The sequence below is a fragment of the Athene noctua genome, chromosome 2, assembly GCF_965140245.1.
Source record: "Athene noctua chromosome 2, bAthNoc1.hap1.1, whole genome shotgun sequence".
NCBI lineage: Eukaryota > Metazoa > Chordata > Aves > Strigiformes > Strigidae > Athene > Athene noctua.
This window is the reverse complement of record NC_134038.1, coordinates 164,988,761-165,095,964: the sequence shown is the minus strand read 5'-3', so window position 1 is coordinate 165,095,964 and position 107,204 is coordinate 164,988,761. Positions and strand designations below refer to the sequence as shown.

The 107,204-nt window shown below is 60.8% G+C and overlaps 10 protein-coding genes across 21 annotated transcripts; 3 read left to right on the top strand and 7 right to left on the bottom strand.

The window, feature by feature from the left end:
• Nucleotides 1-4,496: 4,496 nt before the first annotated feature.
• LOC141958227 (uncharacterized) lies at nt 4,497-12,874 on the bottom strand. Its single transcript, XM_074901010.1, has 6 exons — nt 12,829-12,874; nt 11,836-12,053; nt 11,092-11,737; nt 9,819-9,939; nt 8,111-8,197; nt 4,497-7,883 (listed from the first exon to the last, which is right to left on the bottom strand). Exons 3-6 carry the CDS (start codon nt 11,458-11,460, stop codon nt 7,351-7,353), a joined length of 1,110 nt encoding a protein of 369 aa, XP_074757111.1. The 5' UTR covers nt 11,461-11,737; nt 11,836-12,053; nt 12,829-12,874; the 3' UTR covers nt 4,497-7,350.
• A 725-nt stretch (nt 12,875-13,599) lies between these two features.
• Nucleotides 13,600-31,762, bottom strand: LOC141958219 (zinc finger protein 783-like). Of its 3 annotated transcripts, XM_074900997.1 has the most exons (11): nt 31,734-31,762; nt 30,983-31,479; nt 30,346-30,472; nt 29,855-29,935; nt 29,571-29,669; nt 29,251-29,364; nt 19,548-19,661; nt 18,484-18,579; nt 17,436-17,549; nt 17,147-17,260; nt 13,600-15,702 (listed from the first exon to the last, which is right to left on the bottom strand). In XM_074900997.1, exons 2-11 carry the CDS (start codon nt 31,361-31,363, stop codon nt 14,696-14,698), a joined length of 2,247 nt encoding a protein of 748 aa, XP_074757098.1. In that variant the 5' UTR covers nt 31,364-31,479; nt 31,734-31,762; the 3' UTR covers nt 13,600-14,695. The 3 variants fall into 3 exon arrangements, with proteins under 3 accessions (XP_074757098.1, XP_074757099.1, XP_074757100.1); XM_074900998.1 differs by lacking the exons at nt 29,251-29,364; nt 29,571-29,669; nt 29,855-29,935; ... (1 more) ...; nt 30,983-31,479; nt 31,734-31,762 and adding an exon at nt 19,800-20,163 and having other exon boundaries at nt 17,436-17,552; XM_074900999.1 differs by lacking the exons at nt 13,600-15,702; nt 17,147-17,260; nt 17,436-17,549; ... (1 more) ...; nt 19,548-19,661; nt 31,734-31,762 and adding an exon at nt 24,925-26,983 and having other exon boundaries at nt 29,251-29,361; nt 29,571-29,672; nt 29,849-29,935; nt 30,983-31,663.
• Nucleotides 31,763-32,099: 337 nt separating this feature from the next.
• On the top strand, nt 32,100-36,765 carry LOC141958225 (zinc finger protein 777-like). 4 transcript variants are annotated; one of them, XM_074901008.1, is made up of 6 exons: nt 32,100-32,214; nt 33,028-33,154; nt 34,206-34,319; nt 34,626-34,754; nt 34,845-34,982; nt 35,503-36,765. In XM_074901008.1, exons 1-6 carry the CDS (start codon nt 32,113-32,115, stop codon nt 36,423-36,425), a joined length of 1,533 nt encoding a protein of 510 aa, XP_074757109.1. In that variant the 5' UTR covers nt 32,100-32,112; the 3' UTR covers nt 36,426-36,765. The 4 variants fall into 4 exon arrangements, with proteins under 4 accessions (XP_074757109.1, XP_074757110.1, XP_074757108.1 ...); XM_074901009.1 differs by lacking the exon at nt 34,845-34,982 and having other exon boundaries at nt 35,506-36,765; XM_074901007.1 differs by having other exon boundaries at nt 34,626-34,982; nt 35,506-36,765.
• A 261-nt stretch (nt 36,766-37,026) lies between these two features.
• On the top strand, nt 37,027-42,961 carry LOC141958223 (zinc finger protein 212-like). The gene is made up of 5 exons (XM_074901003.1): nt 37,027-37,107; nt 37,376-37,753; nt 39,501-39,633; nt 40,346-40,468; nt 41,263-42,961. Exons 1-5 carry the CDS (start codon nt 37,084-37,086, stop codon nt 42,318-42,320), a joined length of 1,716 nt encoding a protein of 571 aa, XP_074757104.1. The 5' UTR covers nt 37,027-37,083; the 3' UTR covers nt 42,321-42,961.
• A 1,165-nt stretch (nt 42,962-44,126) lies between these two features.
• On the bottom strand, nt 44,127-52,345 carry LOC141958221 (uncharacterized). Its single transcript, XM_074901000.1, has 7 exons — nt 52,275-52,345; nt 51,575-51,871; nt 51,203-51,329; nt 49,541-49,762; nt 48,115-48,435; nt 47,295-47,408; nt 44,127-46,870 (listed from the first exon to the last, which is right to left on the bottom strand). Exons 1-7 carry the CDS (start codon nt 52,296-52,298, stop codon nt 45,810-45,812), a joined length of 2,166 nt encoding a protein of 721 aa, XP_074757101.1. The 5' UTR covers nt 52,299-52,345; the 3' UTR covers nt 44,127-45,809.
• Nucleotides 52,346-68,247: 15,902 nt separating this feature from the next.
• On the bottom strand, nt 68,248-72,371 carry LOC141958224 (uncharacterized). 2 transcript variants are annotated; one of them, XM_074901004.1, is made up of 5 exons: nt 72,206-72,371; nt 71,512-71,638; nt 70,596-70,709; nt 70,086-70,190; nt 68,248-69,793 (listed from the first exon to the last, which is right to left on the bottom strand). In XM_074901004.1, the coding sequence occupies exons 1-5, from the start codon at nt 72,305-72,307 to the stop codon at nt 68,586-68,588; spliced, it is 1,656 nt and encodes a 551-aa protein (XP_074757105.1). In that variant the 5' UTR covers nt 72,308-72,371; the 3' UTR covers nt 68,248-68,585. The 2 variants fall into 2 exon arrangements, with proteins under 2 accessions (XP_074757105.1, XP_074757106.1); XM_074901005.1 differs by having other exon boundaries at nt 68,248-69,790.
• A 9,076-nt stretch (nt 72,372-81,447) lies between these two features.
• LOC141958229 (uncharacterized) lies at nt 81,448-85,055 on the bottom strand. The gene is made up of 3 exons (XM_074901012.1): nt 85,001-85,055; nt 83,340-84,159; nt 81,448-82,562 (listed from the first exon to the last, which is right to left on the bottom strand). The coding sequence occupies exons 2-3, from the start codon at nt 84,122-84,124 to the stop codon at nt 82,556-82,558; spliced, it is 792 nt and encodes a 263-aa protein (XP_074757113.1). The 5' UTR covers nt 84,125-84,159; nt 85,001-85,055; the 3' UTR covers nt 81,448-82,555.
• A 3,248-nt stretch (nt 85,056-88,303) lies between these two features.
• On the bottom strand, nt 88,304-105,703 carry LOC141958218 (uncharacterized). The gene is made up of 6 exons (XM_074900996.1): nt 105,651-105,703; nt 105,066-105,169; nt 104,899-104,970; nt 104,679-104,759; nt 103,125-104,509; nt 88,304-91,545 (listed from the first exon to the last, which is right to left on the bottom strand). Exons 2-6 carry the CDS (start codon nt 105,145-105,147, stop codon nt 89,023-89,025), a joined length of 4,143 nt encoding a protein of 1,380 aa, XP_074757097.1. The 5' UTR covers nt 105,148-105,169; nt 105,651-105,703; the 3' UTR covers nt 88,304-89,022.
• On the top strand, nt 96,843-99,943 carry RARRES2 (retinoic acid receptor responder 2). Of its 6 annotated transcripts, none has more exons than XM_074901018.1 (6): nt 96,843-96,922; nt 98,265-98,501; nt 98,776-98,880; nt 99,143-99,247; nt 99,372-99,496; nt 99,776-99,943. In XM_074901018.1, exons 2-5 carry the CDS (start codon nt 98,322-98,324, stop codon nt 99,483-99,485), a joined length of 504 nt encoding a protein of 167 aa, XP_074757119.1. In that variant the 5' UTR covers nt 96,843-96,922; nt 98,265-98,321; the 3' UTR covers nt 99,486-99,496; nt 99,776-99,943. The 6 variants fall into 6 exon arrangements, with proteins under 6 accessions (XP_074757119.1, XP_074757115.1, XP_074757118.1 ...); XM_074901014.1 differs by having other exon boundaries at nt 96,850-96,955; nt 98,262-98,501; XM_074901017.1 differs by having other exon boundaries at nt 96,869-96,922; nt 98,262-98,501.
• LRRC61 (leucine rich repeat containing 61) lies at nt 100,166-102,149 on the bottom strand. Its single transcript, XM_074901011.1, has 2 exons — nt 102,114-102,149; nt 100,166-101,329 (listed from the first exon to the last, which is right to left on the bottom strand). The coding sequence occupies exon 2, from the start codon at nt 101,296-101,298 to the stop codon at nt 100,492-100,494; it is 807 nt and encodes a 268-aa protein (XP_074757112.1). The 5' UTR covers nt 101,299-101,329; nt 102,114-102,149; the 3' UTR covers nt 100,166-100,491.
• Nucleotides 105,704-107,204: the final 1,501 nt, after the last annotated feature.

Here is a 107,204-nt window from a genome sequence, read left to right as displayed (position 1 = left end):
GGTATCGGCACCGGCACCAGAACCGGCACCGAGCCCCAGCCTCGGGAGCAGCACCAGCAGCAGCAGCAGCACCGGTACCGAGCCCCAGCACCAGTATCGGCACCAGCATCAGCGGCGCACCAGTGTCAGCAACGGTATCATCACCGGCACCAGTACTGGCACCAGACCAGGCACTGAGCCCCAGCACCAGTGTCGGCACTGGTATTGGCACCAGCACCAATACCAAGCCCCAGCACCAGTATTGGCACCAGCATCAGCACTGGCATCGGCACCAGCACTGGCACCAGAACCAGTACCAAGCACCAGCACCAGGATCAGCACCAGTGACGGCACCAGTATGGGCACCAGCACCAGTACCAAGCCCCAGCACCGGTATCGGTGTCAGCACCAGTATGGGCACTGGCACCAGCAACACCAGTATCAGCATCAACACCAGCACTGCCACCAGAACTGGTACCAAGACCCAGCATCGGTATCAGCATCATCACCAGTGTCGGCACTGGTATTGGCACCAGCACCAATACCAAGACCCAGCACCAGTACTGGCACCAGCATCAGCACCAGTATCAGCATCCGCAACCAGTGTCAGCACCAGTGTTGGCACCAGCACCGGTATCAGCATCAGCACCAGTGTCGGCACTGGTATTGGCACTAGCACCAATACCAAGCCCCAGCACCAGTATTGGCACCAGTATCAGCACTGGCATAGGCACCAGCATTGGCACCAGCACCAATACCAAGCCCCAGCACAGGTATCAGTGTCAGCACCAGTATTGGCAGCAGCAACACCAGTGTCAGCACCAGTATCAGCATCAGTGTTGGCACCAGTATTGGCACCAGTACCAAGCCCTAGCACCAGTATTGGCACTGGTGTCAGCACCAGTATCAGTGCTGGCACTGGCAACAGAACCGGTACCAAGCCCCAGCACCGGTATCAGCACCAGTGTCCGCACTAGTGTCTCCACCAGCACCAGCGCCGGCACCGGGATTGGCACTGGCACCAAGCTCCGGCGCTGCCATCAGCACCAGCGTTGGCGCTGACACCGGCATCGACACTGGCACCAGCATCACCACCAGCACCCAGCCCCAGCGCCAGCACTGGCACCAGTATCAGCCCCAGCACGGCCCCAGTGGGTGCATCCAGAGGGCCCCGGGCTCAGGGCTGGGGCAGGGGGTGTCTCCTCACCCCCCCCCCTTCTCCCACCCGGTGACACCGGAGGGCCGCGAGCACCGGGACCCCCATCCCGGCCCGAGACCGACGGGACGCTCCCGCGTGGGATGTGCTGGGGTCGGGGAGCCCCCGAACGTTCCCCCAACCCTGGGACCCTTCGGTCGAACAGCACCAGGGGCTGGTGCCGGTGTCTGAGCAGGGAAAACCATCGCGGTCCTGCCCTCACCGACCCCTCCTGGGAAAGGAGCCCCAGGGTCCCTGGGCCATGGCGGGGGGGGTCCCCTCTGCCCGACGGGCACCCGGACGGCCGCAGCCTCCGGGCAGAGGGCAGCGGGACGAGAAGGGTTAACGGGCTGAGCAGGCGTCACGGGAGCCTGAGCAGCCATTTCGTTTGCGATCGCTCCCGCGTCCCCTCCAGCCTTGCATCCCCCCCAGCTGGGACCCCCCCCCCCCCAAGACCCCTGCACCCCTCTGCCCCATGGCGCAGCACCCTGGGGGCTCCCATAGCCGCTGGCACCCACCACCCCGGGCTGGGCGTGGTGGGGGTGTGTGTGGGGACGGGGGCGTCCCCAGGGTATGAGGGTCACCCCAAGGCGTGAGCTGTGATGCCCCACGGGGTCTGGGAGCTCCCCCAAATCGGGGGGGGTGGGGATGGGGGGGCAGGGGAGAGATCCCACAGCGATGCGCTGGAAGCAGCTTTTAGAGGAGCTCGTTCTCTCTCTGCAATTAAAGGGAGGGGGTGGGAAACGATAATCTTTGGAAAAATAATAATAATAAAAAAACCAACCCAGTCTGGGCAGGCAGAGCTGCTGCCTCCACCCCGGTCCCAAACACACCCCCGCCTGGAGCTGGGCCCCTCTGGCAAAGCACCAGGCCCCGGGGAGGGCTCCAGGGGATGCTTTTTGACTATGGGAACAGGTTTTTTTTTAGAAAACCACGTTTAGTGTTTTTTTTTTCTCCCAGCCACCCCCTAGCACCCAGCAGCTCTGGGTGGGGAGACAGCTCCTGCCAAAGGGCACGGCTGTCCCTGGCAGGGGGGACACACGGGGACCCTCTCTCCTCTCACAAGCCCTCTCGCTGGCACACGGCTTTGGTGAGATTTGAGGTGACAGCTGGGGTAAAACCGCAGGTTTGATCCGAAGGCAGGAGCAGCCGGCAGCGCTGCCCACGGGGCTCACCCAGGGTCTGAGACTCCCGGAGCTGGTGCCTCCACTGCCGGAGCAGACCAGGAGTTGGGGACCCTGGGAGGAAATATGAAATATCTGCTAGGACCTGGGGGATTTTACTTCTCAGCTGGGGTCAGCTCAGGCAGGGTTTGCTTGTTGGATCCCTGAGATTTTTCAAATGTCCCTAACCACGCAGGTAATATTTCCTCGGGAATGCCAACCCCCTCCAAGGGAAGTTTGGATCCACCCAGGACAGCATTTGCTAAAGACCCAGCTCTTTGTGCCTGTGGGGAATGGAAAGTGTGGTCTAAGCAGTGGCTTTGGCCCTCGGGAAGAGCTAGAGGTGCAGGGGCCGAGAGCATCCCGCAGGATCCAGGGGATGGAGGAGCTGCAGCCCAGCCAGGGAGGGGGCTGTGACACCTTGTCCCATGCTGGAGCATCCTGAGCAACTCCTGGATCACTGAATCACAGAATCATCTGGGTTGGAAGAGCCCTTGAAGCTCCTCCAGCCCAACCATGAACCTCACCCTGACCGTTCCCAACTCCACCAGATCCCTCAGCGCTGGCTCAGCCCGACTCTTCAACCCCTCCAGGGATGGGGACTCCCCCCCTGCCCTGGGCAGCCCATTCCAACGCCCAACAGCCCCTTCTGCACAGAAATCCTTCCTCAGAGCCAGCCTGACCCTGCCCTGGGCAGCTTGAGGCCATTCCCTCGGGGCCTGGCGCTGGCTCCTTGGCTCCAGAGACTCATCCCCCCTCACTGCACCCTCCTGGCAGGGGGTTGCAGAGGGCCAGGAGGTCTCCCCTCAGCCCCCTCTTCTCCAGACTGAACCCCCCCAGTTCCCCCAGCCGCTCCCCATCAGACCTGTGCTCCAGACCCTGCCCCAGCTCCGTTGCCCTTCTCTGGACACGCTCGAGTCATTCAATGGCCTTTTTGGGGTGAGGGGCCCAAAACTGAACCCACTCATCGAGGGGCGGCCTCACCAGTGCCGAGCCCAGGGCTCAGATCCCTTCCCTGTCCCTGCTGGCCACGCTGGTGCTGACACAAGCCAGGATGCCATTGGCCTCCTTGGCCCCCTGGGCACACTGCTGGCTCATTATCAATCCCCCCCAGGTCCCTCTCTGACTGGCAGCTCTCCAGCCACTCCTCCCCAGGCCTGTAGCCCTGCTGGGGGTTGTTGTGGCCCAAGGGCAGCCCCCGGCATTTGCCCTTAGTGAAACTCCCCCAGTTGGCCTCAGCCCATCGCTCCAGGATGGGGTGAATTTGGCCTGTTTTGGGGTTGAGAGCTTAAGAGCTGCCCGCTGCCACCACAGACCACCAGGCTGCACCCACAAAGCGTCTATGCCGCCACGCACTCCCCACAACGTCCCAACCCCGGGATGATCCCACAAGAACCAGACTCCGCCAGACCCACGGCACCAGGTCAGATCCAAGATCCAGGGCGGGGGGGCTCAGACCTGCCCAGGAGCAGCTCAGACATCACCTTGGGAGGGCGTAAGATCACACCGAGGGTGTGGACACCCTGAGCCAGAAGCATTTAAGTTCCTTTTTTTTTTTTTTTTCCTTCTGGGAATTTATTGAGCCGATTCTGAACCAGCATCGAGTCCCTGTATCTGCAGCATCTTGCTGCACAGACGCCACCAGCATAACCAACCCCTGCATCAAGAACCACCCTTGGCTTTGAACCCGCCGTTTACCCATTTCACTCCATGTCTCCCAGGCACCCTCTGCAAAAACATTTCCAGTTCTGCCTCCAAACTGGGGCAACTGGAAGTGCCTGGGCTACACAACATGTGGGCACAGCCTAGATCCACTTGGGCCAGGATAGGATAGACTAGAAATTACACACAATAAAAAAGATCCACCCCCCCCAAAAGCTGGCGGAACATGCTGGGAAATGGGTTCTTTTTTCCATTGCTTTCACTAAAAATGCCACGTGAAGGGAAGACAGTATTTTCCCTGAAAGCACTTGTACAAAACCTCAGTGTCTGTAGTTCTGGGTTTGTCTGCATCACGGCAGCACCCGCAGCCCACGAGGCACCCATCGATGGCACGGGATGAGAGCCTTCATCTGAAAGGGGCGAGTGGAAAGAGAGACAATGCAGAGAAATTTAACAAGAAATAATCTTTTTATCAACGTTAATCATGAAATGCCAGACCTCTCAAGTTGCAAACAGAATGGGAGAGGACACTTCAGACAGCAACTCATAAAATATAATTAAAAGGGAAAGGGCAGTAAAGCCTCACATGCTGCATCCCAGCCTTGTTTTTTAGCATTTTGAGAACATAGGGGCTCTCAAAACGAAACATTTTTTATTCTCAGATGTGTTTGTCACCGCTACTCCTGACAAGGTGATACACAGCAGGGCCAGCTTTACATTTGCAGATTAAACGTGACCTAAAGCTTTTAAAAAATAAACAAACGTGTTGGAAATTCTCTCAAAAGAAAACCTATCTTGCCAGAGATCTGGCTTTTCTCCCTCTGCCCGCACAAACCCGAGAGTTTATGCAGTTGCTTGTACTTCCCAATGTATGAAAATTATTTCTCAAGGCAAGTGCAGGGATTCTCAGCCCAGACTTCTTATTAAATAACATTCTCTACAAAAAAAACCTCTTAACTCTCCCTTGCTACATGAGAATGGAGACAGTTTCCCAGGGGAACTGAGAGAATCTCACGATTCCTGTGCATCTTCCTGAGCAAAGACTTGGGCAAGGAATGATGAGTTTCTACAACCCTTCTGCCTGTTTCTCACCTCGACTTGCCAAGAACCCCAGCAGACACTAAAGATTTTTTACCCCATTGCTGTCAGGTTTGCTCTGTTCTCCCTTAGCCTAAACTTTGGGCTGGAATAACCGTTTCTCTCGCTGTGCTGACACTGTACCTGCTGCTGCTCTTTTCATTTTTCCTTCCTTTTTAAATTTAAGCAGCACATTCCTCATGTGGGTTATTTAGGTGCGGTGACAAGGGGGACAAGGCTGCATCCTAACAAAAGACGACCCAAAACCCACCCAAAATAAAATGCACTGTCCCCTAAAAGTGGGCCCACGGGAGGGACATCGTACAAGTCTTCTTGAAAACGGGGTGCTTTGCTCCTTGGATAGAGAAGGAACAGCAACGCCCCGAGTCACCTCTGTGCATTAATGTTTTACATCCCGTAGCACTGGGCATAAATCTTTAATTAGTTTTTTTACCTTTTAGTGTTATTTTTCCACGGAGACTGGAAACACACTGTTTCAAAACAGCTTCAGAAATAACTATTTTTTGAAGTTTCCAACAGCGCCACGTGGAGGGAACGATTACTCCCGCACATAAATTATTTGTTTAATCATTCTGGGCTAAACTCAGTGAAGGCAAAATTCCTACTGGCATCAGTGGCAGGGGATGGAGGATTTGTATTAGAAACAAAACCAACAAAACTTGTTTGTTTTTTTTTTTTAAGATGGAACTCTGCATTAACACCTCTGTGCTTTTTAATACCCGAAGCAGAGAACACCTCACTGAGCTGGCGGGGTGAGACACTGTAAGATGTTACCTTTCTCTCCACGTGTGCACCGAGTTTTGGGATGTTGGGAGAAATCCACCTGCTTGGTGGCCAGAGAAAAACAGACACAAAACTTCCCACCAAATCACAGGTAAAGTGTCACCTCCCGGTTCTGCCGCTCATTTCTTGGGACCTGAGTGGTTTCAGTGGGGTCAGACTTTGGCTTTTCCCTGCACATCTGAACTTTTGCTGTAAAAACAGGAGCAGGGACTGCGCCTGGCAGCTGTTGGCTCTCACCGTGGAGCTGACCTGATGCTTCTCACGTGGGAGGCACCTTGTTTTATCACTGACCCTCTCCAACTTTTTTGCTTAATTTTGTTGTTTTAAGATTCACTTGGCATTTTCAGGACAGCGCCATCACTTTGGACAGCCACGCTGCCTGTGAGGCTTTCTGCCTTGTAACTGTCTCTGCTGACCACGCCACACAGCCTGGCAAACTTGATGAGGGTGCACTCAGTTGCCCTGTCATTCTGAGAAGGAGATAATGATAAAAAGAGTTTTCTCCTGTATTTGGGATGGGCAGGGATCCCTGGGGCCAAGCGTATTCCCCCAGGGCCCTTCAGAAGCCACCCAACTCCATGGCAGCACCAGCTGGTTCTTGCTCTGCTGCTGCTCCTCCTGGAAGGCTGAGGACAACGACCTCACCCTCAAAGCAGGTAACACGACTTTGAAAATCTTTGCATTCAACTGGAATAAGCAAAAAAAGACTGAATATCACCAAACTGTGGAGAGGAGGGGTCTACAAACGCTGTTCCTGCAGGAGTCCCCTCCTGGCTGCTCATCTTGTCCCTGCAGCTGAAGCCACCTCTTCACCTTGTCACATTACCTGTACTTTGCACATCCACTAATAACAGATCCACGCTCTTTCCCAGAATCTTAACAAATTAAACAGATATTTGAAGCAACTGGTGCTGGTCGTTATTTCGATATGACAGGGCTTTCACTGCCACCACTGCTGTCCTATGTCTGTAACTAACTGCTAAACTTTTTTTTTTTTTTTTTTACATCAAACCCAGCCATTCACCTTAACCTACAGTCTCAGAAGCTGCATTTTGTGCTTCCAGCTCTGCGGGCAATCCTGTTCCCATCATGACATTTTCCCAGTTTTCTCACACCTGAAAAAACTTCCAGCACTTTTCTGTGTTGATACAGATAGTCCCTAGCACGTGCCGTTCAGTGCGCCAGAAGGTTTTTTTAATAAGGTTTATGGTACCGTCAGTGCTGCTCTATACAACTCCTTCTCTTAGATACACATCATCTAGCTGCTAATTAAAATCAGGCCCTAATCAATGACTATGAAGCTGGCACCAACCAGACTGCCTTCCAGTTTGAACTCAATTCAGTTTACTAATGGCTATCAGCCACCACCTCTGGATGGAGAAGGGGTTTGGTTTTTTGGGTTGGTTTTTTTTTTTTTTTTCTGATAACCAAATGGAAAAATCTATCCCGGGAAACCTTCTGGCAGAGCGACTACAGGTATATGTTATGAGTTTGCAGGTGATTAGCGAGTCTCGTTATTTCCAGGAAGCTTTTTACACACAGCATACACTTGTAGCGCTTGTTCCCCGTGTGAGACTTCTGGTGGCGAATCACATCTGTGTAGCGACCAAAGTTTTTGCCGCATTCCGTGCAGATGTATGATGTTACGTGACTCTTTACGCCGTGATTTTGCTGATGTTTCCAAAATCTATTTTTCAGCTTAAAAGTCTTCTGACATTCCGTGCACAGATAGAGTCTTTCTCCTGCGTGGCTTTGCTGATACAAAAGGATCTCTTTGAATTCATCAGGTTCTCCTTCCTCATGAGAGCTGTTACCTTTTCTGTTTCCCATGGGATTTGCCTGACTTGTTGCTGAATTCAGGTGACTCTTAGATGTCACCCCCTTGTCCAAAATTTGCCCGTTCAGGTCTCGGGATCCTCCTGAGAAAGATCCCCATGGTTCTGTATTTTCTGCACTCCATGTGTGAGTCTGCAGCTCAGATCCGATGACAGCACCACCACAGCCTGGAACAGAAAGATTCCAAACGTTCCTTTTATCTGATGCGATATAACACAGATCTCCTAAGAACAACAATTCCCCATTCACCGTGGCTACATCCGTACAAGGGAAACGAGTTTGGGGTAAAAAAGAAGGGATGCACTAAAACCCCCCTCCCTGCAATCCCACAAAGCCCGTGCAGTTTCAACGTGTTGCCAGCTGAATTTCTGACAAGTTTTGGGCCACCACACACCTGTGTTAAGACTTGCAGGAATCTCCCTTTCCTCCTTGACATGCAGGGCTCCTGGATACCGGATACTGCTCTTGGGAACAGGACAGTCTGCACAAGGAACAGAACGTGGAAATAAGGGGTTATCATTTTCCTCCGATTTTTTCCCCATTATCACAAAGATATTTCCTAACCTACTTTAATCTTGTTGATGCAGACAAAGGATACGTTGCACAAAGACAGCTTGGTGTCAGCCTGTCCACTGCACCTCTCCAAGCCCTGTAGTTCATATTTATGCCCTTGCTTTGTAACACAGCTCATTTTTGTTAATTTACACGAAAAACACTGCCTTTTGCTTTCTCAAAGAACAACATTTTTCTAGCTGTTCCTATTAGAAAAGACTCTGTGATGCTCTTTTCTAACAAATACCTGCATAACCCACTGTCTCTTTTACTCCAGGGAAAGGTCCAGCAAAGTGGTAACAGCACATGCAGCTGCTCTGGCATCTAGGAAGGATGGCTGGGAAGCAGGCGAGAAATGTTTGTTTTCCGATTTTTAAAATATTCCAGTAATTACATCCAAAAGCTTGAAAATGCTCAGAGGTGGAAGGTCTCGAACTGATTATAGCCATAAAAGCCTAACTCAGCTGCCTGGTGCTGCGTGTTCTGATTCAGCCCTAACTGCCTTTCTGATACACAAACTTATTTTCCCCCAGCTAATCCCTCCTCATGCAACGCACAGCACAAACTTTTTTAACAGATCAGAGCTGTACAAAAAATAGAGGCAGCTGTCTGCAGACTCTAGCTTTTCTACTGTGAAAAACAGAAGGTAAGTATTTTTTTAAAAAAGTGGAATTAGATTGTCTCATTGTCTCATTATTTCATGCAATTTCAAACTGGAGGGTGCAGAAGTAGCAACAGAATGAGGTTAGGCTACATCAGCGTTTCTTAAACAGAACTGAAGAGCGTCACAAAGCACAAACTGGAGTAGGTGACAACCGAGGCTCCTGGAATTTGCAGCATTTCTGCTCCTCCAGTCCAGATCACAAGCAAAAGTCCTTTTAGCCCCTGTTAATCCAAGGAATCACCTGAAAGCCGAGAAGCCAGTGAGGGCTCACAGCTGCAAACCTGAAAAAAACCTGACTTCAAACAAAGGTACAGTTGGGCACTTAAAACTAAGCAATAAGACTTCTTCATTTTCTAGGGTATCATTCGTGTTATTTAACTACTTTTGCACCAGAAAAGTTCAGTACTCTTGAGCGAATCACAAAACCCAACCTACACCAGGATCTGGGGATGATGAAAAAACTCACAACAACTATAATTAACAAGTCCACGGGATGCACGACACCGTATGTCGCTGCAGCTCCTCAGCTCGTGTCTCTAAACCTTTTCCCGACTTGTTTTAGCTGCACGTGTGTTACCAGGGACACCCTCCGAGATCCTAAAGCCCTCTGCCAGGGGAGAGACCCTTTCCCACTCCATTCTTCTTGCAGACGAGGGATCACCCACAGGCACAGACCGAGCACCTGACACCGGGGAGGCAGCAGCTCTGACTGTCCTTCAGTCTTTAAAGAAAATCTTGTGGAGCTCACCTCCTCTCACAGAGATTCACACGTGTCTAAAGATTAAATCACTACAAACAAAGGGATTTGAGGAGTGACTGTTAAGACAAGAGCCTGGCCAGAAACAGCACAGATCCATTAGCCTTCAGACAGAAAAGGAAAACTAACCTTTACTCAACGTGGTTAAAGATTCATAATTCTCCTTTATCAGTTTCTTGTAAAATTCTTCCTGCCAATCTTCCACGTCCTTCCCCGCACGTGCTGCAGCGTTATCAAACGTCCCAGGGACCTAAAACAAAATGTTCAGTAGTCAGTGCTGTTGGCGAGTTGTACACCCCCGAAAAGCCTCTTTTTCAAACTGTACTAAACAAGCAGCCAACTGTTTATAGCAACGCCCACTGTGTGAGAATCTTCCACTATTATTTCTGCAGAAATAACAGTAGCTCAGAATGGGTAAAATTACTTGAAAATAACGTGACTCGAGTGAAACAATGACTTCCTATAAGGACTGGGTGAAAAAGTAATCTTAAAAAAAAATAATAAAATCTGTATTGATAGGCAGCCCCATCAGGGAATTTGGCTCTTCCTCTCACCGAAAACCAGAAAATACTCCAGAATGTATTTTAAACAAGCCCCGAGGCAGTGCCACAGCCTGCCAGATCTGGCTGTGAGAATTCTTCCCTAATAAAAGTTAACACAAACGAATAATTAAGCCCTGGGAATACCAAGAGATGAGGACTGCATTATTTTGCAATGTAGACGTAGGTACTGTGTACATACTCTGTACTTTGTATCTACAGAGTAACGTGTTTATACGTGCTTGCCTTTGAGTATGTTCTAATTTTCCCTTTCAATCTAACGCACAGCTCACTGGTTTAGACGCTTTGCAGCTTGCCTCATGTACAAACTCAATTGTACAAATCCGCTGCCAAGAGAAATAATTAGGTTTTGTGAATTTGTCACTCGACGGGAGAGCGATCCAAATTACACAGGGGAGAAGGCTGAGCAGAAGTTAAGCCTTTGTCTCACCAAACACCCACACCGTGGGCACTCCGCCACTGACAAATCATCTCAGTGACTCCAAAGGAAAATTTTTCCAAGCATGAGAACTGTCATGTACAAATAGAGGTCTGCAGGGAGCAAATCCACTTCGCAGCGCAAAGTGGGGCTACATTTCTAACAAATGGCAGATTTTTTTTCTCCCTAACGTTTAGGGAGAAAATTGGAATTTGGGCACGAATTACATACACAATGCCTTTGATTTCCCCAGTCACCGCCCTCCCAGTGCCACCTCCACACTCTGCAATATCAGGGAGAAAAATGAAAGCCGCTGCTTTCGATGGCAACATTTTACTGCTGCACAGCATGTGTAAGGGATTGCAGCTTCCTTGAACTGCAAATCTTCCTTTAAGGGAAATACAAGGGCAAACATCTTAATTACCCTTAAGTGCTCAGGATTCCGGAGTCGTTTTCGCATTTTATTACTCATCCTACCACAGAAACTTTGAGGTGTGCCAACGAGCCAGTTTCCATCTTCGCCCAAAATGAATTTTTTGGGAACAGCTTCTTTCAGCAGGCGTCTGTTTTTATAAATTTTGAAGGGGTCAATTACAAAAGAACTGTCCTCAAAATGATTCGAACACAGTCGCTGATACTTGGAGGGTGTCCCGATGTCCCGGCCCATGTTGTGAATCCACTGCTTTAGGAGAGGTTTATTTCGTAAAGGAAAGCCATAGAAAGAAACGGTACTGTTCTTGTACACCCCGCTGGTGGCATTCTGACAGTTCAACGCCGAGCAGTAAACCATCATAAAACCAGAAACAGGGACAAATCCAAAAAAAATAACGTGCCAGGAGGAAGGTTGAAAGAGTTTCTAATCAACTTCAGTAGTAAATAGGCCAAAACTTCTCAAGGAAATCCCATGGTTTTGAAAGACAGAAAAAGCTGAGGTCACGGAGCAACACGGCCCTGAACTTCACTGCCAGAGACATGGAGCTCACCGCAGGCGAGTCTTCGGCACACGTGGAGGAGAAGCCGGGTCCCCTTTCACAGAAAAACAGCTTCACTGTGTCACAGCACCAGCCAGCCTGCCATCAGGAAGACAAAAACCTTTAAGCTCAGTTTAATGGACCATTAACGGACAGATTTACATTTAAAGTAACTTGTGGTAGGTGCACAGACATACCCGCTTCAAAAATTTGCGTATCCATGAGGAATCCTCCCAGGCTCCACAGCAAAGCTTATCACGGAGTCATTCAGAAGGCAGCAACTAAAGCACTATAACCAAACAGCTTCTAAAAAACTGAAGATTTGGGTTTGTACGCGGGGTCTGAACGAGGATTTCCCCACTGTATTGGCTGCGTGCTGGAGGAGGCCGGTCTCAAGGATGCCAGTTGGAGAGATCTTTGGACAGGCGTGTTGGGAAGAGGAGAAAAAAACCACAAAGAGGCACCGTTAGGAAAGGATGATGATAGAAATTATCGGGGCGCGCACCCACAAAAAGAACCCCGAAGGGCTCTGCAGAGCACCCCGGGGAACGCTGCTCCAAACCAACCCACCCTCACCCCCACCCTGCGCTTCTAGGCACACGCGTGGTGCCCAACACCCACCCCGGTATGGGACGAAGGGAGAAATGGGGCAGCTCTGCCCCAGGGACCCACTCCCCACCCGCTGCCCTGCACCGGCGGGGCTGGCCGAGGGTGGTTGTTTCCCTCCGGGCCCACACCCGAGCTCTGTGAAGCTGACACCGGAGGCAAACAGGGCACCTCTCGCTTCTTCCCGAGGCACCGAGAGCCCCGCGCATCCCGGGAGCGGCCGCGCCGCGGGGCAAGGGGAGAAGCGCCGGTACGCGCTCCCCTCCCCGTGTGCGGGCTCGGCCCGGCCCGTGGCCGCGAAGAAACGCACCGGGGGCAGCGTGTGGGTAGCAGGGGGAGGCGGGACACGGCCCAGGGCCCCGGTGGTCTGCAAAGCCCGTTCCGGGGCCGGGGACACCGTGTGGGGACAGGACACGCCCCCCCCCCCGCCCTGACCCCGCGGCAGGCGCAGCCCCCCGAGACGGCCGTTCCTCCCCTCCCCGCCTCACTCCACCGGGCTCCCCTCAGCGGCCCCGCGGGGGGAACGCTCCGGCCCCCCCCGGTCAGTGCTCGCCCCCCCCCAGCCCGGAGCTCACGCCGCTCACCACGCGCGCCGCGCCGCCATCTTCCCCTGCACCGCCCCGCTCCGCCCCTCGCTGGGGAAGCAGCCAATCGGATGGCGTGCCGGCCATCACGCGCCGCGAGCCCGGGCCGGTTCCCTTCGCTATTGGCCGGCCGCAGTTTAGCCCCCGCCTCCCCCCCCGGCGCGCGCGCTGCCCCACCACGGCCAATCGCCACGCGGCGCGGCCTCCGGGGGGAGGGTTGGGCAGAAGCGTTCATTCCCATTGGCCAGCGTAGGTAGAAACAAGGCGCTGATTGGGCGAGACAGACGTGACCTCACCAGGAAGAGCGAGAGAGGAGTGGTTGCCATAGCAACGGCGGCGCGGCGCCGGCCGGAGCAGGACCGGGCCCGGGCCGGGGAAGCGCCGGTGAAGGCCCGGGGCGACTCCCGGGGAGCGGCGACACCCCGCGTCCTGCCGCCCGCAGGGGGAGGAGGGGCCGCCGGCCCGGGCACGGGGGCGCGTTTGGGGATCCCCCGGGGGGCCCGGAGCGCAGGCGGAGCCCGGGAACGCGCCCCGTTCCCGGCACGGAGGCCTCGCTCAGCCCGGGAGGAACCCGCTGCTCCCCTTCTCCGCTGCCGGTTATTTCCGCACCTTCTAAAGCACAGATTTGCTTTGAAAATGGGGGGTTTGGGGGACGGCAGGCCCAGAGTTTCTCCCTTTGGCTTCAACCTCACTCATCCCCTCTGCTCCCGGCAGAACAATCCGTGGCATTTTTCTAACAATTTTAATTTAAATAAAAATTTCCATCCGAGAAAGCAACCGAACAAAACCTAAGCAGAAACATGCACGTAAAAAAGACCGTTTAACGGAATTCGTCACAACTGCCTGACAGTGAGGGAGCCCTGAACCAAAACGGGCTCTCACCTGACCCAGCCAGTGCTGCTGCTTCGGGATTTTTTTCCCACTCAGTGCCAACAAGGTGACATATCCGGGCTCTGTCATTACTAAAAGGAATGAATCGCGTCCTTGCAGCGTCACAACCCGTCAGTCTCCCCTTGAAGAGACACTGAATACGAGCTGAAATACAATTTTGGAAATGTTTAACGAACATCTAAAATGTTCCGTTTTCATAGGAGTCACAAAGCTGAACGAACAGAAGAACTGCGACAACGTGGTTAAGTGCAACACCACTTTAAGGCTGTGAAAAATTAAAACCGTATTCCAGGCCCCCTGGGTTGTTTGACAGCTCCAGGTGAGGACCCTCAGGAACCCTCTCTCAGGGTTCAGCAGCACACAGAGCCCCGTGGTTTGACTGCGGGAACGAGCTGCCGCTCAGGCTCTGCTCCCCTCTGTCTCCCCACCACTTCCTGAACAGGCTTTCGAACAGCCACAGCCACGGGGCCAACGCTTCCTTTCCCAAAGCATTTCACACAAGTGGGTGTTAGAAAACCGTTTCACTTCTTGAGTGGGCAATTAGTAACTTTTAAATCAGGCTCTGGACTCCGGAACTCCCAACACCAAGGTAACATTTCATATTCTCCAGCCTGAAGCGTTACAAATTGTTCCATATGTCGATGTGAATTCTCTCCCGTGTGGATTCACAGCCGGGAGTAACTGAGCACCACAGACTTTCTACCCGGCTCCAACACGTCCCCAACAGCTACAGGCACCGGTGAAAGCTGTGAAACATCTCCACAGACCATTTCAAGGCGATCTGTGGAAAATACCCCCCCACACACCCCCGATCTTCTCCCTTTGCCTGGGAGAGGGCTCAGGACGGCCCTTTGACAGCCTCCTCCTCCTGCCATGGTCCAGCACAGAGCTGGGGGATCCCGCCACGGCCCTGCCTCCTGCCCAGCAACGGTGACAGCCCAGGAGGCTGCGAAGCCCGCAGCGGGACAGAATGTTTTTATATGGAATGCATTACAGACCCCCTGATCTCTGTGCAGGGCCAACCGGCCAACGTCAGGTGCGTTTCTTGCATGTGACTTTCCTGATGCTTCACGAAACTCCTCCTGAGCACGAATCTCTTCCTGCAGAGGGGACACTGGAAGAGCCCCTCTCCCGAGTGCCGGCGCTGGTGGTTTAGAAGATAATCCTTTCTCCTGTAGCTTTTGTCACACTCGGAGCACTTGTAGGGCCGCTCTCCCGTGTGAGTCATCTGGTGTCTAACGAGCCAGGAATGGCAAACGAAGCTTTTCCCACAGTCGCTGCAAATGTAGGACTTGCCCCTGCCCTGGCTCTGGTGCTGGCTGGCCGGGCTGCCGCGGGGTGCGAAGTGCTGCCTGCACCTGGTGCACCCCTCCGCCTTGTCCTGCGGGTGGTCCCAGCAGGGGCTGGCTAAGGGGTTTTCTGCCAGGAAGCTCTCCTCGCTTTCCACACCCAGCTGCTCCTCTCCGCCGAGGCCGTCGTGGTCACCAAGGCCGGTCCCCCCTGCAGGGTTCTGTCCGCGCTCGGCGCAGGCCATCGCCTCGCAGGAGTGGGGAGCAGCCCCCCGCCCCGTGTCCTTCACGCACGGCTGCGAGGGCAGCAGGTGGAACACCCTTTCATGGAGACTCTTCTCACACGCGGGGCCTGGAAACACCTCCCCTTCTCGGGCACCCTGGGGAGTCTGGTCCTGCTGGCTGGAGTTTCTCTCACATTTGTTGTACGTGCACGGTCTCTTCCCGACACTGTTTTCCTGAGGGCTGAAGAAATCCAAGTGCTCGCCAAACCCTCGGTCGTACTGAGCATCACCCTCCAGGCCATTCCCAGTCGTGGTTGTTTCCATCATTTCTGAATTCCACTGGCTGTCCCACGGCACTCTGGGGCTAGGATCCTTGGAAAACTTCTCTCCAGGTCTTGCTGGTACCTCCGAGTCACACACAGTGCTTTCAAAGCAATCTGGAGGGTCCCTCTTTGTGTTTTCATCGTGCGCTGAAACAGAGAGATGGCAGAGTCTTTCAATTAAGAGCACCCCTCCAAGCCTACAGCCAGGTCACGCTAACGGACAGACCAAGTAAGATGGGAGGTTTTAATACTGAGGGGGAGAGCAAGTACCAGTGTTTCACTGAAACAAAACCTCCGTGAAAATACAGGAACTTTTTGCAATTTTTTTTTTTTTTTTTTTAAATCTACGCAAAAATCACTAACGCTCCCTGATTTTTCTGTCCCCTGAGACCTGTGACCTTTTCAACAGCTACAGGAAAGACTCCGCTGAGCACCGTGAAGGACCATGGGTCTCTCAGCAGCGTCAGCCAGCTGAGTCCAGCTGAGTCTGTACTGCATAAACATCCTCAGCTCTCATTTCTCTGCCTCGACCGGGACATCAGCGCTCAGACATGTTACCACAGGCCAAGCTAAAGTCTGAACGTAAAAGGCACCGGCTGCTCTACAGTAACTGTCTAAGCACGTCCTCTCACCCCAGTAACTCCAGCTCATGTGTACGCACAGACTGAGTTGGCTGGGAAGCCCACACCGAGAGCCCTCTCAGAGCCATTGGAACAGGTCTCCCTCGGGAAGGAGTTAGGTGGAGCCCACCCAGCCTTGCACCAGGGCAATATTCTGGATGACTTTCTCCAGTGGGGCAAAACCACTCACATTGGCTGTTCCCACGTGGTTCCCGGCATACTGAGAGTTTATCCCTTGATTTAATTGATATTAACTTCATAATGTGCCATGAATGTTTAAATAACTTACATGAAGCAAAGGAATTCCAGGCTACCAACTGATTTCTACACAAAATATTCCTCCACACTCCCTCCTCAGTTACCACTTTGAAAGCGATACCGAGCGGTCTCCAGTCCCAGGAGATTGTGTTTAATTATTATCCCCATCCAAATTTGCACACCCATTCCCTGAGGTTAAGCCTTGATCCAAAGAAATCTCCCTCTGTTAACTGCACCTCAAGCACGATCTACACCCCAAGTGTGCTCTGCACAAAAACTCCTCCAAATGAATGTTAGCCTGTATGTCTCCAAACAGCACGTCCTCAAATTGTTTTGCATCAAAGCTGCCTTCTCCTTTGCTGCAGGATGGCTCTGCTGCTTGGGAACGCAAAGGCAGGGTTCCACATTCATTGGTACCAGGTTTAGAGACCATGAAGCCAGCTGGAAGCACAAACCTGATCCGTAAAGCCTGAGCACATCACTGTGTTTTCCTAAACAGAAACCCAAGACAGTGCTTAAGGCAGCTTTAGGCCGGCTGAAGGAGGAAGGAGCCTCTTCAGCTGACAGCACCTGAAATTTTCACGAACAAATATTAACTGAGGTTTGTTCCAGTTCTGTCATGGCTTACGTTCTAAGGTCGTGATGTTTAATAGAGTATTAAAAACCCCTCTAGATTTACCGCCTAGAAATCTCAACTGAAATCCATCACTGACCTGCACTTGGATCTGTAGAGATTTCTCCTTTCTCCAAGTCTTGTCGTTGAGGGCAGCGTGGCTCCTCCTCCTGCTTAATCCACGATAAAACATCAGTTGCATAAGTCTGAAGCCCTGTTGGGAAAAATTTACACAATTGAGAAACACCGGGAGAAAGATGCAAAGCAGGGAAGACTTGTGAACTCACAAAGATAAGAAAAGTGCTGACAAAGCCTCAGGGAAGAGATCACAGGGAGAACCACCCAAGGGGTAATCCCTGCAGTGGGAGGTTTTGCCGGGGAATCCTCACCTGTGTCAGGGTCTCTGGGGAGGTCCTCACCCTCTGTGCCTGGCAGCTCCCTGGCACACGCCTCTTTGCCTTGCTTGGTCCGATTTGAAGCCTCAGGCTCATAAAACACTTCTTCTGCTAAAGGAGAAAATTTAAGACAAGCGTATTGTGACCGTGTAAGCTCAGGATTTCACATGGCTGAAACCCACTCTGGTTTTGGTTTTTTGTTTTTTCCCAAGCCAAGCTCCCATCAACTCACTTTCTTAACGAAACCTGATGGAAAAATCGAAAAAAAAATCCCACTTCGCTACACTGGAAGCCACTAAAATGACAGTGGAGCCAACAGGTAGAGCTGTAAAGAGTGGGAACTGCCAAGCTCCAAAGCAGAATAGTTTATTTGTAACGCAAAGAGGTGCCACCAAGTGAGCAGGCAGGAAACAGGTCCCTGGGCTGCGCAGCTTCCCCACACAGCAGGAGCACTATGGAGGGGTCGGCGTGCTCGCCTGCGTACACAGAAACCACAGAAAACACAGAAGAGGAGGGAAAAGGCAACCTGAAGCCTCTGGAGATGCAGGAGGAGGGACACTGCAGCCCTGCAAGCGAAGGCTGCAGGGGACGTGGAGCTGGGGAGCTGCTGCAGCGCAGTCGCAGCCCTGACGGCACCAAGCACACACCTCATTCTGGCGCTGTTTTTTACCTCCTCCAAGTTAACCCATCAGCCCCAAAAAGTGACTAGTGGCCCGTTTTGCACTGGGTATTTAACCAGATTAGAGCTATCAACCTGAGGGAAGCAGAGCAAGGAAATTAAGGGAGAGCAAAACGTTTCCTATTCCGCACTGCGCTGCTTGGATGAAAACCAGCCATGTACTCTGCAAACTCCAAAATGGCCGTGAGGAGGGAAAGATGAAATTCCAGCCCTCACCTGTCAGGACTGGAGGCAAGTCTGTTCAAAACTTGTGAGTTTTTTTATAAAAGAGTTGGAATACATGAGAAGAGGTGGGAAAAAAAGAAAATCCTTGGAAATTAGTCCCTCTGTTTCATTTTCCCTCCAAGGTATGCAGTTACTCACCTGGGCAGGGCTCTTCAGGAGCTTCTCCAGCCTCCTCCTCCTGCTGATCTGCAGCACACGACTCCTCCTCTTGCTTAATATGGATTATGCTGTCTTCTGTTAACAGGAACCAATGTTATTTTAATTCCGTACACAAAATTATATTCCAATTCTCATCCCATCCCAGGCGCAGCAGCTATGTTCTAGCTCACATTCTAGAGAAAACCTCACTTCAGTTCTAGTTCTTGCTGATCAAGGCCTCTCAAAAAGACCTAAAATACTTGTCACAAAACCCTCAGCAAACGTTTAAGCCTCAGAAACACACAAAAGTTTCATGCCAGAGTAATGTCCGTCTTGTTGCGGCACCCATTAGCAAATGAAAACACATTCTCTGTGGCCCCGGGAGAGGAAAGCGCCACTTGAATTCTCATTTTCGAGGTTTGTTTCTCTTTGGGCTCTGCCAGAGTTATGCCATTCCCTTTTCAGTCACTTGTGGTAAAACGCACATCACATCTAACCCATCAGAAAACCCCCAGCGGGAGTTGTGAACGAAACTGATTGAAAAAAGGAAAAAAAAAGTCTGTGAAGTACATCAGGAAAAACTGATGGGCTAATGCTGTACGCGTTACCTTTATACCTCTGTGACACAACCGGTGAATTGGAGGGACACTTCACACGTGTAAAACCGACTACACGGTGCACGTTTGTGCACATGGAATAGGAAGTCGTCCCAACGACCAGCCTTCAGACTGGAAAACTGAACGTCTGGCTCTGAGAGGATTCCTGATCCCTTTTGGCTCTGAGAGGATCCCGGATCCCTCTGGCAATGCAGACACGGCCTCACCCCATGGGGCTGCGGGCCTGACCCGTGCCGCCACGGGCAGCGCGGCAACCGGGAGACCCAAAATAAGTGGTTTGATGCCACGTTCCCGTGAGAGCAGCAGGGACGAGGTGCCCGATGGCCACGTTCGGGAGAACACACTCAATGCAGGGCCTTGGCGAGAGGCCGATGTCCGAAACGAGCCCGGCTGGTGCGTATTTGGTGCCCCACGACCCGACGGCCTGCTCGTCCTGGAGCCACTCACCGGTGCCGGTGTCTGCGGGGTCACCTCTGCCGTCCTCATCCTCGCAGCTCGGAGCGCACGGCTGGTTCCCACCTTCCGACCGGGCCTGGGCGTCGCGTCCGGGCGCGTCGGGCTCTGCGGGAGGCGTGAGATGAGGCGCGGGCACGGGTCCCGCCGTCGGGGGGGCGGCGGGGACCCGCCGCCTGCCCGCCCGCCGCTCGGGGCCCTCGGCACGTGTCCCGGTCGAGGCGGCGGGCGGCGGCGGGCCCTTACCGAGGGCCAGCAGCGTGTGGTAGTTGCTCCTCGTGACGGCGCGGTGCAGGGCCCGCTGCCAGCCGCGCAGCGCCCGCCACTCCCGCTCGCTGAACTGCACCCACACGTCCTCCAGCCTCACCGGCACCCGCGGTGCCCGAGGACGCGTCGCTTCCCGCTGGCCGCCGCCGGCCGCCCCGCGCCTCGCCGGTACCCGAAGGGCCCCGCCGCCGCCGCCGTTCTCCAAGCGCCGCTCCAGCGCCTGGAGGCGGCCGCGCAGAGCCAGCGCGGCCCGTAGCTGCCGCTCCGCCCGCGCCAGGCGGGCCTCCAGGCGGAGCAACCGCGCCGCCACCGCCTCCGCTCGCCCGACCCGGGGACCGGCCATGGCCGCTGCCGCCGCCGTTACCGGCCCCGCCGATACCGGCCCCTCCGCCGCCGCCGCCGCCGCCGCGCGCCGCCGCCGGGCCCGCAGCGCCCCCTGCCGCCGGCCAGACACCCGCACTGCGGCGCCCCCCGGCGGGAGCCACCGGGGCGACTCGGGGCCGGGAGGGACCGGGGGGACTCGGGGCCGGGAGGGACCGGGGGGACTCGGGGTCGGGAGGGACCGGGGGGACTCGGGGCCGGGAGGGACCGGGGGAATTCGGGGCCGGGAGGGACCGGGGGGACTCGGGGCCGGGAGGGACCGGGGGAATTCGGGGCCGGGAGGGACCGGGGGGACTCGGGGTCGGGAGGGACCGGGGGGACTCGGGGCCGGGAGGGACCGGGGGGACTCGGGGTCGGGAGGGACCGGCGGGACTCGGGGCGGGAGCGACCGGCGGGACTTGGGGGCGGGAAGAGATCGAGGGTCCCCTCAGAGATAGGAGGGACCGGACATCCCCTCAGAGCTGTGAGGGACCGGGGTCTCTGCAGAGCCAGAAGGGATCAGGGATCCTCTCAGAGCCGTGAGGACCAGGGATCCTTTCAGAGCCGCACGGGTCCAGCACCTCCTCAGAGCTGTGGGGGCTCAGGCCCTCTCTGAGCCACAAGAGATTGGTTTCTCACAGAGCTTGTGACCGCACAGGATCCTCCGAGCAATGAGGGATCAAGGTCTCCACAGAGCCGGGAGTCATGAGGGACAGCCGCTGCGTGACCCACAGTCTGCTTGGAGTTGCCACCTTACCTCATCCTCCTCGTCCGGCGAACCTGCTGAACTGTATGGCCATCAGCTACAAGATCCCCTGAGAGCTGTGGGGGCTCAGGATCCCCTCAGACCCCCGAGGATTTCGTGTCCTCTCAGAGCCAGGAAGGTGCAGGGTTGCCTCAAGCCATGAGGACGCAGGGTCCTCTCACAGCCGCGAGGAATCAGGACCCCCTCAGAGCCACGAGGGTGCAGGATCCCCTCCGAGCCCAAGACCCATCATGGCCCCACCGTGTCGGGGTGCAGCCCAGGGTCTCTGTGGTTCCTCTTGGCATGGCTCCAGGTGCCACCATGGCCCTGGGACTGGCTGGGGACAGGATGGTGCCTGCAGAATCCCTGCTTTGCTCCTGGGGCTGAGGAGGAGTTGCCTGGGGAGGTGCCCCCACCTTAGTGGCCCCGTCTGCAGCGGCAGCAGCCCCCCAGCTCCCCTGGTCTGCACAAAGAGCTCCTGTCTCAGGCAGGTTGCTCGAGTGAACACAAAGCTGAAGGGGTCGGAATCTTTTATTTGCCCTCGTGCACAGGTGGGGTGGTTTGAGCTCAGAGGGGACTGAGCGCCACGCAGCGCTTGCTCCCCACTTCCCCCCCCAGTGCTGAGAGAGAGGGAAGTGAAGATCCAGCAACTTGCGGGCAGGACAGAGGGGGATGATCTCATCCTTTAAGGCACAGGCAAAAGACAGACTCAGTGGGGGAAGTAAAAAAAAGAAAATAAAATTTAATACAGACACAACAACATCACAGAACAGAGGAGGGCCGTGAGAATCATTACCACAGCCTGAAAACACCTTCCCCCACCCCTCTCTTTTTCCTGAGCTCATCTTTGCTCCCCATTTCTCTACCTCCTCCGTCCAGCAGTTGCGGGAACAGGGAATGGGGGGTGCAGTCAGTCCCGTCACTTCTTCCACCTCGGGGAGATGGGAACTTCTGGCATTCCTCCCCTTCTCCAGCACAGGAGACAGAGCTCCACAAACCAACTCCGACATGAGTCACTCCCATGGGTGTGTGGATCACCCCTGTGTGTTGCGGCCCTCCCAGCGCCAAACTGTGGTGATGGCATCCTGGCTTGTCAGCACCAGCGTGGCCAGCAGGGACAGGGAAGGGATCTGAGCCCTGTGCTCGGCACTGGGGAGGCCGCCCCTCGATGAGTGGGTTCAGTTTTGGGCCCCCCACTACAAAAGGGACATTGAATGACTCGAGCGTGTCCAGAGAAGGGCAACGGAGCTGGGGCAGGGTCTGGAGCACAGGTCTGCTGGGGAGCGGCTGGGGGAACTGGGGGGGTTCAGTCTGGAGAAGAGGAGGCTGAGGGGAGACCTCCTGGCCCTCTGCAACTCCCTGCCAGGAGGGGGCAGAGAGGGGGGATGAGTCTCTGGAGCCAAGGAGCCAGCGCCAGGCCCCGAGGGAATGGCCTCAAGCTGCCCAGGGCAGGGTCAGGCTGGCTCTGAGGAAGGATTTCTGTGCAGAAGGGGCTGTTGGGCGTTGGAATGGGCTGCCCAGGGCAGGGGGGGAGTCCCCATCCCTTGGGGGGTTGAAGAGTCGGGCTGACCCAGCGCTGAGGGATCTGGGGGAGTTGGGAACGGTCAGGGTGAGGTTCATGGTTGGGCTGGAGGAGCTTCAAGGGCTTTTCCAACCCAGATGATTCTGTGAAACTACAACTGTGGGGGCTTCTTCCTGTGGGGTCCAAGCCTTCTTTGGGCACAGTCACCTGGCACAGCATGGGGTCCCCCACAGATCACAAATCACCATCTGCACTTCCACGGGTGGCAGGGGAGTGGCCCTGTCCTCTCACCATGGATACAGGGGAGTCTCTGCTCCAGCGCACTTTCCCCGCTTCTACTTTCTTCTATGTTCACACAGATGTTCTCATCGCAACTTCTCACCACTCCCCCAACTCCTCCCTTCTTAAATACCTCATCGAAGAGGTGCCTGGCCTTGGGGCAAAGGTGGGCCGGACATGGAGCTGGGGGAGCTTCCAGAAGCTTCTCACAGGGGTCACTGCTGTAGCTCCCTGCCCTGCGACCAAAAAACTCCACCACTGACTCAAACCAGGACAGCAGGGTACACCCTCCACAGAGGAGTTAACTCCCAGGCCTTCCCTCTAGGACTGATGGCTGCTGTGTGACCCAGAGTCTACTTGGTAACTCCAGCTGTGCCTTATCCTCCTCATCTGGTGAATCTGCTGAACTCTCTGGCCACCAGCTACACAAAACGGGACCTCCCTTACCATCAGAGGTGACCGAAATGGTGGGACACAAAGAATTCCCACCTCTGCATGGTAAGAGAAAGAGATCTTCTGTGGTAAGGCACAAAAACCTGAAGTCATAAAGCAGCAATAAACCCAAGAGTTGCTCTGACAGTGCCGAGTACTTGCAAAATGAACAAACAAAAGCTCAAGCTGCTTTTAAGCAAAGTAGTTTGCATTTGCCAGAACTTGAGAATCCAGTAAGATGTTGCTGTCCTGAACCTTGGTCAGGATTTTTTTTCCCCCTGTTTTTTTGTGCATGATTTTGCCTCCTTTTGTGAAGAATATCTTGGCCTATGTAACTGGCTTTGCAGGGGAGGCTGCTGTCCTGTTCCAGCCTAAGCTACAGCAGCCCAGATAACGGAAGGTCAGGAAAACGTTGCACGCTGAGAAACGCTTGATGGAAGCTCAGCGCTTGTTCATGGAAGACGCGGAGACTCCACGACACATCCCAGGGTGGGCGTGGGAGAACTTGCTTCTTCCCCATCACATCTACACTCGCCTTCCCCTGCAGCTGCTGTGCTCTCCTCTGAGCATCACTCTGCACGGGGAGGATTTCTCTTCTTGCTCTTGAAAAAGCTGCGCGTTTCTGTGTCGCTTGACTTTTCTTCTTGGATTCAGGGTTGAATTTTTTCAGTTTAAGCAGCCTGAATCTCAAAATAGTTCTGAGATTTGTTATTATAAATACACACATTTGTCTATGAAACACAGGGAAACTGGGCTAGGATAGGGAAACTATGACTCACTGTGCAAAACACTGCTTCATCTGGGTTATCAAAGGCAGCATCAAGAAGTGATGAAATATGGAGCACATCAAACGCTTCTGGTGCTCGGACAGCGGTTAACGAATGAAATCTCCCAGTGAAAAAGAGGAGAGTGCTGCTGGGACAGCATAACCCTCCCCAGCTCACCCATATCCCCTCGTTTCGGATATTCTTGTACAGTTGCAGCTACAGAGACATCTCAGCTGTGAACGCTTCAGACATCAGGCAGCTGCTTCATTTTCTTCCACATTTAAAACTAAAGTGTCTAATAAAAAAGTGGCAGGAGGTCAGCACTAGAACATACACGGCAACAGTTCAACAGGGAGGAGAGATGGCAACATGGCAGGAGTTTTGACGTTTGTTATCATCCTTTTTTAAAACATAGGAACAGCCCAGAAAAGGCACTCATAGTCGTAGAATAATCTAGGAGTGCTGCTGAAAGGACCCTAAGATTCAGGATGCTCTGGTCACTGGGGAAACAGTGAGCAGTGCCCCTCTGCTGCTTGATGCAGCAACTTCTTTCCATCTTTATCCCAGAACACATCCTGCTCTTCCTGGACTTGGCTGGGCTAAACTGAGAACGACTGCAATGCTGAGAACTTTTTGCTGGCAGCAGGATCGATGTGATCTGCCTGCAGGATGAGAATTGTACAGGGAATTTATTTACAGCCTACTTTTAGATACTCTTACCAAGCAGGCCCTGCTTGGATATCAGATACACGCAGGGAAAACAATTATCCTGCTCAGGTTGCACCACAATATCGAAAAAAGAAAAAAAAAACAAAACAAAAAAAGAAAAAGAAAACCCACCCCATTCTTTTTTCTAATTCAGGGTAGACTTTTGTGTCTCCATCAGTAAGGTACGATACTGCAAACTGACAGTTATCAGCAGGTAAAATGATTTTTAAAAAAAGACAAAAAAAAGCATTTAGAACTTCACAGCTGTTTAATGTTATTAAAAATCAAGTATCTGCTGCTGCAAATTCAATGTATTTTACAGATAGAAACAAGTTCCCTGCCTTGAAGACTCACAGTCTAAGTAACAAAAGTGTAAAACATAGGCAGTTTAATTGGAGTCGGTAGGAAACCACTGAACTGATTAGTTTATCTCCTTGCTGGAGAAGACCCAAACTGCTTGTCTGGGTATCAAACGCTCCGTATTTCCAACTGCCAGAAGACTCCTTCAGCACGTCAAACAGTGGAGAAAACCCGGTCCGTGTGCACTGCTTTACGGTCACTGAACTCTGAGAAGTGACAAAACACCAAACCCTCTGTCCTCATTCTTATTTGGGGGAAAAAAAAAAGGATTATGTGCACAGAGGGGGGCTCACTGCACACAGACCTACTCAGGCACGTCAGGAGCCGTGAAATCAAGGACCTCGGCAGCACTAGGATGAGGAAAGGTGGCAGACAGCTGCTCACCAGGCAAACATTTGCAGTGAAGGTGCTTCCTGCTGTGCAATCCCAGTCGCTAGTGAAGCCTGTCCCAGTGCACATCAGAACTCCAAGCAGATCATGGCCCTATCGTTATCATTTACAGCAAACTAAATCCGTTTTCAAGCTCTAGAAAAGGGACTGAGCCTTTCTTTTCCAGGCAGCTTCCTGAGCAGAAGCAATTGTGAAAACATCATTTGGCCTGTGCTGAGGCACGGAGGGAGCTGGCTTGCCTGCCTGCCCCTCCTGGGCAAAGGGGGCAGCTGTGCAAGCCACCAGCGAGGCCTCGCTCCGTGCACATGTTTAGTTGTCAGGAGTTTTTTGCGAACTCAAACTCTCTCACAGAACTGAAGAACGGCAGAACGTTGTCAAGAGGAGCAGCCAGCGAAAAGCCCAAGTGAAGAGCAGCTTCCAAAACTCAACCTTGCTTGAACCAGTTCAGACAACTGACTCAAACTCAGAGAAGCCCAAAACACCTTTATTCTGGAGAGATTTTGGGGCAGGCTATGAGGTACCATGGCACACCACCACCACCACAAGGAAAAGGGCAGTGGTACTAAGGTGAATCCTAAATTCTGCTTGACTTGGATCTTTGGGATAAATTCTCAGGGAACCTTTAGCACCGAGCAGCGGGGACTCTCTCCCCTCCTCACTCCTCCACGAGCCTGCACAGCCTACAAGCTGTGTGGCGGGGCCTTCCTCACACTCTGCGTGACCACCCAATTCCTCTCGCGCAGGTGGATCTTCCCGTGCTGGAGGAGGTGCTGCTTCTGGGTGAAACGCTTTGGGCACTCATTGCACTGGTACGGCCTCTCCCCCGTGTGGATCCTCTGGTGCCGGAGCAGTGTGGAGGGGTGGCTGAAGGTCTTCCCACAGTACGGGCACCACAGGACCCCCGCGCTCCGGCCCGTGTGCAGACGCTGGTGGATGATGAGGGTTTTCTTTTGGGAGAACCACTCCTGGCACTTGTTGCACTTGTAAGCCCTCTCCCGCGGGCGGCCCCTCTGACCTGGCTGGCAGCTGCCGCTGGCGTCGACGCTTTTCTCACACCCGGGGCTGTCATACACCCTGTCTGTGGCTGCCACGCTGGCGTGGGCTTTTGTGTTCTGGTTCTGCTTGAACCGCTTCGTGGCCACATGGATCCTGTTTTCCACGTGGGTCCCGTTGTCCTCCACGTGGCTCTGCTGGTGCTGCTGACGGAGGAAGCCTTCCTTGTCTCCAGCGTGCCCAGCGCCGTGCTGTGTGCTGTGGCTCTCCCGGAGAGTCGTCGGCATCTTCTTCGGACAGAAACCCCTCCCAGACATAACACACGAGTGAGGACTCTTGCTGGGACAGCTCTGCCCGCAGACGGTGCCAGCGTTGCTGTCGCTCAGCCCCTCTTCTCGTGGAGTGGATGGCACCAGCCTGCCCACGCTCCGGTGTCCTGGCTGCACAGGAGGGCTGTACTGCCTATCAAAGGGCAGCGCCTCACTGGGACCCTGGAAAAGCAGCTCCTCCGACTCCCTGCATAAAGTTGCAGGGGGCTCTGAGCTTTGGGTGAGTTCCTCTGAATCCATCTGCTCCAGTTTGAACGTTATCACCTCATCTGCTGGAACTGAGGGGAACAACAAACGGGACACTCACTGGGGTGAGACACAAGAGGCTTCTGAAATCCCCCTGGCTCCTTCCCCTGCCACTGGTGAATCAAACAGTCTCACACAGGGAGTGTGAAGGGCAGCTGTGCTCCCAGAGCAACAGCCAGCTGAAGGACTGAAAGACAGAACACGAATGAAAAGCACAGGAAGGCTTCCCCCTCAGCTTGGCTGAGCAGCCAGGAGGGGGCAGAGGGAAGCGCTGCCTTCCAAGACAGCAGAGTTCAGCAGTTTCCAGAATCATCTCCAGCTGAGCAGCACAGACTCTCTCCTCTCCTCCCTCCTCCACGAGCCTGCACAGCCTACAGGCTGCATAGCAGGGCCTGTCTCACACTCTTCTTCTAAGCACTAAGATCTCACAGACCTGGGGCAGCCCTTGGCTTCCCTCCCCAGCACGTCTGCCTCCCTCTCCCCACACCAAGGACTCGGTACTTCCCGATCTTCAGCGAGCACCAGCTCCTTCCCAGAGATCCACCCCCACCCTGCTCCCAGGACGTGGTGTCCCACCGGTGTAGCCCCCTTCCTGAAAGGGGACACACGAACACAGGCAGGTTTTGACTCGAGACATACCTGCTGCTGCCCAGGATATGTATGTAACAAGGAAGCCTCCTCACTGAGGCAGCACAAGTACATTTTCTACGAGGGTTCGTTGCTTTTCATCTCTGAGCTAGGTGCCTGGGGTTTTCTATTCACGCTACACCTGTCTCAGACTTTCTCTCGATGCTCATTCCTACCTGAACGTTTAATTTTAGTCGACCTGGGTATGAATATGACCCATTGGTGGAAACCCAACCAAAGCTCAAGGATGGAAACTGCCGACACACAACCGTTTTTAAAGTTGTCGACAGTGTGAGAGCAAAACCCAAGCAGGGAGCAGCCTCCTGTCTGGAGAGTGTCACTCCCCAGTTCACCCGTGCTGTGCAGCGACTGACAGTGGAGAGGTGACAACATGACACAAGGGGCATGAGAAAGAGCATCTAAGATTCAGTCACAGCAGGGCAAATCCCAACAAAAACTGAGCAAACCCCACTGACGCCTCTGATGTGGCACAAGGAGAATAAACAGAGATCAGGACTGAGGGTGAGGACGTGATTGGTGAGCTGGGGCAGTCTAATAATCATGTAAATATTGCATTATTATTGGGAATACAGAGACATCACTTCCCTAGCCACTAGGTAGCCACTGAGGCACTGCTCTGGAACACAGCTCCATCTTCTCCACTTTCCAGAAGCTGGAATGGGCTGCCCAGGGCAGGGGGGAGTCCCCATCCCTGGAGGGGTTGAAGAGTCGGGCTGACCCAGTGCTGAGGGATCTGGGGGAGTTGGGAACGGTCAGGGGGAGGTTCATGGTTGGGCTGGAGGAGCTTCAAGGGCTTTTCCAACCCAGATGGTGCTGGGATTCTGAGGATGCAGCCACCAAGCAGAAGAAATTCCAGAAAGGCAGCAGATGTGCTCTGGAGGACACAAGACCCACAAGAGGGAGCAGAATGTTCTGGGCCGGGTGCCAAGAAGCCCAGGGGCTGCCGGGAAGAGCCAAGCTCTGGGGACGGCCCCCCTGCAGCAGGATCGGAGCTGGAGGTGCTATTCCATCTGGGAATTTGCCCAAAGCCGGCTTTGCTTTCAGCCATTGCCGTGCCCTGTGGCAGGAGGATCTACAGCCTGCACACGCACCATAACAGAGTTTGCTCTGCTCAGTCCAAAGCAAATGTCTGCTCGTTTCACCAAGAGCTGCCTGGATCTCGGGCAGCCAGAGGGGGCGAAGGTTCATTCCTTTGGCTCACCCAGGCACAGAGCCGTGGGGTATCCCCCGCTCTGCCGCCCCTTCCGCAGCCTGAGGGGTTCAATCTCTCCTGATACAGAAGCCCCCCACCTCGCTGCTCTGCTCTGGGCCGTGTCCCTGGCTGCTGCAGTGAGCAGAACTACACTCAGTCCAACACTTTGGTGTAACGCCATCTCTGGAGAAGAATTGTTCTTGACATCATTCCGTTTGATTTATTCCAGGGATGCCTATCTCTTCACATGCTGTGCCTCGTCTACCCGGCGCTTTAATCCTCCTACTAGTAACGCTGCCCATACGCTTTCCGCCCCCTTTCCCAACCTCAGCGTAGCCCTTGCTCTCCCACCCCCAACCTCTTTCTCCTCTCCTCAGTCCCCACGTCTTGGCATCTGCCGTCCCGCTGCGGGAACGTTGGGGACTCCCCGTGCCTCCGGTGGGAGGGCTGGGAACTCACCCACACTGAGCTCAGTAAACTCTGCGTCCTCCGCAGCTCCCCGCTCCTCCGCGCATGGCCCTTCCTCTTGCTTCACGGTGCCCGCGAAGCTCAGCTCTGGAATGCCACTGTCTGCTCAGGAAAAGAGGAAATTTCTTCACTGGTTCGCACAGTGCCACTTGGCTCTCCCCTCGCTGCGCCCAGCTTTGCTCCCAGCCACTCTGCGACCTCTGGGAGCTTTTACTCTGCCCTGCAGGGAAGGGGTTCCCCCCTTTGCCCCCCGTTTCAGGAGTGTCCTCCCTGCCCTTGTGCCCAACACGCCCCGTCAGGACAGTGCTCACCAGCTCCAGGTTCAGCCAGCACGGTGCTTCCCTCCCGGCTTTCCCGCACTCCTTCTCCACTATCCTGGCTGCAGACATTGAGTCTAAAGAGCAGAGCCTCTGCTAACGAGAAAGATCGAATCCGTTAAGGTTTTTTTTTCTAACGCCCTGTTGATCTACCTGAACCCACTCCTCTTGAGATCTAAGGAGTTTCCCCCGCAGCTTTGGGACATCCTCTGTTTGGTGACAACCAGGTGCAAGTACGACGCCCGAGAATAAAGCTGTAACTCATCTCTTGCCTCCACTTGGTTCTGCTGGAATCTCCCTCGAAACCACTTCTCCTTTCTGGAGCTGAGACAGGAGGTCAGGTTTGGAGATGGCGTAATCTGTCGAGGAACAGAGATATGAACGTTTCCTTGCTGTATCCAGGGGGAGGAACATGCTCAGCTGCGCTCCCAAAACCTGCTCCATAGGCCACAAGCATGGAGAGCCCTCGGCACAGCCCACTGGGACACGGCGGCTTCCACTTCGGGCAGCCAACCCCACCCCAGCGGAGAAAATCCCCACGGGCCTGTGGGCTGTGGTGGCCACGGGCCGTGACGCGGAGGGGACTGCAGCCAGCGCTCGCACCCAGTGAGCGCTGGGACGGTGGGACTGGATGTGACACGTGCTCCCCGCAGCAACGGGCATCGACTTCTCCACGTTCCTACAGACCTGCTTCCCAGGTGTGGGAAAAAGTCCCCAAAACGGAGCTAGTCGGGAAGCGCCGATAACTGCCTGAAGCAGCGATACCTACCCAGAGAGATCAGAGACTCGTTCTTCCCTCTCAGCACGGTTTTGTGCAGCTCCTTCTGCCATTCCTCCAGACAATTCTTCTCTTGAGCAGAGAAGTAGGCAGCGTTGCTTCCCAACACCCCCGGGGCCTGCAATAGCAAAAGCCACTCACTCAGCACCGGCTCTGGAACCGCTGAACCATCCTCAGGAAACATCTTCCTTCTATTTATTGCGGCTGCTGCATGTCAAGTACCGGACGGCCAAAAAAAAAAAAAAAATCCTGCCTTGGCGCATCCTCACGACACAAAGTAATTTAAAGCTCAGTTTAAGGAATGTTGGTAATTCTTGGAGAACTGCGAATCCTACGATATTCTCATGATGCAGGCTGGTGGACCTCAGCGTGGGGAAGAATCTACTGCTTTATCGTGAAAAATGCAACAACCTTTTGCAGCGGGATGGGGCTCAATTTAAGCACACCCACTGAGCCATCGCTCCCTGCCTGACCGCAGGCAGAGCTGCTCCCGCCTAAACCTCCGCTTAAACCCAACGTTTTAGGCCTCACGGGAGATGGCTGCGGGGTGAAGGAGGGCAGTGTTGGAGCTGCATGCGTCGTCCTGTCCCCAACCCTCCCTCCGAGCCCCTAAGGAGCCGTTTATTACCTTGGGGGCCTCCTCCCCGGGGGGCAGGCGCAGCACCCAGAAATTCCTGTTCTCCAGGAGGTTCTCCACATTCTCCAGGCGCCGCTGGAGCTGCCCGTACTCTCGGATGAGGGTGCCCAGCGCCGCCAGCTTGCTCTCCAGCTGGTTCCCGAACTCCACCACCGTTTTCTCGCAGTCGAAGTACTTCTTCTCGGTGGTCACCGTCCGGTGCTCCAGGTTGAGCAGCCGCTCGGCGTGGACATCCACGCTCCGTTCCACCGCCTGCACGGCCGCCACCACGGTCCACAGCGAGATGTTGGCATCGCTGGGCCGCGGGGCTTTGACCGGTGGTGGCGGGGAACCCGCGGGGAAGTAGGAGCACGTGGGGTGCGGGGTCTCCATTCCCGTTCCTCTGCCCGGTCGCACCGCTGGGGAGAGACAGAACCCAGGGACGGGCTCACCGCCGGGCCTCCTCCCGGGGCTGTGGCACCGGGTGTTGCCGCTGCCTGGGCTGCTCGCTGCTGGGGGACGGGAGGGTGGCTGGGTCAGGCTGCTGCACACCGGGGCCGGTTTCCCGTCCCGCGCGGGGCCACCACACAGCGGGTCTGGTCCTTCCCCACCCGCATACGAAGTCCCGTTGCAGCCCCGCTCGGCCCTTCCCTCCCGTGTGCTCCCACGCACCGGCCCCTCCGGTGCCTCCGGTGCCTCCGGTGCCTCCGAGCCCCGCCCCGCGCCCGGCCTCCCGGCTCCTCCGCGAGTCCCGCGGCCTCACCTTGCCGCCAGGGGGCGCCGCTCACGCCGTAGGGCTCCCCCTGCCGGCCGGAGGTCCGCCCCGGAGGGCGTTCGCCGCGGGAGTGATTGACAGCTGTCAATCACCGGGAAGCGGCCGGTCTGAAGGGGCAGCCGGCTGCGAGGAAAGATGCCGCACAACTTTCCCCCCCCCCGCCCCCGCCGCGGCGGCGCTTCCCCGCCGGCGACTCCGGAGGCGCCGCTGGTTACCGGGGGGCGGCCGGTCCCGGCAGCCGCCACTCGGGGCGCCGCCCGCCGGCCGGCAGGGGGCGCTGTGCCCCGGTAGGGGGCGGCGCTCGCCCCGGCGCGGGAGGTCGGCGTGTGCCCTGGCCCCTCCCGTCCCCGCGGAGGAGGTGGGGACCATGGCGGAGCCGCACGCCCGCCTCGAGGCGCTGGAGCGGCGGCTGAAGAGGGCGGAGGCGGCGCTGCGGGAGGGGCCGCTCTGGGCGCTGCGGTTCACCGAGGTGCGGAGCGGGCCGAGCCCCGGGCATCGCTCGTGGGGCGGGGGGATCCTGCGGGGGGGAGGGGGCGGGATGTTTGTGGAGCCATTGTGGGGCTGAGGGGGGTGTGGGGGCTGAGAGCGAGCCGTGGGGCTCTGAGGGGGCGGGGGGGCTGGGGGCGGCTTGTGCGGTTGGGGGGAGGCTGGTGGAGCTGGGAGGCGGCTTGTGGGGCTGGCTTGTGGGGCTGGGGGCTGGCTTGTGGGGCTGGGGGGTGGCTTGTGGGGCTGGGGGGTGGCTTGCGGGGCTGGCTTGTGGGACTAGAAGGTGGCTTGGGGGATTGGGGGGTGGCTTGTGGGGCTGGGGGGTGGCTTGTGCAGTTGGGGGTTGGCTTGTGGAGCTGGGAGGTGGCTTTTGGGGTTGGGGGTGGCTTGTGGGGCTGGGGGGTGGTTTGTGGAGCTGGCAGTGGGGCTGGGGGTGGCATGTGGGTCTGGGGGCTGGCTTGTGGGGCTCGAAGGTGGCTTGGGGGGTGGCTTGTGGGGCCACTTAGGAGGTTGCTGAGTGGTCGGGGCTGAGACGGAGCCTGGGGGTCGTTGAGCGGCTGGGGGGGTGGCCGAGGTGGCTTTTAGGAGCCTGTGGGTGGAGCCGGGGAGCTGCTGTGGGGCTGCGTCGGGGTGGGGGGGGCTTCGTGAAGGGGCTGGGAGCGAGCCTGTGGGACTCCTTATGGAGGAGGGGGGGGCTTTCAGGGAGCTGCTCCTGGGGGCTGTTGAAGAGCTGGGGGGGTGATGACCGAGGGGCTGGGAGCTGCCCCCTCCCACAGCCCAGCCTCTGTGCTCCCAGGCGCCGGTGACTTTCGAGGACGTGGCGATTCACTTCAGCAGGGAGGAGTGGGCCAGCCTGGATGATGGGCAGAAGGAGCTCTACAGGACCGTGATGGAGGGCAACTACGAGATGCTGGTGTCCCTGTGTAGGCTCTGGTTTGCGCTGGTTTGGCAGCTGCCGTTGCTGTCTAGGGAGCTCTCTTGGGGTTACTTTTCCACCTCTCGGTGTTTCACTGGGAGCTCTGGCTCCCAAATGATCCGCTCGATTCCCCGTCCCCTCTGGCAGTGGCTGGAGGTTGGCAGGTACATGCTTAGTGTCTTCTCCTCATGGGAGTGCAGGTACACCGAGCTCCCTGGGTTGTCACCACGGAAATTCCCACATCCACGTCTGTCTAGGGCCTCACATGGTTTCTCACCAGCTGGGCTGGTGTTTGTCCTGGCGTGGGGAGTGGGGTGAGAGCTGGGCAGGGGAGAAAATCTCATGGGGGTTGCTTCTGCCTGGGTGTTCCAAAGCATGGCCCTCGCGCCTGGAAATGACCTTTCCTAAAAGGCTGGTTGGATTTTCCTAAAGGCCCTGTACCATCTTAAATGATTCTCTGACATCTTGCTTAGCCCAGCCTCATGCTCATAATTAATTCTTTCCAGCACTCAGGCGATGGACATCCCAGCTGGGGCTGCCCCCTCTTGCCCGAGGAGCCAGAGCAAAAGCGCTGGGGCGCAGGGTGAGCTTAGTCCCAGAGCAGGGCAGCGAAATCCTGGCCAAGCTCCTGCCTGGTGAGGAGCAGTGGGACTGAGACATGGTGGTTTGGAGCAGATACAGGCAGCGAGGCAGGCCAGAGGTTCCAATGAGAGCCCTACAATTCTCTTCCTGTGCTTCAGGGTTTTGTTCCATCTGCAAGTTGAATTTCTGGCAGAATGGGGGCATTTCTGTAGCAGGGGTTTCCCCCCCTGCCATAGAGTAGGGATGGATTTTCTTGTGGTTGTTGCTTTTTGTCAGACATGCCAGAAGGTGCTTTTCAGATTCCCCCCGGCATGTGCTGTCTGCTGGTCCCTGCCTGTGTCCATAACTCCCGGTGTGCCAGTGCTGACGCTGCCCTGGTCGAAGTTCTCCGGGTTGGGACTGGCTCTGGTTGGACAGTCTGTGGGTGCACCCACAAAGACGCTGCTGCATCTTGCTTCTGTCTTGCTCTGGAACAGATTGTGCGCTCTCCACACCTGAACTTTTATCCCGGATGGAAAGAGGAGAAGAGCTGGACATGCAGGACGAGTCAGACCTGGAGGAAGCAGACATGTCCCCGGCACCAGCCGTAGGTGTGTGACACTGGGTTTCTTCCCTGCCAGGATCTTGGCTCCCGGCTGCTTCCCGGGATGATTTGTGGTCCCTGCTCTCAGCCCTGGGGACTGAGGTGTCACCTGTGATGGCTGGGGGGACAGTTTGTGCTGGGAGAGGACACGGGGAGCGTGGTGGGACACAGCGGTAGCCTGGAAACCCTCCCCTGACCCAGCAGCTGCTGCGGAGACCTGATGCCCTGTGGTGTTGAGAGAGGGGGGACCCCTAGCCCTGCAGTCGCTGCCCTGAGTTCCCAGCTCAGCCAGTAAAGCCTATCTCCTCCTCAGAACCAGACCTCCTGAGCTGCACGAGCGACAATGCCACGCTGGACATGAAGAGAAAGGACTCGTGCGAGGGGAGCTGTGGGGAGCCGGAGGACAGCAGGAGCCTGGCAGCGGCAGTGGCCTGCGGTGCACGTGAGTGGCCGGCAAAGCCAGCTGATGCGCGGGATCCCGGGCCTGGCTGCATCTCAGGCTGCCTCACCGTCACCCCTCTGGCCTCCGCAGCCGCACACGTCCCTCTGGAAGCCACCGCTGTGCCAGCGGATCTCAGCCAGGCGACCCCGTCCCCTTCTTGCCCTCTCTCCGCCTGCTCTCGGGAAACGGTGAATCTGGACCGGTCTCCGCTGCCTCCCGCTGCAGCAGGTACTGGGACAGAGCCCTTAGCCCCTCCGTGGCGGGGCCAGCGGCCTCGAGGAGCCGCTGGCCCGCTCGGAGAGCAGCAGGGGGGTTGTAGAGGGCTCTCTCGGGGCTTGGGGCTTTTCAGACAGGATTTTACACGAATCAGGCCAAGAAAGGATTCTGGCAGTAAATCCCGTTGCCGGCCTTGAAACCGTAAAGGACGAGGCCCAGCGTGGTGCGAACCAGCCCGCCCAGGCGATTTACTTCAAAGGACAGGCCCCAGTGTTTCTGTTAGACTCCCCCCATCCTACCTAGGTGACGTTGGTCATCTCTAAACCTCCCGTGGGGTGTCTGCAGGGAGGAGGTGGAGCTGTGCCCGCCGTTTATGCGGTCTGGGGGTGAAGACTTTGAGCTGGGAGACGAGAGCGGGGCTGAGATTTGTGCTGCCTGCTGGCTGGGGAGGGTGTGGGGAGGGGAGGCGGGGGTGGCAGTGTCCTCGAAATCACCTGGGAAGAGTCATGTTTGGGTTGTGAAAACTTTTCAGCAGATGCCGAGGTGGGGATCCCAACGGAGATGCCACAGGAGGAGGTCATTGCGGAGGAGCGGGCCGTGCCTGAAATGCCCTTGAAGGCCCTGGAAGAGGAGGACATGAAGGATTCGGGGGATGATGGCCAAGGCCTGGCCGCGGATGTTCCCGAAGAACCGGCGAAGGAGCCGGTCCCCGAGGCCTGCAGAGCGGCGGCGCAGGCAGGTGATCCCGGCTGCCCGGTGGCCACCCCGGCAGAGCTGGTGGAAGGCTCCTGCATGGGCCGGACTGCGGCCTGCCAGCGCAACTCCACCCGGGAGAAATTCTACTCCTGCCCCGTGTGCAGGAAAAACTTTCTGCTGAAGATCAACCTCGTCATTCACCAGCGCAGCCACAGCAACTGGGAGCCCTACGTCTGCCCGCACTGCGACCGGAGCTTCATGTCCAAGAAGAAGATCCGATGTCACCTCCGGGCCTGGGCAGCCAAGGGGTTTTGCCAGCCCCTGGGGGCAGAGGAATGCTCCAGCCAGGACCCCCCCTGCGACGCCCCCCAGCCCCAGTCGCCGCACACGGCCTGCAGCATGGTGTGGGGGAAGCCCAGCCCCAGCAGATGCCCCTTATCTCCTGGGAAAGTGACATACACGTGCAACGAGTGCATGGAGAACTTCTCCAGCCAGAGCTTTCTGATCGTGCACCAGCGGCAACACACTAACCACGACCTCATCCTCTGCCCCTGCTGCAACAGGAGCTTCGCCTGGTCCTCTGACTTTGTCCGGCACCACCGGACCCATGCGGGCGAGCGGCCCTACCAGTGCGGCGTGTGCCAGAAGACGTTCAAGCGGCACTACCACCTGGTCGTCCACCAGAAGATCCACATGCGGCGGGAAGAGCCGTACCCCTGCCCTGGCAACCAGCTGCCCGTGCCGGCAGCGCCTGTTTAAGCCGCGGCGGCGGGAAGCCGGGAGGTGTCAGAGGCTGCTGTTGAATGTTTTAATTTTTTAATTATTTTTTTTTGTGCCCCCCTCTCTTCCCTCATTGACCGCGGGATGTGAGCGGGTTGGGTGGAGGCTGGAGAGCGGGCAGCATCACCCCGATCCTCCTGCCTGGATGTGGGGTGCCCAGCCCTGGCCCTGCAGACCCTGGGGGGGGGGGTGTGTATGTGTGTGTGTACGTTTCTCCGTGTTCCTCAGCCCCGGGGGGGTGTGTGGGACCCCGTGAGCTGGACCAGGGCGGTGGTGACTGTGATGGTGGGCTCGTCCCTGTTGTGGAGGCGCCAATAGATGCTGTGAAAATGAGAGTGGTGAATGCAGCTTCCTTCGGGAGGGGGACCGGGGGGGCGGGGGGTTCTGCCTGGCCCCGCGGGGGGGCTGGGGTCGGGTTGAGGGGTACCGGTGGGTTCCTCCCAAGTTGGGGGAGAAGTGGGGGAAGGCCGTGGGCTGGAAATACCGATCAGGAGGCGTGTGGAGGGGGATTGGGATGGGGATGATGGGGGGGGGGGGGGGGGGCGGGGGCTGAGGCGGGGGGGGCGGCGGCGGGGCGGTGCTGCGGGCGGGCCGGCAGGGGGCGCTGTGGCGCGGCGGAGCGGCAGCGCGGGCGGCCATGGCCCGCTGGGGCCCCGCTCAGGTACGGGAGGGGCGGGGGGGGGGAGCGGGAGGCGGCGGCGGCGACGGCTCCCCTCGAACCACCCCCCCCCCACACCCCTCCGGCACTGCGGGCACCGCGCGGGGGAACCGGCGAGTCGCGGCGTCAGCCCGCGGCGCCGCGCCGGGGAGCGGCCGGGCGGGAGGGGACGGGCCGCGCCGGTACCGCGGCCTCGGACAACACCCCCCGGCCCCCATCCACCACGGCCCCCCCGGGCGGCCCCTCATCGCCTCCCTCCTCCCCGCAACAGGAGCCCGAGTGGGGGCCCGAGGCCTGGCAGCCGCTGCCGCCGCAGCCCCACGGCCCCGAGGGGGAGAAGCCGCCGGCGGTGCCCGAGATCTCGCTGTGGACGGTGGTGGCGGCGGTGCAGGCGGTGGAGAGGAAGGTGGAGTCGCAGGCCCTGAGGCTGCTGAGCCTGGAGGGGAGAGCCGAGACGGCCGAGAAGAAGGTGACGGGGCTGGAGAAGGCCGTGCTGGATTTCGGCAGCCGGCTGGAGCGCAAGTGGGCCGCCCTGGCCGCCCTGGTGCAGGAGAACACGCGGCGGCTGGAGCACGTCGAGCGCCAGCTCCAGCACCGCAGCTGCTGGGCCCCCAGGCCCGGGCCGGGCCCCGGCGGGGACGAGCCCAAGGTAACAGGGACCAGCCCCAGGGAACGGGGACGTGCCTGAGGTGACAGGGACGAGCCCCAGCTAATGGGGACATGCCCCAGGTGACAGGGAGGTGCCTGAGGTGACAGGGACAAGGTTCACCTAACATGGAACGTGCCCAAGGTAGCAGGGACAAACCCCAGCTAATGGGGACATGCCCAAGGTAAGAGGTGCAAAGCCTCACATAATGGGGATGTGCCTGAGGTGACAGGGACGAGCCCCAGCTAATGGGGACATGCCCAAGGTAAGAGGTGCAAAGCCTCACATAATGGGGATGTGCCCGAGGTGACAGGGATGAGCCCCAGCTAATGGGGACATGCCCAAGGTAAGAGGTACAAAGGCTCACATAATGGGGATGTGCCCGAGGTGACAGGGATGAGCCCTGGGTAATGGGGACATGCTTGAGGCAACAGGGACGAGCCCCAGCTAACAGGGACATGCCCCAGCAATGCAGATATGCCCAGGGTAACAGGGACAAGCCCCTGGTAACAGGGACAAGCCCCAGCTGACAAGGATGTGGCCAAGATGACAGGAATAAGCCCCAACTAATGGGGATGTGACAAATAGGGACAATCCCCAGCTAACAGGGACAGGCCCAAGGTGACAGGGATGAGCCCTGGGTAATGGGGACAAGCCCCAGCTAACGAGGACATGCCCATGGTGACAAACAGATACAAGTCTCAGCTAACAGGGAGGTGCTTCAGGTGACAGGGACAAGCCCCAGCTAATGGGGACATGTCCAAGGTAGCAGGGACAAACCCTAGCTAATGGAGACATGCCCTAGGTAAGAGGGCAAGCCTCAGATAATGAGGATGTGCCTGAGATGCAGGGACGAGCCCCAGGTAACAGGGATGTGCCTGAGGCAACAGGGATGAGTCCCAGACAACAGGGACGTGCCCATGGTGCCAAACAGGGACAAACCCCAGCTAATGGGGACATGCCCGAGGTAAGAGTTACAAGCCTCAGATAATGGAGACATGCCCCAGGTGACAGGGATGAGACTTGGGTAACGGGAATGTGCTTGAGGTGACAGGGATGTGCCCCAGGTGACAGGGACGAGCCCCAGCTAACGGGGACGTGCCCACGGTGATGAACAGGGACAAGCCTCAGCTAATGGGGATGTCCCCAAGGTAACAGGGATAAGCCCCAGATGATAGGGATGTGCCCAAGGTGACAAACAGGGACAAGCCCCAGCTAATGGGGATATGCCCCAGGTAACAGGGACATGCCCAAGGTAACAGGGTGTGACCGTGCGGCCAGTAGGATGTGGCCCTGGCTCGTGGGGAGCTGCGCAGAGAAGCAGGGACACGGCTTCTACCTGGAGAGCCTGCATGCCAGGGAAGCAGTCGGGGATTTCCCACACTTCCCTGTCCCTGGTGAAAAGGGGGAGCAGAACACAACTCCCCCAAGCATTTTCAGCCTTGTTGGGTCCTCCTGGTGGACCATCCTACTCATCCTGCTCCCCCTTTGAGGGGGTTCCTGCTCACCTGGCTGCTGCTGGGTGCTGCTGTGGGTCAGGGGAAGGAGAGGTGCTTGTGAACCTGGTTGGGGGAAAGGGAGGAACGAGTGAGCCTCGCTGGGCCGGCTTGAAATTGTTCCCTGGGTTCAGGCCGTGGCACGGCTCCTTTCCCTGGGGGCTCTGGGCCCACATGTGTCTTGCTTTCCCTGGGGCAGCGGAGTGGGCACTGGGGCTGGGGCAGCACCAAGGCAGTGGCTCCTCTGGTTTCAGGTGCCGGCGGCGGCGTGCGAGGAGGACGCAGCCACTTTGCCAGAGCAGGAGTGGGGGAGCTCGGAGAGCCGGCAGAAGGAGCTCTGCAGGATCGCCATGAAGGGCAGTTACGAGGCCGTGGTGGTTTCTCTCGGTGAGGCTCCGTCTCTACTTGCGTGTCAGACACACGATGATCCCCTGGGCCAGACCCAGCGCTGGGCTGCTCGCATGCTGCTGCATTGGCTGGGGGTTTGGAGGAGAATGAGTAGCGAGAAGTGACGCCTTGACACATTTAAGTTGCGGGTGACAACTGTGCTTCTCTCACACCCTGTGGGCCCCAAGAGCACCTCATCTCACCATCACAGCACCCGGGCCCTCTGTCAGCCCTGACTGGCCCTGTGAGGCTTTGCCCCCGGGAGCAGGAGCGCTGCAGGAGGGGCGAGTGTCCGCTGGAGTCCCTCCTCACGTGGCCAGGCCAGGACTTGGTGGAGATTTCAGCTGACATGCTCATGCTGTGTCCTGTGACCTGCGCTCCCGCACCATTTATTTGCCAGGACGTGGGGCCTGCGTGTATCCCCCCGTAGGGATTTGCTGCAGACAGTCGTAATTTTTAGTGCTGACTATTTTGGGTTGAAATTTTAAAGGCTGAGTGCCTAGCAGTTGCTTCATCTCGGGGTAACAAATAATTTGGGTGACACCAGCCTGCTTGCTGGGACAGTCCTGGGAAACCTGAGCTGCTGCTGTGGGAGCCCAGGACACCTCTGGATGCCCCACAGCTCCTGCTGTGACAGAGCAGCCTTTTATTGAGGGGATACATGCTGGTCCCCAGACGTCAGCAGTTCGTACCACTGCTTCCTGCTTCCCAGGGCCCGGGGACGCCAGCTCCAAACCCCCTCTGCTGCTGCCGCCGCCTGAGGATGAGGAGGATTCGGGTGCGAGGAGCCACGGGCTGGCGGAGAAGGGAGCGGTGTTGGGACACCTCGGTGACAGTGAGTCAGAGCGGCCGCTTGGCACTGAGGGCTGAGTGTGTGGAGCAGGACCTGCCCGGAGGGGGACTGGGGCATCCATCCGCACTCTCCCACAAGAGCAGCAGGAACTGGGGGGGTTCAGTCTGGAGAAGAGGAGGCTGAGGGGAGACCTCCTAGCCCTCTGCAACTCCCTGACAGGAGGGTGCAGAGAGGGGGGATGAGTCTCTGGAGCCAAGGAGCCAGCGCCAGGCCCAGAGGGAATGGCCTCAAGCTGCCCAGGGCAGGGTCAGGCTGGCTCTGAGGAAGGATTTCTGTGCAGAAGGGGTTGTTGGGCGTTGGAATGGGCTGCCCAGGGCAGGGGGGGAGTCCCCGGGATCCCTGGAGGGGTTGAAGAGTCGGGCTGACCCAGTGCTGAGGGATCTGGTGGAGTTGGGAATGGTCAGGGTGAGGTTCATGGTTGGGTTGGAGGAGATTCAAGGGCTTTTCAAACCCAGACGATTCTGTGATCCTTTTCCCCAGATTCACCCACCTAAACTCAGCCATTCCTGACAAAGTTCCTTCTAGGACAGAGGACTCTGCGTCCTCACCTTTAACTTCACCTTTCCCCTGTTTTGGTTGCTTTATGAGTACTGTCAGTCCATCAGATGTGTCCTCCACCTCACGTGTCCTTCTCCCACACTGTTCTCTGTAAAAACCTTCCTGCTCCCTTTCCATCTCCCCAACGTGCCGCGGGGGAAGCTCAGCTCCCGCTCCTGCGCTGGGGCTGCAGGTGTGGGAGAGTCCCTTGCCGGGAGTGAATCCCTGTCTCTCTGCAGGTGAGAAGATCGTGATCAAGACGGAAGAGCAGCAGCCCCCGGAGGAAGGATCTGAAATCCTGGCTCTGCCGCAGGCACCTGCAGCAAGACTGGAAGAGGAGGTTCCCCTGAGCCAGGAGCAGCAGGTGCCCTGGGAGACCCACGTTGGCTTGGGCGAGCAGAAGGCAGTGGGAGAGACCTTGGGGGACTTCTGCAAACACGGGACCGCCCAGCCCGAGTTTAAGCCTGTGGTGGTGCCGGTGGAAGCTCACCCTGCCCCGGGCTTGCCTTTCCCAACGGAGCATGTGCTGGGCGTGGGGACTGACCAGCCCTTCGCCCTGCCCCAGGGAATGCCGCTGGGAGAAGACCCCGCCGCTGAGGCAGCCTCGTCGCAGCCCGGTGAGGAGGAGCATGGTCCCTGCGCCATGGGGGAAGAGCCCCGCGCCCTCCCCCTGGCCTGGAAGAGCGTCCGGCTGAAGCGCAACCTCCTGGCGCGGCAGCAGAGCCAGGCAAGGAAGAGCAACGGCTCCTTCATCTGCACGGCCTGCGGGAAGAGCCTGGCCCACCACGCCGCGCTGCTGCGGCACCAGCGCCTGCACACGGGCGAGCGGCCCTTCCAGTGCCCCGCCTGCGGCAAGAGCTTCAACGAGAAGTCCAACCTCAACAAACACTACCGCATCCACACCGGGGAGCGCCCCTACCGCTGCCCAGCCTGCGGCAAGGGCTTCATCCAGAAGCACCACCTCCAGAAACACCAGCGCATCCACGGCGTGCAGCTGCGGGGTGGATGGACGGGCCGGCCCGCCCGGGCCAGCGCCGCCGGCGAGCGGCTCTACCGCTGCATCGAGTGCGCCGAGAGCTTCCCCCAGAAAACCTCGCTGGAGGAGCACCAGCGCCGGCACACCCAGCAGCGGCCCTTCCAGTGCAATGGCTGCAGCAAGAGTTTCCGGCACCGGCAATCTCTGAACCACCACCAGAAGGTCCACAGCGTGGCCAGCTCTCCTGCTGTCGGCTTGCCGAACCGTGACGGGGAGCTGGAGACCAGCTCCTGCAAGGCTTTGACCCAGGATAATCGGTAGCGTGAGGGCTGGAGGAGGGGAGGGGCAGCGTTTCTCCGGGCAGAGGTGCGGTGGCCTGCGAGGATGGCACAGGCCGTGCTGCTGTGAGGCTCATGGCACCGCCACCGGGCTCGTGGCACCACCCAGGGCTCGTGGTACTGCTGCCGGCCTCATGGCACCACCACCGGGCTTGTGGAACCGCAGGGGCTCGTGGCACCGCCGCTGGGCTCTCTGCACTGCTGCCGGGCTCGTGGCACCACCGCCGGGCTCGTGGCACCACCACTGGGCTCATGGCACCCCCGCGGGGTTCGTGGCACCACCGCCGGGCTCGTGGCATCGCTGCCGGGCTCTCTGCGCTGCTGTGGGGCTCTGCACCGCTGGGCTCTCCAGGAGGAGGAGGAAGGAGGGAGGATGGAGACAGGCTGATGCTCTGCGTGGGCTGGGGAGGACACTGGCAGGCAGCGAATGTGTGGTGGCCACAGCCAGGCCGGGTTGTGCCACTGCCCCGAGGAAGGAGGACTGGGCTGAGGCGGAGAGCGGTCGAACTCAGGGTTATTTAAACACAGCCAGCGTGGAGGTGGCGGGCGGTCGGTGGCCCGGGGAGGGTCTGCTGTGGACGGGCAGCAGCCGGGGTTATCGGACGAGCCGGGAAGAGACTTGGATACAACACCGGGCTGATGTGGTCTCTTATTGCGCTCTGGGGTGTTGGTGAGGGGCAGGGTGGGGGGTGCCTGGGCTCTGCGCCACCTCTGCCCAGCGAAGGGAGCTTGGGTGTGCGGGCCCAAACATTACAATTGAGGCCTCTCCCGCAGGTGCAGTCCGAGGGGCAGCTCCCGCTCAGCTGCCCCACGTCCCCACCGTCACCTGCTGGGGTCACCTGCTGCTTCCCCTTCCCCGGTGCCCTTCCCAGCCCCGCCCAGCCAGACCTGGGCCCCACGGGATGCCCCGGCAGCGCTGAGGGCGCATTGGCAGGACAGCGATACCTCCCGCCTGCCTGCGGCACTGCCTGGGGTGGTCAGGGCCACTCCCTCGCTTGCCCATCCCTGGCACCTTGGCCACTCACCCCTCGCTTTTGGCAACCATGATGTCCCTGGGGTGGGTGGGTGACAGTCCCAGGGGGTGCCCTGGGGATACCCAGGGTGACAGGAGGTGGGTGACAACACCTCAGGGACGCCCCCACCTCCAGCTCCACCCTCACAGGGGCGAGGGCGTGGTGGCCATATCCACTGAGGGCACCCCTGCAGCTTCAGCAGCCATGTCAGGTGCTGGCAGGGCAGTCTCAGGGGTGGTGGGAGTTGGCGGGGGGGGGGCCCTGGGCTGCTGGGGAGGGGAACGGGACAATCCTGCCCCTCTGCCCAGCCCTGGGACGCACACCAGGGTGCTGAGACCAGTGCAAGGGACTGGGATGTACTGGGGATGGGGGTGTCCAGCAAGGCCCCAGATGGTGGCAAAGGGCCAGAGCGTCTCACCACATGGTCCTGTGTGGCCACAGAGGCATCTCGAGGGCTCCTCAGAGGGGCAGGAAGAACACAGAGGCTGGGCCCAGGCTCTCCTGGGGGCTACAAAGCCTCGTGGTCTAGTTGCCCCACACACAGCTCTGCTCTGGGGGAGCCCCGCTGCCCTCCCAGCCCAGCCACAACGGCAGGTGACAGCCCCGTGTTCACCCTTGGGACACTCCTTGGGGTTTCGGCCGGCCACTGCACACGGGGGGATGGCGCTGCGGCAGTGACCCCCACGGCCCCCCCCCGCCCCGGGCTGATAGAAGTTATCCCTTCACTGACGGCACACGAGGGTCCCAGCTCAGCCCCGCCCCAAGCAAGCGGATGTACAAATACTTTATTGATTCCACAGCCTGAGAAAGGGATCTGGGATCTCACAGGAAACACTGGTCCCAGTCACAAGAGCCTTAGAAGAAATGCCCCAGTTGGGGCAGTCACCCCAAGGGAGAGGCCGGCCCCTCCGCGCCACCATCACACCAGCCACCTCCCATCACTGGGATCAACTGGGGGGCACTGGGATCACTACACAGGCTGGGATAACCAGCAGGGTCACTACAGCCTGTGCCAGAAGACAGCTCGTTGCTGGACCCACCATAAGGCATCAGCCGTGCCCGTATCCTTGGCAGCAGGCAGCACTGTCCTGTCGGGGACACGGGGCCGTGAGGGGGTGACGGTGGCAGCCCAGAGGAGCAGCGGAATGTCGTGCCCTGGGAGCCGCTCAGACGCTCACTGCCCCATGGGCCGGGCCCCGCGCAGCGCCAGGGCTGACGGCAGGACGTGGCCATCTCCTTGGTGCCCGAAGAATGGGGCCCACAGCAGCACCCCCCACCACCAGCCAGAGCGGCCAGGAATGAAAAGTGGGATAAGCAAACCGGTTCCGCACGCTCCCTGCCCAGAAAGGGACTTAACGATGTCAGATGGTTACATCAAACAACGAAAAAAAGAAACACGTGGAAAACCAAACTTGGTGTGTCCCGACAGCTGCTGTTTGCTTTGCATAGTGACGCTGCCAGGACCGATTTCCTCTCCCTGTACACGATTCCTGGGGATGCCAGAGCCGCCCCTGGGCTGGTTTTCATTGTATCCCTCCGGGCAGGTCCCGCTCCCCAGGACATTTGAGGTAGCTGGCAGAACTAGTCTTCCACAGTTACGGTGGGATTTCATACGTGACTAAACGGAGACCTGCAGGTCCGAGAACAGGGGCTTCCTGCCGCAGCAGGGCCGCTCCCGCGCACGAGCGGATGGCAGCCAACACCCCTGGGCCCCGAGCAGGGTTCTGGCAGGGGCTGCTGCTGCAGTGCAGGGTTCCTCTTACCCGTGAAGAATTCCTAAAGTGACTCTCAATCTGTGCAGGCTGGTCCTGAGGGAATGAACTCTCGTGGGTGTTTCTGGCTCTGGCAAGCTGGAGGAAGGGGTGCTGCAGGGACACCTGCAGCATCCTCCCAAGCAGAAAAAAAAATTGTGGTTTGATTGGTTCTGTGGATCTTCTAACGTGACGCTTGGGTGTTCTCAACCTGATCGAGGGGTTAGTGGGTTTCCTCACCAGGGTGGGTTATTAAACAAGCATGGCCAGGACGCGAGGGGGTTCTCGGAGATGCCACGCTCTCTTCATCCAGCGTCTTGGTCAAGAAACTGTCAGTGAAGCAAAGAGCTCCTTGGGAATCCTGCCTGCCTCACCAGCTTGGTTCCCTTCTCTCTTGTCTTCTTCACTGTGTAATTGTGGTTCTGAACGGGAGGGGTTGGCTCCAGCATCAAGTAATGGGTGAGCTCAGCTTGGGAAAGGTTTGTGCCTCAGCCAGCAGACACGAGAGTCTGAGGAATGGTAAAGCATTTTGGATCACTGGAAGCTTCTCTGTGGTGCTATCCAAGCTTGTGATTCCTTCTATCGTTCAGGAAAGCTGCTAAATTCCAGTGGCCGGATGGTTCCCAACCCCAGCACTCCACCACGTGCGAAGCCAACACTCATGCCGTTTCTCTCCAGGGACATGAGCAGGTCCGATCTCTCCCGCTGTCACTTCTCCACCGCCTCCAAATCCGCTGCCCCGTTTCCTGGCCCAGCCGAGCCGGGGGCCTGGCAGCTCTTGCCCGCCGGTCCCAATCCCGCCGGCCCCATCGGGGCTGCGTTTGCAAGAACTGCTGTGGTAGCCGCAGGGCTAACGCTTCTCTCGGATGCCTGGGCTGGCGAGCGAGGAAGGGTCCCGCCCGCTGTTGCCTCCGGGGCTCCATGGGGTGTTGGTGAGACGGCGGCGGGCTGGGCCGAGGCCGTCGGGGGCTGCTGGAGCGCAGCCAGGGCTTTCTGGCGGTCGTGTATTTTCTCGTGGCGCGAGAGGTGAGTTCTGCGGGTGAAGCATTTCTTGCAGGCGGCGCAGCAGTAGGGTCTGGCCTGCAAGTGGGTCCGCAGGTGCCGCTGAAGGGAAGAGGAGCAAGAGAGACTCTTCTGGCACTGACTGCATTTCAGCACAGACTTCCGACGAGCCTTCGGGCTCTGCTGTCGGGGAAGACATGCGCTGGACAGGCTCCCTCTGTCCAGCTCCTCGGTGGCCCGGCCCAGCCAGGACCCCCCCGCGTACGTCCCATTGCCCAGGCCGTGGGCACCTCCGCACAAAGTCCCGCAGAACTTCCTCCTCGGCCGGATCCTCAGCTCTGGGTGGACGTTCCCCCAGACCTTGGCCCCGAAGGCCCTGTCTTTTATGTGGATGCTCTGGTGAAGGTCCAGGTGGCGTTTGTCCGCGAAGCTGATTTCGCACATGGCGCACTCATAGGGCCCCTCTTTGGCGTGGCTCCGCTGGTGGATGATGAGGTTGATTTTCAGACGGAAACGCTTCCCACATTCGGTGCAGGGGTGCGCCCACTCGCGCACGTAGCCGCGCCGACAGTTGCCCATCAGCAGGCTGCTGCTGGCACACCTGCTCGGCTTCTTCTTGCTCTTGGCCTTGGCCTGCTCGCTTTTGGGGCACTTCTGGATTTCTGGGATAGGAGAGGGTGCGGAAGCCTCTTGCAGCACTGCAGGCTCCTCTTCCTTCACTTTGGCATTTTCAGGAGAAGCCCCCTCACACGCCATTTTGTCTTCCCCTGAAATGGAACAACACAGGCACCAGTCATTTGTGCTCCCAGGACAAACCCAGGTTGTGGTTAAGCCCCAAAGCCCTGAGCAGGCTTTTAGCAACAACAGAGCTACCAACAAACCTGACAACATGGCTTGGTGTCCCCACTGTCCTGCCCCAAGCAACCCAACGCAGTCTCAGGGGGCAATCTTGCTCCCAGGAAGAACCAGGCTGTGGGTTGGTGGCACAGAGGGATCCACCTCTAAAACCACGACACCGCTGACAGCCACAAGATGTAGCAGGAAAAAAGGTTGTTGTGGTACTTCAGGCTCTTCATTTCCATCAGCCTTGGGCCTGAAAGAGGCCTGGAACTTTTTTATCCCTCCCCACATCAAGCATGTCGGTGAGCTGGGAGCTGCTTCCCCGTGTCCGCCCTGCACAGGGTTACTCACCGGTGTGGGACTCAGCTGGCTTCTCTTCCATCTCCATCTCAGGCCGGTCTTTCCTGCGCAGCTTCTGTTTTTGTGCGCTCAGGGACATGACGTTCATCACCAGGATGGGGAGTTCTGTTTGCAGAGAAGAGCAATTTTAAAGCCCTGGGGAGAGCTCACATATTCCTGCTTTGGTGTGACATTAACCGGGGAGGTGTTGGGAGCATCCTGAAGAGCCAGAGAAAAGCTGCGGCTCAAGAAGCTATGGCATGTTGTGCCAGGGGAGGTTTAGATTGGATATTAGGAAAAATATCTTCACTGAAAGGGTTGTCAGACACTGGACCAGGCTGCCCAGGGCAGGGGTTGAGTCACCAACCCTGGAGGTATTTAACAGATGTAGCTGTGGTGCTGAGGGACATGGTTTAGTGGTGGACCTGGCAGTGCTGGGTTAACGGTTGGTCTCGATGATCCTAAAGGTCTTTTCCAACAAAAATGATTCTGTGGAGAGCACGTGAGGTGCTAGAAGGAACTGGAGCGAAGCCACACACAAGGGCCAAGAGCAGAGGGAGGGCTGGGAGGAAAGACACCAAGGCGCCGTGTGCTGTCACCTCTGCAGAGCAACCTCATCCCTCCCAAATCCTCCCCACCCACTCTACAGGTAGTGTCCCTTTATTTCCTTCTGTTGGAGCCCTCAAACCCTGTAACACCACACCCCAGGACTTCTGTCTTTCCCTGGTGACCCTCCTCTAAGCACGGTGACTTGCTGTGCCCTGTCCCACGGATGCTGCTGGGACAGGAACAGCCCGGGGAAGCAAGTCCTCCTGGCACCCACCCAACCTACCTGTGCCAGCTTCCGTTGGGACTTTATCATCTCCCAGAGCCTCTTCCTTCTGCTCCTTCTTTTCTGGTGCCTGTGGGGGCTTCTGACTGTCTGGGACATGGGTCTGTGGGGGGTTCTGAGCATCTGGGATGTCTGTCTGCAGGGGCTTCTCATCACCTCCGATGTGTATCTGTGGGGGCTTCTGAGCACCGGGGCTGTCTGTCTGGGGGGGCTTCTGAGCATCTCCTGGGTGTATCTGTGGGGGCTCCTGCCCGTCCTGGACATGGAGCTCTTCGTCCCTCTTGATGCGGGAGAGGATATCAGGCTTGGATGCAGCATATTCTGCACATGGGGCAGAGGACAGCAAGTTTTATTAGGAACTGGCTACACCTTCATGCTGTTAAAGTCTGTGTAATCCTTCTGTCCCTAAGCCCAGAGCCAGCAGCAGGACAGACACACACAAATACATTTTCCACACTCTAACAAGAAGGTGGTGCTGCTTGCTTGGCCTGTGACAGAATCCGCCCTGAGCACAGCTGTGGCTCAAGGACAGGGAGAATCTAAAGAGCAGAACATGAACAATAATCTCAAAGGAGAGGGAGAGCCTCTATGTAACATCTTTTTCCTCCCTTCCTGGGAGCACTTGACGAGATAATCCTTGAGGTCCCTTCCAACCTGGTATTCTACAATTGTATGAAGCCAACCCCCAAACACACACTCGGGGGCTGCTGTCACTTGTGTGTAACACTCCCCCAAGGACAGAGCCTGCTGTGTCCTCTGCCCCTGCCAGTGCTCGCCCAGCCTCTCCTGGGGTTTCTCGACCCCCACAGTCCTGCAGGGAAGAGCTCTCCATCCCAGCTCTACCCACACATTCCTTCTTCTCCTGGCTCTGTCAGGGCCTGCCTCTCCCTTTCCAGTGTCTCCTACCTTCTTGCCCAACCTTTGCACTCTTAACAACTGATTTTTCCAACTCTCCCATGCCATGGCCCAAGGCTCTCCTGCCTGCTTCTGTTCTCCCCAGCACCAGCAGAGCTGCTCCAGCCTCCTCCTCCTTGTGCTGCACGTTCCCAGGTTCCTCACTTCCCACCCCGCCTCCTCCCTCACCCAGGCAAGCAGGGCAGTCTCTGGAAGCCAGAGGGCTCACACACGCACGCAGGTGACAAAAGATTGCGAAACTGCTCAGAAACAGGGCTGAAAGGGATGGCAAGAGGTCTGCCCCACCCCTTCAGACTCCACCCCAGCCCCTCCCGACAGGCCTTGTCTGTTTTTCTCCAAGGGATTCATGTGACTAAGCACAAACATTGGAAGAAAGATCCAAGCTACTCTCTGGAGGCTTAGTCAATAGTCGGCAGCCCCTCGGCACCATTCATTTCTAACAGAGACACTGCTGGGCCATGTCCTCACAGAGCTGGGACAGGAACTGCCTCCTCCTCCTCCTGGCACCCACCTGTGTCAGCTTCCATGGGGACTTCATCTTCTCCCAAAGCCTCTTCATCCTGGTCCATCTCTTCTGGTGACTGTGGGGGCTCCTGACCTTCGCTGGTACACGCTCGGGAGGGCTCCTGACTGTCTCGGATGTGTGTCTGTGGGGGCTCCTGCCCGTCCTGGACATGGAGCTCTTCATCCCTCTCGATGCGGGAGAGGATGTCAGGCTTGGACACAGCGTAGTCTGTGCAAAGGGCAGAGGACAGCGGGTTTTATTAGGAACTGGCTACACCCTGATGCTGTCAAACTCTGTGTGACCCTTCTGTCCCTAAGCCCAGAGCCAGCAGCAGGACAGACACACACAGATACATTATCCATGCTCTAACGAGGTGGTGGTGCTGCTTGCCTGGCCCGCAGCAGGATCCGCCCTGAGCACAGCTGTGGCTCAAGGACAGGGAGAATCTAAAGAGCAGAACATAAACCAAAATCTCAAAGGAGAGGGAAAGGCTTTGTCTTTAACATTTTCCTTCCATTTCAAACTTTAGTAGTCACTTCTTCTGAGCTATCGTTCTGGTACAGGGACAGAAAACTTCCTGCTTTGTAGAGATGTCTGTGTCAGATGGATGAAAGGAACAAGTTTGTTCTGTTTCTTACAGAATATTATTGAGAAAAGCAAAGCCTCAACTTCAGTAGCTGCACAGAGCTGCGTGTTACTAGCCAAGCCCAAGAAGCAGCTTTTGGTGGGGAATTATCTTACAGGCCAAATCATCCAAGAACATGCTGGGTGTCCTTAGAAAGGCCGAGCATGGTTAGCTTAGTTCTTTACCAAGGCAGATGGAAACGTCCCTGTCACTTTACATAGGGGGTAAACAGAAAGCAAGAACTGGGTTAAGGTGCAGTTATCAAACTTCACCCAGATTAATCCCTAAACTGTGCTGGAAGATCACGATGGTTCCCTGGAATCCACTTACATGGTCATTAGGAGCAGCACGTCACGTGGATATTTTTTATAATTGGTACTGCTTGTATTATTATCTCTACTATTATTTACTACAGCTCTCTTGCAGACATTGTTCACTGCTTACAAGCAGGAAGGAGGGAAGAAGTGTGGGTCTAACTGCCCAGGAGAGGCTCTGTTAGCTGCAGGCATCCAGCACCCTCCCCAGCCAGACCCAACTCATGTTGGGCTGCACAGAATCACGGGATGGTTTGAGCTGGAAGAGACCTTTAAAGATCATCCAGTCCCACCCCCCTGCCCCGGGCAGGGACACCTTCCACTAGCCCAGGTTGCCCAAAGCCCCGTCCAACCTGGCCTTGAACCCTTCCAGGGAGGGGGCAGCCACAGCTGCTCGGGGCAACCTGTGCCAGGGCCTCACCACCTTCACAGGGAAGAATTTCTTCCTTACATCTAATCTAAATCTCCCCTCTGCAGTTTTAAACCATTACCCCTCATCCCATCCCTACACCCTCCGATCAAGAGTCCCTCCCCCCTTTCCTGCAGCCCCTTTCAGCCCTGGGAGGCCGCTCTAAGGTCTCCCCGGAGCCTTCTCTTCTCCAGCTGAACCCCCCAACTCTCGCAGCCTCACAGAGGGGTGCTCCAGCCCCTCAGTTTTAGCAGCGGGAAGCAGTCCATCCAGCCCACCCACAAGAAAAGCTCACCCGGAGGTGAAACCCTGCACCTTACCCAGGGAGATGAGCATCTCATAGTTCCCCCTCATCACAGCCCTGTACAGATCCTTTTGCCACCGGTCCAGCCTCTCCCACTCCTGCTCGTTGAAGTACACCGAGACATCATCGAACGTGACCGGTACCTGGAATCACAAATATTAAGTGCTTCGGTGACTTCTGATGCGATTTGGTACCTGGAGATCACACACGTGCGAGGCAGCACTCGGCTTTGGCTGGTGGAGCTCGGGGCAGGCACAGATCGGGGCTTGTGAGTGGCCAAGTCCGGGACTCACAGGTGCTCAGCCACCTGAGCCCACTGCTGAGAGCGCTCCAGCATTTCCTAAACCCCCTCCGCCAGTGCCTCCAGGGGCCAAGCAGGACCCGTTACCTTGGGGACCTCGCCCTGCGAGCTGGGGGGCAGCCGCAGGATCCAGAAATTTCTGTTCTTCAGGAGATTCTCCACGTTGTCCAACCGCTGCTGGAGGTGCCCGTAGTCCTGGAGGAGGCTGCCCAGGGCCGCCAGGTTGCTGCCCAGCTCCCCGACCAGGTTTTCACAGGCCAGCAGCCTCCGTTCCGCCCTCTCCGTCCGGCTCCACAGCTCCTGCAGCTGCTGGGCCCTCGCCTGCCCCGCCGCGGCCCGCGGCCCCATGGCCGGGCCCGCCTTGCGCCTGGGGGTGCCCGAGTCCTGGGTAGGAAGGGGAGGGGGATAGGTGAGAGGCAGCAGAGACCCCAGCCCTGGGGACCCCCTCGTGTGTGTCCCCCAGCACCCACATCCCCCCGCCAGACCCTGCCCACCCCAACTCCTCCATCCCCAAGGGGCGACCCCAGCGCCACCACCGCGGCGACCAGCACCCCCGGGGCCCGTTCCCGTGAACCGGTCCCGGGGGACGGTGACTGATACCCCGGAGGACCCCCCCCGCCCCGTCCTCGGGCTCGCCCCGGGCTGCGGGGCCGCGGCCGGCGGGGGTCGCGGTGGCGCTGGGCCCGGGCGGCTCCGACCGGCGGGATCTTGCGCTTCCCAGGCGCTGGCCCGGCCCTGGGCCCGGTCGGCGGGACGCTGCGGTTCCCGGGCCCGGCGCGGCCCTCACCTGAGCGGGACCCCGGCGGGACATGGCCGCCACCGCCGCCGCCGGTCCCGCGCGCCCTGCGGCCGCGGCGCCCGCCGGCCCAGCAGGGGGCGCTGCCTGCAGGGGCGGGGCCTGGCGGGGGTGGCGCGGCGGCGGCGGGGCTGGGCCGGGGTCCCGGGGCGGGCCGGGACACCCCGGTGCGCCCCCCCCCCCCCCCTTGACTGTCCCCGTGCCTCCGGTGCCACCCCGCTCACTCTCCCGGTGCAAACTCCTCCGCACCCCGCCGCCCGCCCTGGGCCCCCCGGTGTCACCGCGCCCGCACCCCGTTGACTGCCCCGGACCCCCCCGGTGTCCCGGGACCTGCCCGGGGGCCTCGGGTGTTGCTTCGCGGGGTCGGGATGAGTCCCGGTACCGGCACCGGCACGGCGGCGGGGTGGAGCGGGGTCACCGGGCCGGGAGATGCTTGGGGCGGGCACCGGACCTGCGGCACCGAGCCGTGGCCGTGCCTCGGAGAGTAGACCGGGAGAGCACCGGGATAGGGGGAGCACCGGGATAGGGGGAGAAACGGGATGGGGGGAGAAACGGGACGGGGGAGAATCGGGATGCGGGGAAAACCGGGATGCGGCGGGAACAGGGATGGGGCAGTGCCGGGATAGGGGCAGCACCGGGATGAGGGAGCACCGGGATGGGGGGAGAAACGGGATGGGGGGAGTAACGGGATGGGGGAGAACCGGGATGGGGGAGCGCTGGGATGAGGGGAAACCGGGATGGGGCGGGAACATGGATGGGGCAGCAACGGGATGAGGGAGCACCGGGATGGGGCGAGAACGGGGATGGGGGGGAGAAACGGGATGGGGGAGAACCGGGATGGGGGGAGAACCGGGAGAGGGGAGCACCGGGATGGGGGGAGCACCGGGATGAGGGAGCACCGGCATGGGGCGAGAACGGGCATGGGGGGACAAACGGGATGGGGGAGCACCGGGATGGAGGGAGCACCGGGATGGGGAAGCAGCGGGATGGGAGGAGCACCGGGATGGGGAGCACCGGGATGGGTGGCAGAGGGGAGCGGAGCCCCGCGGGATCCGGTTTGGGAGCGGGTTCGGCAGGCGGCGTGGGGCCGGGGCGCTGCCAGCCCTGCCGGTCGTGGGGGGGCACCGACCCACCAGGGCGGCCCTGGGAAGGCGGGAGCGGGGACCCCCGGGAGCCGGGACCAAACGCTCCCAGGGGACACGGCACAGACAGGCTGGGCGTGACCGGGCCAGCAAAGCCGGGGAGGGACCCCCAGACTGGGGGGGTGCTGGGATTTAGGGGCTGGCCCTCACCACCCAGGTCTCGGTTGGGTCTGTGTCCCCCCCCCAGGAGCTCTTGGGGAGCCCCACACCCCCGGGGGGGGTCCCCTCCCAAGGCTGGGGGGCACTGAGCCCCCCAACGTGAATAGTCTGTGCGTGTGCTGAGCCCGGTTTTGCTGAGCTGACGGGGGCACTGGGGGCAAAGCCCGGCTTTCCCGCGGCCGCTTATACCTCCTGCTTGGAGGATACGGGGAGGGGGTGCCCCCATCCCTGGGAGAGGAGCTGGGGGCGAACACGGAAGGGGGTCTGTGAAATCGGGAGCCGCTGTCACCAGCTGCCCCAGGCAGGACCCTACTGCCCGGCTGGTGCAGCCCAGTACAGACCAGTAGCTCCCAGTTTGGTCTGTAAGGGAGGTGGGGAGCCGCTGTCACCAGCTGCCCCAGGCAGGACCCTCCTGCCCGGCTGGTGCAGCCCAGTACAGACCAGTAGCTCCCAGTTTGGTCTGTAAGGGAAGGGGGAGCCGCTCTCACCAGCTGCCCCAGGCAGGACCCTCCTGCCCGGCTGGTGCAGCCCAGTACAGACCAGTAGCTCCCAGTTTGGTCTGTAAGGGAAGGGGGAGCCGCTGTCACCAGCTGCCACAGGCAGGACCCTACTGCCCGGCTGCTGCTGCCCAGTACAGACCAGTAGCTTCCAGTTTGGTCATTACGGGAAGTGGGGAGTCGCTGTCACCAGCTGCCCCAGCCACGTCACTCCTGGCCGGCTGGTGCAGCCCAGTACAGACCAGTAGCTCCCAGTTTGGTCCGTAAGGGAAGGGGGAGACGCTGTCACCAGCTGCACCAGGAAGGACACTCCTGCCCGGCTGGTGCAGCCCAGTACAGACCAGTAGCTCCCAGTTTGGTCAGAAGGGAATTGGGGAGCCGCTGTCACCAGCTGCCCCAGGCAGGACCCTCCTGCCCGGCTGGTGCAGCCCAGTACAGACCAGTAGCTCCCAATTTGATCTCTAAGGGAAATGGGGAGCCGCTGTCACCAGCTGCCACAGCCACGTCCTTCCTTCCCCCCTTCTGCAGCCCAGTACAGACCAGTAGCTCCCAGTTTGGTCTGTAAGGGAAGGGGGAGCCGCTGTCACCAACTGCCCCAGCCATGTCCCTCCTGCCGCGCTGCTGCAGCCCAGTACAGACCAGTAGCTCCCAGTTTGGTCTGTAAGGGAAGTGGGGAGCCGCTGTCACCAGCTGCCCAAGCCACGTCCCTCCTGCCGCGCTTCTGCTGCCCAGTACAGACCATTAGCTCCCAGTTTGGTCTGTAAGGGAAGGGGGAGCCGCTGTCACCAGCTGCCACAGGCAGAATCCTCCAGCCCGGCTGGTGCAGCCCAGTACAGACCAGTAGCTCCCAGTTTGGTCTGTAAGGGAAGGGGGAGCCGCTGTCACCAGCTGCCCCAGGCAGGACCCTCTTGCCCGGCTGGTGCAGCCCAGTACAGACCAGTAGCTCCCAGTTTGGTCTGTAAGGGAAGTGGGAGCCGCTGTCACCAGCTGCCCAAGCCACGTCCCTCCTGCCGCGTTTCTGCTGCCCAGTACAGACCATTAGTTCCCAGTTTGGTCTGTAAGGGAAGGGGGAGCCGCTGTCACCAGCTGCCACAGGCAGAATCCTCCTGCCCGTCTGGTGCAGCCCAGTACAGACCAGTAGCTCCCAGTTTGGTCTGTAAGGGAAGTGAGGAGCCGCTGTCACCAGCTGCCCCAGGCACAACCCTCTTGCACGGCTGGTGCAGCCCAGTACAGACCAGTAGCTTCCAGTTTGGTCATTACGGGAAGTGGGGAGTTGCTGTCACCAGCTGCCCCAGCCACGTCACTCCTGGCCGTCTGGTGCAGCCCAGTACAGACCAGTAGCTCCCAGTTTGGTCAGAAGGGAATTGGGGAGCCCCTGTCACCAGCTGCCCCAGGCAGGACCCTCCTGGCCGGCTGGTGCAGCCCAGTACAGACCAGTAGCTCCCAGTTTGGTCTGTAAGGGAAGTGGGGAGCCACTGTGACCAGCTGCCCCAGCCACGTCCCTCCTGCCCGGCTGGTGCAGCCCAGTACAGACCAGTAGCTCCCAGTTTGGTCTGTAAGGGAAGGGGGAGCCGCTGTCACCAACTGCCCCAGGCAGGACCCTCGTGTCCGGCTGATTCAGCCCAGTACAGACCAGTAGCTTCCAGTTTGGTCATTACGGGAAGTGGGGAGCCGCTGTCATCAGCTGCCCCAGCCACGTCCCTCCTGCCGCGCTGCTGCTGCCCAGTACAGACCAGTAGCTCCCAGTTTGGTCTGTAAGGGAAGTGGGGAGCCGCTGTCACCAGCTGCCCCAGGCAGAACCCTCCTGCCCGGCTGGTGCAGCCCAATACAGACCAGTAGCTCCCAGTTTGGTCTGTAAGGGAAGTGGGGAGCCGCTGTCACCAGCTGCCCAAGCCACGTCCCTCCTGCCGCGCTGCTGCAGCCCAGTACAGACCAGTAGCTCCCAGTTTGGTCAGTTAGGGAAGTGGGAGCCGCTGTCACCAGCTGCCCAAGGCACGTCCCTCCTGCCACGCTGCTGCTGCCCAGTACAGACCAGTAGCTCCCAGTTTGGTCTCTAAGGGAAATGGGGAGCCGCTGTCACCAGCTGCCACAGCCACGTCCTTCCTTCCCCCCTTCTGCAGCCCAGTACAGACCAGTAGCTCCCAGTTTGGTCTGTAAGGGAAGTGGGGAGCCGCTGTCACCAGCTGCCCCAGGCAGAACCCTCCTGCCCGGCTGGTGCAGCCCAATACAGACCAGTAGCTCCCAGTTTGGTCTGTAAGGGAAGTGGGGAGCCGCTGTCACCAGCTGCCCAAGCCACGTCCCTCCTGCCGCGCTGCTGCAGCCCAGTACAGACCAGTAGCTCCCAGTTTGGTCAGTTAGGGAAGTGGGAGCCGCTGTCACCAGCTGCCCAAGGCACGTCCCTCCTGCCACGCTGCTGCTGCCCAGTACAGACCAGTAGCTCCCAGTTTGGTCTGTAAGGGAAGTGGGGAGCCACTGTCACAAGCTGCCCCAGGCAGAACCCTCCTGCCCGGCTGGTGCAGCCCAGTACAGACCAGTAGCTCCCAGTTTGGTCAGTAAGGGAAGTGAGGAGCCGCTGTCACAAGCTGCCCCAGGCAGAACCCTCCTGCCCGGTTGGTGCAGCCCAGTACAGACCAGTAGCTCCCAGTTTGATCTCTAAGGGAAGTGGGGAGCCGCTGTCACCAGCTGCCACAGCCACGTCCTTCCTTCCCCCCTTCTGCAGCCCAGTACAGACCAGTAGCTCCCAGTTTGGTCAGAAGGGAATTGGGGAGCCGCTGTCACCAGCTGCCCCAGGCAGGACCCTCGTGTCCGGCTGGTTCAGCCCAGTACAGACCAGTAGCTCCCAGTTTGGTCATTACAGGAAGTGGGGAGCCGCTGTCATCAGCTGCCCCAGCCACGTCCCTCCTGCCGCGCTGCTGCTGCCCAGTAGAGACCAGTAGCTCCCAGTTTGGTCTGTAAGGGAAGTCGGAGCTGCTGTCACCAGCTGCCCCAGGCAGAACCCTCCTGCCTGTCTGGTGCAGCCCAGTACAGACCAGTAGCTCCCAGTTTGGTCAGAAGGGAATTGGGGAGCCGCTGTGACCAGCTGCCCCAGGCAGGACCCTCCTGGCCGGCTGGTGCAGCCCAGTACAGACCAGTAGCTCCCAGTTTGGTCTGTAAGGGAGGTGGGGAGCCGCTGTCACCAGCTGCCCCAGGCAGGACCCTCTTGCCCGGCTGGTGTAGCCCAGTACAGACCAGTAGCTCCCAGTTTGGTCTGTAAGGGAAGTGGGGAGCCGCTCTCACCAGCTGCCCCAGCAACGTTCTCGTGGCCGGCTGGTGCAGCCCAGTACAGACCAGTAGCTCCCAGTTTGGTCTGTAAGGGAAGTGGGGAGCCGCTGTCACCAGCTGCCCCAGCCACGTCCCTCCTGCCCGGCTGGTGCAGCCCAGTACAGACCAGTAGCTCCCAGTTTGATCTCTAAGGGAAATGGGGAGCCGCTGTCACCAGCTGCCACAGCCACGTCCTTCCTTCCCCCCTTCTGCAGCCCAGTACAGACCAGTAGCTCCCAGTTTGGTCTGTAAGGGAAGGGGGAGCCGCTGTCACCAACTGCCCCAGCCACGTCCCTCCTGCCGCGCTGCTGCAGCCCAGTACAGACCAGTAGCTCCCAGTTTGGTCTGTAAGGGAAGTGGGGAGCCGCTGTCACCAGCTGCCCAAGCCACGTCCCTCCTGCCGCGCTTCTGCTGCCCAGTACAGACCATTAGCTCCCAGTTTGGTCTGTAAGGGAAGGGGGAGCCGCTGTCACCAGCTGCCACAGGCAGAATCCTCCTTCCCGTCTGGTGCAGCCCAGTACAGACCAGTAGCTCCCAGTTTGGTCTGTAAGGGAAGTGAGGAGCCGCTGTCACCAGCTGCCCCAGGCACAACCCTCTTGCCCGTCTGGTGCAGCCCAGTACAGACCAGTAGCTCTCAGTTTGGTCAGAAGGGAATTGGGGAGCCCCTGTCACCAGCTGCCCCAGGCAGGACCCTCCTGGCCGGCTGGTGCAGCCCAGTACAGACCAGTAGCTCCCAGTTTGGTCTGTAAGGGAAGGGGGAGCCGCTGTCACCAACTGCCCCAGGCAGGACCCTCGTGTCCGGCTGATTCAGCCCAGTACAGACCAGTAGCTTCCAGTTTGGTCATTACGGGAAGTGGGGAGCCGCTGTCATCAGCTGCCCCAGCCACGTCCCTCCTGCCGCGCTGCTGCTGCCCAGTAGAGACCAGTAGCTCCCAGTTTGGTCTGTAAGGGAGGTGGGGAGCCGCTGTCACCAGCTGCCCCAGGCAGGACCCTCTTGCCCGGCTGGTGTAGCCCAGTACAGACCAGTAGCTCCCAGTTTGGTCTGTAAGGGAAGTGGGGAGCCGCTGTCACAAGCTGCCCCAGACAGGACCGGCCTGCCCGGCTGGTGCAGCCCAGTACAGACCAGTAGCTCCCAGTTTGGTCTGTAAGGGAAGTGGGGAGCCGCTGTCACAAGCTGCCCCAGACAGGACCGGCCTGCCCGGCTGGTGCAGCCCAGTACAGACCAGTAGCTCCCAGTTTGGTCTGTAAGGGAAGTGGGGAGCTGCTGTCACCAGCTGCTCCAAACAGGACCGTTCTGCCCGGCTGGTGCAGCCCAGTACAGACCAGTAGCTTCCAGTTTGGTCTGTAAGGGAATTGAGGAGCCGCTGTCACCAGCTGCCCCAGCCACGTCCCTCCTGCCGCGCTGCTGCTGCCCAGTAGAGACCATTAGCTCCCAGTTTGGTCTGTAAGGGAAGTCGGAGCTGCTGTCACCAGCTGCCCCAGGCAGAACCCTCCTGCCTGTCTGGTGCAGCCCAGTACAGACCAGTAGCTCCCAGTTTGGTCAGAAGGGAATTGGGGAGCCGCTGTGACCAGCTGCCCCAGGCAGGACCCTCCTGGCTGGCTGGCGCAGCCCAGTACAGACCAGTAGCTCCCAGTTTGGTCTGTAAGGGAGGTGGGGAGCCGCTGTCACCAGCTGCCCCAGGCAGGACCCTCTTGCCCGGCTGGTGCAGCCCAGTACAGACCAGTAGCTCCCAGTTTGGTCTGTAAGGGAATTGAGGAGCCGCTGTCACCACCTGCCCCAGCCACATCCATCCTGCCCAGCTGGTGCAGCCCAGTACAGACCAGTAGCTCCCAGTTTGGTCTGTAAGGGAAGTCGGAGCTGCTGTCACCAGCTGCCCCAGGCAGAACCCTCCTGCCTGTCTGGTGCAGCCCAGTACAGACCAGTAGCTCCCAGTTTGGTCAGAAGGGAATTGGGGAGCCGCTGTGACCAGCTGCCCCAGGCAGGACCCTCCTGGCTGGCTGGCGCAGCCCAGTACAGACCAGTAGCTCCCAGTTTGGTCTGTAAGGGAGGTGGGGAGCCGCTGTCACCAGCTGCCCCAGGCAGGACCCTCTTGCCCGGCTGGTGCAGCCCAGTACAGACCAGTAGCTCCCAGTTTGGTCTGTAAGGGAATTGAGGAGCCGCTGTCACCACCTGCCCCAGCCACATCCATCCTGCCCAGCTGGTGCAGCCCAGTACAGACCAGTAGCTCCCAGTTTGGTCTGTAAGGGAGGTGGGGAGCCGCTGTCACCAGCTGCCCCAGACATGTCCCTCCTGCCCCGCTTCTGCAGCCCAGTACAGACCAGTAGCTCCCAGTTCGGTCTGTAAGGGATTTTGGCAGCGCTCCCTGGGGACACAGGGCTGGCTGTGGCGTGGCGGAGGCCAGCAGCTCTGCCCGCGGGGGTAGGGGGGATGTGAGCAGGCATCAATCATCCCTGTGTCACCCTGTGCCACCCTGTCCCGGTGCCACGGTGTCCCGCGCGGGTGTGACTGCAGCCGTGTGTGCTGGTGCTGGCTCCCAGCCACACTGACCAGGGGATCCTCTGGGAGGAGCGTGGTGTATGGTGGGCTGTGCTGGCGGCGGAGCAGCATCCCCAGCACCACGGTGGCCCCATCAGGGGGTCAACTGCTGTGTCCCCCCCCCTCCCCCCAAACGCACCCACATCCTCTGCCTCGATGGCTTTATTCAGTGGCTTGGCGAAGTAGTGGGGCGGGGGCAGCTGCCCTGAGAAGCAGTTTGGGGGTGCGTGGAGGGGGGCAGCGTGGCTGAGCTTCCCTGGGCTCATTTGTGCCCTGGGGCGGTGTGGTGGTGTGCAGCCCCCCCCTCGGCTGCCTCGGGGCTGGGAGGGGCAGCTGGGCCCCAGGGCACATCTTGAGGGTGACCAGGCCTGGGGGTTTCTCCTGGCCGGGGGCTGCGCCCCGCTGCTGGCACCGCTCCTCGCCGCGCCGTCGAGGCGCTCAGCACCTCCTGCAAGACACAGCGGGGTCCGCCGGGGGGTCCCCGTGACCGTCAGGGTCCCCGTCCCTGTCGGGATCCCCGTCCCTGGGTGTCGTCGCTGCCAACAGGCAGGGCTGGGGATCCTGCCGGGGCTCCGCCATTACCTCTTGCGGCCGCGGGACGCTGCCGGGGCGTCTCCTGGGCTCTGACGCTTCCTTGGGCTCCCTCCTGGCTCTCTCCTGCGGGAGCGAGTGCAGCGTCACACTGAGCCCTGGGCGAAGGGGCGGCCTGGGGTCATGGCGAGTGGGGGGGACATGGCCAGGGGCTGCCTGCGGGCAGCGCTGGGTGGGATGACACACCCCCCACACCCCCGCCAGGCACTGCCTGGTGTGTTCTGGCACCTCCAGCCCTTTCACCCTTGGTCGCTGGCTCCGTACGCACCCGCCTGCCCGGCTGAACCTCGTCATCCTCACCGCCACGCCAGGGCATCGACTGCGACTCCTGCGGGGGGACACGTGGGGGTAGGAGCCGCCAGTGTCACAGCGGGGCCCTCAGACCCCATCGGGGTGACACCGAGGTGTCAGCGGCACCAAGTTTTCTCTGTTCGCCACATGCCACAGCCCCATGGCAGCGGCTCCCACGGCCGGCTCTCACCTCGCTCAGCACAGAGAAACAGCCCGAGCAGGGTCTGTGGGGCCGGCGCCGGCCCCCGCCGTTCGTCCCCTGGGGGAGGGAAGGGTCGTTACTGGTTCTGCCACAGCCCGCTGCTGCCCAGGGTCACTTTGACGCCTGCATAGTCTAGGCAGGGAGGTGCAGGCAGGAAGGTGAGGGCAGGGAGCTCCCTGAGGAGCAGGAGCTGAGGGGGACAGGGCCAGCAACCTCCTTTTGCTGCCAGCCCGGGATGGGGACAGACCCCCGGCGGTGCCCAGGCCTTCCCCAGCTCCTCCAGGTCCATCCCTGCTCAGGCACCCCGGCCCTGGCCATGTTTGGGGCTAAACAATGTGTTCCCACACTCCTTTCCCTGCTTTCTGTTGGCGCAGTCCAGCCACCATCCCCCCCGCAAGCCCCCATCCCCCTGGGCAGTGCCCAGACCACCCGCCGCCTCCCTCCTCCCCCCGCTCAGCCCCTCGCCGCCCCCCTGATTAAATATTTCACTGGTTGTGCAAGAGCTGTCCTCAGCCCGACCGGCAGCTGGAGCGGCACAGGGAATGGGGAGGGTGGGAAACCTGCTCTCCCGGGGTTTGGCCCACAGCCATGCCGGGGTCTTGGTGCCCTGGTGTCCCCTGGGTTTGCTCCCCACGTTGCCAGAGCCGTGCCGTGCGTTTCCCCCTCCCCACGGTGCTCTCCCCGCTCCTGGCCCCGTTATTCCCCACTTTAACCCCTCTCCACACACGACCAACCTCTCTCCCCCGCGCGACCTTCTTCGAGTCGCTGTGGTCGGCCATGGCCGCAGCCATGAGGGCCATGGCAGCAGCCAGGCTGCAGAGCAGCCACAGCCTCATGGTGCTGTGTTGTGGGGGGCCACAGCCACCCGGCACAGGCTGTCTCGGTGCTGCTGCACGCTCCTGCCTGGACCTTGGCCCCTGATGTCAGCAGCAGAGGCTGCTCCAGGGCGTCCAGCCCGGTGTCCCGGTGCCCACCGCGGTCGATCAGTGCGAGCTGTTGCTGCAAGACACCTGGGAGAGCAAGGGACCTCGGTGGGGACGAGCAGCACCGTCCCTTCTGGACAGGGGATGTGGTAGATCCCCCTCTGCTACCCCAAAGGTTGGGTTGGGGGAAACACCCCCAAAACTGGCGTCTTGGGGCACCCTCCTCTTCCTCTATCCACCTCTTCATCCGACTTGAAATTCATCCATCAACCCAGGTCTTGGTGCAGCTCTGGTTCCCAGGAGAGCCCCGAGCTCTCCAAAAAACTGCTCTGCGCTTGCTGGGGATGGGATAGGAATGCTACAGGCAGAACAAAAAATACCGCCAGCCACGGGGATTAAAGAGAGGATAAACCGAGAGAACAACTCACACACCATCGCGGAAAAGAGAATTGAATTAAGGAGGAACCACACATGGGAGACATGAGACCTTTAGTAAAGAAAACAAAGAAATCCAGGGAAGAGAAGCCAGCATAGAGGGCTGCTGAGAGACCAGCTGGAAAACAGGAGCACGGCCTCAGTGTGTGACACTGCAGAACAAGGGAAATAAGTTAGAAAGCCTGCCCTAAGCCTGGAGGTCTTGCTGCATTAAACCTAAGATTATTTGTAGTGAGAAACCACAGATGTCGTGACTATCAGAAGCATCAACTACCTTTTAGATAAAAAGGAGGCTGCAGCGTGTTTGGCTGCCTCAGGAAAGGAGATTTTATTGCTTACGTACCATTTTAATCAAAAACTAGGAGATGTTAAAGCATTTACTCAGGCAAAGGAAGTTATTTCCAGACTTATTCTTGGTTCTTTGTAGTCAATGTCTTCTGTTGTTTATTCAGATAAATACACAGAGTGCCGACACCTGTGATCATCTCCCTGCTTCCCGAACTCTAGGAGAGCATCGCTTGATATGGGACACCGTCCCACGTCGCTTGTGCCTACCCCCAGAGGGCTAGGACCCTGGATACGCCTCTCCTGACCTCATTCGAATTGGTTACGTTGAGGTTTGGGTCTCACAGTGGTTTAGAGCTGTGGCTGGGGGATTGTAGGCCAGGCTTTCTTGGCCTGGTACTCCTTATCACCTACATTTCCCCATTCCTAGAAATATTTACTGGGAGGTTGTGTGATTAAAGGCTGACCTCCACAAACACAAAGGGGCAGGTGGAGGTGACCCCGTCACCTCAGCAGTGCCAAGGGAGGACCCCAACTCAGAGATTCCCTGGGCCACCAAAGGAGGAACCCCACCGAGGTGGCACCGACAGGGGTTACTGGCCACAAGACCATTTTGGGGTGGTGGGAGATTTATTGTGGGATGTTTAGGGGAAAGCCCAGAGGCAGGGAGCGGTAGAACGACAGCGTACCTCGAGTTGGGAGGGACCCAGGAGGATCATGGAGTCCCAACTCCCTGCTCTACTGTTGTGGTTTAAAACCCAGCTGGTGGCCAAACACCAACGCAGCCGCTCGCTCAGCCTCCCCCTGCCCCGGAGAACTGGGGTGTAAAGGTGAGGAGACTCACAGGCTGAGATCAAAACTATTTAATGATTGAAACGAAACAAAAATCGAAATAATAATGATAACAGCAATAGACAAGGTGACTGCTCACCACCCACTGACTCATGCCCAGCCTGTTCCCGGCCAGTGATCCCAAACCCACAATCCCAGAGTGAGCTTCCTGGCCAACGCTCCTCTATATACCGAGCACGACGCTGCATGACCTGGAATGTTCCAGCGGCCGGTTTGGGTTGGGTGTTCTGTCTCTGCTCCCTCCCAGCTCCCTGTGCACCTGCACACAGGCAGAGCACGGGGAGTGGGAGAGTCCTTGATTTCTCAGCAACAGCCAAAACCACCAGTGCATTATCAACATTCTTCTCATACCAAATCCCTCACTGAATCCCAAACACAGCATGGTTCGAGCTACTGTGAGGAAAAGTAGCTCTATCCCAGCTGAAACCAGGACATTTACTAAAAAAATTAGTCTTTATAATCATGGTGAAAAGTCTAAAAACATGAGTGAAATGTACCACAAAGGTTCAAAACCGAACAGCACACAAAAGAAACAAAGAACACTTTCCATTTTCAAACGAGTATCTTTGCAGTCGACCTTGTACCTGTGGGAGCGCGACGTGATTTGAGATTTAAGTTCGGCAACACCAGGAGGAGTCAAGATGCCAAGACGCAGGCAGTGCGTCCCGAAGGAACAAGGGGAAGAAGGGCGGGAAAATGGAGGGAAGAGTGAAGAAAGACGGTAAAACGGGTTGGTGAGGTGTGAGCAGGTCGGGTTGACACCTTTGCCTATCTCTGCCTGCGCCCACCTGTACATTATGTGCACAGAGAACAGCAGGTTTGAGCTAGTGCTTCTGCTTGTTTCTTCCCGGTTCAGTATTAGCAGCTTTCCCTGCACCATTAAACGTTCAACTTCTTCTGTTTCTAGTTAAAGTGGAGCTAAAAAACCCCAAACGCCAGGACACAACCACCTCTTGCACAGCAGATCAAAGTCACTGCCTGAGTGCCCCGGAGGGCCAGGCCAGGTCTCCCTGCCAGGTCCCTGCCTGACCTCAGTCACATTTTCAGAGGGCTTGGAGAGACCCAAATCTTGTGTTTTCCCAGCACTAAACTCCCCCAGAGGTGCTGGGCGCAGTTATCCCCACCCCGAAGCCATTTGTCACACACCAGTCACCCCATACGAACTGGAGGTCCCACAACCACCAAGGGACCCCCCGCCATGGCTGTCCCACACCTGGGACTTGAATCTGCCCATTACCCAGCGGTGTCAGGAGCTCGTCGTTGTCCCCCATCATCTTCCAGGACACTCTGGTACAGCTCCCTCTGCCACGGCGTCCTCTTTGGCGTGGCTCAGAGAGACCTTGGGGGACAGCGGCTCCCACCAGAAGCACCGGTGGAGTCCCAGAGCTGCGGGGGAGCTGAGGTTGGCAGGACCTGCTGCTCCGAGCAGCACAGGTAGGGGACAGGCAGCCAATAGGCCAGGGACAGCCTGGGTTGGGCTCACACCTAAGAGGGCTCCAGCAGAGACTCCCGGGGTGCTGGCTGTGGCACCAGCCTCACACCCCAGCTGGGCACTGCCTGCCGCAGTCCCGCTCTGCTGCTGATCCCCCCTGGCCCTGGTGCTGCCTGGGGGAGGCCTGGGGCTGGCACCACCCTGCGGGGTCTGCAGGGCAGCCCGGGCTGTGCATGGCTGGGGAGGAGTGAGATGGGAGCAGCCGGGGGGCCGGGAGAGCCCCGCGGGTGTTACCCGAGAGGCGGATCCAATCCCAGCGTGCACTAAACAACCTTAACATGCTCAGGGGAGATACTGTGTTTATCCAGGCCTGGGTACTGGGTGGACTTTTCCACAAATCCAGCACCACGACAGCAGGTTTTCTTGTTCCTTTTATACACAAAAATCAGAGGTTAGTATTTTTCCCCGACACACCTATACGATACTGATTGGTTAGTGATTAACATACAGTTATAACACAGCTTACAGAATAATTACTACACATGCTCAGGGGAAGGGTCTTCACCTGGGCAGGGGTCTGTAGGTTTTAATATTACAATAAACATACCTGTGTTAGTATTATAACAAAGGCAGTTCACTTTCAGCACGCTCAAAAGTTTGTTTCATTGCCCAGTAAGCAAACAGTCCCTTTGCCAGGCTGTCAAATAACTCACCCTCAGAACAATCCCAGACATTGTCATTATGGCCCTGGATGTTCTACCTCTTTTCTAGGGTTTGGAGATCAGAATTTGTTCTTGCTTGACCTCACAGTTGTTCCCAGATGGTGACTGTGGCTCCTAGCATAATCCTTGCCCACGGCTACAAGTGCACTATGTCAAAATAACTCATCCTCGACACAACCCAGACCTTCTCTTTACGGTCCAGGATGTTCTGCGTGTTTTCCAGGGTTTGGAGAGCAAATCCTGTTTGAAACAGAATGGTTAACTAGACTGAATCCAATATAACCATTCAGCAGGGGGTCTTTGTTGCAGCACTGGGGATCGTGCCACCATGAGTGCGCCAACCACTAACAAAACGCTCTACGGTACACAAAAGAACGAACATATTCAGCAGATTTACTGGAAAAAGTTGTCTTATGCTAATGGCTTCTTAGAATTCATTTACACAGTCCAAGCACACATAGTAAAAATAGTGAGGGTCCTCCCCATCTCCTGGAGGTCCCCATCATCTTCCTCACGCTGTCTGCTGGCTAAGCTTTGGGCTTCCCGTGTCCGCACGTGGTGACAGAGCAAACTCGTCCCTCCTTCGCCTCCTCTTTGTTCCAGGGGATTCGTTTAAACCGGCTCCCAGCCGCTTATCTCGACTCCGGCGTCTTCTCAGGCATTTTTAGGTCCCTGTTATCAGGGGACGCACTCAGGGAGTTCACCAGACTGCCCAAGGCCGGTTTTATCTCTGCTGGGTGAGGAGTTACAGGTTTCCAGATATTTTACAGATGGGTAGGACTGCCCGGGCGTAGGTGTGGGAAAGAATATAAACGAAGTTACATACGGAATCATCCAGGTTGGAAAAGCCCTTGAAGCTCCTCCAGCCTGACAGTGACCCTCACTCCAAGTGTTCCCAACCCCACCAGGCCCCTCAGCGAGTGTGAAGCACAGGCGGAGGAAGGCTGCGGGAGGAGCAGCAGGCCGTGTCCCGCGTTACCATGGCAACTGCAGTGTCCCTGCGGTACAAACGTCCCCTGATGGACTTCTGGCGAGACAGCGCCCCCCCCACCCGGAAGTGGTGGTGCCCTTGCCCCACGTGACACCGACCGGCCCTGCGATTGGCTGCTCTCAGCTGAGCGGTGCCATTTTGTGGCGGCTGCCTGAGGCCCGCGCAGCCCGAGGCCTTGCCCGCAGGGGCCCAGCGTGATTGGTGCAGCGCTGCACGTGACCTCAGGGGCGCTCTGCCATTGGGCAGTGATGGGGCCGCCACAGGGTCGTCAGGATGCTCTGCACCCAGAACAGTTGCATTTAATATTTTTATTTGATTGAGGTGGGCAAAGGCCATTAAGGTCATCAAGCCCAAACGTTAACCCAACACTAAAGCGCGTCCCTCAGCGCCACGCGTATTTTAAACACCTCCCAGGATGGGGACTCAACCCCCTCCCGGGCAGCCTCTTCCAGTGCTGGACAACCCTTTGGTGAAGGAATATTCCCCAGTATTTAATCTAAAGTTCCAATTTGAGGCCATTCCCTCTGGGCCTGGCGCTGGGTCCTTGGCTCAAGAGGCTCATCCCCCCTCTCTGCACCCTCCCGTCAGGGAGTTGCAGAGGGCCAGGAGGTCTCCCCTCAGCCTCCTCTTCTCCAGACTGAACCCCCCCAGTTCCCTCAGCCGCTCCCCAGCAGACCTGTGCTCCAGACCCTGCCCCAGCTCCGTTGCCCTTCTCTGGACACGCTCGAGTCATTCAATGGCCTTTTTGGGGTGAGGGGCCCAAAACTGAACCCACTCATCGAGGGGCGGCCTCACCAGTGCCGAGCACAGAAGGACCATCCCTTCCCTAGCCCTGCTGCCCACACAGTTTATGATATAAAATATTACAAATTCATCCCAGTTTTGCTACACTTACACCCAGATTTGGCTTTTCTGTTACTACCAGAATCACCTCAGCCTCATCTGCAATGAGTGTTGTGGTTCCCTGGGCACTGTTGGTCCTGCAAGACTCTTCTCTCCAGAAGGTCCCAGTCCCTGCTTTCCTCATCAGGGGATTCAGCTCCCCTCTGAACACCAGCCAAGCCCAGGCTCCCTCACTGCGCTTCCTGCTGCTGCTTCCCTCGCTGGCATCCTGCACACCACCAATTCCTCCTGGCACCTCCCATGGTTGAATTCAGGGAGCTTCACCTCTAGCCACGGACCCGTCTCCTGTTGACAGCTGTTACAACGTCCCCGTTACAGGGATCTGCTGAACGGGTGATTTTTTTTTTCCAGTTTTTTTAGAAAGTGAATGCTGCAGGGTTCTGCATGGTACGTCCCCATCTGCTTTTATAAGTAATAGCTGCAAGGCCTCATCACAAAAACAAAGTCCCCCTGTCATATTGTACCCTAAAAATTTCTCTCCATTCACTCTGCTCAAAATAATAGTGGGAAACACCAGAAATCAGGGCATGCTGCCTGCATCAAGCAAAGCAAAGCACTAATGGCAGCCGAGTCCGGTGCCTTGAAGACCTTGGGGGATTCCTCCCTGCCTGGGCCCAGTGGGCGGCTGCGAGCACAGCCCACACACAGCTGACCAGAGGATGTGAAAACATAGACAATAATTTAAAACAGTTTAATGAGAAGACAGGAAAGACCACAGCGATCGATTACAGCCCTGCTAGAAAACATACCGACCAGCTGCCTGCTCACATGCGGCTGCCTGCCAGTCCCCTTTCACTGTTTTCCTGTGCTTCCCCCTTTTACCCACACTGATCCTTCCCTTTCCCTTGGCCTTTTCCCTGAAGCCTCCCAGACAATCCCAGTTTTCCCAGGAGGCACCACATGCCGAGTTTTATATGCACTAATCCACTTCTGTGCACCTTTCACAGCGTTTCTTCTCTCTTCAGTGGGTTTTGCTGCAGGGAAGAAGGCCCCGACTGTTCCCCTCGACAGAGAGAAGAGTCACGGCCGACCTGCTGACAATCAGCTGTCTGTCTGAATGACGACGGGCCAAGTAGCATCCTTACACCATGAGTAGCCACCATGCTCCAGGTTCTGGCATATGGAGTCCAACATGTGGTCGACAGCCCACATCACCATTTTATATGCATCATGCAGTGAAACATTGTTAGATTTAAGAAGTTCAACGTTTTGCTCAGGGTGAGGGCTCCCGGTCAGCTGTGCCCACTGCACCTTGTGGCATAAGGACACCTCAGGGTGCGTCGCTTCCATCTTCACCTCTGTGGCTGCACTGGAGGGTGGGTGTGCAGCTGTGGGTTCAAAACACACCACAGGGGTGCGAAGTGCTGCTGATGTCACTCCTTGGGACACAGCCCTGCTCTGAGGCTGGGGGGGCACAGCCTCCTGCTTTGCAGGAGGACAAAACACCCCACGCGTTCCTTCTGTGGGGCCATCTTCTGCCTCAGCAGGAGGAATGGCAGGTTCCGGAAGACATCTGGTGCTAGAGGAACCCTGAGGAAACTCCAACACCTTGCTGACCCAAGACTTGCAACGCCACATAATTCGCTTGGCTTTCCTGATGATTTTCCCTATTAGGAATTTTCGCTTTGCCAGCCTGCGAAACGTGGCCTGCTGCTTACCAGCAAGATGAAGGATTTTACCAACTCTGCCCTGATAACGAAACCATGGCACCTGACAGTATTCGTGGTCCTTAAGTGCCAAGACACCCACGTCGGGGTTCTTGTGGTAGTTGTGTTCTGTCAGAGCACACAGATGTTGGGTGTAATGCAAGAGCCGTGTCTCACCCATCATGCAGTAACAATGCTCTTCCAAAATAATCTCATTCAGATCCTTGACAAACACTTCCCCATTTCCCTGGAGAAATGTCACTTCTCCCAAAGTGTGTTGACTTTTTTGGGCAGTCCTTTGAAGCTTCTCCCTCGGGTCACCACACAGATGCTCCTGAGGATCTGTCTCTTTGTTCTGCTGTCCCATCACTGGGCAAAGTGGGAATCTTTTGCTTTGGGTTACGTTTGCCATGACCCCTTGTTTATTCTCTGCTTCTCCTCCCTTCCAAGGCTTGAAGACCGCTTGTGCCCGCTCTCGGCTTTCCAGTGGCCTCATTCCTCTGCCGGCCGCCTCTGACAGCAACTCGCTCCTACCCTTGAGACACTTGAACTTGTTCAGCAGCCTTCTAGACCGGAGACGCCAGTGCACACACCGCCCTCCTGCTGAGAGAGGGTTGGAAAGAGTTTGTCTTCTTCCTAACTGGGGCACTGTGATGGGACAGGGAGAGAGGGACTACGCTGAAGGAACGGGGGAGATGCTGACAGTAAGGAAAATCCATTCTCCCCTGTTCAGGGGGACCCTGACCTCTGCCTGCGGATGCTGCCTTACACAGGGGTGGGAGAAGCCCTGGCAGCGATGACAGCGCAGTGCTGGGGACAGGGATGGGGCTGGAGCCCACCATGGGCTCTTTGCTGCAGAGTCTGGTGGTGAGGAAGGGTGGGGAGCAGGACTCACCTTGGCGGGGGGTCTGTGTCCTCTCCTCCAGCACACAGGACCCACTGTGACCAGGCCACCAGCCTGAGGGAGGCTGCTTCTGCCAGCTCATGTCGCCCTCATGTCCTGCAGGGAAACCAGATGGATGTCACCCTCCTGGCAGGGGAAGCCGTGGGGCTGGAGGAGGAAGCCCTGTCTGCTGCCAGCAGCCACCAGAAAGTCACAACCCTGCTCGCAGGTGACTGAACGGGGGGAGGATTATGTGTGGCTCGAGGGAGAGGAGCAGCAGTCTCCAGATTTCCTTTGACGTTGCTGCTGCTCTGTGCAGGGAGGGCTGCAGGGCCAGAGGGAAAAGTGGGAGAAGCCCCAAAACAGGCAGTGAGTGGGGGAGGGATTTGAACAGGAGGGCAAGAGGGAACCCCAGACACACGCGGTCACAGCTACAGAGAAGGAGCTTGGGGTGGATTTCGGAACATGCCACCACCCTGTCGAGGTAACTGGTCCTATGGGGGTTGGATTGTTCCTGCTCACCTGGATAAGGGCTGACAGATCCATCCCACCTCACTGGGCTCTGTGGTGTGCAGACCCATGGCTCTTCCCCACGCTCCAGCCGGAATAAAATGTCAGGTTTGGGGCCTGGATAACCTGGGGGGTGGAACAGAGTGTGTTACTCTGATACAAACTCTAGGAATAAATTGTTAACATGAGAAAATAAAGGTCTTCTCTGTGACACCCCAAGCTGCACTTCTCCGTGACCAGAAAAGCCCAAGCAGAAATGACACCAAAACATCGAAAAAAGCAAATGAGACATTAGAACTGCAGCCAGAGATTTATTCACAAAGACACGGGCAGAACCAAGTCCCAACTCTGCTGGCAGGCTTTCCCAGCGAGGGATTATCTGCTGCTCATCCTAGGAGCAGCTCCTGGGCGTGGTATTTCCTCCCAGGTGCCTGGCTCAGACCCTTCACGCAGGTAATCAGAGATCTCCATCCTGTCTTGGTGGCAGTGGGCAAGTCCTCTGAGGGGACCTTGGTGGTTCAGGGAACGCTGCTGACGCCTGACAGGTCTGCTCCCCTGCACCCGGGCAGGTATGGGCTGCAAGTCCTGCCCCACTGCAGCCACAGCACCCAGGGGACGGGACACTGGCCCACGGCCAGGCCCCCGCCTCACCTCAGGGCAGGCCGTTCACCTGCGGTTACGCACTCAGAGGCGGCCATCAGCTCAAAGAGTCCCAATCCTGCGTTTTCTCAGCACTAAACCCCCCAGGACTGCAGGTGCTTGGAGCAGTTACCCCAGCCCTGTAGCCAGAGTTCAAAATAAGCTGATCAGCCCCGCTAAGCCCCAGAAGCATGAAAGTTCTGACGGAGTCAAATGCGACAGAAGCTCCCCTGCCCCAGCTGTGCCCCTCCCTCGAGCCAAAATCCAGGAGTTAAAACTGCAGATTTACCGAGGGATGTCAAGAGCTCGTAGTTGTCCAGCATGACGCTGCAGTACAGGTCCTTCTGCTCCACCGCGATGGCGTCCCACTCCGCGCGGCTCAGATAGACAGCAACGTCCTCGAAGATCACCGGCTCCTGCCACACAAGGGTTGCACCCTCCGTCACACATGAAGGCCCACGGGGGGAGAAAGGTTTCATAGACTTTTTTTTTTGTTTGTTTTTCCCAGGTGCTATTTTCACCCCTGGGAATTTAGAGCTCCAGTGGGCAATTCCTCCCCAGGAGGCTGCACACCCTGGCGGGGTGGAATTACGGCCCTTCAGGGAATGACACCTTGGTGAGCTGTCGCCTGGAGCTCGGGGCTATTTTCTGGGCCCTACACTCCACAGGGCCCTGTCCCGCCAACGCCTCGAGGGCGCCACGTGGCTGTCAAAGAGACAGCGATGGCTGAAAGGAGGCAACATCACGGGGGGGGGGGGGGGGGGGGGGGGGGGGGAGGAGGTGGCAGCGCAGAGGGCTGGAGGGGGACATCGCCGTGGAGGGGCTGGGAGGGTGGGGGGGAGGGAAATGGGGGCAGGAGAAGGAGCCAGAGACGGCCATGATGGTGACTGCTGAGGGGGAGCAGCAGCGCCTCTGCCCCAGAGAGGCAGGAGGGGGGCGGGCGGCCGGGCCAGGCCGGCCTCTGAAGCAGGGAGGGCTCCTACCTGCGTCTGCCCTGCCATGGCACCGGGGGGAGGCGCCACAGCAGGGCCCTGCTCCCCACCGGGCCCTCGGGGCGGTACTTCCGGGCCGCGCGCTGGCCCCATGCCGGAAGTAGGCCGCGTGACGTCACGCGCAAGAAGCCACCGCGCGCGGCCATTCTCTCCCCGTCCTCACGCGCTTCCGGTAGAAGCCCCGCCTCTCCCGGAGGTGACGTCGACTGACCGGAAATACGACATGGTCCCACGTGACCGGAAGCACCTTACCCCGAAGGGGCGGGGCCCGGCCGCGCTCCTCAGGACGAGGCGCGGGGACGTCGACGCCGCCATTTTCTGCACCAGACACGCCCCCCCCGGCCTCACGTGATCGGCAACGGCGCCGCCATTGGTCCGTCGGGGCGGGGTTGGTGTGAGGCGGCGCCCGGAGGCCGTCGCGCCGTTACCTCAGGGCGAAGGGTCAGTCACGGCCGCTGATTGTTCCGACGACACCCAGTGGGGTGGGAGTGTTGGTTTGTCCGAGGGCGGGGGGGCTCCACACAGAGACCTGGGGGAGCTATGGGCTGAGCCCAGCTGGGGGAGGTTCACTAAGGCCGAATGGTGGGTGCTGCACTTGACAGAATCACAGAATCATCTGGGTTAAAAAAGCCCTTGAAGCTCCTCCAGCCCAACCACGACCCTCCCCCTGACCGTTCCCAACTCCCCCAGATCCCTCAGCGCTGGGTCAGCCCGACTCTTCAACCCCCCAAGGGATGGGGACTCCCCCCCTGCCCTGGGCAGCCCATTCCAACGCCCAACAGCCCCTTCTGCACAGAAATCCTTCCTCAGAGCCAGCCTGACCCTGCCCTGGGCAGCTTGAGGCCATTCCCTCGGGGCCTGGCGCTGGCTCCTTGGCTCCAGAGACTCATCCCCCCTCTCTGCACCCTCCTGGCAGGGAATTGCAGAGGGCGATGAGGTCTCCCCTCAGCCTCCTCTTCTCCAGACTGAACCCCCCCAGTTCCCTCAGCCGCTCCCCAGCAGACCTGTGCTCCAGACCCTGCCCCAGCTCCGTTGCCCTTCTCTGGACACAACACTTGGGTCACAACATCCCCACGCAACACCACAGACCTTAGGGCAGAGTGTCTGGAAAGCTGCTCTGGAAAAGGACCTGGAGAGATTGCTCTGCAGCCGCCTATATATGAGCTGGCAGCGTGCCCATGTGGCCAAGGCGGCAAACAGCATCCTGGCTTGTGTCAGCACCAGCGTGGCCAGCAGGGACAGGGAAGGGATCTGAGCCCTGTACTCGGCACTGGTGAGGCCGCCCCTCGATGAGTGGGTTCAGTGTTGGGCCCCTCACCCCAAAAAGGCCATTGAATGACTCGAGCGTGTCCAGAGAAGGGCAACGGAGCTGGGGCAGGGTCTGGAGCACAGGTCTGCTGGGGAGCGGCTGAGGGAACTGGGGGGGTTCAGCCTGGAGGTTAAACACCCAGTGCTCAGGAAGGCGGGCACGGCTCCTGGGCACAACCCCTGCGTGTGGTGGCACCCCAGCAAGGCCAGGGAGGTGTGGGGGCTCACCCTGCCCCACCACCACTGCCACAGTGACACTTGCACCTTAAAAATCCCTGTTGATGGGGGCCCTGCACCTGGATTTGTAGAACCACAAAATCATTTAGGTTAGAAAAGACCCTTAAGATGATTGAGTCCAAGTCTTATCTGCCACTACCAAGGCCACTGCTAAACCATGTCCCTGTGTGTCATGTCCACATGTCTTTTAAACACCTCCCGGGATGGTGACCCCACTGCTTCCCTGGGTGGCCTGTTCCAGTCATTGATCACCTTTTGGTGAAGAAATTTTTCCCAATATCCAATCTAAACTGCCCCTGGTGCTACTTGGGGCCATTTTCCTCTTGCCTTATCCCTTGTTACTCAGGAGAAGAGACTGACACCCCCCCACCCTCCTCCCCCGCACCCTCCTTTCGGGGAGTTGCAGAGGGCCAGGAGGTCTCCCCTCAGCCTCTTCTTCTCCAGACTAAACCCCCCCAGTTCCCTCAGTCACTCTCTACATGAACACAGAACTCTTTGCCTCCTCTGCCTCCTCCTCCTCCTTTATCAGGTTTCCCAGTTATTTTTCAGGTAGAGTTTATGTGGGTTGCAGAGCTCTCTCAGCGTGGGGATGGTTTTGCAGCATCCACTGATTACACAGAGGAAGTGGAAAGGATACAGTCAACCTTCCATTTTCCCCGTTTTGGGAAATGGGCCCGTGCTCTCTGCTTACGCTTTATCACCAGCTCTGTCTGCACTGCAGCCCCCGCTGCACGGCTGCTCTTTATCCCTGTCACAGCAGGGCCGTGGCTGGGTGCTGGTGGCAGGAGATTTGAGCATCCCCGCAATGCCGAGCTCCGTTCCTGGTTTCATGGGGGATGACGTTTAATGGCTGCACCCTCTTCTTCCTGCACCCCACCCAACCCCTTCCTTGGGTCCCCTGATAACACAAGTGCCACCAGCTCTGCCTTCAGGGAGCAGTCACTAGATGGACCTCAGGGTTCAGTGTTTTCACACGGGAGAGTGGGTTTGAGTGCCCAGCCTTACTGGAGGTGCAGCTGCTTTGGATACTAAGAATAACCTTTATATTTTGGTGTGTGGACACCCAACCTGGCAACTCTGAGGCCAAAACTTGTTCTAGTAAAAGCCTCTTCAGTCTAGTGAGCCGGGAAAATTGGCAGCCCTGCTCTTGTGGTGGGGGGAGGAAGACAGAGATGATGTGTTGGCTGTGGGCACAGAGCAGTGGGGAGAAGAAAGTACCCAACTAAAATGCACCCCATGGGGAGGAGGTGGTATTTTTCCACCCTTGCCCATTTCTGTGATTATTGTGCAGTTTCAGCTGTTAGAGAGCAGAACTGGCTCCGTGGTGGCAGCTGATAGAAGGCTGTTTGTTCAGCGGAGCTGATTTGCAATTCAGAGAAATCTCTTCCCACACAGGTTCTCTCTGACGTGCCCTGCCGCACTCACAGGCAGCGCTGAAACTCCAGCCTTTGTATCTGGAGGTGAAAACCTGAAACCTGAATTCAGAAGCTGCAAAATTCAAACTTCGGGACAATGTGCACAGGTGCCTTTGGTAAAGTGTTTTAAATTCTGCTACTGTTATTCCAGGGGGGGGAAAAAAACAAACAAACAAAATGGTTGTAATACCTGCTTTTAGGGTGTTGGTTATGACTTCCAGGAATAATAAGGCTTGGCCAATATTTCTTTCCAAATGAGAACTGGAAGTTGACAGAAATGGAAATTTTGGTTGTGTTTCCATAGTGGTGGTTTAACAAACTGGTAGTACCCAGCAGGTTGTTACAGGAACTTCTCATGGTTATCTGCACCTTACGAATACCCAGGTCAAGAGAATGAAAAAGCAGTTCTCTACCCTGCCTGAATGTTTTTAGAAGGAAGTTCCTTTTATTTTAACTCCAGTGGAGTTTTTATCGCTGTTTTCCTCTAAACTTGTCACCATGAGTCTTTCGCGTACTTTCTGGTTATTTAAGCTCTTTTTAATTCTGTGCTTATTTTGCAGAGAGGGAATTAGAATCGAAATCAAAATTAGAATGGAATGGAATGGAATAGAATAGAACAGTTCCATTGGGAAGAACCTAAAACAATCATGCAGTCCGACTGCCTGACCATATCGTGCAGGATTTAGAAATGCAATACTTGTCCCAGTTTTTTGTTTCAACTATGGTTTGTCTGTTAGTTTACGACGGAATTCCCCAGTTGTGACAAGAGCTGTAGCTGGTTCCTCATACGACTGTTTTTCACCCAGATGCTGAAGGATTTTCAGCCCTGAGAACTCAGTGGGGGCTGCCCTGCGGGAGGGTGGGGTGGTGTCCTGCTGGGCCACAGGCAGGGGAAGGGCATCCTCCCTCTCCAAGGGCCTGGGCGTGAGGGCTGTTGAGGGAGGATGGGTGGGAGGTGAGGAAGGGGAGCTGCCCTTTCTGCGAAAGCTGAGGTTATCTGCGCTTCCTTTCGCCTGCTCCGAGCTTTGTTATCCACAATGCCTGGAGCTCACCATGTCCATGGAAAAACCCTGTTCACAGGACCTTTGGTAGAGGGCTCACACGCTGGGTTAGTTTCCTGCTGAGCCACAGGGCTGGACTTCCCCTGGCTCAGGAGGCACCTCCAGTGTGGGCATCGGGCACCCCCAGTGCTGCTCCTGGAGCCGCTGTGGGTGCTGGCCCCAGCCATGACCCTTGGTGCTTTGGGGTCCTGGCTCTGCAGAGCCTTTTAGTGACCCTCAGGGCACCTGTGGCTCTGGTGAGGTTGCTGTAATGCACCTGCTGCATTGCACAGGAAACCCAGATGAGCTGGCCTGGAGCTGGGCAGAGTTTGCTGTCATCTCCCATGCCCGTACCCCAGGGACCAGCACTGCAGGGCAGAGCTGAAAGCCCCGAGACAGCAAGGAGAGACCCCAGTGCCACAGGCGTTGATGGAAAGGCCCTGGCAGAGTGCCCAGGCTGCCTGCATGGGTTTTCCCTCATCTCACTGCCATGGGAAGGAAAACAAATTATCCCCTGCCTGGCTGACCCCAGCTGCACCTCCCTGATGGGCACCGGTGGCAGCAGAGGCGTGACAGGTCCCCACACCCTGGGGCAGGCACCACTTTGGCTCAAGGAACAGTGCAGGTCCCCCAGCTGCCCGCGCATGCCTGGCCTGGCAGCGAAGGGCTTTCCCCCACCATCTCTCCTTTTCCTTCCCAACACGCCCTCCTGTCCCCATCACACATGACAAGTAAGCGTTTGGTGGCTTCGTGTGGCACCGCCATGGGATGGTGCCAGGCCAGGCGTGGCGAGTTTGAAGTATTTTAGTTTATAATCTCCCTCAGAAATACGTGCCAATTACATGAGGACTCCCTGGGCTGGAGAGTGGCACGTGTCTGTGGAGCAGAATGCTCCGTGGGCCAGAGGGACGTGGATGTGCTGGGGTGGGTCCTGCAAAGACAACTGGAACATCAAAGCATCTGACAGATGGGGAGAGGCTGGGAGAGCTGAGCCTGGAGAGGAGGAGGCTGAGGGGGATCCTCTTCTCACCTGATGGAGACCGAGTGGTGCCCGCTGCCAGGATGAGAGGGGATGGGCGTGAATGAAATTCCATTTAAAACGTCAGGCAACTGTTTTGCTGTGAAGTGCTGGCACAGGCTGCCCAGAGTGGTGGGGGAGTCTCCGTCCCTGGAGGTGTCCAGAAGCCAACTGCACGTGGCCCTGGGCAACCAGCTCTGGGGGACCCTGCTTGAGCAGGGCTTGGACTTGAGAATCTTCAGAGATCCCTTCCAGCCTCGATGTTCCTGTGAATGTGATTCATCACTACCACAAAATACGGAAATCAGGAAAAATAAGGAAAATCAGGAAAAACAGAGCAAGAACAAAGAGAATTATCCCACAGCCCACCATGATCCTGCATGGTGTAGCTCTGGACCGCTCCCTCATTTTCCTCTCTGCTTTGTACCTCCCCACGTGATATTCCACTTTCTTTTCTGTTAATCTGGGCTCCAGGTCCACATCGTGGCTCAAGCGCTTGCCCCCGTCCTCCCACACCACGCCGTGGACCATCCCCATCAGCTTGGCCACCTGCCAGTCCCATTCAGCACCGACTGCTCCATTGGGGAAGCCTCAGCACCTGCTCCTACGCTGCAGGATCAGGCCCTGGAGCACCCCATTGCTGCAACACCACAGGAAATTCCACAGCGGCCTCCTCGCCAGGTCTTCTGCATGGATGAGGTGATCGTGTGCCTCAAAATCAGCTTAAAAAATGTCCTGTGGTTTCTGCGTGGCCTCCTCGATGAATTAGCCCGGCGTGGTTACCAGCAGCAGGACGTGGGGGCCCGGGGGGGACAGCCTGACCCAGTGAGTGATTTCTTTGTCCATCCCTCTTGGATCAGAACACCGGCCAGTTCAGTGTCAGTGACCATGATGTCCTCGCCATCGCAGCGCCCTTGCGCACAGTTCACGCTCACCGCCTTGGTGGAAAACTTGGACTTGAACTTGTGTACTCCAAGGAGGGTGTTGCTGGTGGTGATTTGCCCTGCCCTGACCAGGAGGAGCCCCATCCCTGAGCCCTTGCTGTCCCCGGGTGGCATCAGACTGGGGACACGCTGGACAGCCATGGCCACGCTGCGCAGACACGACTCCCATCGGCGCCACGGTGCTGCCTGTGCCAGGCCCCTGGGGCATCCACGTGGGCTGTCCCCCCAGGAGACCCTCCCCGAGGCTGCCTGGGGGTCTGGGGATGCTGGTAATGTGCTCTCGTGCACAGCCTGCTCTCCCCACCGGGTCTTTCTGCCTGCAGAACACCACACCAGCTTTGTGCAGGAAGAAACCAGCTCCCTGCCTGCACAACTCTTTTGGCTGCTTGGGCACGCCTGAACTCCCTTCCTCCCCCAAAAAATCCTTCCAGCCAGCATAAAGCCTCACACATCTCCCTCCCCTGCCCCTCCAGCCTGGTACCTTTGTGCTGGAGCCAACGCCAAGGCTGGAGTCCTCCCCGCAGCAGCTCCTGGGCACAGGCTCCCTCCCGCTGCCCTCTGAGCTGTACCCCAAGGGATGGGCTGCTCCAGGATGGTGCCCCAAGGGAGTGATGCTTGGTGCCCGCAGAGCTGGGAGGGGATGGGGGACACACTGCTCCCGGGTGCTTGGGTCAGTAGAAAGCGGGACGGGTGGAAACAGCGACCCGTGACAGTGCTCCCACAGGGGCTGCCCCCCCCGAAAGCGGCTCTGGCTGAGTTCTCCACGGAAATGGGGGGTCCTGCATGCCCCCGGCCTGAATTCCCCAGGGGAAGGGGGATGCTGGGGGTGAGCGGTGGTGCTGTGGGGCCGGGGTGGCTCTGTAGGTGTCTGTGGCAGACAGCTCACGGGCTGACCCCTCCCCAAAGAACCCGTTTCCCACTGCCGAGAAGATGTCCTCAGCCTCAGGCACCACTGGGGGCCCTGGATGCCACACTCTGTTCATGGGGTCCCACATGTCCTGGGCCACCCCCACGCTCCCAGGGGCTTCCAGCAGCCTGGCAGGATGTGGGTGCCCCGGTCAGGTGCAGCAAAAGCAAAACTGAAATGGGGAAGAAGCCGAGTTTCAGCTCGTTACTGGAAACGGAGGGGATGGGAAGGAGAAAGCGAGGCCCTGCCCATGTGTGGGATGCCGGTGCGGCTGTCCCGCCGGTGGGGCAGGTGTCCTGTCCTGTGACCACGGGGTTTTCCCCTGAAACCTCCTTGGGGACTCAGATGTTTGTGACTTGTGCTGCCAGGGGAGGTTTCCTGCTTCCCATCCATGCAGGTGTGACCCACGTTTCTGCAGCCTCCCCCCCACCTACGTGTCTTGCTGGGACCTCGAAGGTGCCAGGACATGCTGGTGCCCTCCCCGGCCCTCAGCTCTTCCCCACTGCCAGCTTGGTTCTGGTACCCAGAAAGTTCGGTACCTGACAGCTGGGCCTGGTGGGGCAGCACTGGCCATGGAACTCCCAGAGCAGAGCAGCAAAACTCGGTGTTGTCATGGGGAACAGCAGGGCCAGGGCACGGGGACATCAGGACGTGGGAACGCTGGGACTGAGGACACAGGGACCCGAGGACACTGGGACCCAGGACACATGGGTGTCAGGGACATTGGGACCCGGGATGTGGGGACTCTGGGACATGGGGTGTCAGGGACATTGGGACTGAGGACATGGGGACAAGGGGACCCGGGGACCTCAGAGCCTAAGGGATCCAGGGACTAAGGGATCCCAAGGATCCAGCAACTCCAGAGGTTGAGGGCCAAGGGCCACATGGTCCCAGAGATCCCAGGGGCTTGAGGGACCCCAGGACGCGGGGCTGCCCCCGACATGTGTTGTCCTGGTTTCAGCTGGGATAGAGCTACTTTTCCTCATAGTAGCTTGAATGGTGCTGGATTCAGTGAGGGATTTGGTATGAGAAGAATGTTGATAATGCACTGGTGGTTTTGGCTGTTGCTGAGAAATCAAGGACTCTCCCACTCCCCGTGCTCTGCCTGTGTGCAGGTGCACAGGGAGCTGGGAGGGAGCAGAGCCAGAGCTCCTGACCCAAACCGGCCGCTGGAACATTCCAGGTTGTGCAGCGTCGTGCTTAGTGTATAGAATCACAGAATCATGGGATGGTTTGGGTTGGGAGGGACCTTAAAGATCATCCAGTCCCACCCCTCTGCCACACCTTCCCCTAGCCCAGGTTGCCCAAAGCCCCGTCCAACCTGGCCTTGAACCCTTCCAGGGAGGGGGCAGCCACAGCTGCTCTGGGAAACCTGTGCCAGGGCCTCACCACCCTCACAGGGAAGAATTCATTCCTTCTATCTAACCCAAATCTCCCCTTTTTCAGTTTAAAAACATTCCCCCTCATCCTATCCCTAAGCTCCCTGATACAGGGACAGGAATCCTCCGCGCCAGGAACCCGCTCTGGCACATTATTCTTGAACCGCTGGTGATGAGCGGTGCTCCCGCGTTGCTGGGTACCAGGAGGATTTCCCAGGTGCTCAGGGGCCATCAGTCAGCGCGCCCGGCCCGAGCCAGTCGCGTGGTGCCCAGTGGCTTTCCCTGCTCCTGGCCACTGCTCACCCCAGTTATGTCCCTCCCTTGGGACAGTGGAGGTGCAGCACAGGCTCCGCCAATCCCCAGTGCAGGATCTGGCTGCGTCCCGCAGCAGCGAGAGCCACCGAGCCGGGATGGGCGCCTGCGAGGGGCTCACTGGGGAGGCTGAGCCAGGGTCTCCCTCCACCACCATCCCACCAGTGACACGGGGCCTTGGGCAGCCTGGAGAGCATGGAAACACGAGCGGAAGACAGGAGCAAACGGCGCTGTGACCAGCACAAGGACCAAACGCTTGCTCGTGAGAGAAACCCCCCCCAAGGTGTGTCGGAGAGGAAGGAGCCGAGTGGAGCTGGAGCCCATCACTCACATGCGGGGCTGGTCATGCCGGTGGCCAAGCAGCAACGTCTCCAGCACGGGGTGGTCTCAACGCGCCCAAGCAGCGGCTGTGCCTGTTCCCCAGGCCCCCAGCCCGAGCACAGCAGCCCCTGCCGCCACGCAGTGCCCGGAGCCTTCACTCAAACGTGGTTCCCAGCTCGTCGGCACATTGTGAACCACAAACACGTAACTTGGGGTTTTTTTTGCTACATACATGTTCCCGTGTTTGGATTTGCTCTCCAAGAGAACCCAGTTGGGTCAGAGCACTGGCGGGATGGCTGTCCCAGCCCTGCTCCACACACCCAATGAGATGGAGACGTGGGACTTTCCAGGCTTTAATTTGTTTAATGATACACATCAAAGTACCTGCATTTCCACACAGCAGCGGCAAAGGAAGCGGCAGGGGGATGGGGCAGCGCAGGGGGGTCCCTGTGCAGGCACCCGTGTGGGGCTTTGCTTCTCATCTGAGGGTACCAGAGCCACGGGGAAGCTCCTGGGTGGCGTGGCACCGGCCAGCAACCCGCAGCCACCAGGGCCGAGCCTGGCTGGCGGCTGATGCCGAGACAGCCCTGTGCCGAGCGACATGTTTGGGGAAAAAACATCCCTGGGTTTGGAAAATGCATTTCTGCTGCTCTGGCTCATTGTTATGCACATGGAGCATCCCGGCCAGGGCCGGGCAGCGCTGCTGGCGCCGCTGCCAGCGTGGGGTGAAGGCCAGGCTGTGGCTAAGTGACACGTGTTCCCCCCGTGGGGACGCCTACGGCTGGCCCAGGGCGTCACACAAGGGACAATGCCAGGGTGCAGGGGTTGGTCTGCAGGAGGGAGCTCTGGCTCAGCTCCCCCAAGATTCGGCAGAGACCGGGACGTTGTTGTCATCGGGAGCCAGGGCCATGCCATGTGCTGGTCCCTGCCTGCAGCCGTCCCTGCCTGGTGTGGCATAAAAAGGGCGTTTTTCCCAGCCTGGCTCTGGCTCTCCACTGCGGTTCAGCGCTGGCACATCTGTGGCGCGGAGGCTTCCCACACGCTGGGTGCTTGCGGTCCTCCCCGCTGCCCCAGCCCCGCAGCCCCCTGGCCAGGTGCTCTGCACCGCCTTCACCGAGCCGGGAGCTCTGCGCTGCCTGCGCCAGGGGTCTCTGCCTCGCCGCAGCGGGGTGCAGCCCCCCCCACCTCACCGTAGTCCCTCCTCCCTGCTGGTCCTGCTGCTGGTGGGGAAGCAGGATCCACCCTTGAGCTTTGCGTTTTATTTTATTTTTATTTCGTGCGATTTCTGCACCGTCAGGGACTCTCTGCGCAGCCGGGGTGAGCCGCTGTCTCCTCCTCCTCCTCCTCCTCCTCCTCTTCACGCCTCTCTCCCCTGCACGGTGGGGTGGCTCCTTCCCCGTGGAACGTGGCACGTGGCCGGTGGCTGCCAAGATCCGGCTCCGCTCTGGCGGTTGCAGCTGTCATTCCCTGGGCGAGCAAGCACAGCAGAGGTTACCCCGCGCCAGCACCCGGCACCCCGGCCATGCTGGGTAGCGAGCGGGTTCCCCGCGCTAGGCCGCAGCCACACCAACCAAGGCAGGGCAGGGGGATGCGCGGGGATGCCCTGGGGAAACCTCCCTCCTCTTCCTCCTCCTCCTCCATGGTCTCTGGCCCCGGCTCAGGGTGTTTAAGCCGTGGCACCAGGCTGTGCCACCGCGGTGCCGGGCCAAGGGGAGGATGGGCCCCCAGGGAACCACACAGGATGCACGAGGCCCCTCCTGATGTGGGGGACGGGAGGGCCCGAGGCTCCCGGCGCTGGCGGGACTGGCCTTGTGACCGTCAGGAGAAAAACCCCAACAGAAGGATGAGGGGCGGGAAGCGGGTGAGGAGCATGGCCGGGGGGTTTCCCAGGCCAGGCCGGGGCTGCTGGCAACCCGTCACGCCAGGCACAGCTGCGTGCGTGGCCAGGCTGGGCTGCACACCCCGAGCCCACATGCCGGCGGCTCCCTGCACTGCGCCGACAGGGCCGTCCCATGCCCCCAAACCCTGGGGAAGCGTCTAGTGACCCCCAACTCAACCCAGGACAGAACTCTCTGTTGCAGGATGGAGCGTGAGCGGGGTGCCGGGTGCTCCCGCTGCGCCCAGGGTGGGGAACTGGCCGGGAGGGGGGTGGGGGGCGCAGAGGGAGAGCCCAGGCCCCGTCGGAATGTGCGGTTGGAGGGAGGCCGGCGCGGGGCGGGGGGTGCCGAGGCAGCGGGGGCTCACGTGAGGGCGGCCTCGGCCCCGTGGGTGCGTTGGTGCGCGGTGAGGTTGACCTTCTGGGCAAAGCTCTTGCCGCACTGGGCGCAGGCGAAGGGGGTGTCGCCGCTGTGGGTGCGCCGGTGGATCCTCAGGGAGCCCTTTTGGCTGAAGGTTTTGCCGCAGTCGGGGCAGGCGAAGGGCCGCTCCCCACCGTGGCTGCGCTGGTGCGCGGCCAGGCTGCTCCTGCAGCCGAAGCTCTTCCCGCAGCGGGTGCAGGCAAAGGGGCCACTGGCTGCTTCCTGGGGCTCTGGCGAGCGGCTGCCGCCGGGCTGGACCTCGGCGGCGGTGCCGGGCCGGTCCTCGGCGTGGGTGCGCTGGTGGTTGAGGAGGAAGCGCTGCTCGCGGAAGCGCTTCCCGCAGCGCTGGCAGGAGAAGGGCTTCTCGCCGCTGTGGATGCGCTGGTGGGTGAGCAGGTTCTGCTTGAGGCTGAAGCTCTTCTGGCAGATGCCGCACTGGTAGGGCCGCTCGCCGGTGTGGATGCGCTGGTGGATGATGAGGTTGTGCTTGAGGCTGAAGGCTTTGCCACACTCGGCACAGATGAAGGCGCGTTCCCCGGCGTGGTGCTTCTGGTGCCGGGCGAGGCTGGGCTGCTGGCCGAAGCGTTCCCCGCAGAGGATGCACTTGAACTCCTTCTCGGCCTCGTCCTCCGCCTGGCTGTGGATCACCAGCGCCTTCTCGTCCCCCAGGCCCTCCTCACCGCCTGGGAAGGCGAAGGGGTTCTCGCCCGGCGACGAAGCCAGGTCCGTCATGGGCCCCCGCTGCCGGGCTCAGGGCGCCCGCATCCCTGGGGAGCGCAGACAGGGAAGGCTGCATCTCCCGGCACCCGCCCCAGCGCCGCCGGGAACTGGTTGGACTGGGGTGTGCCGGGACTGCCGGCACCCGCCAACCCCCTCGGGTGCTCCCACCCACCGTGTCCGTCCCACCCGCCGTGTTCATCCCCCCCACCCGCCGCCGTGCCCCGGCTGCGGCACCGGGGGGGTCTCCCGGGATGGAGGGTGGTGGCACCCCGGCGCCAGAAGCCCCGCGGTGGAAGGTGCCGGGGCTCAGGTGGAGCCACAACGCCGCCCTCGTGGGCTCTGGTGGGGCTGGTTGGGCAGGAGCTGCCTGCAAAGTCCAGGCAGGGCGTGGGCAGGTGACCCATGGGCGCAGGGGGGGTTTTGCCCGGGGGAGGCCGAGCCCAGGCTTGGGGGGGGGAGGGAGGCAGACACCCCAAAAACAGCGCTGGGAGGGAGCTGGGCTGTGCTGCGGTGCACCGGGCTGAGCCCGGCCCGGCTGAGCTGGGCCCAGATGAGCCGGGCCCAGTAAGCCGAGCTGGGCCCAGTGAGCTAAGCCGGGCCCGGCCCAGCAGAGCTGGGCCCAGCCGAGCCTCCCCCACCTGTCCCGGACGCCGCGGGTGGGGCCCCCCCGGCGCATCCCGACCCAGGCGGGTCCCACGCGTGTCCGCGGCGCTTCCTGCGCACGGAGGGGCGGGGGGGGGGTGGGGGGGGGCCGGGCCGGAGCCCCAGCGGGGCCGGGCAGGGGCCGCCCGGGGCTCGGGGGGAGGGTCCCCATCCCCTCTCCCCCAACCCGGGGTTCCCCGGGTCCCCCCCCACCGCCCGCAGCGCGTCCCCCCCCCCGGCGCTGACCTGCCCGAGCCGCCGCCGCCGCGTCCCGCCGGCTCCGCCCGGCCCCTCCCGCCCGGCTGACGCACCGGCGCCCGTCACCCCGGCCTTGCGGCGGCTCCGCCCGAGGGCCGGCACGGCCAGGCCCGGCAGCATCCTCCTCCTCCAGAAACCCGGCTGCGGCCCGGCAAGACGCCCACCCTGCCTGGGGACACCCCCCCACCCCCCCTTCCCTAAAAAAGGGGGTCACCCCCAACCCATGGCAATGTCACCCCCCCCCGCCCTTCACTCCCCGGGCCGAGAATCGGGCCCAGGTTGCCCCGGAACCGGGGGAACCGGCGCGGCTGCCCGAGCTGGGGTGCGGGAGCGGGAATGGCGGGATGCAGGGGGACGGGAACGGGGGGGGACGACACACGGACAAACCGGAGGGGTCTCATGGCCCCGGCACTGCTGTTGGCACGCGGCACGGTTGCGCGGTGGGTGTTCGCCCCAGGACAAGAACAAGGAGCGCCCCCCCCCCCCCTCCCCCGGCGCCCCCCCCTGTGCTGTCACCCCCTTGAACTCACCGTGGGGTGGGACCCGGGTGTCCCTGGCCGGGGGTGCTCAGCCCTGAGCACACAGGCTCTGAGCCCACCAGTGACTCCGGCCAGCGCCGCGGCTACCCAGCGCCCACAATGCTGCGAGGAGCCCCCCTGGGCTGCCTGGGTGCTCCCGGTGCTGCCGCCACAGCTGGGGGACCCTCATCTGACACGCGGGGTGGCCATTGCGGCCAGGACACCCCATACGGGGCCAGCGGCTTCCCCCAGACCGGGAGGATCTCGCACGTGGGGCACGGCCGTGCAGCCCACAGCAGCTGCCCGCTGGTGGGACCGGGGGGGGGGATCCCAACGCATCCCCCCAATCTCAGCCCGTTGTGGCACTGCCACAAGCACCTCCAGGCTGTAACCAACCCCCGGCTGTGCTGGAGAGGTTCAGCCGCTGCAGAGCGTGTTGGGAGGGCAGCGGGGCTGGCACAGGCCAGCGCTGGGCACCCGCCAGCCCTGCTGGGCACAGCGGCTCTCCACAGCAGCGCGGTCGGCAGAGATTGCTGCCTCTCCCTTGCTCGGACCTGCTGTGCCAAAACCTCGGCCCTGTCCGTATCTGCCTTCCCAGAGCCTCTGCCGAAGCTGGGAGCTGGCTGGGGGGGCTGCCTGGGGACCTCACTGTCCCCTTTCCCAGAAGGGGACTGTGGCCACAAGTACCGGAGCCAGGTGGGGGGGACATGTCAGGGCTGGGGGGGACAGCTGGGATGTGGCTGGGAAGCTGCAGAGCTGGTGTTGTTGCCTTGCTGGTGGAGGTGGTGGAGCCGGGGCCTGCCATGGGACATGACAGGGGACATTTCTCCCCAGACAGTGGCAGGGGGATGGCAGGTGGCTGCCCCGGCGCCTACGTCCCTGCTGGAGCATGGTGAAGCGGCATGGCCGGGCGCAGCTCGTGGCAAGAACACCTCGGGGTTGGGCAGCACTGTGAGCTGGCCTGGGGAGGGGCTGCCTCCCCCCATTTTACCCCCCAAAACGTTGTTCCTGTGCCAGGAGGAGGTTTGGGGTGCCCCTGGGGGTGAGGGGAATGGGGGCCCAGGGACTCTGGCAAACAATTCCTCCCCTGAGGGGTCCATTGGTGGATGTTACTGGTAACGCGCCCTGACACAACCCGGGGCAGGAGCTCGCCCACCCCCCCCAGACCCCCAGAGCCTCGCCTGCAGTTGCAAAGTGGAGGCCTGACGCCCTTCGATGGGTGTCACCACGGTGGTAGGAGGGAAAACAGCCCAGCACCAGCCCCGGTGCCTCGGCCACGCTGGTCCCTGCCAGCCGGGCCGGCAGAGCCCTGGCTGGGGTGAGAGGGCTCCATGGCCCCCCCCTGCCCCCAGCTGCAGAGGGGTGCGAAGGGCAGCGGCTCCTGGATGCGCCAGAGCGGGGCCTGCACCAAATTAAACCCAGTCCCAGGGCTGGGTTTTTCCTGCTGACCTCAGAGACTGCTTGTCCGGTCGAGCACCCGAGCACAGGAGAGACTGTGACTCGGCTGCTGGCAACGGTCCTCCTGGCCCTTTTAAAAAAAGCTACAAGCCACCAGTTTCTGCTGCCAACCCCACGCCTTCTCCCTGCTGGTTTGTGCTAAGGGATGCAGCAGTCAGGAGCGCGTTGGCAAGCGGCTCTGCCAGTGGCACGGCCATAAATTAAACCGCGACCAAACAAGAGGAGCAAAGCGGACGTGGGGAGGAACAACCGGAACCGCGGCGCCTCCAGGACCGCGTCCGTGGTGCCCTGCACCGTCCCTGCCCTCATCCTCTCCGTGAGGGCCCCCAGTGCCCTGCGGGGCGCAGACGGCGCCCAGCCCTGGCACGCAGCACTCGGTGCCACGCTGAGAGGCCGCTGGCTCAGCCAGGGAAGGAGGCAAATGGTCTGCAGATGAGGCTTTAGCCCTGAAGGTCAAGAAGAGCTGGAGCCTGAGCCAGAAATTCACCTGCCGTCTCTCAAGCCTAAGCTCAGTCCCAGACCAAGACTTAAGGGAGACCCAGACCAGCCCCGACGCTTCCCCGGACAGAGGAGCCAGGAGTCTGCTGTGAGAAAGCTTTTATTTTAAATAACCTCAAAAAAATATAATTGCAAGGACCTGAAATGCTGCTGGAGCGGAGGGGAGGGGAGGAGGGCAGCGCGTCTGCCCCGGGGGAGGAGAGGGCGAGGGGGACAGGGGCAGATGCTCACCCCCTCCTGCCAGATTTCAGGTGCTGGGACACCTCTGCCTGGCCGAAGCACCTGCCGTGACGATCCCAGCGGCCCCCTGGCAGGTGACGGGGCCTCTCCTCATGCTGCAGCCCTGGGGCTACACCCCAAACCCCAGCTGGGCCGCGGTACCGCCATCCCGTGTCTTCCAGGGAGGTTTTAGCCCAAGGGTTGTGAGGCAGGGAGCTGCCCCTCAGACACAGCGAGCTTCGTTCCCCCCTTTGGATAAACCCAAACCAGCTTTTGGGGCAGGTGCTTCCCGTTTCTTAAAGCTCTGCCCCCACATCCCTTTCCCCAGTGCTCCACAGCCTCCCGGTGCTGCAGGGAAACGGGAACGCCGAGCAAGCCCTGGGGAGCGACTGGTGGGTCCCGCAGCAGCTGGGACACGGCGCGGGCAGGGACACGGGCAGCCACCACCACTCCCCCTGTTCGGAAGTTAGTCGCGTACCAAGAAGTGCTAGTCAGAAAGATTATCACAGAGCAAGTAGAGAAGCACAAGCTACAACCCCCCTTCCCCACCCCCCTGCATGGCACCCCCCCACCCCCCCCCACCCCACCCGCCCCCCAACCCAGGCTCAGGGCAGAGGCTTCTCCCAGGGTCCCTTTTGGAAGCCGAGAGGAGCTGAAACACTTCCAGGCCGTTTTCCCGGCTGCCTCGGTGGGGGTGTCAGCAGGAGAGCACCCCCCCAGCAAGAAGGGTCCCTTGTGGAACGACATCCAGTCCGGCAGAGGAAGGATGGAGGGTTCTGGGAAAAGCTCTTAACCCATGGAGGCCCCTCGCCGCCCCACGGTCTGCATGTCGCCCTGCTGGCGGCAGGGGCGTGTGGACATGCCGCAGCTGGGCCTGCTGCACGCTGGCAGCGCTTTTTAAGCCGATGGATCCTGGATCCCGAGCTCCTCCCGCTCCCGACGCTCCGTGCAGCCAGCGCAGGAGCAAATGTGGCGGATCCAGGGTCCCGCCGCTGCTCCTCAGCCCCAGCCCCACTACGGATCTGGTGGGTTTACGGGACAAAAAACCCACGACGTGGTGCATCTGAGTCCTCGTTCCGCTTCACCCCATGCGGTACCAGCCTGCGGGGGCCTCCAAGCCTCCCACGCCCAAACCCACCAAGCTCCTGCCATGTCCCTGCTGCCTCCGCGAGCCCCTCAGCACCGTCCTCGTTCGGTCAGCAATGGGGCCCCGGTGCCCGCCGCTGCCTCTTTAGTTTTGGCCTCTTTTAGCGCAAGAGCGACGAGGTCCGGTCCGGCCCCTCTCCCAGTGGCAGGTTCCGGCAGCCCGCGCGGGCGTTACAGGCAGCTGGGGCACGGCGAGGGTTTCTCTTCGCCGTGGGCTCTCTCAGGCACTCTCAGGACACGTTTCTCCTCGAAGCTTCTGCCGCAGGCGCCGTACTTGCACCAGAGCTCTGCTCGGCAGTCGGGCTGCGGCTTGAGGAGCAGCTGCCGCTGGCTCAGACAGTCGGCGCAGCAGCACTGCGGCGGCAGGCTCGGCGGCTTCGGGTTCAAGCCTTCCCCCGCCTCGGGGCATTTACAGGGACAGGGCCCCGTGGGGCCGTCCTGCGGGTGGTGGGAGCCAGACACGAGGGGGTGGTCATCCTGCATCAGCTGCAGGAGGATGTCTGCTGCCCCAGAGGGACTCTCCGGTCTGTCGGGGGGCTGTGCGCCAGGCCGAATCTCCTCCCGAGCCAGCGAGCTGTGAGCGGCTCCGCGAGAGCAGGGGGGCAGCAGCACGTTGGGGGGCTCAGCCCCTTTTCCCAGGGGAGTGCCACTCCCATCTGGCTCTTCCTGGTGCGCCGGGCAGGTCCCCTGGCAGCAGGAGGGCGGGATGCCGCCGGTGTGCGTCCTGCGGTGCCGGAGGAGGTGAGCCTTCTGGCTGAAGCCCTTCCCGCACTCGGCGCAGCGGAAGGGCCGCTCCCCGGTGTGGGTCCTCTGGTGAACGGCCAGATTCACCTTCTGGCGGAACCGCTTCCCGCACTCGGCGCAGGCGTGCGGCCGCTCGCCAGCGTGGCCCTGCCGGTGCATCTGCAGCTCCCCGTGTTCCTCGAAGGTCTCCCCGCAGAGCGAGCACGGGTAGGGGCTGGCGGCATGGGGCTGGAGGCCAGGGGCCTGGCCTGGCTCACTCGGGGGTCTCTCAGCTGCATGGACCCGCTGGTGGACCCGCAGGGAGAGTTTGCTCTTGAAGCGCTTGGGACACTCCAGGCAGGTGAAGGGCTGCCGGCCTGTGTGGGTCTTCTGGTGGGCGATGAGGTTGGGCTTCTGGGCAAAGCGCTTGCCGCACTGGGCGCAGGCGAAGGGGCGCTCCCCAGTGTGTGTGCGGTAGTGGGTCACCAGGTTGCCCTTTTGGTTGAAGCGCCGGCCGCAGACACCGCAGGTGAAGGGCCGCTCACCAGTGTGGATGCGCTGGTGGGTCACCAGGTTGGTTTTGAGGCTGAACCTCTTCCCGCAGACGTCGCAGCGGTAGGGCCCTCGGCCCCGGTGGTTTTGACGGTGTTTGACCAAACGCTCGTACTGGGCAAAGCTTCTACCGCACTCGGGGCACAGCCAGGCCCTCCCTTCTGCCGGCTTCTCCTGGGGGGCTTTGGGGGACAGCTCGTCACCGGAGCTCTTCTCATGCTCAGGGCATGGGTAGGACTTTTGCCCCACATGGGTCTTCTGGTGGGCCACGAGGGAGAGCCAGAGGCCGAAGCTGTTGCCGCACTGGTTACAAATAAAGGGCTTCTCTGCCCCGGGGGCCGGGGGAGCCGGGGGGGTCGCATCCCCGAGGACAGGCTGCACCCCCAGGTGCCCCAGGAGGTGCGGGCCGTGGCTGAAGGCTGCCGGAGCCTCGGCGGCGGGGCTGTGCTGTGGCCGGAGGAGGGTCACCTTCTGGCAAAAGCCCTCCCCACACTGGACGCAGGGGAAGGTCTGCTCGCCCAGAGGGGCTGGCTGGTGGGGCAGCAGCGGCTCCTTGGGGGGGAAGCTCTTCTCTGTGCACGAGTACAACTCCTGGCCCTCAGGGATCTTCTGGACGGGCAGCGGCGGCATGGGGCTGAAGGGGGCTTCTTGCTCGGGCCCCCCGGGCTGGAGCAGGGTGGGAGCAGCCCCGTAGGGCAAACCGGCAGCCGGGCTGCGGCCTGGGCAGCGCCGTTGGCGTGGGGCGTGAGTCTTCTGGTGGGCTTTGAGGGAGACTTTGTCCTTGAAGCACTTCTGGCACTGCCCACAGGGGTAGGGCCGCAGGTCCGTGTGGGTGCTCTGGTGCGTCACCAGGTTGGTTTTCTGGGTGAAGCGCTTGCCGCACTGGGTGCAGGCGAAGGGGCGCTCCCCCGTGTGCACGCGGTAGTGGGTCACCAGGTTGGTTTTCTGGTTGAAGCTCCGGCCGCAGAGGAAGCAGGTGAAGGGCCGCTCGCCGGTGTGGATGCGCCGGTGGGTGATGAGGTTGGGCTTCTGCCGGAAGCTCTTCCCGCACTCGGGGCAGACGAAGGGGGTGTCCTCCTGGTAGCTCCTCTGCTGGGAGCGCAGCTTCGGCTTGCTGGCAGTGCCGTCCTCCTGCTCGCCGCCTGCCAACGCCTTCTCCCCGGCAGCGTGGATGCGCTGGTGGGCCAGCAGGTTGGCTTTCTGGCTGAAGCTCTTGCCGCACTGGGTGCAGGGGAAGGGCCGCTCCCCCGTGTGCACGCGGCGGTGGGTCAGGAGGTTGGGCCGCTGGCTGAAGCTCTTCCCACAGTCGCCGCACCTGTAGGGTTTCTCTCCGGTGTGTATCCTTTCATGCGTGATGAGGCTTTGCTTCTGGCGGAAACCTTTCCCGCACTGGGCGCAGCGGAAAGGGCCGGCACCGAGCTGCGGCACCCAGCAGGCCACCCGCGGGGAGAGTGGCCCGAGGCCAGCGGCGCCGTCCCTCTCCATGCCCGCCCGCTCGGGCGCCCGCTGCCCGCCGTGAAACCACCGGCCAGAACTGCCGGCGGCCGCGGGATACAGCTCCAGGGAACCGGCAGCTGCCCCGGGTTTCTCCTCAGGTTGCTCGACTTTATTCACCCGACCGGGCTCCACTAGATTTCAAAAAGATGCAAGACGTTAATTTCAGAGGCTTTCACAGAATTGCAGAACAGCTCGAGTTGGAAGGGACCCACAAGGAGCCCAACTCCCTGCAGGGCTGCTGAAAACCAAATCGCCACCATTTATGACAGCCTAAAGGATCATGAACCCTTCCCAGAGCCCGCTCCACCCTTGACTCACCAAGAGTGGCGCCGGCAGAGGCAGCAGTACCAAAAACTTTCCACAAGCTGGCCCTAAACGGCTTCAAACTGGCCCAAAACAGCCTCGAACTGGCCCAAAATGGCCATAAACTCACCCAAAACAGCCACAAACTGGCCTAAACCAGCCTCAAACTGGCCCAAAATGGCCCCAAACTGGCTTTTGCCCACAAGAGGAACATCCCCCTCACCTACCTGCACAGGGGCTCACGAGGATCTTGCTCTCCTCCTGCATCTGCTGGCCTTCGGCGTACGTCTCCTCTGACTGTTTAATCCCGAACAAACCCCCGGGCTTGAAAAATCTGTAGCCTGGTGGAAGGGACAAGAGCTGGTCACCATCAACCGTCCCGCTGCGAAACACGCGTTGGGCACAGGCATCGTTACGCCGCAGACGCCTGCGTTTAATTCGCAAAGAAGCTAAAATTAACGGAGCCCAGGGGCATTGCTTTCATCTATTTTCAGCTTCTGCTGCCTGAAGTGTAATTAAAGATAAAAGGGAACACCAGCGCCAGGCTCCCTCCTCCTGGCAAGGCGCAAGATGGGAAGCGGAGGGGCTGAAGTGCCACATTTGCATGCGTTTATATACAAGCTTTGTGTGTGGGGGTGTCCCCCTCCCCGCCCCGATCTAGAGGGCCTGTGGCTGGCAGACAGTCGGACTTGGTGTTACCACAGGACCGTCTGTACCCCGGAGAACACCCCAATGTGTCTGCACCGCCCCCCCGCCGGCCTCGCCCATCACCTGTGCAGGGGTCGGACGGGATCTCCGCGCTGACACCATCCAGGTCGTGTCCGGCCCTCGGCACCTCGCTCAGCCTGGGGTAAGGGAGCAGGTTCAGGGCGTGGGCAGGCTGGGCCAGGAGAGAGGACAAGCGTGTCAGCAGACTCGCCATCGCTTTGTTTGTGTTTGTTTCTTTGGTTTTTTGGCCAGCAGGGACTAGGGAAGGGGATGGTCCCCCTGTGCTCGGCACTGGTGAGGCCGCCCCTCGATGAGTGGGTTCAGTTTTGGGCCCCTCACCCCAAAAAGGCCATTGAATGACTCGAGCGTGTCCAGAGAAGGGCAACGGAGCTGGGGCAGGGTCTGGAGCACAGGTCTGATGGGGAGCGGCTGAGGGAACTGGGGGGGTTCAGTCTGGAGAAGGGGAGGCTGAGGGGAGACCTCCTGGCCCTCTGCAACTCCCTGACAGGAGGGTGCAGAGAGGGGGGATGAGTCTCTTGAGCCAAGGAACCAGCGCCAGAACAGGAGAAAACAGCTTCAAGCTGTGCCAGGGGAGGTTCAGACTGGATCTTTAGAAAAACTCCTTCACCAAAAGGGCTGTCCAGCACCGGAACAGGCTGCCCAGGGAAGGGGTTGAGTCATCATCCCTGGAGGTGTTTAAAATCCGTGTAGGTGTGGTGCTGAGGGACACAGTTTAGTGGAACTTGGCAGTGTTGGGTTAACGGTTGGACTCAGTGACCTTAAGGGTCTTTGCCAACCTCGATGATCTGTGATCTGATGCCCACGGGCCACCACCAGACAGAGCTGCCCTGCAGCGAGTTGTGCCCCTGGTCTGGGGCTGACCGGCAGCCTGCACCGCATTAAACACCTAGGGCCCTCAGAAAGCCCCTCGCACCCCCGTGAACCTGAACTTGGGAGCTGACGGGGCCCTGGCTCAGTGGGATCACCACCAAGCTGTTCTCCTTGGACTCTGGATCTGCAGCAGCGCAGGTGGGAGAAATCCCAGGCCCTTTTCCACACGGAGGGCTGGGAAAAACTGTTCCAGCACTGGTGGAAGACAGAGCAGGCGTGACACCAGGCACCGCTGCCCCCGATCCCTGCACATGGGGGGCCAGGAGGCAGCTCTGATCCCTTGGGAAAGGAGCTGGAGCAGGGAGGTACGGGCAGAGGCAGGGGAGGGCTCGACATGACACCTCTCGTTTTGCCTTCGGCCTGGGAAAGCTACTTCTCCGTGCCTCAGTTTCCTCGCCAGCGAGAGCATCGCTTGGCAGAAACCCTCGAGCAGAGCCACGCGCTCACCCCCCACCTCCAAAGAGCTCACTCAGATCCCCAGCGCATCCCTTGCCGGGGTGTGACCACCCAGCCCCCTCCCAACCCAGCCAGGCCTGGGACCGAGGGAGGGAACCTCCAGAAGGAACCAAAGCAGCTTTTCCCGGGAAGCTCGGCACCCAATCCACCCGTCTTGCCTCCCCAGGATTCCTCTGTTCTTCCCTCCAAACTCCCCCGCAGCTTGGCAGGAGCACAGGGGGAGCAGATGGCAGAAGAGGCTGAGCCCAGCCCGCGCTCTGACGGCGGCTGTAACTTTAAAAAGCGCCAATTTAAAAGAAAAAAAAAGTCTCGCACGGGGCTAGCGCGGCGTCGGTATCTCTAAATGGCGAGGAGGAAAACACCAGAAGAGCTCCCAACCCCCAGGAAAACCCTAGCAGCCCCCCCCCCCGCCGCACGAACGCGGCGCAGGGCTCCCTGCCAACCGCCCCAGCACCGCGCTGGGCTCGGCCCCGGCGGGACGCGGGCAGGACCGGCCCCGCTCCGGCCTTCTCCCGGGGTGTGGGGGGGAAACCGCTGCCCCCCCGCCCTGCCCCGAGCGTACCTGGGGTGCTCCCCCCGCAGACATGGCTCCCTTGGGGGCCGCCCGGCGAGGGGGGAGGACATCAGCTGCGGGGAAAGCGCGGGGCGGCGGCTGTCCTTCCCCTCCGCCTTCCGCCACGGTCGCGGGCTCCGATCTTCCCCCACTTCCTCCAAATGGCTGCTGGGCGCCCTGGGAGAGGGCGAGAGGAGCTGGTGAGCGGCGGGAGGCAGAGCCGGGGGAGCTCGGGAGAGCCTCCGCTCCTCTCCGCCCCCCTCCTCCTCCTCCTCCTCCCGAGTTCTTTTAGGGGAGAGGCAGGCGCTGACCCCGGGCTCTTGGCCCGGATTTAGTCTGTTTACAGCGAAGCGGCTCCGCAGGCAGCGCTACTGGGATTTGTAGTCCAGGCCCAGAGGCCTGGCACCGCACGCCCGGCCCTGCCCGCCACCGCGGGGACGGGGAACTACAGCTCCCGGCAGCCGGGAACAGGCCCCGGCGCGGCCTCGTGTAGCGGCGTCCCGGCTCCGGTGCCGCGGGGAAGCCAGGGCCGCCCAGCCCGGCGCCGCACAACCGCCCTCCCCGAAACCCCGGTGAAACCGCCCTGTTTCGGTGGGGAAGGGCCCGCCCGGCCGGGTCCCTCCGCGCCGGGGCCGTGAGGAGGGGGCTGAGGCAGCGCCGACGCTTTGGGGAAGAGCAACCCCCTGGCCTAAGTCCCACGGCCCCTTTTAAAATCCCCAGCAGCGATCGGGATGATTTTACGCACGCCCGGGCTTAATCAGGACTATTTCTGTCAGGGGAAGCGCCAAAATACGTGGAGCTGTGTTGTGTGCGTGGGAGCCGGCTGGGATCCCAACCCTGCCCGGCAGCATGTGGCGGCTCAGGGGCTGGGGACCCTCGGGTGCCCACACCCATCCAGGGGACGTGGCCCGGGGGCTGTCACAGCAGCAAGGATGCCGCTCTCCGCTGCGCCAGCCATCGTTGGCCACTGAGCCATCCTTATAGCCAACCCCCCCTCGATCGTTAAGTCCCAGCGAGCGCTGACGAGCCAGTGGCTGGTTCAGTTCCGTGTTTAACCAAACCGTGTTGCTCCCCGGGGCCGGTTACGGACCCGGCAGGGCCAAGGAGAGGCAGGAATGCGGCGCTGGGGCAAGTGGGGGCTCCTCTGATGCTGGCCGGAGCGGCGGGCAGAGGCAGGCAGGGGCACGGCCAGGGCCTCGAGCTTCGCACCCACGGCACAAACCCAGCACCTCGGCAGCCAGCGAACCCCACGAAGGGCACCCAGAAGGGAAGAGCCAGCAGGCAGGGATAGCTCCGGCCCAACATCTCCCTGGTGCTGAGTCCATTTATGGCCCGGGAGGGCCTGGGCCGGCGAGCAGCTGCCCGCGGGCAGGCTCGCGTGGCGCGGGACCAAGGAGGCCGGCGGCACACCGGGGAAAACCCGGAGAAGGGGTCAGAGCGGCCGGTTACGGTTGGTTGGTGCTGCCGAGCGGCGGGGAAATCCCCTGTGAGCCGCCCGGTCATGCAGCAGCTCCCGGTGGAGCCGATGGCACCGGTAAGGGCTCCTCTACCCCCAGAAACACTCGAGCGGGGTGTCCCGGGTCGCAGAAGGACCCCCCCCTGGTTTACCGGGATTTGGTTCGAAATCAGGTTCTGACGCTCCAACCGCGGTTCGGTCCCACCCAGCGGCTCGACGCCAGCGAAGACACCGAGGTCGGGGTGAGAGTAAAAACCGGGGTGCCCCCCCCCCCCCCACCGGAGGGACCCGCGCCCGGGCTCGTTCTGCAACAAAAATGCAAAAATCTCCCGGAATCGGTCTCAGGGTGGCACCGGGCAGGGAACCTGCCCCCCCCACCCCCGGTCCCCCCCGCTGCATCTCGCGGGGTGCGGGTTCCATCCCCAGCCCCCTCCGCCCGATTCTCGCCACCCTGTGCCGCCCCCTGCCCCCCTCTTCGCCCCCCCCGCCCCGGTGTCACCGCTCGGTGTCCACCCCCCTCCCCCGTGACCCCCCGGGCCCGGTCCCTCACCGTGACCCCCGTTCCCTAGGGTCGGGCCGCACGTTGCCATGGCAACCGACACCCCCTCCCCCCCCCCCCCTTTCCTCTTCCTCCAACTCCCGCCAGGCCCCGGAGCCGCCTCCCCGGGGGAAACTCACGGGCGCGCGACGTCCCGCGACACGATGACGTCGCCGCGGCGATGACGTCAACGCGTCGGCGACGCGGCCGCACCCCCCATCCCGCTACTTCCGGGTCAGCGCGGGGCGTGTCCCGCCGCGGCACCCGTAAGCGCCGCCGGCAGCGCCCCCTGCCGGCGCCGCGGCACCATGGCACCATCGAGACGCCGGCCCGCTGCCAGAGCGTCCGCCGGCGCCATCATAAAGAGAGCTCGGCGTGGCCCAGAGCGTCGTGGGTGTGTGTGCCCCTCCTACGGCCGTGTCCTCCGGTGCGCCCCGTGTCTCCGGTACCGGCTGCTGCTCCCGGCAGAGCCCCCGCAGGGGCGCACCAGCCCTGCCCAGGGGCACATCCCCGGCTTGGTGCAGGGTCCCGCAGGCCCTGGCCAGGGCCTTCCTCCATCTTCCAACTCATCCTCGGCCTGGCCTGTGCTCGGCCCTGAGGAGCAGCCGGTGCAGAGCCCGTGGAGCTGGAAGGAGGGGGCAGAGAGGGGGGATGAGTCTCTGGAGCCAAGGACCCAGCGCCAGGCCCCGAGGGAATGGCCTCAAGCTGCCCAGGGCAGGGTCAGGCTGGCTCTGAGGAAGGATTTCTGTGCAGAAGGGGCTGTTGGGCGTTGGAATGGGCTGCCCAGGGCAGGGGGGGAGTCCCCATCCCTGGAGGGGTTGAAGAGTCGGGTTGACCCAGCGCTGAGGGATCTGGTGGAGTAGGGAACGGTCAGGGGGAGGTTCGTGGTTGGGCTGGAGGAGCTTCAAGGGCTTTTCCAGCCCCGATGATTTTTGTGATTCTGAGCAGGCAGTGACTGGCTGCTCGGCCCTGGCCCCTCTCTCAGGGTACAGGGTGGGGATGGGGCACCCCAGGCTGCAGTTGCACTTCAGCCGTTTTACTTGTTTTGTTTTGGGGACGGTTTGGCTCCCTGGCACCCCCCAGCACCCACCCCCTGCTCTGGGGGAGGAGGCCTTGCGCCGCACTGTGGCCCCTGGGTGGGGAGGGGGAACCCCACAGCTCTGTGGTGGCTTTCAGGTAGAATGGGGTGTTCAGAGCAGCAGCATGGGGCACGGGGGGTGACGGGGAGGCTGCCAGGACCCCTCCAGGAGATGGGCCACCGTTCCTCTTTCACCCAGCGCGCTTTGTTGCACCATCTGGGAGATGTCCCCTGTCAGATGGTGGCCTTGTCACCCCCACTGGGGGACAGTCAGCACCCCTGACAGCGGCACCTCTGTCCCCAACATGCTGGCTGGCCTTGCGTCAGGGCAGGGGAGTAGTGTCTCGAGGCGGGGGGGGGCGGGTGTGCCCCTGCCAGTGGCAGCACCGAGCCTGGGCGGCTCCTCTGCCCCACGCGGGAGATGTGCTCTCCCCCCCAGCCCCCCGCCCGGTTTGCCCAGCGTTTCCCCGAGGAGGACACCAGTGTCCCCGTGCTGGCCACCCGCCGGCAGTAGCCATATCCAGCCCCTCCTCCCTGTGTCGGTGCCAGAAGGGCGGGGGGGGGTGGTGGTGGGGGGGGGGCCGCGGGGCCGGCCTGGGGGGCGGAAAAAGGGCAGTTCCCAGGAAATCAGTTAATGAAAGACCAAAACCACCAGCAGGTCGATCGGTGAGGCTCCCTGGGGTCAGGCAGCCCTGGCAGCCTCCCCGCCGCAGGGATGAGGTTCCCGTTAGCCCTCTGCCTGGGCTTGGTAGCCCTGGCCACCGCTGCCCTGGCCACCGCTAACCAGTCCCCGCTGCAACGGCGCGTGGTGAAGGAGGTGCTGGAGTATTTCCATGGCCGCAGCAACGTGCATTTCCTCTTCAAGGAGCAGGCGGTGGAAGGGGCTGTCGAGCGGGTGAGTGCTGGGGGCTGCGGGTGCCCTCGGTCCCCCTGGTTGGGGTGGGGGGGGTGGGGGCGAGATGGCAGCCGGGTGTCGTCAGGGGGTCGGGGTGTCACGGAGGGAGGGACAGCCATGGGCACCGACGTCGTCGTCGGCTCGGATGTGCCTGTTCCTTCAGGAGGCACTCTGGGGGCTGTGGGGACCTTCCAGTTTGGGCCAGTCACCCATGTTGGGACCCCTCCTCCGCAGCTGACAGGCTGTCCCCCTTGTGTCCCCCCCACCTTCCCAGGAAGACCCCTCGGGAGTGTTTGTCCAGCTGCGGGTCAGCCTGGTGCAGACGGCCTGCAGGAAGAGGGCATCACAGCGGCACAACTGCAGGGCCCTGGAGAACCGGGTGAGTGGGGGCTGTTGGACCCCGCATTTCCCTTCCTGGGGGGCCACATCCTGCGGGGCTGCAGCACCTCATCACCCCCCTGGGACCCCCCCGTCTCTCCGCCGCGTGTGCCAGATGGTTTGTGGCAGCGGTGACGCGGCCGTGCCCGGTGTTTCTGTCCCATGGCGAGCAGGAGGGATGTCCCCGGGCCTGGTTGGGACACCCTGGGGGAGGAGGGTGTCTGGGGGGGGGCAGGTGGTGACAGGCCACGCTCTGTCCCCAGAGAAAACCAACCTGCCTGGCCTGCTACAAATTTGACAGCGGCAATGTCCCCAAGGTGCTGGACAAGTACCAGAACTGCGGCCCCAGCCATCACCTGGCGGTGAAGGTGAGCTGTGTGTCCCCCTCACACCCCTTCTCTGGCCACTGGCACGGGGTCCCCACTGGCCACCGGGCCCCCTGCCCGTGGCGTGGCCGTGGGTGCCAGCCCAGCGCGTTCTGTCCCACCGCAGGAGATCAAGCAGCGGGACGAGGCGGAGTGCCGGGCGGTGGAGGAGGCCGGCAGGGCGGCAGACACGCTCTACCTGCCCGGCATGTTTGCCTTCTCCAGGGGGCTGCCGGCCTAGAGCCCCCCCCGGTGAGTGCTGGGGACGGCGGGGTGGGGGGGATGCTCCTCTGCTAAGAGCGGAGCCAGAGTTGGGGGGGGTGTCCCCCTCCAGGTGCTGGGGGGTGGCTTTGGCCAGGAGAACCCCCTCACCCCGTGCTGGGGGGGGAATCTTCAGCCAGGTCGAGTTGGCCCTGGGGATGGGGGTGACAGGGACAAGGTCATGGGGGGGTGTGTGTGGAGGGTGTGAGTGCACATGCGTGGGGGGGGCGCTCGTCCCCCAGCCAGCCCCTCCCCGTGTCCCCTCTCCAGGCCACCGCCAGCCCCAGGAGATGGATGCTGCCATGGGGGACCAGCCCGACCCCCCCCTGCTTGTCACCCCCCAGCACTGTGTGACCAAAGGATGGTCCTGGACGTGTATTGCCCCCCACTTCAACCTCACCCCCTGCTCCCCAGCCTCCCAGTAAAGCCCAGCTCTGGCTCCTGCTGTTGCTGCCATTATTCCCACTGGGGATCACCGTGGGTGGGGGCCCAGGGTGTCTGTGCCACCTCCCCCTCTGCCACTGGGGTAGGTGGCACAGACCACCCAGGGGGAGGGACGGGGATGTGGCGAGTCCAGGCAGAGCTGGGGGTGTCGTCCCTCGCCTCCTCGGCTGCTCAGGGCCCAGGACCATGCAGCAGAGAGGGATCTCCGAGCACAGCACACCTTTACTGCACAGCCCCGTGATGTCCCCTGGTCCCCACGATGTCTCCCCAGGCCCCACGATGTCCCGCAGGCCTCACAATGTCCCCCGGGCCCCACAGTCTTTCCTCCAGGCTGGAGAGCTCAGGGATGGCTCCAAAATCCCCATGGACATCCCTGTTCCTGCCGTGGCTCTGCAGGGGACAGGGACTCCCCTATTCCCGTTCCCGGAGCACCCAGGGGGGCCCTGGCACCTGCGGCATCCCTCTGGTGAGGGCGGGGCCAAGATGGCGTGGGGGTGTGTGTGTGTCTCCTTTCATGGTCCCCCGGGGTTGGGTCTCGCAGCTCAGAAGACGAAGGAGTTGGGGTCAGGGTGGCTGCTGAGCGCTCGCTCCGCCTGGGCAATGGTGTCGTCGGCGCGGCGGCTCAGGTCCCGGCACTCCTGCAGCGCCTCGCCAAACTGCTTGTAGGCCTCCTCCATGATGGAGCTGCGCCGGGGCGGCCGCGGCTCCCAAAAACCGGCCTCCACCCAGGGCTGGGGCGTGTGAGGCGGGGGGCGGGTACCGGCGTCGTCACCGTCGCCGCGTCCCAGCGAAGTGTCGAGGTGGCGGCAGAGCTGGTAGAGCTCGCTCCCGCGCCCGGATACCCGCTGGCCGTCGATGGCTTTGAGGGCGGGGAACATGTCGGCCAGGGCGTCGCGGTACGCCGGGGCGGCGCAGAGCGGGTTGCCCAGGCGGGCCAGGGGGTCACGCAGGCGCAGGCTCTCCAGGCGCCGCAGCCCCGTCAGGCACTGCAGCTGGTGGAGGCTGCTCACCAGGTTCCCGGCGACGTTGAGGCTCTGGAGGTTGTGGCAGGAGCCGAGCGGCTCGAGGCTGGCGACGCGGTTGCGGGCGAGGTTGAGGACGGCCAGGGAGCGGAGAGCGGCCAGCGGGCCCAGCTGCGCGATGGCGTTGCCGGAGAGGTCCAGCCACTCCAGGTTGGCGCAGTCGCCCAGGCAGCCCAGGTGGGCGATGCCGCGGCCCCGCAGGCGCAGCAGCAGGATGGACTCGAGGGCGAACTCCCCGGTGCTGGCCTTCAGCAGCTGGGGGGTGATCCGCACCCCCTCTTCTTCCTCCTCCTCCTCCTCCTCCTCTGCCGCCGCCGCTGCTGCCATCCTGGCTGGGAGCCCCGGGTCCGCTCGGCTCCTGTGGGTAGTTGGGGTGGGGGGAGATGGGCAGGGGGTTGGGTCGTGGCGGGGGTAGCCCCGTGGTCCCCGGGACCCCCAGTTCAGGGGATGGGGGAGCCCTGGCATGGCTGGGCCACGAGTCCCCTGTGGGGTGCAGGGACACGGCAGGGGGCACGGCTGTGGGGGCACGCATAGGGGCCGGAGACTGTGGGGTGCACTGGGGTGGGGGGCCATGCGTGGGGTACACGGGGGTACACGTGGGGTCTGGAGACTGTGGGGTACAATGGGGTGTGGGGGCACGCGTGAGGTCCAGAGACTGTGGGGTGCGCTGGGGTGTGAGGGCACGCGTGAGGTCTGGAGGCTGTGGGGTGCACTGGGGCGGGGGGGTACGCGTGGGGCACGTGTGGGGTCCAGAGACTGTGGGGTGCGCTGGAGTGTGGGGGCACGCACGGGGTACACTCGTGGGGTGCTGGGGGGCACATGTGGGGCACGTCTGTGGGGCGCACTGGACTGCAGGGATACGCGTAGGGCACACTCGTGGGGTGCGGGGACACATGTGGGGCGCACTGGGGTGGGGGGTTTCCCGGAACGCGGGGACACGCGTGGGGCGCATCATCGGGGGGGCCTTGGGGAGGGTGTGTGGGGACAGATGTGGGGCCCAGAGCCCGTGGGGAGCCCCGGGGTGCGTCCACACGCGTGGGGCACGCCGGTGGGGTGCCCTGGGGGCGCGGAGACACGCGTGGGACCCAGAGATCGGGGGGAAACCCCCTCCCGGACGCCCCTCTCCCCCCGCCCGCACTCACCGCCCGCCGGCTCCCGGCAGCCCCCGCGGCCCCGCCTCCTCCCCCGTTGCCATGGTGATAAGCGGCCGCCCCGGCCCCGCCCAACCGGTCGGAGCAGCGACCGGGACCGGGAGGTCCCCGTGGCACGGCCACCCCCCCGCCGTGTCCCCGGTCCTCAAAGGCATCGGGGGGCGGAGACCCGGGGGACGCCGGAGCCAGCATCCCCCCACCGTGTCCCCAGGGGATGATGGTGTCCCCAGGGCGTGACCATGACCCTCAGGGGGTGTCCGTGTCCCCGCAGAAGCCCACCACCAGCCGCGTGTCCCCAAGGCCATCTCTCTGGGTGCCCACATGTCCCCGGACACCTCACATAGCCCCTTTCTCCCTCATCCCCTGGGCCGCCGTGCGCCGTCACGCCACCACCGCAGGGCAGAGGTGGGACCCCCCCGCTGCCTCCCTGTCCCCCCCGCCAAGCCCCCCACTCTGCCAGCTCTCACCGTGTCCCCGCTGCCCCTCAATATTTCCCAGCAGCCTCGCCCCTCTCTCTCAGCCCCAAGTCGCCCTCAGGAAAGTTCAACAAAAGTTGATTTATTGGCGGTTTTGGCTCAGTCCTACCGCGGCAGAGACCCCCCCCGGTGTGGGTGGGTGCCCCTGTGCCCCACAGCACCCCGCACCGCGGCAGGGAGATTCCCCTCGCCCCCCCCTCCCCAATTTACCCCGTGCTGGCCCCGCTGCGGAGCTCAGCACGGGCCAACCCTCCTCCGGAGGTTTTTAAGACCGTTCCAGCGGTGGGGTTTTCCCCCCAGCCCCGTTGCCTCCGGCCGCCGCTCTCCAGTGCCGTGTCTCTGGCGGGCGGCAGGACCCTGCCTGGCCGAGGGGCTGCAGGCAGGGCCGCGATCCCCGGCACCGAGCCCCGCCACAGGGCGCCGAGGACACCAGCGCGTCCCGGTGCTCAGCCCCCGGCGCTTAGGGGCAGGGGGTGACGGCGGCAGTGGGGGCCGGCCAGCTCTGCTGCGCCGCAGCGGCGTTGGCGTGGGTGCGCTCGTGGCGCAGGAGATGCGTTTTGCGGCTGAAGCTCTTGCCGCACTGGGTGCAGATGTAGGGCCGGTGGCCGGTGTGCACGGCCTGGTGCCGTGCCAGGTTGGTTTTGGAGCTGAAGCGCTTGGCGCACTGGGTGCAGGCGTGGGGCCGGGTGCCAGTGTGCACCGCCTGGTGCCGTGCCAGGTGGGATTTTCGGCTGAAGCCGCGGCCACACTGCTCGCAGGCGAAGGGCCGGGCGCCGGCGTGCGCCTTGGCGTGGGCCAGGAGGTTGGGCCGGGAGCTGAAGCAGCGGCCACACTGTGGGCAAGCGAAGGGCCGCTCGCCCGTGTGCACCCGCAGGTGCTGTAGCAAGTGCTGGTTGTGGGCGAAGCCGCGGGCGCAGTGCGGGCAGGCGAAGGGCCGCTCGCCCGTGTGGGTGCGTTGGTGCGTGGTCAGGTTGGGCTTGTGGCTGAAGGTTTTCTCGCAGTGGGGGCAGGCGTAGGGCTTCAGCCCCATGTGCCCCCGCAGATGCGCCGTCAGGTGCCGCTTGTCGCTGAAGCCACGGCCGCACTCGGCGCAGGCGAAGGGCCGTCCCTCCCGGTGCAGCCGCCGGTGGGACGCCAGGTTCTTCTTCCAGCTGAAGCTCTTCCCGCACTCCGGGCAGAGGAAAGGTTTCTGCTCGGTGGCGGCGCCGTCCCCGTTGTCCGCCCCGTCCTGCGCCGGCTCTGCATGCAGCTGCTGATGCCGGAGCAGGTGCTGCTTGTGAGCGAAGCAGCGGCCGCAGCGGGCACAGGGGAAGGGCCGCTCTCCCGTGTGCGTGCGCTGGTGCCGCACCAGGTGGGTTTTCTTGCGGAAGCGGCGGCCGCACTCGGCGCAGGGGAAAGGCCGCTCGCCCGTGTGCGTTTTCTGGTGCGAGCGCAGGTGGATCTTTTGGCGGAACCGGCGGCCGCACTGGCCGCAGGGGAAAGGCCGCTCGCCCGTGTGCACCCGCAGGTGCCGGGTCAGGTGAGCTTTCTTGCCGAAGCCCTTCCCACACTGGCCACAGGCAAAGGGGCGCGGGGGGGTCCCGCAGCCTCCGCAGGGCCCGGCCTCGCTATTGCCCGCCGGCAGCCGCAGGCCGAGCTGCACGTGGAAGCAGCGCTCGCAGCCGCCGGCGCCGGCCGGGCTCTGGCCCAGCAGTGGCCAGGGCGGCATGGCGAAGGCGGGCAGCTCGCCGTAGCCCAGCTCCTCCGGGCACGGCTGCTCCAGCTTGCAGGCGCCGGCGCAGCCCGGCACGCCGGCGGCATGGGGGATGGCGCCGGCCGGGGGCTGCTCCGCCAGCGGGATTTCGGCACCGGGGCCACCCGGCCACTCTTCATACTCCTCCTCCACCTTCACCTTCCTCACCAGCCAGTCCTCTGCGGGGCACAGAGGGGCGGTGGGGCCGCGCGTTCCCTCCCGGGACGGGCGGCTCCGTCAACCGCCACCGGTCACCGCCTGGCCCCAGCGTGGCTCGGTGGCCGGCGGGGGGGCCGCGGCCACAGCTCCGGGTGCTCGGCGGGCCCGTGCCGTGCCGTGTGCCCTCACCTGAGCAGGTTTGCTCCCGGCCCCCCGGCTCCTCTCCGTCGCCCTCGGGGTTCGCCTCTGTCTTGGGGACCACCAGCCACCCTGGGATGAAAAAAGGGGGCAAAGCCAGGGTTCCCCCCCCAGGCTCCGCGATGGCCCCTCGCCCTGCGGGGACCCCAGGAGCCCCCCAGGAGCAGGGGGACGGGCAGGGGGACGGGCAGGACCCCCCCTCGGCGCCCACCTGAGCCGGCGCAGCCCGGCGCCTCCATCTCCTCCGCCAACAGGACCGGCTCCGGCTTGGCCATGGGGGAACCTGCACGAGGTGAGGACGGGACCGGGCTGAGCGCCGCCCCCCCCGCGACCCACAAACCTGCCGCCGTGGCAGCCGCCCCCCCCCCAACATCTCACCTTGCCCGGTCGTGGGGGGCAGCGGAGCCGGGACCCCCGGGGACGGCGGGCGCGGAGCCGGCGCGTCGAAGCTTTCCCTCATGGCTCCGGTGGGGGCTCAACCGCTGCGGGGGGGGGGGGGGGGGGGGGGCGAGGGGAGAAGCGGCGACGGACCCCGAAGGTTTCAACCGGGGAGCCCCCAGCCCAGCCTCCCCCCCCCACCGGTTGGGGGGTTCAGCGGGGAGGGGGGCGGATGGACGGGGGGGTGCAGGGGTGTCCCTGAAGCCCACGGCGAGCAGGGGCAGCCCGGCCCCCCCGCCTCGAGCAGCTCACAGCCCCCCCGCTGCTCCCCGCCCCCCAAACCAAACGCTTCTTGTCCCCCTCCGCTGTGCTTTTGTCCCCCCCCGCCCTTCCCGGTGCCCCCCCCCGCCATCCTGTCCCGCCCCCTCCGGGTCTCCCCCACCCTTCCTGCTCCCCCCCGCCCCGGCACAGCCCTGCCTCCCCCTTCCCCCCGCCCCTTCCTGCCCCCACCTCCCGCCGCTCCCGCTCCCGCCGCGCCCGTCGCCGTGGCCTCGGGGCTGGCACCGACCCTCCCGCCGTCCCTACCTGCTCCGCCGCCGCCGGCTCCGCCTCACCCGCGGTGGCCGCCGGTCCCCCCGCCCCCTCCGGGCCCGCCCGCTCCCCCCCCCCCGGTGTGTCGTCCCCCCCCTCTTCCCGCCGCTACCGGGGCCGGTCCCTCCCGCCGGGCCCCGCGGCGCGACACCGGGACCGGGGACACCGGGACTGCAGCTCCCGGCAGCCGCCCCCCCCCCCCCCCCCCCCCGTGCCGTACCGAGCCGCCCTCCGGGTGTCCCCCCGCCCCCCGCGGCACCCACCCCCTGTGTGTCCCCGTCCCCCGCCGCTTCCCCGGGGAACCGGGTCCTGCCCCCCCGCGGGGAGCGGGGGGACAGGCCACGGGTTGGGGATGGGGACAGGGCGGGGGGGTGTGAGTGGGGACACGGGACAGGGAGGGGGATATGGGATGGGGAGAGGGGACACGGACGTGGGGCTGGAGGGGGTGTGGGGACACGGGGGGGATAACGGGGGACACGGAGACACGGGTGGGGGACATGGGATGGGGAGAGGGGACCCGGGTGTGGGGCTGGAGGGGGTGTGGGGACCCGGGGAGGGACAACACAGGGGACATGGGACACAGAGAGGGAACGTGGGGGGACGTGGGTGGTGGGGTTGTGGGGACCCGGAGGGGGACCCGGGTGTGGGGCTGGAGGGGGTGTGGGGAAACGGGGGGACAACACAGGGGACAGGGACATGGGGGAACACGGGTGTGGGGATGGAGGGGGTGTGTGGGGGGACAAACAGGGGGACGTGGGGTGACATGGCCACAGGGGCAGTGCAGGGGCACAGGGAGGGTGACACAGGGCAGGGACCTGGGGGTGTGGAGACATGGGGGACACGGGAAGGGGGAAGGCACAGGGCCAAGGAGGGGAACATGGGACAGGGAAAGGGGGACAGAGGGGACATGGGGGGCAAGGCTGTGGGGCTGGAGGGGGTGTGGGGATACGCTGGGGGACACGGGATACTGAGAAGGGACACGGGGGGGCACAGCTGTGGGGATGGAGCTGTGGGGGGGGACACAGGACACAGAGAGGGGACACGGGGGGCACGGCCATGGGGCTGGCAGTGAGTGGGGGCGATGCCCCGTGGGGTGGCCATGGGGGCAGTGGGAGCCGGGACCTGTCTGGGTGTCCCTGGGGTGGGTGTGAGTGTCCCTTTCCTGGGGTTCCAGGGCCCCCCCCGGGCATTCCTGGGGGTGGGGGCTGAGCGGGACCAGGACGTGAGGGTCCAGGCACATCCGTGCCAGCGGGGAGGCCGTGACGGGCAGGGGCAGAGCCCTAATCCCGGATCCCGAAATGTGCCGGATGCAGGATGTGGCCCCGCTGGGCCGGATCCGGCTCCCCCCCACCCCCCGACACAATCCTGAGGGCTTTGCCCTGGAGACAGGGTGGTGGGGGGTTCCCACTGCAGCTACCCCCCCCCAGTCGGCAGCTGGGCCCAATCTCTGGCCCCACAGATGGTCCCGGCTGTCCAGTCCCACCCCATAAATCCCGCAACCCCTCGGGGGGGGGGGGCCAGGAGGGGTCCAGGGGGGCGGCGGTGCTG

Excerpts from the sequence above, each read along its gene's own strand:
- LOC141958224 (XM_074901004.1), bottom strand. The coding sequence starts at position 72,307 with ATGGGGCCAGCGCGCGGCCCGGAAGTACCGCCCCGAGGGCCCGGTGGG. Across the intron at positions 71,639-72,205 it reads CCATGGCAGGGCAGACGCAG|GAGCCGGTGATCTTCGAGGA; the intron begins GTAGGAGCCCTC and ends CTTGTGTGGCAG. Across the intron at positions 69,794-70,085 it reads GACACAGACCCCCCGCCAAG|CAGGAGGGCGGTGTGTGCAC; the intron begins GTGAGTCCTGCT and ends ACCCTCTCTCAG.
- LOC141958223 (XM_074901003.1), top strand. The coding sequence starts at position 37,084 with ATGGCCCGCTGGGGCCCCGCTCAG. Across the intron at positions 37,754-39,500 it reads CCGGCGGGGACGAGCCCAAG|GTGCCGGCGGCGGCGTGCGA; the intron begins GTAACAGGGACC and ends CTCTGGTTTCAG. Across the intron at positions 40,469-41,262 it reads GTTGGGACACCTCGGTGACA|GTGAGAAGATCGTGATCAAG; the intron begins GTGAGTCAGAGC and ends GTCTCTCTGCAG.
- LOC141958225 (XM_074901006.1), top strand. The coding sequence starts at position 32,113 with ATGGCGGAGCCGCACGCCCGCCTCGAGGCGCTGGAGCGGCGGCTGAAG. Across the intron at positions 34,320-34,625 it reads GTCCCCGGCACCAGCCGTAG|AACCAGACCTCCTGAGCTGC; the intron begins GTGTGTGACACT and ends TCTCCTCCTCAG. Across the intron at positions 34,983-35,502 it reads GCTGCCTCCCGCTGCAGCAG|CAGATGCCGAGGTGGGGATC; the intron begins GTACTGGGACAG and ends AAAACTTTTCAG.
- RARRES2 (XM_074901018.1), top strand. The coding sequence starts at position 98,322 with ATGAGGTTCCCGTTAGCCCTCTGCCTGGGCTTGGTAGCCCTGGCCACC. Across the intron at positions 98,881-99,142 it reads GCAGGGCCCTGGAGAACCGG|AGAAAACCAACCTGCCTGGC; the intron begins GTGAGTGGGGGC and ends CTCTGTCCCCAG. Across the intron at positions 99,248-99,371 it reads GCCATCACCTGGCGGTGAAG|GAGATCAAGCAGCGGGACGA; the intron begins GTGAGCTGTGTG and ends GTCCCACCGCAG.
- LOC141958229 (XM_074901012.1), bottom strand. The coding sequence starts at position 84,124 with ATGACGGACCTGGCTTCGTCGCCGGGCGAGAACCCCTTCGCCTTCCCA.
- LOC141958219 (XM_074900997.1), bottom strand. The coding sequence starts at position 31,363 with ATGGAGACCCCGCACCCCACGTGCTCCTACTTCCCCGCGGGTTCCCCG. Across the intron at positions 18,580-19,547 it reads CCCCGCAGACACCGGCACCG|AAGACAGCATAATCCATATT; the intron begins GTGAGTGGCTCC and ends TCCTGTTAACAG. Across the intron at positions 15,703-17,146 it reads CTCTACAGATCCAAGTGCAG|CGCACGATGAAAACACAAAG; the intron begins GTCAGTGATGGA and ends TCTCTGTTTCAG.
- LOC141958221 (XM_074901000.1), bottom strand. The coding sequence starts at position 52,298 with ATGTCCCGCCGGGGTCCCGCTCAG. Across the intron at positions 51,330-51,574 it reads CGCAGGGCGAGGTCCCCAAG|GTACCGGTCACGTTCGATGA; the intron begins GTAACGGGTCCT and ends TTGTGATTCCAG. Across the intron at positions 48,436-49,540 it reads CCCCATGGAAGCTGACACAG|AATATGCTGCATCCAAGCCT; the intron begins GTGGGTGCCAGG and ends CCCCATGTGCAG.
- LOC141958227 (XM_074901010.1), bottom strand. The coding sequence starts at position 11,460 with ATGATGGTTTACTGCTCGGCGTTGAACTGTCAGAATGCCACCAGCGGG. Across the intron at positions 9,940-11,091 it reads GGAATCCTGAGCACTTAAGG|GTCCCTGGGACGTTTGATAA; the intron begins GTAATTAAGATG and ends ATTTTGTTTTAG. Across the intron at positions 8,198-9,818 it reads TTTAACCACGTTGAGTAAAG|ACTGTCCTGTTCCCAAGAGC; the intron begins GTTAGTTTTCCT and ends TTCCTTGTGCAG.
- LOC141958218 (XM_074900996.1), bottom strand. The coding sequence starts at position 105,147 with ATGAGGGAAAGCTTCGACGCGCCGGCTCCGCGCCCGCCGTCCCCGGGG. Across the intron at positions 104,971-105,065 it reads GCCCCCCACGACCGGGCAAG|GTTCCCCCATGGCCAAGCCG; the intron begins GTGAGATGTTGG and ends CACCTCGTGCAG. Across the intron at positions 91,546-103,124 it reads TGCGCCACGAGCGCACCCAC|CTCGGTGCCGGCCCTTTCCG; the intron begins GCCAACGCCGCT and ends TGGGTGCCGCAG.
- LRRC61 (XM_074901011.1), bottom strand. The coding sequence starts at position 101,298 with ATGGCAGCAGCGGCGGCGGCAGAGGAGGAGGAGGAGGAGGAGGAAGAA.